Source organism: Acartia tonsa, chromosome 4 (genome assembly GCF_053477335.1).
Source record: "Acartia tonsa isolate MP-2025a chromosome 4, ASM5347733v1, whole genome shotgun sequence".
In the NCBI taxonomy this organism is placed as follows: Eukaryota; Metazoa; Arthropoda; class Copepoda; order Calanoida; family Acartiidae; genus Acartia; species Acartia tonsa.
The window spans coordinates 5323813-5467991 of NC_137263.1; the positions used below are offsets into that span (position 1 = coordinate 5323813).

The following is a 144179-nucleotide window of genomic DNA, read 5'->3' on the forward strand; positions in this document are numbered from 1 at the left end:
GGTACCCAAAGTCTTTGAAATTTGGCAAAATAATAAAAGTTGCATGTGTTCTGGTACCCAAAGTCCAAGACTGTCAGAAATATGATCCATTGTCCCCTCCCTGGCTATTTACTTATTGATTACGAGATAGTTGCATTAACCCCCCCCCCCCCTAACTATACATTTTGTTGAGATTCGCTACTTAAGACCATTAGGAAGATGTGTTAGGTTCATGGAGGTAAATTGTAAAAAAATAAAATGAGAATTACTCTTTATTTCTTGAATGTATTATTTACACAAAAAAATATAACAATTCATTAGGTATAGTTAAATTTTACATTTTATCGTTTTTTTTTACATTTTCATATTAGTTGCATAACTTATTAACAATTATCATGTAGATAACTTCTTGATGAACTTTTTGAAAATTATTTTTTTTTATAACAAGATAATAAAATTAGGGTTTTTAGTTGATACAAACTCAATAGGTACTAACTTATATTCATATTAATAATTTATTTTCTTAAAAAATAATACCTACCTACTAACTTCATGATTTTAATAAAAAATGATTTATGTAGCAAAGTTTGAAATTTAATTAAATATAACATACAGAAATTGACATATTATGGTATAGAATATTATTAGATTGATATCACGGTGCTTTCCCTCAAATTAATTTTTAAACACTGAAAACATCCTGTCCTTATTTATCAAATTTTTAGTAATAGAAGTAGGTAGTTTTATTTACAGAAAAATTAATAGAATTTGAGATGTAGATTGCTTGCTCACTATATCCCCTTTCTTCATTTATTTTCAAAATAGTGGGAATGGGGATTCCTAGGCTCTTGCGAGGGAAACCACCGATATCACAAACAAAAATTGGAAATACACTAGAAACTATCATAAAATACAATTATTAAAACTTTTGTACTTGCATATTATGTATTTGAGATTGCAACAAAAAAAATTCAGCTACTTGGTGAGTGTTCTTTTTTTTATACTGTTTAGCAAATCAATATTATAGAATAAAAATCTAAAAAAGCTTTATATCATGAATTTTGTAAAGCTTTTTCAAACAAATACTGATAAACAAAATGGAATTTTAAAGTAAGACTATAAATATAAATACAGGAAATATTAAACTCCTAAAGAGCTTGTCTAAAAATGTTTCAACTTCGTACAGAATTAAACAATACACACATAAAATACATCAGTCAAAAAAAGTCATCTTATATAAGACCTCGTTTCTTTTTATAATCCGATAAGTTCAGACTTTTCTTGGGTCCAATATCCTGTTTTTCAGTGGTGACAGGGGTCAGGTTGAGCTTGATAGCGCTGTTGGGTGTGAAGCTGTCCAGGTTTATATCAATATCAAAGTCATGAGCAGTGAACAGGTCCTTGGTTTTAGCCGCGGGATTGTTTTCCTTCTTTTCATCATTGTTGGCCTGGTTAGTTCTACCAGGAATAATATCTGTGTCCTGGATAATATTAAAGTTAAAACATTAACAAGATCAAAAGAAAGACATAATCATTGGTTCCAAGGGAAGAAATGTCGCCAAAATACGTGGCAAATAAACGGAAAAAATTACTAAAATAGTCTTTTAAAGGATAATATAAACAGTCAATCTTAACAAAAGCTGAGTATATTTCCCCTATTTAAATCTGAAGTTATGCTTTCAGAAAATCACTAACGACAAAAACCTCAAAATCTATAATAAACACTTTACCTTGGTAATGTTATATTTTGGTTTAGGCAATTCTATTCCCATTTCAATAGCATTCTTCTTTCTAGCAATCACAGCTGTTGCAAGGGTTGGCTTAGTTTTTCGTCTATAAAATAGAAATTATATTCATATCTCTCAATTATTTCATAAAATAAATATCTTTGGGACGTAGCTGCTTTTATAAGACAATCAGTAAAGATTTACCTTGTAAATGGATCGCTGGTTTCTCCCATGGTTTTCTTCATCGCAATTTGGATAGCGATATCCTCTTCAGCCTTGGCAATGTTGTTCTTCCTGTTTCTATCATTGATGAGAGCAATTGTGCTAATCTTCTCACTCCTGTTCTTGTCCAGGTACTCAGCTCTCTCCTCTAGCTCATGAAGCTTCTTGTTCAATCTTAATTATAAAAAAAGTTCACTAGGTTTTTAATTTGAGTCAGGTCCTTCAAAGTAAGTCAAGATATTTGATTATTTAAATTTGACCATAAAGTATTTTATATTAGAAATTAGCAGAGGAATTGGGCACTAGAAAACCAAATTTATTTAACAATCAAGTATTTCAAATTTTTGTAATTTGGACTAGTTTAAACTAGTGAGAACTGGAGGCACATTTTATAATCTAGATAAAAGTTATTAACCTGTCAGCTTCTTCAAAATCTCCGTCTTGAGTGGCACAATCCCTTTCCTTTGTGAGTTTACTCTTGTACATGGCGTAGTTCTTGGGGTAGGCACAGAACCTTTCCTTCTCTTTCAGCACATGCTGCACATCCTTGTCTGTCATACGTCTTAAGTTAAACTTCTCTATCTGCTTTCTCTTATTCTCAGCCTCCTATAAATGTTTTCATACTCTTTAGTCTCAAATTAAGGTCAATATGATAACCTAATGTAAATTGTACTTTCTATAAAACCCGGTGTTACATTTTAAAACATACTTGAAAGCTAACAATGGATGCAGAACAATAAGATGGTATTAGAACGCTCGTTTAGAATTTTTATTTTAGTTATTTTGTGTTAGAATCAACTTATCTTTTTATTATCTGATTATATGTATTTTTTGCCTCCTCAAAAGTTTCCATATGTACAAAACAAAAGGTTTTACGGGAAATCGACATAAATACAATTTTTTCTTTTGATTTAATAATTACACTTGAACTGGTTTCATTGAATCGAAACCTTAGTTTTGACCGTGAAAATATTTTTGCCTGCTTCAATATATTAGGGCATAATATAAACTATGTGAAAAATTAATAATTGGAAATACATATGTTGGTTTTGCTACATTATGGACCAGACTGGTTTCATCTATTTAAATTTCTAGGTACCTTTTGATAAATCAAATTTTATTTATGATACTGAATATATATCTTGTGTTACCTCCATTGAAGGAATCATGATGCCAGATGTCATAGTATCTTCTCTCCATTTGGTAAATTCATTTTCAGTGAAATCCCTTTGAGAAACATATTCCATGCGAAAGTTTCTTTCCTAGGTAAATAATCTTATTTGTTAAGGTTTGAAAAGGGTAGTTTTTCATGTCAGTTTTTTCCAGCGAAATCAAAACGGTTCTAGAATCGCCAGGGAAATATGTGCCTTGTGTAGTTAAATTTGTTTGAAATATACATGAATTCAGTTCTATCTTCAATGAAAAGGCAAAACAAACTAGGCAATAAATATGCATTTTAACAAAAGTCTAACAGTTGTATAAACTATACATTGTATGTATATTCATGTCTAGTTACTTCGCCCCTAGTTCACGGTGCTGCGCATTTAAGGGACCGTGTTTGGAAAATTAAATTGAACGTTCTTAATTAACATATCTACAGTATTTCACAAGCACAACCCAATTGGTACGCCTTGAGATATTTTCTTGCATAAAAAAAACACCAACTAATACAAGTCTTCTTGAAAAAAATCAATATTTTATCAACAAAGGTACTGAAGAAAAACTTTAAAAAGTATCTTACCTGTTGAGCGTATCTCAATTTCAACACCTTATTAGTGCTCGTCTTGCCAAGCTTGTAGACCTTGGGTCCCTCAACAACACCAACAATCTCGCAAACACGATAAGTAGACTTCCCCAAGGTCTCCATTCCAATTAATATCCTGACAAATGCGCCACAGACAATATCGTCAAAGTGTGGCAGATGACACCACCGTTCAAGTTTGCTACGTGTCAACCGCATCTTCTCCAAATCAAGACTAAACAAAGGAGACCATTAAACGGTAAGAATTAAATTACGCTCACAACTTAAATATTAATTAAAGAGTTTTTTAAAAGTTAGAATCAAATCTAATTGAATTTAGTAAACAAATTCAAAACTTATATTGTAGTAGGTAATCTACAGAGACATTGCCTTTAAGTCTGTACAAAAATTATTTTCTAGGGATGGCAATCCGAATCCGAATCTGGAATCCAGAAACCGGAATCCGCCCAATTTTTGGCCAATTTTGGAATCCAGAATCTGAATCCGGAATCCGTTTTTTTTATAGCGGATTCGGATTCTTAATTGTTAGGCTAAAATTAGCGTCTAGAGTTTTTTCTTTCTACCCCGCCCCCACCTTATGAAGGCAAAGATCAAATTCACCCCCCCCCCCCTATCTCTCCCCACCTACACCACCAAGTCGAAAGATCAGAAAATATCAAAAAAACGCAGCTTTAGAATCTCCCCAGTACCCGGTATAACTTTATCCCTTAATTTATTATTTTAAGCCTTTTAAAATATTGCTAGAATCCGGAATCTGTCAAAAAATAAGAATCCGGAATCCGTCAAAAAAATAAGAATCCGGGATCCGCAGAGAATCCGTTTTATTTAGGCATTGCATTATCACATCAACAGAAACACGAACTTTTACAACAGAACAAACAGACCCTTCCCTATTGCTGCGACCACAACATTACTTACTTCGATTTAATATTTTCTCTTCTGACCGGTGAAGGAGATCTGGATCTGTGTGACGCGCTGGAGGATGAAGATGCTGACGAGGAGGATGATGAGGATCTCCTCCTCTCTGGAGATCTAGACCTGGATCTTTCTATCTCGTCATCGCTAGAGTCGGAGGAGTAGATGTCGTTTGCTTTCCATTTCTTCTTGTCAGTTTCTTCTTTCTTTTTCTTTTCTTTCTCCTCCTAAATTAATCAAATATGATTTTCTATAATTTTCTAAGATATATGAAAATTATATTTTCTAAACAACAACTGTCAATAAATGGCATAATAAAAGAACTAGCATATTTTAAGATTAACTTACTATTTTTTGTTGTTGTTCCTGCTTTTCTTTCCTTTTAGCTTTCAAAACATCCAGAGCCAAGGACTTTTTGTCCTTTTTATTTTCCATAGCTTCCTTCCTCGCTCTACTCCTTTCCTTGTTATCCAGAGCTTTGTTCACAGTTTTCATCTCCTCCTTGGTACTTTTCCTCTGAAGTTTTAATTTCTTTTCAATCTCATAGCGTTTCTTCATCATTTCTCTCTTCTCTGCTCTCTTAAAGATCTCCTCTTCTCTCTCCTTCTCATTCATCATTTCTAATCTCTTTCTGTCCTCCTCGTCTCCCATCAGCTCGTCATCAAGGCCGTCATCGAATTCACCTAAACAATAAAAAGTTATTTTCATTAAGGTAGGATTTACTGATGTATTTATTGTCATTGATTCGTTGGTTTACTGAGTCAGAAATGTTTTCATAATTTCAGATACAAACAAAATTAGCACTTTGTAATCATGGTAATTCTTAAGCAAGAGAAAAACAGGAAAAAGTTTCATATTTTCCTACAATCGGTGTATCCTACAAACCAGTTGAATAGTTGCGGAATATGAGAGTTAAAGTTCAAGTTCCCATGAGGCTGTGTCTCATTTGCAATATATTCACACAACGGGTCAAGTTCTTGTACTTGAGCATGGACCTTGAGCTGACCCTAGTGGCTAGTAAACAAAATTTCTTGTCCTACTCCATGACTACTTAGGTCCACACACTAAAAAACTATGGCTACACACATACAAAAACCAGTTCATTATAGATAAACCTACTTACCAACATCAGAATCTGAATCAGACACTTCCCCGTCCTCAACATCAGAACTCTTCTCTTCACCAGCCTTGGATGGCTCTTCATCATCCTCCCTACAATTTGTTTTGTTCTATTTAAAAATACATCAATTTTGAACAACAGGTTAAAGGGTGTTAGTTGTAAATAGGTGATTCCCTTTCAAGCAGATTTGAGAGTGCCGTAGGTCTCCCCAAAAGTTTTGGATTATATTAGGCATGGACAAACCCAACTTTAAGCTCTCAAAACCATTCTTGAGATACAAAGGCAATTTTTCGTACAACTTCCCCGTAAAAAAATAAAAAGCTTGGACGTCCTAGATCGTGTTAATTTATTAAAAAGTAGAAATAAATCATCTTAAGTGTATAGAACTTAAAATATTTGTTATTCCAGTTATACTCTCACGCCTGAGTGTAAATAAATTAAAATAGTTCCACTTACTTGTCGCTGTTTGAAGATGAAGATGAGGAAGATCTGGATACTGATCTGGACTTGGATCTGGATGAAGAACGGGATCTGGAGGTACTGCGCGATTTAGAACCCTGAATAATAACCAATGAAAATTGTTTTACAATCAAAACTATAAAAAAAGAAATCTATATAAGTTCAGTGGATTCGCTAATTTTATAAACAAAAACTACATTTTTTGGTAATTCAAATGAGCATTTGTTTGCGCAATTGGCAAAAAATTCAAACAAGTAAGAGATGGAATCTGTCCGTAACATTATAGATAAAAATATTTTTAACTCCAAATACATTGTTTATAAGATATCCCTTATTTTGCACATAAACTATAAAATTCTATAAAAACTTTCCTCTGATTGACCTCATTAATTGGAACAAACGTCTACTCAATGCTCTTCTAATTTTACAACTAAAAATTGGTGAAAGTATCTACTAACCTCAACCACTGGGGATTTCTTCCTCTTCTTTGCAATCTTTTGAAACTCCGAGTCAGAGAGATCAGAATCTGAATCTGAACTGGAATCCAACATGGCTACAGACTTTCGCTTCGACATTGTGTGCGTTTGTTTCTGCAATGTTCGTATAAAATGCAAATCTATATCTGACTAACACACTTATTCAGAACCAGGTTTAAGTAATGCCATCACCCAAAATATAGACTATGGATGTGTTACAAGCACAGTGGTAGAGAAGTAAGAAAGAAATATGTATGAAAAATCCAGTAAAAATATAGTCTGGATTAAAAAATTTATAACAAAATAAACAATTATAAATTCCATTTAATGTGATGATATTGATTGAAGTATATTACAATATATAAAATGATATTTAAAATTGTAACAACACTATAAATATATTTATTCCATTACATATAGGAAAGTTAAATTGAAATGATTAAGCAAGGCAGACAACCATAGCTTCATCTCTCTCCTCACACAGCTCCTTACCAGTCAGAGCAAGCTTCTCCTTGGCAAAATCTGACAGATTGAGTCCCTGAACGATGGACCACTTGCCATTCTGAATGGTGACTGGGAAAGAGAACATGACTCCTGCAGGAGTATCATAGGAGCCATCAGAGAATACACCCATGGAGACCCAATCATCAGCAGGTGTGCAGCTAAACCAGTTCTTCATGTGATCACTGGCAGCTTTAGCAGCTGACATAGCTGAGCTAAGCTTTCTGGCAGCAATGACAGCAGCTCCACGCTTCTGTACAGTTGGTACAAAGACGTCTCTCATCCAAGCTTCGTCGTTGATGATACCACTGGCCGCCTGTCCCTTAATAGTTGCCTGAGACATATCAGGGAACTGAGTGGAACTGTGGTTACCCCAAATAGTCATCTTTTTAACATCAACGCTGTCACACTTTGCTTTCTCCGCCAGCTGGGCCTTGGCTCTGTTCTGATCCAATCTGGTCATAGCAGAGAAGTTCTCTTTGGGAATGGAGGGAGCAAAGTGGGAGCAGATTAAAGCGTTGGTGTTGGCAGGGTTTCCAACAACCAGAACCTTAACGCTCTTCTTGGCATGGGTGTCCAAAGCCTGGCCCTGAACCTTGAAAATTCTGACGTTAGCGGCCAGCAGATCCTTTCTCTCCATGCCCTCTTTGCGAGGCATAGCTCCGACAAGGAATGCGGCGTCAATGTCCTTGAATGCAACAGCGGGATCGTCAGTCGCAACGACGTCACGTACCAAGGGAAGGGCGCAATCCTAAATTTTAAAATAATACAAAATTCAAGAAGAAAAATATTAAGTGCTTTAGATAAATATGGATAAATTAACCCTAAAACTATTGATAATTCATGGAGTGTAAATAATAAGATGCAAAAGATATTATTATAGGAAAAACTAATTATGATCCCCGTGGTCGTGACTTTGACATAAAACGCATTTCAAATTTAACATTAATCAATAAACAGTACAAATTACAAGATGTAAGTTATACCTAGAAAAGGGGGGGGGGGGGGGGTTTAATGCAACCATCTCGTAATCAATGTATAAATGGCACTTAGAATTCGAATTTTGATCTGAAATTTTGTATGAGTAATCCTTGGTAGGTCTATTTTCCCTAAATCGAACAAAAAGTTGCAAAAGTAGCGGCTAACGGCTGGCGGCTCAGCTGTTTAACCATTTTTGGGCTATTTTTAATTCAAATCCATCACGAAACATATCTCCACATAATATTCTTTTTCGCTCCAAAACGTTTTCAAACGGTTCTAGCCGGTAGTTGCTGGTACTAGAAATCTAAAAAATGTTTTTTTGTATCATTTCACACGATTTAAAGCAAAAATATGTTTCAAAAAGTTGATTCCCAAGTAATTTATGACAGCTTTGCCCTAAAAATAGCCAAAAAACGGCAAAATTCGAATTCTAAGTGCCATTTATACATTGATTACGAGATGGTTGCATTAACCCCCCCCCCCCTTATTTCATTACAATAAGTTCCTATTCAATTTAGAGATGAATAAAAAATACCTACTCTTTATTAACCTATCCCTTTAATATTCGATAATTACAAACCTGAATTTCCATAACGACACCATTGAGAACTCCCATCATGGGTGTGATGTCGAGTAGGTGCAGAATAAGAGGCTGATCATCTCCGAAAACATAGCCACTGGAAATCTGAATAACATGATGATTAAAAACATCACGTATAAGACAATATTTTGTTTGGAGATGAATTATGCACGAACGAGAGCACGTGATTTTAAAAAAACCTTACCGCAGTAATGATCGGCAATTTGTGTGTGTAAATTTTCTAGGTTTCTGTTAAGTATATTGATATGAACAATAAGATTTTTCATAGGTCTTATGAAGAAACAATAAAATATATTAAGAGATGCAATCATAGATTATCAAATTACCAAAGCATACTTTTGTGAATATGCCATATATTTAGAAAATGGGATGCTTATTTTAAAATTGTACGTGTGATTTATGTACTATTGCTTTTCATCAGCATTGCGGACTGGAGCCGTTTGATCTAGGTGCGGCTCCAGATTCGCGGAGCCGTCTGTGAAGATAACGGCTCCAGGTCCGACCCAAAATCGAGAAAAACTCATCATATTTGTTTGGCAAGTCTTTTTTTTGACTTTGGAAGGTTTTAAAAGTTCAATTTTTGATCAAAATGAACTTGAAAAACTTAAAAGGGGCATTTGCACATTTTAGCTAACCCGTAGACAAAGCCTTTTTTTAACAAAAATAACGGCTCCAACTCCAGCTAAATATGGCGGCTCCACAACGCTGCTTTTCATAAAATGTGATTTTATGCAATGATTTTCAAAAGAAAACATTTAATTCTCTAAAAACTGTGTTTTATTTCTAACTAAGAACTTAATTCATTTACACGCACGTACCTAGCTGTAGTTTCCGAAGCCTTGTAAATTAAAATTAAGCCTTGTAAATTACTGCTAATAGGTGATACAATACAATTGATCTCGTTCGATCATACAAACTACCACCAGTAAAAACCATTGGTTTATCAGTAAAGATTAAACGAACCAGCAACTTTAAATAAATGCCGGTATTTCATACTATTTAAATCGGCAATTTCGTTAATTTATATAAATAATATAAATAAGTACCTGATAAAGCAAAGAGTAAGCGATTTGGCCAGCGGCTCCAGTAACGGCAACTCTCAGAGGGCTCTTCTCAGACATTCTGACAGGAAATTCAAGATTTTCTGAAAACAGTGCAGAAAATCAAACTCTAATTCTTAGTAAATTTAGAGAAAAATGTGCATTTTTTTAAATAAATAATTACACAAATCGTTCCTAAAATATTATTCATAACAAAATCAATAATACCTTATTTACGTAATAAGAAATTAATAAATTATGATTATGATGCGTCTTGTTGCACAATAATTTAATAAAATAAAAATGAAAGATGTTGATGACTACGCGGCATTCATAGGAGGTTGCGCTAAATCAATCAATTACATTATTAGATAGGGAATTTATCTACCTACAATGGAAAATACCTATATATATAAATTAATACATTAAAAAATCTTTTAAACAAATAAAACGTTCGAGAGATTATTTCAAACATAAGATTTTTCACATTTAATACATTCAAGCATCCGTTTAAAGCTTCGTAATCTTTATCAGGTGCACACTGCACACACATGCAAGTTTCGTGGATATATTGTTGAACAACAATCAACCTTTATCATGTGTTGGCCAGAAATAAGGTACAAATTTAAGTAGATGAAAAAACTAAATCATGCTAAATAGGCACCATAAATAACATATATAGCTAGTTTATTAAAGATATATGTTACTAGCGGCTACGCCCCTAGAAGCATCTAGGGGCACTTAAGGTAGGAGGGGGAAAAGTCGACCTCATCCCATTTTAAATTTGAGTTTCAAGAGCAAAAAAAATTTTATTTGGGGGGGGGGGGTGAAGACACCCTCCCCAAAAATAGTTTAAATCCTTCCTAGGACCTATAAGAAGCTTCACTGTAAAGGAGAACAATATCGGTTCAGTGGTTAGCGAGATCTTTCGCGACAGACAAAAAACGCTTACTACTTTATATAATAGGATAAAGTTTTAGAGTGGTTAGATTTGGTTTAGTGTCCCCAACTGTTATAAGTATATTTTCTGACGTCGCAACACTTGTCTTTTTTTTTAAAAGCTGAACTTTATACACTCACGTACATGTCTGTAATGTTAATTTGAGAATTTTATTTTAGGATTTTAATGAGGATTCCCATAAATTAAAGGAATGATCACATAAACCGATGCAATATTATGATAGGGAAAGACTTCGTCAATTTATCTTGCTAACATGGAAATCGTTTATCGGTCAGTTTGTTTAAGGGGAGGGGAGAATCGTTATCTTAGCCCGCTGTAAGTTTCAATTTATTAGAAAACCTGATAATCTGGTGTAAGATCTAAGTAATAATAAATCGTTCCCAGCAGATATCAGACACTAACAGTTTTTTAAGAGTATCTTAGCTGCTAAAAATTCTTTACAGACTATTCCTCACCTGCCGATGCTTTATAAACTTAACTAGCGGCTACGCCCCCCTAGAAGCCTCTAGGGGCACTTAACTTAGGAGGGGGGAAAGTCGACCTCATCCCATATCAAATTTGAGTTTTAAAAGAATAAAACAAAATATTTTTTTGGGGGAGCCCCCCCCAAGAAAATAGTTATTAACCTTCCCGGGACCTATGAGAAGCTACCCTCTTAAGGAGAACCCGATCGGTTCAGCGGTTAGCGAGATCCTTCGGTACAAATAAACACACACACAGACACACATCCTGTTACTTTATTATAAGGATATCAGTATCCCTTTGTGGCTGACAGCGATAATTATTTATTGAAAAGCCACATGTTAAATATAAATCAATCAAATAAATTTTATGTTAAATATATATATTTTTAAATTTCACGTTTGGAATGAGTAAACATATGATATAAATATTAAATATAATATAAATAATATAAACAAATAATAGGGTAGCAGACGATTTAATTAATATTAACTTTTAACTCCCCCCAAAAAAATGAAAGCAAAGAATATGTTCATGCAATACTAAATATAGATTAAAAATTACCCCTTTAAACTCTCTTATTTGCGTTATTTCTGTAATTTTTTTTTCTTCCTTAGCTTTATGAGATAATTGTATCAATAAAATTTAGTACAATTTTGGGATCTACTGCAGTTCACGGTAAAATATTGCTGGTAAGCAATATTTCCAAAAAATCTATGAATTTTAAAGGCTGCTAGCTGCCAAACGGCTGAACGTACAGATCATGCCCGCACACTGTTTGTATGCGGCATAAGAAGGAATAGCTATAAATCAATAATGCATAATTATCTCGCAGTGCAGAGAAATGCGCGAAAAAGACCTATTTTACGCGTTTTTTCTTCAGTAAAGCTTTCCCTGTGCATTATAGGATCTTGGCTATTCCAGATTATTTGTAGGAATTCTTATGCCGCTTAAAATGGTGTGCGGGTATGATCTGTACGTTCAGCCGTTTGGCAGCTAGCAGCCTTTAAAATTCATAATTTTTTGGAAATATTGCTTACCAGCAATATTTTACCGTGAACTGCAGTAGATCCCAATTTTGTGAAGTTTAATGTATTTAAGTTACTGTGTCACAAATTATTAGAACACAAAAGAAGAAGAATGCAAGATAAATAATTTTTTTTTCAGTATCCCTTCAGCGACCGCCAAACTAAACTACCAACTGCCTTCAGAAGTCATTCGCCGCTTGAATTTTGTAATTTTAGGTGTTGTCGGGTTTTTAAATAGGAATAGACGCAGGTTGCAAAATTAAATCAAGCTGGCGCTTTTCGACGGTTATGAAGTTTTTTTTTTTTTTTTTTGAAAAGCCTAAATCACAAGTAAGCTTCTTATGGATAAATCCAGTTGCCTATAGACCCAAATTGTGGAAACTGCCCATAACTTTAAAAAATAATATTACAAGGAATTCAATATTTCAAATGATCAGCTACGCTTAAAACGTCAGAAGAATGCGTTTATTGCGTTTATCCTGCCTTCAATTTCTTTTGCATTATAGCAATAACAATAGCATATAAGTATTGTATTAGGTTATTAAACAAGTTTGAATAGATATAACAGTAAAAACATTATCAGGAAACGAGTTCAATAAACAGTTGAATAACAAAATAAAAAGTTAAATTACATTCGTGGTTTGGAAATAGGCATTTCTCAACATCTTTGTATTGTACACATGAAATTAAATGACACATAATATTTGTACAACATAACATAACAATTTTAAGTGTCAATTAATCACATAAATAAAACTTTAAAAGATATTAAGAAATGCCATTTCGTTCTTTTAAAAAATCATGCTTTTTTATGCCACTTAAAATGTAACAAAAACAGTAATATGGAAAAAATCTTATTTTGGTACACATTATGATAAATATTTACTTCTTACTTAGGTTTAGGTATTAACCAAAAACAAAATATATTCGAGAAAAAAAATATTACTTGATTTCAGCTGATTTTTTGAGGGAACTACCTTAAAATTTAAAAGAATAGTCCCCCAAAACAGCTAAACTTGCGTAATATTTTCTCTCTCAAATTTATCAGTTTTTGGTTACAGCCGCCCCTAACTTCCACTGATAACAAAACCAAAAATCATATATAAACTTAAATGAAGAAAAAAACAACTGAAAGACAAATACTTTTGTACATTACTGGCAATAATAAATTTAAAAGGCAGAAAAGATATTGAAAAAAACCGTAAAACCAAGTGTTAAAAAAACATGTAGAAAACTAAAATTCAAGTAAAATCTAAAAGGAAGCTTTACTTAATTTTTTAGATGTTTCTAAATGTTTTACGGGGTCTCCAACATCAATCTTGCCTCCCTTTTAAATTATGTTCAAGCTTAAATATAAATCATTATGACATTCCCACATTTTTAAAATATGAATAAATAGAAATATATATTTGCTTTAAAATATCACAGTATTACTAACTAGCGGCTACGCCCCTAGAGGCCTCTAATGGCACTACTAAAGAAGGGGGAGTCGAATTTGATAACCCAATTTCTTATTTTAGATTTTAAAAGAAAAATTTTAAAAAATATTTGGGGTGTGGAACTTTTTTTGGGGGGGGGGCTGCAATCCCCCCCCATTATTTTTAATTTTTTTTTTTTTTTGGGGGGGGAGGAGGTATTTTTCATTTTTGGGGGGGTTGGGGGTGTCCAACCCCCTAAGAAAATAGTTATAAACCTTCCCGGGACTTAAGAGAAGCTACCCTGTTAAGAAGAACCCGATCGGTTCAGCGGTTAGCGAGATCCTTCGGTACAGACACACAGACAAACATCCTGTTACTGTAGTATAAGGATTATAGAGCATTTCTTACCATCTCTGTCATTTTTAGAAATTTGATTTTTTACTTGAAATGAAACAGAAACGAACTCTTAGGTTTGTAGCCTACTTAAATAAATGATTTGTGGTTCAATCCAAAAAAATCCGCACTTTGGACCATGCGCTTATTTGCAGTTATTTTTTGCTTCTTCTTCCAAAGGTTGAGCATTTCAATTATTTGAGTCCAAAGACTTTGATAATTGATAATTTGTACACTTAAAAAAATACATAATAAGTAGCACTACATACAAACAGACAGGCTTCTATATCAATTCTGAGTAAAAAGTTATCATTGGTTCAAACTGGACAAATGGTGAGATTTTAAAATACCCGTCACCTCATTTTTTTCATTAAGTTTTAATAAAAAAAGGCTTAGAATTCATGTAACGGCATAGATTCTGAAAAAAGTAAATATTCCTATTTATTTTAAGAATAAAGATCCATAAATACCCTCTTTTACCTTAATAAAAAAAAAACATCAGAAAATTCTATATTGATAGATCTAGAATATATAAAAATGAAGGTTTTTATTCTTAGTTAGTGGACTACAGCTCCATACATCTTTCATCGTCCATATACTGAAGAGGTTCACTGATCTCTGGAGCTGAGTTCCTGCGTTGTAGCCCAACACTGGGTAGGATTTCGTCCTGGAAAAAAGAAAATAATGTTTAATAATGCTTCCAACACCAAATATATCAAAAGTTAAAAAAAGTAATATTTATGTTTAACGCGACGGTATATGATTATCATAAAAGAGGCAAAATGCTTCCAGCACAGTGTTATACCTCTAAATTCGTTTGAGTTCCAATGTTATACAGGGGGTGTATATTCTGCACAAGATATATTTTTTTTACCCGGCTACAAATTTTTTTATTTTGTTTCCCCCCCTAGTTTTTTCTCACCAAGTAGGGGGGGAAATGGAAAAATATTTAAAGAACTCTATATTTTATTTATTTTAACCCTCTTACCACACATTTTTTTAGTTTTTTTTTCACCAAGGAGAGGGGGCGGGGGAAATGGAAAAAATGTTTTCAGTTTTCTTACTTTTTACCTACATTCCCCCCCCCCTGTTTTATATTTAGAAGGAATCCAGTCAAATCACCCCACGAAGACTGAGAGAAGGCTTCCCTAACAAGGCCAAAGTTTAGTAATCTAAAATATGTTAAAGTAAATTCACGCAACCTATTTCTTCACCATAGAGCAAAAAATATGTATCGGAAATAATGCTAATTACTTACAAAACTTAAATTTATATTAAATTGTAATTGTTTAATGCAAAAGCCATTTTTATTTTCAAATTCATTTTTAGCAAAGAATATTTAATTTTGTAAAAAATAATATGAAATATTATCCAATCTATGTATGTGATTAATCTATGACGCGCAAGCGTTCAAATCTCTATATTCGTTGTATCAGTCTAACGTCAGCCATCTTAATATAAGCAAGGAAAAATAGTCTATCTAAAAGTTTAAAGAAAATTGTTATTTTTTGGTACAAAATATACATTTAAATCAATTCAAAGCATTTATAAAATTAATTTGAGCTTTTTACTTCCAAGTTTATTAGTTTTTAACAACTTATTTTGTCTCTTTTAAGTAAAAATTGGTTAAATTAACTATCGTTAAAATTGTAATATATATATATGTAAAAAGTGATAAAGAAACCTATATCTACATCAAATAATATGGGCTAATCCATTTCAGAAAGTGCTAACGAGTGAAAAAGTTCTCAAAATGTAATATTAATTTGTCTCTGCTGAGATACAAGGTAAAACAAATATTAAAAATAGTCAATTCATTCACCCAGCGAAGCCGTATATGCAAAGATTTCATTTAAACCAAAGTTGAAGATATAATTCCATTGAATTCACTGTTCCTATTTAATTGTAAAGAACCAATAAATGAGTACCGTAACGGCCTCCAAGTTAACTTTAAAAAGCATTGTAGTCCATTAAAAGTTTGGGCTTAATTTGATATTATTAAGGCCTGGAATTAGCTGAGCCTGTTGAGAGTGGATCTGCCCTCTTTATCTTCAGTGGAGAAGCTTGTTGGTGCCCCTCGTGACGGATCAGAGGGAAAGCTTGAGCACAGAGAACCATAGGTAAAATGTTGTTGATTGAATAACTACCTAATGAAATTTGGAATCAAAGTTATAGTGTAGATTGCTGCCTATCCAAATATCACCTAATTATGGTTTTTCGTTACAGGATTCACCAAGTGGAACAAAGAACTTGGAACCAATAGCGAAAAAGGAGATCCTTCGCTAAAATTAAGGTACAGAATACTCACCTTTATATTAATTCCTTCAAATTAATTAGAAAGCCTCAAAGTCAAAGCTTAAAAAACACAGAGTTACTCTTGATTATTCTATAAATGGTGCTCCTTCTAACATAAAATATATGATTGATGTTTTTAGACTGAAATTCTGCCACTGTAACACCGATTCATATGGAGTTATCCTCAAATCTGGCTTGTGGTCTGAAGTATTAAGTCCTTGACTGCCGTGGAATTGTTCTGTATTGATTACTGCTGTGGATATTTGCTGTTGGTTATGTTGATGAGATTATCTGATAAGCCTGTAGTTCTGGAAATTATTAAGTGGAAAGAGCTGGATTCGAGAAGTAAGTTTTACATTCTTTGACTAATGAACCATTGGATTATTTTAATGAAATGCACTATTCTGAAAAGCCCGAAATCAAAATAAAAGACTTTAAAAAGAAACTAAGAAAGCAATGCAAATTTTAGTATTTTAACTCTGTATTATACTTTATTGTTTTATTTGTAGTTCATTTATAACAACCTAATTCTGTGATTTTATTTTAGGTTGTTTAAAACCGCTGTATTCTACCTGAATAAACGAGTATTGAAAGCTTCATTGATTGTTTTAATGGCAGTTGTTCATTCTGGGACACCTGCCGCACTGCTACATCTCTAACTAGTGGGTTGTAGTACAGTTTTAAACAATAGTTCGCTACCCAGAGCAACCTATGAGCTACACGAGCCCCAGAGACGCCTCCTCATCGCCGCCGGAATTCCATGGTTACCGCAGTTCGAGTATAGCACGAGCTGAGGGAGTGTACGAGGAGACAGACTCCAGAGTAAACGATTTGATCAACGGGATCAGGGACAGAAGATCATATACTGACCAACGCCACCAGAACGATGTTGATAGAGACACGAATTGGAGTTATGGAGACCTGAGTGTGGCTGGTATTCAACAGCTGCGAACCTCCACAGAGCAATCAGTGTTTAGAAACGACAATTTTGGCAACGGTGTTTAGTCAGCATCACAACCTTCGAAGAACCAGTGAATGTCAGTGCCCGCCAGGACAAGCCTGTGACTGCGAGGTGTTTGCGACTGGTGACGAGGAACGGCCGGAGTCACGTGTAAGTCAAGCAACTGTTGTAGCGGCGTGTGACCCAACACAGCCGTTGGTGCCACCAAGGACGCCAACCCCGCCGCCAAGAGTGCCGACACCGCCGGTTAGAGTGCCGACATCGCCAGCTAGAGAGCCGCCACCGCCGGTACAGCTGCAGGCAGGCCTGCAACCTTTGCCGCCGCCGGAGCAGCAACAGCCGCCGCCGAAAGCCAGTGATAAACGCCGCAGTAAAATGGCAAAGGCTCAAATAAAGAAACATATTGATGTTATTGAAAGAGTGACTTTCACCTGGGACAATAATCTGGTGTTTATAAACCCAGCTCATGTCCCAACAGCCCAGGCTGAAACAATAAACAGTGAAGTTCATACATTAGTGAATGAATTATCAAATGCTGTAGTGTTTTTCAAAAGCAACCCTTGTGATGAGTTCACCGAGGATGACAGTATCAATTCAAGCGAATGTCTGGCACACTTAAACGGCCTCAGGAAGCAACTGTGGGAAGCCCAGGAGTTAAGGAGGAAGGAGGATGCAAGGATACAGCCGCCCCAGCCGCAGCCGCCATCTGAGAGTGCCGCCGCGGTAAATCAGGCGTCCTCTGTACACCGGCAACGCTTAGATTATGGTTTGAAGAATTTGAGTGACAACACTATGTATGTGACCAGCGCATACAAACAGTTGATGAAGTTAAAGACGAGGGCCACCAACGAGATCAAAGGAGGGGAAACCTTGTTCAAGCAGGCTTCGGAGCAACACAGAGACTTCCAAAAGAAGATAAGTGACCTGTTAAAGTGTGCAACGAGTTGCGGAGATTGCAGTGCCGTAGAGATGTTGGACGAAGCTGAGCAGAGCTGCATAAATGCCCAACGAATGGCCAGAGCCCACCTTGATGTGCTGTATGACGAAGCTGGACTTGCGCCTGGAACTAACGATGCTGGTGTCAACAAGGTCAAGCTCAAACCTCCCACTTTTAGTGGTGAGTCGGGCCACGGCAACCTCGACTTTTATAGTTTCCAAACACAGATGGAGCTATTCTTTGAAACAATGGGTGGATTCAACGAGCACGAGAAATACCTAAAGCTTAAATTTGAATGCGTGGTTGGTATCGCAAAGGACTGTATCCTCAACCTAGAGACGTACAAGGAAGCCATGGATCACCTGAAGGTAGTGTACGGCAAGCCTGAACTGTTATTTTCCGCGAAATCAAGCGAAATCAAAGCCTGTGGATCCTGCCCGGATAACTTGTTTGAAAAACGCAGCTGGCTGATAAAAGTTGAGCAGAAGCTTGTAGCACTCACCAAGCTAGCTACACAACATAAGATCCTGGATATGTATGAGTCGTCACCGGTATTGGCTGTCCTGTCAGGTGCGTTGTTGAAAGATGACCTCATTGAATTTCACAAGATTCTGTTGGCTGAGAAAAGAACTGACCCTGGTACCAGACAGACCAAGTCTATGATGATCAAGACCCTGACACAATTTCTGCAGACCATGTTGTGGGAGGTCACGGCTAAAATAGATATCATGGTGACGTCTGGCACACGTTACTATGACAGCAGCAAGTCAAGGAAACAAGTCACATCCAAGTACAGTGTGATGCCAGCAGATTGTGAGTTGAGCAGTGATGGAGAAGGAGTTGTTAATACGGCCGCCCAAGCTATTGAAAGTTCCGCCGGTTCCGCAAAAAGCTATGTTACCGCTGAAGCAAGTTCAGCTGGTGCCGATCCGGCTGCGGCCAACAACGGGTCCGTGTCCCACGCCAACAACAAGGAAAAGAAGAAGGCTAAAGATAAAGACAAGAAGACAAGTGGCGATGCTGCTGCCGCCATTATGATGAACAAGAGCAGACAGGCGAAACAGGTTAAGTGTAGATTGTGCCCAGGTTCACATACATCCCTGGCGTATTGTGAAGTGTTCCAAGAAACTCGTGTCAAGAGAAGGTTCGGTAGGACGGTGAAAGCAGAGGCATGCTACAGATGTCTGAGATTAGATGCCAAGTTTGACATGAAGAATAGGGAGGCCTGGTTCAAAGAACACGAACCGTACTGTGACAGCAAGTGGATCTGCAATGAAGGAACCTGTAAGGACAAGCCAGATGTGTGGAAGAACCATATCGCCATCTGCACCTATCACCTGGAAGCCAACATGGAGAAGGAGGCAGAGTTTAAACGTTCCCTGGACGAGAAGCTGCTACCAACCGATGTCAGGTTTTTCTTTGCCAGTTATCATGCTTTGCCCGACAAAGGTGACAGAGATGTATATGCGAGTTTCGCCGCCAGCGGCGGCCGAGGTAAAGTTGATGACGTCATAGTGGAGCCAAGTATACAGAACCAGCCCATATACATGTTGCAATATGTAAAAGGAACCAACGGTGAGAAGCTGCTCCTGTTTTACGACAACGGTTGCTATGGAGCCTGCCTGAGCACACGGGCATGTGCGTCGTTGGATACAGAGACGCAGCGGCCTGGCCCCACCGCCCTTGAGGTAGCTGGCGGCCAGAGGGTTGAGATCCCCTATGGCATTGAACGTTTCTGGCTGCCGATGGTAAGTGAAGATGGTAAAAGACGGGTTGCGACCATTGAAGGCCTGCAAATGGACAAAGTTAGCACACGTTTCCCAGAGTGGCCGCTGAAACAGGTATGGGAAGAACTTAATGCCGTCTTTACTAAGAGCCATCCTGCCGCAAAGATGCCGACAACTGAACCTGAAATTGGAGGACAGCCGGTTGATATCATGATTGGCATTCAATACAACTTATATTACCCACAGGTGGTACTTACCTTGCCAGGTGGACTCTGCATTATGAAATCCAGGTTGGCTGGATATGGAGGCCACAACGGGATATTAGCTGGACCACATGAAGTTTGGAAAGATGTTATGAGCCGCGCTCATCTGATGGGACCTGCTGCATTTTTAACTGCAGAGTTTAAAGCATATAGATATCAGAGAGACTGTTTGTTTTCCAACAATGGGATGATTCATGAAAGTGCCGCAACCTTTGATCACCATCATGAGGTATGTTCGCATTATGCTGGAGCCGAGAACCCCTTAATGGATGAGGATGATGTGTTTGTCCATCACGTTTTTGCCGCCGGACCAAGTAAGATGCTCAAGGAATACCAGATGATAGACCAGATAGGTGCAGATATGTCATACCGTTGTGTCAAGTGCCGCGTCTGTTCCGAGTGCAAGAAAGGTGAGCGAGTGGAGAAAGAATCATTGTTGGAAGAACGTGAACAACATGACATAGAGCAAAGTGTCAGCTATGATGCCGAACAGAGGAGGTTATTTGCTTACCTGCCGTTTACTGAGAATCCTGAATCAGCTTTGGCAGATAATACCTATGTTGCCGAAAAGATATTGGGCACTCAGGTTAAGTTAGCCAACAAGAGTGAAGTTGCCAGAGAGGAGATCCTGCGGAGTTTTAACAAGTTGGCGGATAATGGGTTTGTAGCACCATTAGCGTCGCTGCCGCCAGAGGAACAGGTGGAGGCCAGAAAAGCTGGATATGTGATTCCGTGGCGCATTGTCCATAACAGCCACAGTATATCCACCCCGGTTCGGCTTGTGTTTGACGGCAGTTCCAAGACCAAGACAGGCAAGAGCCTGAATGACATATTATGTAAGGGAAGTAACCAGCTGGCTAATTTGTTGCACTTGTTGATTGGATTCAGATGCGGAGGGGCTGCCCTTAGCGCCGACATCCGGATGGCATACAATTCCGTGTTCCTGCAGCCGCAGCATTATAGATATCACAAGTTCCTGTGGATTGATGGATTGTCCCTGCTTGGAGCAGTTATTGTTTACGTGGTCAGAACAATTATTTATGGGATCAAGAGTTCAGGAAACCAAACCATCCACGGTTTCAAGATGGTTGCGGACATAGCTGAAGCCAAACAACCAGAGCTTCGGATTGGAGCAGCCGTGATCCGAAAGAAAGCCTACATGGACGATATTGTTTCTGCCCACTGTGATGAGAAGACACGCGACTTAGCAGGAGAGCAGCTGGTAAAGGTATTAGAAATGGGCCAGCAGTCGGTCAAAGCGGTCACGAGGAGTGGACACGACCCGGATGAACAAGTGTCTGTAGATGGAGAAAGTGTTGGGCTCATTGGGTATTGTTGGCGGCCGAAGGAAGACACAATATCCCTCGAGGTGAAACCTTTGTTCCTGGGAAAAAAGAAGCGAGGTAAAGTGCCAGAAGAAGTGACCGGTGACCTGAAGGAAGCGCTGCGGGTCATGTTCACAAAAAGGATTCTGTTGGGCAAAACCATGGAGTGCTGGGACCCTCTCGGGTTAGTGTCACCGAGGTCCAATAAACTAAAAATTGACATGTGTTCCATCTGTTCACTGGGGACAGAGTGGGACGAGATCCTGCCGGACAACTACCTAGACACTTGGGTGGAAAATTTGATGATGGTCCAGCAACTAAGAAACATACGATTCACACGTAGTGTATTCTGTAACCCTGTGGATGTAGAGCATGGGGTTGAATTGATTGTGTCTACAGATGCAAGTCAGGTGCTAGCTGGTAGCGTCGTCCACGCAAGAATGAAGTTGTTGTCAGGCGGGTTTGTAACCAGAATGGTGGCGTCCAAGTCAAAGCTGACCACCAAACTAACCATCCCCAAAGCTGAGATGACAGCATGTGCCATGGGATGTGTATTGGCCCACCTAGTTAAACTTAATTTTGAGAATTATGTCAAGAAGATCACCTATGTTACAGATTCAATGGTTGCGCTATACTGGATCCACTGTGATACACGACCACTGCAGACTGGCATCCGCAACCTGGCGATTGAGGTAAGGCGATTCTGTGACGTGACGAGTTGGCGCCACGTTGAGTCAGCACAGAACATAGCTGATATATTAACTAGACCTGATGGATCCCCAGAGATTGGGCCTGGATCGGAGTGGCAGGATGGAAAGGCTTGGATGAGCAGGCCAGAGTCAGAGTGGCCAACGAGAAGTATTGATGAGATTACCCTTGACCAGGACACGAAAGTTGCGGCGCTGAAGGAGATGAGGAACAAAGAAAGCCGTGGGCTGGTGCTGGCTAATTTTTCGGCGAGGATGGTTGAGAGGTACGAGTTTTCACATTACTTGGTTAACCCGAGTAAGGTCCCGTGGGATAGGTATGTCCGGCTGATTGCTGTATGTTTAAAGATTGTTGATATTTGGCGGCGGAGGAGCAGCAACAAGTTTAGTGTTGTGTCTGGCACTGTGTTGGTGGATGTTGATGAGCATGTTTTGAAGAGAGCGGAAAAATATGTTTTTAGCAAGACTACGGCAGAGGTAACTAAATTCAACAGTCGAGACAAGTTAAAAAGCATTGGCACAGTTAAGGATGGCATTATGTACCACCATGGGAGGATCTTACCGGGAGGCAACGATGCATTGGCGGAAAATATGCTGGATCTAGAGAAGTTGGCCTTTGCCAAGCCTGTGCTGGACAGGTACAGTCCGGTGGCGTACAGTATCATGCGTCACTGCCATGAGAATGTGACGCACCATGGAGGATCCATTGCAACATTGAGAAGGAGCAGAGAACACGCCTTTATCTTAGAGGGCAACTCTTTGGCGATTGAGGTAAAAAAGAACTGTTTCTTTTGTCGGCGATACAAGGCCAAGGAGATAGAGAGAGAGTTTGGTGCTGTAGACCCGTGCCGGTTGAAGATAGCGCCGGCATACACAACTTGTATGATTGACTTGTTTGGGCCTGTAGAAGGAAGATGCAGTTATGGCACACATAGATTTCCGATGAAATTGTGGGCGGCGGTGTACAAGTGTCCGGCGACGCTGGCTGTGGCGGCGTATAGTATGACTGGGTATGACACAGAAAGTTTTTTGTTAACCCTTACCCGCCACATTAATCGGTATGGCATCCCATGTCTAGTCAAGATAGATAATGGCACCCAGCTAGTGAGAGCTTTCGAGACAGCTGACATATGTGTAGCCAGTGTGCAGAACCTGTTGAACCAGGAGAAGGGCGCCAAATTAACGGTTGAGCTTGCTCCCGTTAAGAGTTCGAATTACCAAGGAGTGGTAGAGAGGTCGATACGGTCCATCAAGGAGATTCTCAATGTGGCGTTCAAGGGGCTGAAGTTCACGCCGTTGGAGTTTGAGACAGCGTTGTCGTTCTGTTGTAACGATTTGAACTCGATGCCTTTGTGTTTAGGATCGAGGTATCAGAACATTGATCAACTGGATTTGATAACTCCATCCAGGTTATTGTTGGGCAGGAATAATAACAGAGCACCTGGGGGCCAGTTAACGGTGGAAAGGCCTGGCAAGATGTTGGAAGCCATGGAGGATGTGGAGAGATCCTGGTGGGAAGCGTGGAAAGAGTTGAAAGTTGGTGAGTATGTACCAAAGCCCAAGAAGTGGAGTAAAAATATTGGAGAGGTTGGGGTAGGAGACATAGTCCTGTTCCGTAGAGATGGCAGTAGCCCCCTAGGTACGTGTATATGGAGGATTGGCAGAGCCAGAGAAGTGCACGTATCTAGGGATGGGCACGTACGAGAGGTGACGATAGAGTATAGAAACCACGGGGAGAAGGATATGAGGACAACCAAGCGAGCGGTGAGAGGCCTGGCGGTGGTGCACCAGGAGCACGAGTTAGAGCTTGGAGGACAGCTGGCGGAGGCAGATGTTGAGGCAGTCCATCTCCAATGGGTCCGTAAGTACAGCACATAGTTCTATCCTTTCTCTCAATCTTTCAATTTATCATGTTTTCAAATTTTCAAACTCTCAATCTATCAATTTATCAATCTATTAAATTGTAAAATCACGCGACAAGTGCTCCGTGACCAAAGTAAAACATAAGACAATTGCTCTGTGTTATTAATTAAACAATGCCAAATTTTATCAAAGTTTTAGTAAAGTACAAAGTTTTACCTGATTTTAAAATTATGTAATGTTCAATTAAAACTATAGCTCAAAGTAAAAGTTCAAATTTTATTTTCTGTCAAAGTTCAAAGTTCAAAGTTAAAACTATAGTTCAAAGTAAAAGTTCAAAAATTTTATTTTCTGTCAAAGTTAAAAGTTCAAAGTTAAAACTACAGTTCAAAGTAAAAGTTCAAAAAACTATAGTTCAAAGTAAAAGTTCAAAGATTTATTTCTGTCAAAGTTCAAAGTAAAAGTTCAAATTTTATTTTGTCAAAGTTCAAAGTTAAAAATATTGTCAAAGTTCAAAGTTCAAAGTTCAAAGTTCAAACTGGTTCTGTGAGCTCCGTAAGGGCCGGAACTGAAGACACCTGGGATGATTTTCGTGGATTTTTTGCTTGGGGGAGTGTTTTATATTTAGAAGGAATCCAGTCAAATCACCCCACGAAGACTGAGAGAAGGCTTCCCTAACAAGGCCAAAGTTTAGTAATCTAAAATATGTTAAAGTAAATTCACGCAACCTATTTCTTCACCATAGAGCAAAAAATATGTATCGGAAATAATGCTAATTACTTACAAAACTTAAATTTATATTAAATTGTAATTGTTTAATGCAAAAGCCATTTTTATTTTCAAATTCATTTTTAGCAAAGAATATTTAATTTTGTAAAAAATAATATGAAATATTATCCAATCTATGTATGTGATTAATCTATGACGCGCAAGCGTTCAAATCTCTATATTCGTTGTATCAGTCTAACGTCAGCCATCTTAATATAAGCAAGGAAAAATAGTCTATCTAAAAGTTTAAAGAAAATTGTTATTTTTTGGTACAAAATATACATTTAAATCAATTCAAAGCATTTATAAAATTAATTTGAGCTTTTTACTTCCAAGTTTATTAGTTTTTAACAACTTATTTTGTCTCTTTTAAGTAAAAATTGGTTAAATTAACTATCGTTAAAATTGTAATATATATATATGTAAAAAGTGATAAAGAAACCTATATCTACATCAAATAATATGGGCTAATCCATTTCAGAAAGTGCTAACGAGTGAAAAAGTTCTCAAAATGTAATATTAATTTGTCTCTGCTGAGATACAAGGTAAAACAAATATTAAAAATAGTCAATTCATTCACCCAGCGAAGCCGTATATGCAAAGATTTCATTTAAACCAAAGTTGAAGATATAATTCCATTGAATTCACTGTTCCTATTTAATTGTAAAGAACCAATAAATGAGTACCGTAACGGCCTCCAAGTTAACTTTAAAAAGCATTGTAGTCCATTAAAAGTTTGGGCTTAATTTGATATTATTAAGGCCTGGAATTAGCTGAGCCTGTTGAGAGTGGATCTGCCCTCTTTATCTTCAGTGGAGAAGCTTGTTGGTGCCCCTCGTGACGGATCAGAGGGAAAGCTTGAGCACAGAGAACCATAGGTAAAATGTTGTTGATTGAATAACTACCTAATGAAATTTGGAATCAAAGTTATAGTGTAGATTGCTGCCTATCCAAATATCACCTAATTATGGTTTTTCGTTACAGGATTCACCAAGTGGAACAAAGAACTTGGAACCAATAGCGAAAAAGGAGATCCTTCGCTAAAATTAAGGTACAGAATACTCACCTTTATATTAATTCCTTCAAATTAATTAGAAAGCCTCAAAGTCAAAGCTTAAAAAACACAGAGTTACTCTTGATTATTCTATAAATGGTGCTCCTTCTAACATAAAATATATGATTGATGTTTTTAGACTGAAATTCTGCCACTGTAACACCGATTCATATGGAGTTATCCTCAAATCTGGCTTGTGGTCTGAAGTATTAAGTCCTTGACTGCCGTGGAATTGTTCTGTATTGATTACTGCTGTGGATATTTGCTGTTGGTTATGTTGATGAGATTATCTGATAAGCCTGTAGTTCTGGAAATTATTAAGTGGAAAGAGCTGGATTCGAGAAGTAAGTTTTACATTCTTTGACTAATGAACCATTGGATTATTTTAATGAAATGCACTATTCTGAAAAGCCCGAAATCAAAATAAAAGACTTTAAAAAGAAACTAAGAAAGCAATGCAAATTTTAGTATTTTAACTCTGTATTATACTTTATTGTTTTATTTGTAGTTCATTTATAACAACCTAATTCTGTGATTTTATTTTAGGTTGTTTAAAACCGCTGTATTCTACCTGAATAAACGAGTATTGAAAGCTTCATTGATTGTTTTAATGGCAGTTGTTCATTCTGGGACACCTGCCGCACTGCTACATCTCTAACTAGTGGGTTGTAGTACACCCCCCCTCCAACCACTTATTTTTTATTCCACCCCCCCCCCCTGAGCCGGGGATCCCATGTAGAATATACACCCCTGATGTTATAGCCACTCTACTCCCCCCCTGCCACACACACCGTATCAAAAACTAACCAGTTAAGTTCCAAATCTAATTTCATATAAATCTTTGATAAACAGTCTGACGAATGTTAGATATGAAGTAGGAAGGCAACACAAATATTACCTCAGATTGAGGTGAGGTTGATAACTCAGGTGCTTCCGCGGAGGAGAGTGGACTGTGTGTCCTGCCTCCAGAGGCTGACAGAGGACTGTAGGTTCTCCCTCCAGATGATGAGCGACCAAGTAACATATCTTCCATTTCACCAGTTACAAGATTTTCGTGACTAAATAAATATCATTAAATTAACTAAAACCAAACTGAAAGATTTATAAGGGGGGCAGCGGTTCTGACACTTTTGCGTAAACAGTGATTATAGGCTTTTTCTTTGGAGTGAGAGGATAGATTATTTCACAAAAAAAAAGTTCCTTTTGGGATGTAGTTTTCCTATTTAAAAAAAAAATTTGGATTTGGCCTCCAGGTTGTCTCTGGACTGGACAGGTAAAAATTAAAAGAAAAGATTTTTTTGAAGAGTGAGAGTTCAACTTATAAAACAAAATATGCATCTTTTTGAATTTTATTTACGTATTTGAAGATAAAAGATGCATAGGTAGGTATTTTGTTTATTAAGTTGAACTTTCACTCTTGAAAAAAAAATCTTTTTTTTCATTTTTACCTGTCCAGAGACAACCTGGAGGCCTAGAGCATCTGAACCTGGAGGCCTAATCCAATTTTTTTTAATAGAAAAACTACAACCCAAAAGGAAACTTTTTTGTGAAATAATCTATCCTCTCACTCCAAAGACAAAGCCTATTATTACTGTTTACGCAAGTGTCAGAACCGCTGCCCCCCCCCCCCCTTATAAGATATATATTTAATAGGTATAGAATTTATTTGATGTTAAAAAGGAAAAAATTACCTTGAATAGGGTGTGCTAGTGACCTCACTATAACATCTTGACCGGCCACCCCTAGCTGCACCTCCTCGCAGTGCGTTATTTATGAGATCTGGAAGGAAACCTCCAGGCGGCTTCCAGAGAACCAGGGCTGTACTGTTACCTGCTAAGTTTATAGGCTATACAAAAAGTATGATTCCAAATGGACGCTTTCGTCAAGAAATTACATTTTTTATTCTATCCGTACATTTTCAAATAAAATCTTAGCCTATAATGTTTTTTTCTTAAATTAGATCAAAATAAGTCTACCGGAGAATTGCGCAAGAAGAGTAAAAGGTCATTCACGCCAAGGGATTTAGCAATTTACTTCAACTGGAATGGGATCAGGGGCGGAAAATATATTTTCAGCTTAAAATGGGTAAGTTAGGGTTATGACAGACTAGTTCTTAAATACGTTTAAATTTAAGATAATGGGGTAGGGGAAGGTTTCTGTGGTCCAATTATCAAACCAAGTTAGGATTATATCAATGTTCACAAAAAAACGTATTCTTTTCAATACAGTAGCTGCGCTATTAAAAATATATTTTTTTTATTGATTTACTACCTGCTCTAGCACTTGGTCTATATCTAGACAACAAAGTTTCTGGTAACCCACTAGCTGACTTCACTTTCTTCAAATCCTAAGCAGAAATGTATATTTGGGTTTGTCCTGAAACCTGCACAAAATCTGTTTTTGCTTCTTACCTCCTCCACCCTGCCCTGATGGCTATGGGCGATGCAACTATATACAGCAATAGCATGATTTCAATTTAGATTTATAAAACTATTGTATTGTTCATAAAATGATAAACTATTTGTTTAAAATAAAATTTGTGTAATCATATGGGTAGCTTTTAATTTTTGAAAGAGAAGCTTTATTAATAACTTACCTCATGTAGTGTTAACCTAAGCTGCGGTTGACGCTGCCTACATGGCAACTTTCTGCTGCGGCGAATTCGCTGCGGAAGAATCACATCATCACTTAAATTATAATATTATGAAATTATGTTAATCATAAATTCCTAAATTCATAAGAATATTTTTATTATTTGATACAGCAGTGTTTTAAGCATCTCCAAATCTTTTTTTTTTACTTCAGTGTGATGATTATATAATATGAAAATAGAGGAGAGAAAAAATAGTGAAAAACCTAGTACTTACTTTATGGCTTGATTTGAAAACTTGCACTCAAGTTCTTCAAGGGCTTCTAAATTTATAGCCTCTGCAACATCACGGTTCAAGTCTCTGAAAGAAAATATTGATCAACTTGGGTTATTACCTATCTTTATATTTTTTTTGTTGCTTTCAAAATGAAATCCAAGTTGTAATAACTCGTCCCTCATCATAAGTATTTCTAGTTTGCCAAATAGATAGACGACTGTTTTCTTTTGTTGTTATAAAGAATATTATTCTTTCTAACTAGTGTCCAGTTTTCTGTCCGTCGTTCCGCCGTTAATGCTATCGGTAAAATTTATTATCTAGAGGGAAAGTTCACTCGGCTTCTATTAGTCTGACGTTTGAATTTTTGTGATTTACTTTCAGGAAATGTGATTTCTTTATAGTTATTTAAGAAAATAGTTGAATTCTTATGTAAATATTCTTCTCACTGTTGAGCTTCTTCTCTATAAAAGGGGGGAGGCGGATGTGCCACTTTTTGAAACTAAAACTAAAAGTCAAGGGAACTCAACGAAAATAAGAGTTACAGGTCTGAGATTTTGCATGGCAGTTGCTTTATAGGGTTACAATATGGAACAGTGAAGAAACGGCAAACGAAAACCGCCGAGAAATTGCAAAAAAATTCGGCGGGAAACGGCGGTTTTCGGCGGTTGCGCCGCCGTTTCTTCACAGTTCCATATTGTACCCCTATAAAGCAACTGCCATGCAAAATCTCAGACCTGTAACTCTTTTTTTGTCGAGTTCCTTTGTTGTCTTTTAGTTTTGGTTTCAAAAAGTGGCACATCCGCCTCCCCCCTTTTAAAAGAAGACACCCTTCTTAAATGCTTTGCTACTTATGATTATTAACATTTATTGTTTTCTAATGATAATTTAAGTAAAAATTAACCTTTTAGCAACTTTACAGGTTGGCGGAGAGATATAGAGTTCAGACATGGTCTGGGCAACAAAGTCTTCTGACAAATGCAGTTTTCTTTGAGGTTCAAGGCTGGATCTAAATAAACAAAACATTTCAAATTTTCCATATTAACAAGATGTAAACTTATTGACCCCCAAAAGCCTAGTAAAAGGGGTGTAAGCACTCGAGGCACCTGCAAACAGTGATGTCAATATTTTATTGTTGAACTAGAGGCCTCTAGGGGCACTTGAGGATGGGGGAGTCGAATTTGATAACCCAATTTTTTATTTTAGATTTTAAAAGAAAAATTTAAAAAAATATTTTAGGGGGTGTAATTTTTTTTTTTTGGGGGGGGTATTTTTAATTTTTTGGGGTTGGGGGTGTCCCACCCCCCAAGAAAATAGTTATAAACCTTCCCGGGACCTATGGGAAGCTACCCTGTCAAGGAGAACCCGATCGGTTAAGCGGTTAGCGAGATCCTTCGGTACAAACAGACAGACAAACAAACAGACAAACATCCAGTTACTTTAGTATAAGGATATACCAAGTTTTCGGGAATTTCTTTTGAAAGCTCATTGCTTTTTATAGTACTAGCGTTTATGCCCCTAGAGGCCTCTAGTGGTATCGTAAATGTTTTTTTTTTATTTCAAATATGTAATTTGAGAAAAAATTTGTCTATGTTCAGTCACTACGCAAAAGCGAGAATGTTTTTTAAATGTTTTGTCATTTATCTTGGGAGGGTGGTGGTATCCTCCACAAAAATAGTTATAAGCCTTCCCGGGACATGTGAGAAGCTACCCTGTTAAGGAGAACCCGATCGGTTCAGCGGTTAGCGAGATCCTTCGGTACAGACAAACAAACAAACAAACAAACATCCTGATTAAACTTTATTATAAGGTTTAATGTATACCCTTGATTCCGTATGAAATTATCTATTATTACTTTTTTTTTTGCAAAATTAAGAAGTAAAAAAATAACAACTTACCCATCCTCTAATGTAGACGGAGATAACTGAGAACTGTATTGTTGTTGGGAATTATTTATCAATGGTTTTCGTTTGTAAGGCCGGCTAGCGCTAACACCAAATCCATTAAGGCCGCCAGCAGTAGAGGAGGGAACTGAAGGTTGTAATCCAGCTTTTCTCGGAGGATTACAGGTAACAGGATGACCATTGACAGCACTCCCACCCAGAGGTCCAGTGCTTAGGACAAGACCATTACTGCCACCTGTCGTTGTTGTCACTGATGAATTTATATTCCCTGTAAGAAAGGTTTAGGTAAGTATTGATTTTTGACATGCTTTGTAAAAGTAATTTATCATGGAGACAGCCTAACACATACAATCGACAGATATGATTTCAATGATATGAAGTAGCAGAGGATTGAAAAGGCTGAAAATACAATTTGATTGCGATTCAAATGATTTGGTTTACTTTTAGTGTGTATAAAGTGTAATGATTTGTGCCAGTTTGTGAGCTAAGACATATCATTTTCTCTTATTGATGCGCATCAGAACATTTCTAGACAATGGCTCTTTCTATTCAAAATCAAAATTATAGTATTTACTACCGAAATTTTGTCTGAAAATTTGATAAGCTGTATTTCTACCTGAATTAGTTGGTACAGGTCTAACTGCTTGAGGAATAAACTGGTTAGGCGGAGGCACAGTCGCAATCGGTGTAAAGCCAAAGTCAAGACTTTGCGATGTCAAGCCACCGTTCAATACACTTGGCCGTAGCACACTCTGCTCAACTATTCTTTCAGATCCTGACATTGTTACTAATTAAATATTACATAATATCTGAAAATAATTAAATTTTTGGTAAAAAAATGCAGGCGAAAAAAAAATAAACAGTTAACGCTTTTTGTTCTTGGGTTTCTTGTTCTTATCATTGAACCTGTTCTTATTGAACTTTGACCCTGCGCCTAAACTGAGAGGATCTTGATCTTTGAGAACCACAATGTTGTGTAGTGGTGGTTGTTGTTGCAAGGACATGCTGCTCAGTCCATCTGAAGTAGATTCTGCATCCATGCTCTAAAACATAAATAAATTATTATCTTATCCTGAATTAAAGCAACAGGATGTCAATCTGTGTTCACCAAAGGATATCGCTAAACGCTGAACCGATATGGTTTTCCCTCGCAATGTAGCTTCTCTCAAGTACTGGAAAGGTTTATTAATATTTTGGAAGATGGTATCCCCCTCCTTTGAAGAGAAATCGCCACTAGAATGACCCCCCCCCCCCCTACTCAAGCCTCTAGGAGCGTAGCCGCTACTATATTAATATTTCAATATATCTTGTTAAATTGTGTTACAAATAATTGAGTGTGACTTAAGGGGGGAGGCGGATGTGCCACTTTTTAAAAGCGAAGCTTTTCTATAATTAGGGTCGGTCCGTACGTCCGTCCGTCACGGATAGCTTTTTTCGTTAATTTAGACATGTTAGAATTGTCCTATCGATTTCAAATTTTGCATGGTGATTCCTTTAGTAGTTAGGTACGATTTAGAAAGCGTAGCAACTCTATAATCATTACCAAAATGTCCGTACGTTCATTTTAAACATGTTAATTTTTTTACTTTTTTAAATAGCTTTTTTCGTTAATTTAGGCATGTTAGAATTGTCCTATCGATTTCAAATTTTGCATGGTGATTCCTGTAATAGTTATGTACGAGTTAGAAAGCGTAGCAACTCTATAATCATTACCAGAATGTCCGTACGTCCATTTGAAACATGTTGATTTTTTTACATTTTTAACAACAAATTTGTATGTGACCTAATTATCCGATTGGTCTGATTTTTGGTATACTGATTCCTGGGACAACAAAGTACAATATTATAAGCGAAGCAACTCTATAATCAAGTCCTAAAATGTAAGTATGTCCATAATCATTATCCTGTATCAAGCAGTTTTTCAACAAATTTACTTACAATTTTGCTTTGACTCTTATACATTCGCATTCTGATTATTCAGTTCTGACATTATACAAGTGTTAATGTCCGTTTATCCTACCGTTTCAGAGCTTCGCTTTTATGGATGTTGTCATCCTTGTTTAAACCAAAAGTAAGACATGCATGATCTTAGCCCATAAAACAGTTACAGCTCTAAAATTCTTACAGCAGTTGCTTTTGATGAGAACAATATGGAACTGTAAAGAAGCGGCGGCTAAACAGCCACTCCCGCCGAAAACCGCCGGAATTTTTTTGCCTTTTTTTCGCCAAATTAGACAGTTCTAGATCATCTGAGATAAACTTTTTTCTCATAAAAAATTCCCTTACATTTTCACGTGACATTTTCAAAAATGTCAATATAAAAAAAAGCAATTGTAAAATATTACAAGTGTCAAGTAAAATATAAGGGAAATTTTTATGAAAAAAAAGTTTATCTCATATGTTTGAAAATTGTCTATTATGACGAGAATAAGCAAAAAAAAATTTCGGCGGGAGCGGAGGTTCCGCCGCCGTTTTCTCACAGTTCCATACTGTTCTCCACAAAAGCAACTGCTGTGCTGAATTTTAGAGCTGTAACTCTTTTATGGGCTAAGATCATGCGCGTTTTACTTTTGGTTTCAAAAAGTGGCACACCCGCCTCCCCCCTTTTCAATAATAGTTTTAAGTAGTGATCTTGTATGAATCAGCTGCATTTTCAAAAGATTTTTTTGTCACGTTATTAACAGAATATAATCAAATAAAAAATCTAAGTGTGACTAATTAGATGTTTATATTAATATTTTTATCCCAATAATAATATCTTAATATATACCTCTTGAGGTTCTGCTTCGTTTGCTGTTTTATATTCGAATTCAGAACAGTTGAGAGGATTCTCCAATTTTCGATTTCCTAACCTTCTACGGACCTGTCAATAGAGAAAAATATGAAGGTCAAGTGAATAAGCCATTAATAACGAATTATCAAAATAGGAAATAAGCCTATTTTTTTTGGAAATTGATATGTAAGGGGGGGGGGGGGGGGGGTTAATGCAACCATCTCGTAATCAATGTATAAATGGCAAATAGAATTCGAATTTGGATCTGAAATTTTGCATGAGTAATCCTTGGTAGGTCTATTTTCCCTAAATCGAACAAAAAGTTGAAAAAGTAGCGGCTAACGGCTGGCGGCTCATCCGTTTAGACATTTGTTGGGTATTTTCAAGCGAAATCCATCACGAAACCTCTCTCCACATAATGCTCTTTTCCGATCCAAAACGTTTTTAAAAGGTTCTAGCCGGAAATTGCTGGTACTAGAAATCTAAAAAATGTTTTTTTGTATCATTTCACATGATTTAAAGCAAAAATATGTTTCAAAAAGTTGATTTCTACGTAATTTATGAAGATTTGCCCTAAAAATAGCCAAAAAAAACGGCTAAACGGCTGAGCCGTTAGCCGTTACTTTTTCAACTTTTTTTTTTAATTTAGGGAAAATAGACCTACCAAGGATTACTCATGCACAATTTCAGATCAAAATTCGAATTTTAAGTGCCATTTATACATTGATTACGAGATGGTTGCATTAAACCCCCCCACCCCCCTTTTATAACATATATATAATTTCTTTTAAGATGTCCCTTCAACAACAAAAATGCCATAAGAGTTAAGGGCAAATATAGGAAGTTTTATTGTTGTTGAAATTTTTTCTCAAATCATTATGTATAAATTCAAACGTAATATCCTTATATTAAAGCAACAGGATGTTTGTCTGTGTGTTTGTACCCAAGGATCTCGCTAATCGCTGAACCGATCTGGTTCTCCTGAACAGGGTAGCTTCTCATAGGTCCCGGGAAGATTTATAACTATTTTGGGGGAGGGTACTACCACCCTCCCAAGAAAAAAATTACCCCTCCAAATTTTTTTTTTACTTCTTCTTTTAAAATATAAAATGATAAATTGGGTTATCACCTCCTCAAGTGCCCCTAGAGGCCTCTAAGGGCGTAGCCGCTAGTAACATGTAAAGTAAACAGGCTAATCGCCATCGATAGTAAATTAAAATAGCTACCTACTGCAAAATGAGATTAGATTATTATATGTTGCTTATTTACCTTGTCATATTCTCTGATATCAAAAACTTTGAAGTTATCATCACGATTATCTCCACCAACCCCAACTACAAATGGAGCATCAGGACAACCGGACAGACACTAAAAAGACACATACTTAAGAAAAAAAAACTTTTAAAGGTAATCCGAACAACAGGGCTTGGCTGCCGCGCGGCGTGGGCCACCAATAAGCTGAATTGATAACGACCTTAAATTACTTTCCAAAAAAATAGATAGAAAAATGGCCTATAATCTAATGGGAAGCTTTCCGGCAAAGTAGAAATTAACTGGTACAAAACCTCCAGAGATCGGTTGCTTGGGGAGGATACATAAGTACTTTTCTCGTATTCATTCGAATCCGGTGGATAGGAACCGGTTCTCATCCATACGAAAAAACCATGTCTAGCATCGTATTATATCCAGTTTTCTACGAATATAAAAATGTACAATCATAAGATTAAAACCAGTGTTTTTAGCCCGTGCCTTCGGCATCTCGGGGCTAAAAAACTGGTTTTAATCTTATAATTGTACATTCTATATCCGCGGAAAGCCGTTTATAATACGATGAAAGAAATAACTATTCTTACACATTGCAATGGTGCTATTTTGGCTGCGTCGTGTGATATCTTCTTACTAAAAGAATCGTCTCTATAATTCACTGTGTGTGTCAATCAGACGGTTATAGAGAAGAAGAAATGCTAATAACCATTCTGTTAAACTACTGGGGACGTAAAATAGTTGATATCCCTGCTTCAACTATAAAAACAAACCTGTAAAAATCCCAGCTTTAAATCCTGTTCCAGCAAGCAATCAGGTTTGTCACTCAAAATATCCCAAACCTTTACAGACTTATCCTGAAAAAAAATATTATTTAAAACAACAAAAAATCTGGTATTTCAGGTTTCGTGACATCGCCTATTAAGGGGCGTTTCGTTGCATTTTCACAGTAGATTTTGATAGTTAACTTTAGGTTAGGTCAGGTAAAATGTTAATGATTGCAGGGTTAGCGCCCTCCGCAGGAGCTAGAAAGGAGAACAGCTTCTGTAAAAATACGACGAAACGCCGCTTAAGAGGCGATGTCACGAAACTGAAAATACCTAAAAAATTCTTATACAGAGCAAATAAAAAAAACAAAATGTTATGGGTAGTAAAATGGTCGTTAATACTTATAACAAACCACCAAAACAGCTGGAATAACAAAATATTATTAAAAAAGGGAGGGGGCGAAAGTGACATTTTTTGAAACCAAAACTAAAAGTTAAAGGAACTCAACTAAAAAAAGAGTTACAGGTCTGACATTTTGCATGGCAGTTGCTTTTTAGGGGTACAATATGGAACTGTAAAGAAACGGCGTCGCAACTGCCGAAAACAACCGAGAAAAGGCAAAAAAAAATTCGGCGGGAAACGGCGGTTTTTGGCGGTTGCGCCGCCGTTTCTTCGCAGTTCCATATTTTACCCCTATAAAGCAACTGCCATGCAAAATCTCAGACCTGTAACTCTTTTTTTAGTTGAGTTCCTTTGTTTACTTTTAGTTTTGGTTTCAAAAAGTGTCACTTTCGCCTCCCCCCTTTAATTATTGGTTTCATTAATGTAAGAGAGATACATCCTATTCTATATAAAGTAGTAAACTTTTTTTGTCTGTAGCGAAGGATCTCGCCAACCACTGAACCAATATGGTTCTCCTTTAGAATGAAGCTTTTTATAGGTCCCGGGATGGTTTAATGCTGTTTCATATTTATAAAAGAGTTTTTGCATGGTTTTAAGCTATTTTTTTGCCCTTTCATATCCCTTCAAATATTCCTAGATACTAGGGACGCAGCCGCTAGTTTGTACATAAAGGACTTATTACCTTGCAGAAAAAAAGTGCAATCAAAAGTTGGTTGTCTGACGAACATTTCTTCAAGTATTCAAGTATAACGAAAAGTAAGACTGTTGTTGAGATTATTAAAGCCACTAAAACCAAATAACCACAGTGGTCCTCAAGGCAAAAGAAGTTTGACAAAACCTACCATAAAAACGGACTATATGGCCATCAAATATACACATTGGAGGGCCAGGAACTGATTTTCTTAAAATCATAGCTGTTCCTTCTTGGGGTTTATTCCATTTTAAAGTTAACAGACCAAATTCCCTAAAAAATTAAGGTTGTTTGTCACGATTTTGTTGCTTTGGATTCAAACCTTTATAACTTTGGCTGTATGAAAGACTCATGAAAGCTAAACCTACCATTGGAAAGCCTATTGAATGACAATTTCAGACATAGCTTTAAAATTTTTGTAGCTTTCTTACTTTTTGCTCTACAAGGAAAATTGTAACCAAAGGGAGAAAATTTATTGATAAATCTATTCTCAGAAAGGCTTTCACCAGGGTATTTTGATGTAAATTTTTCAGGATTTTTCTTATGTTCAGTGATTCTTTTGATGAAAAATGCAAAAAATACACTTTCATACATTTAATTTGGTATATTTGCATTTTTTCTACCTTGTGCCAAAAATTTTTTATAAAAATTATAAGTTGGTGTATATTTTTTTGTCCAAAATTGTACATAAATTTCAGGAATAAATATTAAGAACCATGAATTGCTACATTTTACATGTGTAGTTTTAAATTTCCTATATTTATGGTTGTGTAGGAGCCTCAAAAATGCTAAACCTACCATTGTAAAGCTTGTTGAACACTCTATCAAAATAAATCTATGACTTTAAAAAAAAAATTGACTTAAAAGGCTTGCACAGGATTTATGTTAGGTGTAATAAATTTCACCAAAAATGTTTTCTTTCCTACAAAATTTGGAGTAGAAGGGAGGTTACAAAGCAGTAATAGTGATCACATGTCCTGTTTCAACACCAATCTATGGAGGGGGTGTGCCCCTCCCCCCCTAAAAAAAATGGTGCAGGGCTTAGGTGCCCCCCCCCCTTTCCCCCCCTAAAAAGGGAGGGGGGTAACATTTTGATAGTTGAAAATAATGCAAAATTTAAAAAAATATTTTTATATATAACATACCCCCCCCCCTGGCCCCCCTCCCCTATCCCACATCTATGGGGAATAATTCACAGTTGGGGGAGAGGGGGGGGTGTAAAAAGTGCATGAAGAGTCATCATCATTGCCTTTTAGTTCTCGGCAGAACATAGGCCATGCACAATGGTTCTCCAATCTTCCTTTGTTTGGGCACATTTTGAGGCAATGCTGAAATATGGAATTTTTAAATCTTTCAGTTCACTTAAAGGGACTGTAAACGTAAATTTTTCTCATCATAAAGGACGCCTGCAAGAAATACCACGCTTTAACTGCTGAAAGACTGCCACAAGTAGACCCAATACCCCAAATTTACAGCCTTCAGCTTTAATAACAAAAAAGTTTTAGGCATTTCAAAATAGCATTTTATGTGCAATCAAATTTTTTAAAGATTTCCAATGCTTATAAAAGAAGAAACAATATTAAATTACGTCGCCTAGACACAAAATTATGACTTTATCTTTGTCAGAAACTTAGATTGCCGGTAACTGATTACATTTTTACAATTAAAACAACACATTTCATAGTCAAAATCCATGAAAAAAATTTGATTTAAATTGCATTTTTAAACAAAACTCATAGCGGAAACAAATGGGGAAACTAATACAATCTCAGCTGTGATTGGTTGCTTAGCTGATTCAGCCTTCTGATTGGCTACAGTACACTTGGTACAACGCAAGTTAAACTTAATTTTTTAAAATGATTTTGACTATAAAAATAGGTATTTTTATTGTAAAAATATAATTAGTTACTGGTTGCCTAAATTTATCACAAAAATAAGCTTATAATTTTGTTTCTAGGCCACGTAGTTTAATTTCAAAATTTCTAACATTAGCACTGTAATTCTTTCAAAATTTTCATTGTACATAAAATGTCATTTTAAAATGCCTAGAACTTTTTTGTTATTGAAGCTAAAGGCTTCAAATTTGGGGAATTGGGTGTATTTGTGGCAGTTTTTCAGCAGTTAAAGCGTGGTATTTCTTGCAGGCTTCCTTTAATATCAAATCTTAACATTATCTCATTCATAATATCTCACAGATAGAGCAAAACGCGCTTTTGTTTGCTTAAAAAACGGCTTTTTCCGACGATTATTATAAGGTACAGGGAAAGGAAGAAATTTTACGTATTATATAAAATGTGCATTAAATTCTTTTTTTCTCCCATTATAGCTAAAATTAAACTTTTTCACATAGTTCTTGATTTTTCCGGTTAAGCTAACTTTTACCATAATCCTTGCTTTAAACCATTGTATAGTCACTTAGAAATTGATAAAATAAGCAATATTTTTTATTGAAAACCAAATACAATAACAAAGCTAGAAACTGGTTTTTTTAGTATCCAATTAACTTTAGATGGCCCATCTCTCGCCCACCTTTATTTACAAAATTTGTAAATAATAAAGATGCAATATTTCTTTATAAACAGTCTGATAAAAGTGTAAACTAATTCTCCAAAGTGGGTTGTTTATAGTCCAACACAATAAAAAAGGATATTATCACTTCAAATAATCTCTGAGATTCAACCCTCTGTAAACTGTAAGGTATTTTTTTGTCAATAATACAAACTTAAAATAAATCTTTATTACTTAATTTCTATGTTATTACAGCATGAATTAACAATTTTATGTCTTAAAATAAATGCTTAACAGTAAGTAAATAGTTTAAACTATATGTGACAAGTTAAATATCCCTACAAACATTTTAATAAAGAAAAAAGTTCAGATTTTCCCTGTTTTTCCAGTTTTCCCTCCCAAAATACCAAAAAATCAAGGCTTAAATCCTTGATATTTTTGTTATTACGACGTTTTTAGTTGATCAGTTTATTGAAAGGTGCTTAGAAAATGTTAAGATTTGATAATATGATGAGAAATTTTTTCCTTTACACTCCCTTTAAGTGTTCCCTCCTCCAGGTTGTTATTGGTCTACCTGGTTTCCTCTTTCCTATTTGGGGGTTCCAAGTCAAGGCCTGGATATATCATCATGCCCTTTCCTTAGTGTGTGCCCCAACCATCACCATTTCCTCTGTTTTATTGTCAGTTTAATGTCTGACATGTCACTGCGCTCTAGAAGCTCAGCATTTGTGATCTTATTTGGCCAAAAGATCTAGTGGATTCTCATGAGACATTTATTGATATATGTCTGTAGCTTGGAGACCACTGCTGTTTTTAGGAACCAAGTTTCAGCCCCATACAGCAAAACAGAGAGAACATCTTAACTTGGTCTTTATGGAGATGTTGTTGGAATTCCAAATTTTGTTCAGGCTGGCAAAGGCTGTCCTAGATTTGTTAATTCTAGCTTTAACAGATCTGTTAAAGTGCCTCCAGCTTCATCAATTTTACTTCCAAGATACTCAAAACAATCTACATCCTCAAGAATTTGGTCTCCAATAGTAATTGGTTCTTGGGAATTTGCATTTAGTTTGAGTATTTTGGTTTTAGGAACATTAATTTCTAGTCCAATTTTCTTGGAAGTTTCAGCTATCATGTTAGTCCTTCTTTGCATTTGACTTCTATTGCTTGTTAACAAAGCAATATCATCAGCAAAGTCCAAAACTTTCACAGTTCTTCATGATCCAGTCAATGGCAAGGAGGAAAAGGAAGGGAGAAAGAAGGCATCCTTGTCTGACGCCTGTTACAATCTCAAAAAAGGTTGATAATTTACCTTTATACATTACATTTCCACCTCCTTTATGAAAGATAGCTTTAATGATATTGATTACCTTTTCTGGAATGCCATAGTGTCGGCAGATTTTCCAGAGAGATCTTCTGTTTAAAGAATCAAATGCTTTTTTGTAGTCAATGAAGTTTACAAAGAGCTCAGTAAGGATACGGCTAGGTACTGAAAGAAGCATTATCCCTCTGTAGTTTCCATATTGGGTCAAGTGTCCTTTTTTGGCTAGTAATGAGATATGTCCATTCTTCCAGTCCTCTGGACATAACTCATCATTCCATATCTTTGTGATCAAAGGTAGGAATGCCTCAGCTGATGTATCTAGGTCTGCTTTTATGACCTCAGCTGGTATGTTATCAGAAGAGATCAGAACTTTAGAAGATAGAAGATAATAGTCTGAATGAACATCAGGTCCTCTTTCAACCCTGACATCAAGGAGAGAACCTTTTATACATCTAGATATACAGATGTGGTCTATCTGTTTAAAGGTTCTTTGATCTGGTGATCTCCAGGTGGCAGTATGAATCTTCTTGTGTTTAAAGATGGTTCCACCAATGACAAGTTTGTTTTCAGTACAAAAACCTACAAGTCTATCACCATTGTCATTTTCCTTGCCATTACTTAAGCCTAGGCCATATTTGCCCATGACTTCTTCTAAATTCTCATTATTACTCCCCTCTTGAGCATTGAAATCTCCTAGGAGCATGGTCAGGTCCTTTTCTTTATGACCATTCTTAAATACAGAGTCAAGCTGGTCATAAAATTCGTTTTTGACCTCTGTATCTGCTTGTTCTGTAAGAGCATATGCTACTATAATTCTCAGATTGATGTTTATATCTTAGGATTTGAAGTAAGCCTCCATGATTCTTGGACCATGGGGTTGGCAACTGATCATGGCCTGCTCTGCTTGCTTGGTCAGCATAAGAGCCACCCCTTGCTTATGTCCTAGATTCTCATTCATATGGCCTGAGTAAAGTATTTTCAAGCCAGAATGATGTTTAAACTCTCCATTATTTGTCCACCTTGATTCAGTGATAGCCAGGATAACAACCCTGGCTTTAAGCATTTCTCAGCAAATGTTTTCTTTCTGGCCTGACTGAAACATTGTCCAAACATTCCAGGTGCAAATTTTTGCTGGTCTGCAGGAATTCAGAATCATCTGCCTGACTAGTCCTTTAGCGGTTTCCCAGCCAAACATCATATTGTTGTTTCCAACCTCTACTTCGTTCCCGAGCTCAAAGTTAAATTGGCCTTTACTTTGTGCAGATTGAACGTAAGCAGGTTTTTTTCTATGGAAGGATTGTTAGCCCCACCCAAACCCCCTGAACTGGGGGAAGTTACCAGAATTTAGAAGGAGAAGAGTTAAAAAAGATGAAAAAAATTCCCAGAGATGTCTAAGGAGGTGGGGGGAGGGGTTGAAATCACCCCCCCCCCCCTAATTTTTTTTTAAAGGATATATAGCAGATAATACCCCCCCACCCCATAAAAGTGTTACCCCTGGGGTAAATATATTTTAGGAAAATAAAATAAATTTCAGCACTTTTCATGCACTTTTTACACCCCCCACTCTCCCCCAACTGTGAATTATTCCCCATAGATATGGGGTAGGGGAGGGGGGCCAGAGGGTGGGGGTATGTTATATCTTGTTGAGTTTTGAAAAAAATATTTTTTTAAATTTTGCATTATTTTCAACTATCAAAATGTTACCCCCCTCCCTTTCTAGGGGGGGAAAGGGGGGGCACCTAAGCCCTGCACCATTTTTTTTTTTGGGGGGGGGGCACACCCCCTCCATAGATTGGTGTTGAAACAGGACATGTGATAACTATTACTGCTTTGTAACCTCCCTTCTACTCCAAATTTTGTAGGAAAGAAAACATTTTTGGTGAAATTTATTACACCTAACATAAATCCTGTGCAAGCCTTTTAAGTCAATTTTTTTTTTAAAGTCGTAGATTTATTTGGATAGAGTGTTCAACATGCTTTACAATGGTAGGTTTAGCATTTTTGAGGCTCCTACACAACCATAAATATAGGAAATTTAAAACTACACATGTAAAATGTAGCAATTCATGGTTCTTAATATTTATTCCTGAAATTTATGTACAATTTTGGACAAAAAAATATACACCAACTTATAATTTTTATAAAAAATTTTTGGCACAAGGTAAAAAAAATGCAAATATACCAAATTAAATGTATGAAAGTGTATTTTTTGCATTTGTCATCAAAAGAATCACTGAACATAAGAAAAATCCTGAAAAATTTACATCAAAATACCCTAGTGAAAGTCTTTCTGAGAATAGATTTATCAATAAATTTTCTCCCTTTGGTTACAATTTTCCTTGTAGAGCAAAAAGTAAGAAAGCTACAAAAAATTTAAAGCTATGTCTGAAATTGTCATTCAATAGGCTTTCCAATGGAAGGTTTAGCTTTCATGAGTCTTTCATACAGCCAAAGTTATAAGGGTTTGAATCCAAAGCAACAAAATTGTGTCAAACAACCTTAATTTTTTAGGGAATTTGGTCTGTTAACTTTAAAATGGAATAAACCCCAAGAAGGAACAGCTATGATTTTAAGAAAATCAGTTCCTGGCCCTCCAATGTGTATATTTGATGGCCATATAGTCCGTTTTTATGGTAGGTTTTGTCAAACTTCTTTTGCCTTGAGGACCACTGTGTAACAACATGACGTAACAACAAAACAGATTTGCAACAGAATAAAATAACTTACTGAAGATGAAGTGACAAGACATCCTGGACACTGAGAGGACAGGCACAACCCTGTCACCTCCTCGCTATGGGCTTTCAAGGTCCAAGCTAGAGTATCTTTTCTAAATTTATAAAAAAAAATGATTAGGTTTACAGCCTCTAAAGTGACTAGTCGAGCCCAGCCCCACCCCCCTTCCACCTATTTTGAAATAAATTGATATTAAAGGGTGGGGGAAGAGAAGTATGTCGTTGTTTGTTTATTACTTCATGTCAGGTTGGGTTAGATTATATTAGGTACTAGGTGGGTAGCCCCTGAGGAAAAGCAAAAACATTGTTAACTTTATATATCTCATGTATTTCATTGCAATTAGATTTGGTTTTCTTCTTCGATGCTTAAAGGGGTAGTTTCACGAAATGCATTTGAACTGAATTTAGAGAACCGCATATTTTTTGCTAGTTAATGGATTAAACTATACTTATATGGCATACCTATATTTGAAAGAATTCCAATTTTCTACCACGAAGTTTTTAAAATATTAAGTCTTGAAAATCGTCTTTTTGTGATATATGCAATTTAAAAAGACGATTTTAAAGTCTTGACATTTTAAATACTACGTGGTAGATAGGGTTTCGGATCCGGATCCGCAAGGATCCGCATATTTTTGAGTCCAAGGATCCGGAACCGCAAAAAAAATGCGGATCCGGATCCTTAGACTCCAAAAAATGCGGAAAAAATGGAAAAATCTACCTAAATTTATATAAAATCTCAGACATTCTCTTGATGAGAGCCAATCTTTAAGGTTTAGGTTCAGACTTGAAAATTAAAAGTATTTTTGACTTCGAATTAAAGAATAAAATTTTTTTGAAAAATTTGGTGATTTTATTTTTATTGTCAAAGATCCGGATCCGGATCCAGTAGGATCCGGATCCGCACTGACCAAATTTTGAGGATCCAGATCCGGATCCGCATAAAATCAATGCGGATCCGAAACCCTGGTGGTAGAAAATTGAATTTTTTTCAAATATATGCCATATAATATAGTTTAACCAATTCACCAGGAAAAAATATGCGGTTCACTAAATTAAGTTCAAATGCATTTCGTGAAACTACCCCTTTGCAAATTACAACTTAACTAACCTGACATCAATAGCATGAACTGTGCCAGCATCTGTTGAGACAATACATTGATAGTGATTCCATAATAACTTTTCTACTTCTCCTAGAAATAATATTACATTGGTAAGGGTTACAGTGGTTCCATAACAACTTCTCTACTTCTTCTAGAAATAATATTACAATAGTAATGGTTACAGTGGTTCCATAACAACTTCTCTACTTCTCCTAGAAATAATATTACATTGGTAATGGTTACAGTGGTTCCATAACAACTTTTCTACTTCTCCTAGAAATAATATTACATTGGTAATGGTTACAGTGGTTCCATAACAACTTTTCTACTTCTCCTAGAAATAATATTACAATAGTAATGGTTACAGTGCAGTGGTTCCATAACAACTTCTCTACTTCTCCTAGAAATAATATTACATTGGTAATGGTTACAGTGGTTCCATAACAACTTTTCTACTTCTCCTAGAAATAATATTACATTGGTAATGGTTACAGTGGTTCCATAACAACTTTTCTACTTCTCCTAGAAATAATATTACATTGGTAATGGTTACAGTGGTTCCATAACAACTTCTCTACTTCTCCTAGAAATAATATTACAATAGTAATGGTTACAGTGGTTCCATTACAACTTCTCTATTTCTTCTAGAAATAATAATACATTGGTAATGGTTACAGTGGTTCCATAACAACTTTTCTACTTTTTCTAGAAATAATATTACATTGGTAATGGTTACAGTGGTTCCATAACAACTTTTCTACTTCTCCTAGAAATAATATTACATTGGTAATGGTTACAGTGGTTCCATAACAACTTTTCTACTTCTCCTAGAAATAATATTACATTGGTAATGGTTACAGTGGTTCCATAACAACTTTTCTACTTCTCCTAGAAATAATAATAGTTATTTCTCGCATCGTATTATAAACAGCTTTCCGCGGATATAGAATCATAAGATAAGACTAAAACAATTTTTTTAGCCCCGAGGTGCCGAAGGCACGGGCTAAAAAATACTGGTTTTAATCTTATGATTGTAAATTATTATATTCGTAGAAAGCTGGATATAATACGGTGCTAAACATAGTTTTTTCGTATGGATGAGAACCGGTTCTTATCCACCGGATTCGAATGAATACAAGAAAACAGTGTTCCTGTATTTATTATTAAGTTATCCAGAGAAACTAACATTTTTTTGTAAGTAAATTCGTCAGTCAGGGTACATATTTACGAAGGTTGTAAAGAAAATAAAGTGTACCTCCTACTTTCCATTTCTTGTAAGTATTGTTGGTTCTACAGTCGGCTACACGAACAAACTTATCACAACAACCTCAAAAACATAATCACTGTTATATAATTAGTGGAAGGAAATAATTCATTGGCATTTGATAATAGATTACATCAACATCGTGATGACGGGTAACATTAATGAGAGACAAAATAATACAAGTTAAATAAAAATGTGATAAATCGGGGAAAACTTTAAAACTTTAAAAATAGCATTTGATTATGAAAATTACGCAAGATTAGTGGAAAGAAAAAGGTATCCAAATATTCGTTTACCTGTAGCCAATGTTTGTTGATCAAATGGATGCCAAGCCAAGGCTTGCACTTTTTCTTCGTGATACCTAAAGCATTATTGATGTTATATATTTAAATTCAGTTAATCTTGATGCAAGTACAATTTCATTTTTTATACCGATGAACAAAATGTTTTATATGAATGGGTAGAGGCGGATGAAACACAAAAGAACTCAATTAATAAAAAGATACAAACTAAAAATTTGACATGGCATTTGATTTAAATATGGAACTGTGAAGTAACGGCGACTAAACCGACGCTGCCACCTAAATAAGGCGCCATTAAAAGGCAACTGCCATGCTAAAGAAGAATATGCACGAATAAGAGCAAGTGATTCTAAGCACCTTCCAGCAGTGATTCTTAATGTGTTTTGGTTAATATACTAGGGTTATGTTTAATATTGTTATATCAATTTTAAAAAATAAGTTTCACCATGGTTTTAAATGAAATAACTTTAAAATGTTTTGTTGAGTTTAAACTGCTGACACAAAAGTACCTAAACTTATTCAGTGAAGAATGTTAGTTTATCAAAAGGGATGGTGGTAACTTGTAATCAGTTTTATTAGTGTACTTTCGTAATTTACAGCATTTGATAATGTTTTGGCGTGTTATTTCATTTGAACCTTTGAACTTAACAAAACATTTGATGTTGTTTTATCAAAAAAATAACTAACATTTTAATGTTTTATTCATAGAAAACCATAGCAAAACTTACTTTTTTTAGTTAGTATACAACTATATCAAACATAACTAGTAGTGATGGGAATCCGGATCCGGAATCCGAATCCGGAATCCGCCCAATTTTCGGCCTATTTTGGAATCCGAATCCGGAATCCGTTTTTTATAGCGGATTCCGGATTCTAAATTGGTAGGCTAAAATTACCGTCTTGAGTTTTTTCTTACAACTCCCTCTTAAATTTTTTTGTACATAACAAATTTTAATAATTACTAATGTGATGTAAATGTTTAACACTTTAACACTTTAAACAAATCAAGGCTTCAACCAAGTAACATAGTGTTAAATTAATGAAAAAAGCTATCCCTCTGTGACGGACGGCCTTTTAAAATACTGCTAGAATCCGGAATCCGAATCCGGAATCCGCCAAAAATAAGAATCCGGAATCCGCAAGAATCCGTCACTTTTTTTGACGGATTCCTTCAGAATCCGGAATCCGAATCCGGCCCAAAAATTCGACGGATTCCCATCCCTAATAACTAGTATATTCACAAAATAAATATTTAGAATCACTGCTGGAAAGTGCTTAGAATCACTTGCTCTCGTTCGTGCATAGTCCCCTTGCAGTGCTATAACCCTATTTTTGGTAGAATTTCTTTAATTTTTTGGTTTGGGAACGGAGTGTCTCATCCGCGCTCACTATAAAAATTACTTTAAGGTTGATGCAACATTTTTTTGGTTGAGATCCCAAATCATTACAGTTTGGTCCACAGATCCACTTGCTAGCACATGATCTGCTAATCTGTTCCAGGACAGGGATAATACTGCGTCCTGTTTCAAGTTTTACTTTCATTATCGAGATTTTTTGACAGTTAAAATTTAGTTATTTACAAAGTTAGGAACAACCAAGTACATTGGCCCCCTTTTAATTGGAGATCAAGCTAAACGTCCTTTTTTTTGCTGTTCATATACCCCATTAGATGCCAAGAAGGGATAGGACAATGATGATTAAACATTGAACTAAAAAAACGGTCGAAATAAAAATTTAAATTGGTGAAAGTTTTCCTTGTGTCCAATGCGTTTGATTCCTTTCTTTTTGCTAGGCTTAACTCCAAGAGTGTATGCCGGCTCCAGACAGTCGACAATGTCCAGGTCCCAAACCTGGATTTGTGACAACATAGTGCCCACAGCTATCAGATTTCCCTTCTTGTCAGTCTCGGGGTTAAAGGACAACCATTCTAAATAAGATTGTATTTAATATAACAGACAATTAAAGACTAAAATCTAGTTATTTGCTATTATCATCTAATATAGCAAAGAAAATAACGTAATACATGAAGCATCATTAATTTACCTAAAGCCAGAGGGAAAGAAGGTAGAACGAGGTCATGATGAACATAGAATGCATCCTCTACATCATTATAAACATAAACTTCCAGAGTAGATAAATCTCCTTGCACATGACCCACAACTATAAGGTTATCTGTGCCTCTAAAATAGAAAAGTTTTTTGTTAGTTAATATTATTTGATTACAGAAATAGGGTTGGCTATCCGTATCCGAATCCGGAAATTTTTTGGTAAATTTTGGAATCCGAATCCGGAATCCGTTTTTAAGTAGTGGATTCGGATTCTTAATTGGTAGGCTAAAATTAGCGTCTTAAGTTTTTTCGTTTAACTCCCGCTTTTTTAAGGCAAAGATTATCATCATTACATATAAAATCTTTTAAAATCTTGTTCGATTATCGGAAGTGAATTATAGAGAACACCAAGAACATTAATTTTTAGGACATATGTAGCACTTAATTTTTAAAAAAGCCTTTTAAAAAATTGCTAGAATCCGGAATCCACCAAAAGTAAGAATCCAGAATCCATTTTTTTTGACGGATTCTTGTAGGAATCCGAATCCGGTCCAAAAATTTGACGGATTGCCATCACTATTCAGAAACTAAGTTCACCATGTATTGTGCTTTATAAGAATTGTCAAAAAATATGCAGTATGTACTAGGGGTTGGCAATCCGAATCCGAAATCCGCCCAAATTTTGGACCGAGAATACGAATCCGCAAATGAAATCACGGATTTGGATTGTAAAGTTATGACTTTTGTAGCACTTAAATTTTTTTTTATTGAAAATGTGGAAAAAAAAAAAACATTTTATTGTTTCTCAACTACAAGTGGGTGGATTCCAAAGTGTTTTTTTTTTCATACTAGCTTTTAAAGCTTATTATAGGTTAGGTTAAGTTAAGTTAGGTTACGTTAGGATTGAAAAATTACCGCTGTAGGGGCTAAAAAAAAAGACCTTTTAAAATATTACTAGAATCCACAATTCACAAGCCGAAAATTTGCAATCCATAAAAAAAAGAATCCGTAATCTACGGATTGATCGGCTTTTTTTTTGTAAGAATCCGAATCCGACCCAAAAATTGGGCGGATTGCCAACCTGAGTAGGTACAAAGGAGACGATTCAAATTGTCATGTTTCAGTACAAATCTACGAGAAAATGACCTGATTAAAAAGTCCTCAACATCATCCTCCTCCTCGTCAGGTAAATCAGCATCAAGTAGAGGATCATCTCTGGGATCAGCATACACGGCCAGATCACCAAAATTTATCAATTTATTAACATCTTCTATATCGCCGTCTTTGTCGTCGTCGTAATTATCCATATTGTATTCGTCTATAATGCCAATGTTCAGTTCAATTGTTTCATAAAATGTCATATGTTTCATATCATAACTTTATTAAGAAAGGAACCATGCACCATTACGTCTTCCTATAATCTCTTTGGACAGTGTTTCGGAGCCGGAGCCGTCATATTTTGCTGGAGCCGGACTCGTAATTTTCGTTAAAACCAGCTCCGGCTCCGGACTAGACAAATAAAGAGATTTTTTTTACAAATTATAATTTAGTAACTCTGTTTTGTCATGAGCAAATGCCCTTTTAAAGTTTTTCAAGTCCATTTTTATCAAAAATTGAACTTTTAAAACCTTCAAAAGTCAAAAATAAAAAATATTTTTTTTTATGGGGAAAAAAATATGTAGAGTTTTTCTTGATTTTAGGTCGGATCCGGAGCCGGAGCCGCACCAAAATCAATACGGCTCCGAAACGCTGTCTTTGGATATCATCTTACATAACTATATTAAGATATTTAGTCTTTTTTGCCTCTGTAAAAATGTTAACATTGATATTTCAATTAGGATTTTAAAATAATATTGGTTCATCCTACAAAAACGTACCAACTCAACAGCAAATTAATACTCAATCATGTAAATCTTTGATATTAAATTATCTAAATATATAATTTTGATTGAAACTATTGAAAACCTATTTCTTTTTTTTCAGACTTTGAAGGGCCAGGGCCAGTATTTTCAGATTCTGTATCAGCCATAGCTGCTTCTCCATTCTCCTCATCATCCTCCTCCTCCGCCTCTTCAATCAATCTTTCCTAAACAGAACAAGGATGACAACATCCATAACAGCGAAGCTCTTAAGCGGTAGGAAAAACGAACATCAACGCTTGTAGAGTGTCAGAACTAAATAATCAGAATTTTTTTTGAAACACTGCTTTTAGACTTGATTTTAGAGATGGCATCGAGAATAACTTTGTTGTCATAGGAATCAGTATTAAAGAATCAGATCAATTTGTTGTTAAAAATGATAAAATCTGAACATGCTTAAAATGGACGTACGAACATTCTGGTAACGATTATAGAGTTGCTACGCTTTCTAAGTCGTACCTAACTACTACAGGAATCACCTTGCAAATTTTGAAATCGAATTAAAGTAAAAGCTATCCGTTGCGGACGGACAGACCGACCCTAATTATAGAAAAGTCCCGCTTTTAAAAATTTCTGTGGTCAGATTCAGTAAAATTCCGTCAATGATAATTAACAATGGGAGGTGTATTTGGTGTATTTACACAAAGTCCCTGTAGAGCCCTGATACCCCCACCCCTCTTTTTTTTTTTGAGATAAATTGAAAATAAGGAGGAAAAAGGAGTGGGTTGATCTTCTTTACCTAACCCCTGTGGGGAGCCATAACACTGCGGGTTGCCTTAACCCTACAGGGCTATTCTGTATCTAATTTTTCCTAACCTAAAGTAATTTACAAAAAAAGAATCAATTCAATTCCAAAAAAGGGGGGGGGGATAAGTTCTCAAAAGGATACTTTATGTGAAAGCACCGGGTAGTTAGGTATTGAAGAAATCTTGAAAATTCAAGTATGATATTGTATAAAAACTGACCTAATGAAAATGCCCCAAAAAAAGGCTGACTAGAAAAATAAAATATAAAGAACAATTGAAATATATATCAATATCATATTTTGGTAAATTTGTAAGGTAACAAATACCATTAAAAGGCGACTAAGATTAAGATATTTCAATTTGGACTGGTAAGTCATTTATATTTTGATTACTAGATCGCTACTTTAATCATTTCCCCGATTTTTAGCCTAATACAAAGCAAATAATTTATATATTAATAAGACATTGCAGTTTTTTAATGTTTAAATTTATTGTAGCTTTCTATGTCTATAAATATACCTTGTTACCAGTTTAAACTAGTATTCCCAAAATAATATGTAGCCTTCAAATTGTTCTATACTAAAATGTGAGGAATATTATGCCACAAACTTTTCACCTATCGAAAATGTAAACTACCTTTGGTAAATAAAATGACTGACCATATGTCGCGTGCAACGAAAATCATGTTATGTATACCTTTGTCTGTTTAAGGAGCGCAGTTAACTCCTCTCTGGTGAGCTGAACCTTATCAGGCTCTGGTTTGGCTACACCCCTGCGCACCCAAGCCATGCAGGGTATAAAGTTGTTGCCACTTTCATCCTTTTCTTCGCCAGACATTTTTACTTTAGAGACCAAAGCTTTTAATTCAAATCTGAAAACCATACACGCAACATACAGTTTAAAGGGTCAATTTTTCATTATTTTTTTTTCTTTCCATATATAACATTTATTTAACTATATCCCGACCTTTACTAAGTGATAAGTAATAATCATAATTAAAATTTTACTGACTACATTGGGTAGTTTTAATAATTGTAATAGCTTAATTATTCTGAAGCTTCTGTGGTTGGTTTATCTTCTTTCATACCAGTTCCAATAGGTCCATGACGTCTCTCCCACATCATTCTGGTGAAACGAATATTAAAGGGTTAGTTCCATGAAAATTATAAGTATTCTCCACCTTGTTCTTGTACTAATGACCAGGTTGGAGGAAAATATTTAGTTTTTAAATTAACTAGGTACATGTATAATAAGGCGTTTATTAAAGGCTATACTTAACAAGTCTACAGCTAAGTTGGTTCAAACAATGGATTCTAGGTCATTATTACAGAGTTAAAGAATACCTCACTGTTTTAGGAATCATATACATATAGTTTAAAATCTATAGGAAAAATATAAAAATTCCTAAATTAAAACACAGACAGAACTATGGCGGACCCTAATTATGTAAAGGCTTCGTTTGAAGGAAAAAAGTTTTCGATATATTTAATTTGTAAAAAAAATTACGAACCTATGTTTTTGTTTCATATACACAGTTTCAGCAACTGGCATTTTTCCACATTCACCATACTTCACAAAGAAATTCTCCAGGGCTCTAAAAATATTTATTATTACAATTTAGAACAAACTGTTTCTTTGTGTACTTACTTTACAAACCAATAGCTGTAAAATAAATAGAACCATAGCCATGAACCTATTAAAAATAACGAACTACCAAGAAAGGTATTTAGGTGGAGAAGAAGGGGCAGAGCACCTTCATTATTCAGGGATGGCAATCCGAATCAGTCAATTTTCATAATCCGTCAAAATATGTAATTTTGGCTTTAAATCCGATTTTAGCAGGGGTGTACTGTATATTTTGCATTGAATCTTCTGCTACAGGGGGGGGGATATGTAGGGGAAAAAAATGAAGAAATAAATAGCCCTAAACACATTTTTTTAATTTCCCCCCCTCCTTGGGGGGGGAAAAACAAGAAAAATATGTGGGAGGGGGAATAAATGAATAAAATTAAGAGTAAATATAGTTCCATTCCCCCCCCCCCCCCCTCCATAGGGGAAAACTAGGGGGGGGGGGGGTGAAATATTTTGAAGCAGGGGAAAAAATAAATCTTGTGCAAAACATACACCCCTGGATTTTAGTGAAAAACGCCTCATAATGCCATCCCTGCTTCAAATTCGCATAAAACTCACAATAACAGCAAAAGGGATGTTAACAGGATAATTAAGGACAATCGGTCAAACACTTGGAAGTTTGCTTTAAGTGGATAAACAGCCGGATAATTCATTAAAATTGATGAAAAAATACTCACTTTTCAAAAGTATCCAAAATAGGTTTACACTTATGATCTGAGCCTTCTTTAAGGTCTACAGTGGCTCCGAATCTATGTGGCTGCCATGCCCTTGAGCCAGTTCCTTTCTCGTAGAAGATGCAATCTTCCACACGGCTACGTAACAGCATAATAATTTGGGACTCCACCTAGTATTTGTAGTAATTAAATTTGATTAATTTGAATGAAACAATAATAAAATTCTTCATGTATAATAGCCTGCCTGTCATAAGCAGGCCAGGATTAGGTGATAATCAACAAACGCCTATTAGAAAGGCCGATATGATATATGATGTAAAATTATCCCTCTGATTTCAGTACATACAGGGAAAAGGGAATGTGATTCTGACAAAAAATTCTAAATAAAAATTTCAAATGGAATTAATTGGCTGAATAGCAGCCACTTAGTACCTGGAGCTCATGCGAAATAATTCCTTGTACACCTATAGTATTATCTAATCCCTATAAACGAGTTCGAAATGGCCGGATAGGTTCCTTTGAAACAGCTAACACTTTGCGAAACCCGTATCTTGAAGTGTTAGGGCCAAGAAATACCCCCTCACACATTTCCTTAAAAACTATTTTGTTACCCACTGAACCAAAATGAACAATAATCGGACAAATTATTACCTTTATTTTATGATTTTATTTTGGAAGCGATAACGATTGTTCTTAAGTTAACTAACCTCTTTATCTCTGAGAAATTGTTGAGTAGCTTCGAATCTGCAGACAACGTCTCGGGTAGGACACTCGTCGATGGTAGGCACACGCTCATAGCGCCTAAATATAGTTTATAAGTTTAAATTGTGAAGTTTACGTGAAACAATGATGGTTTCGAAATTATTCTTAAACTTCAAAAGAGAGAACTTCTTAAATGTCCGTCCTTTAATTATGGCAGGGCAGCTTTCATAGCGCACATACAACTTATTTGTTGCTGCTGCGCGAGTAAAAAGAAAAGATGCACAGTGCAGAAAATCAAAATACTGAATTTACCTATGATAATATGCAGGTGGTTCACCACGAATAGCCTCCACCTTCTTGCGCAACCACATGGTTGGCTTCACAATGACTCCATAACCAAGTCTAACAAAGGGACCAAGGACAGGGTGGTCATGCATGAAAGGTGGCTCATCTTCACTAGCTGTCCAAGCCATCTTATCTGAAATTATACTTACTTTTTGGTTTCTTTTATCACATTTGAAAAGATAATTAGTTACAAAAAGAAATGTAAAAATGAATTATTTGTTTGTCAAATCAAAACTGAATGTATACTTGAGTTAACATTGATATGTTTCAAATGAATTTAATTGGGTACATTTGACAAACAAAATTAAAATGCAGTAATAAATGCTTTGTAAAAAAATCATCACAGAAGTTGAATCAACTCGAGGCCTATCTTACCCATATTGAGATCCTTATTGATAAGTTTGACCTTAACCCTGTTTCCCAATTCGACCTTAGCCCCACGCATTTTACTGTTATGCAACAGACCATTCTTGCCAAGGCCAATATCAACAAAAGCACCAAAAGGTGTCACGTTATTAACCCTGCCAGTTAGGGTATCACCAACTTTAATATCTTCCAGCCTGGTCATTCCAGATTTAAAGATTGGACCATCCATGCTTTCTCGCATATCATACCCCAGGCCCTTTTCAAGGCTTTCAACTATTAGATTTAGAGTTGGGACTCCTATCTTCAATTCCGAGGCAAGATTTTCAACTCCTCTTTTAACGACATACTGCTGCAGCATTTGTTTGAACCCCGTGGTTCCGATCTTAGAGATGTCAAGATTTGCCTTCTCAATTACTTTATTTGCAGCGGCATAAGACTCTGGGTGAATATTAGTAGCATCTAGTGGGTTGTACTTTTTGTCTGGTTTTCCTATTTTGTCAGAGCTATTTACAACACGGACAAATCCAGCACACTGCTCAAAAACTTTTTCCCCAATGCCCTTTACTTTCTTCAGGTCTGATCTGGATTGAAAATCTCCTTTTTCTCGACGGTAGTCTATAATAGATTTAGCACGAGCAGCATTTAAGCCAGCCACTCTTTGAAGTAAAAGATCCGAGCAAGAGTTAAGGTTAACTCCTACAAAACTTACACATTCAACAACGGTTTCATCGAGTGCAGTCTTCAGTCTTGCTTGTTTAACATCATGCTGATACATCCCACAACCAAGATGATGTGGCTCTATTTTCACATACTCCGATAGAGGATCTTGGAGCCTACGTCCCAAGGAAACGGCAGAGATAAGGTTGGTGTCAAGTTTCGGGAATTCTTTCTTTGCTATATCAGTGCAGCTATAAATACTTGCTCCTCGTTCATCAACAATAACATATTGTACCTAAAAGCAAATTGGTTCATTTTTAACATATTACTTATGGAATCTTATAAGTTTACTACAGTACAGTACAACAAAATTTATGTTTTGTTTTGCAGTTTACCTTCATATGCTTAAATAGTCCTGTTTGTATAGCTTTATCAACTAAATTCTCAGTTTCTCTGCAGGCAGTTCCATTGCCTATAGCAATGGTATCAATATTGTACTGAAGAACCAGAGACTGCAGCTGCGCAAAAGTTCTTTCATCTCCTCCCGTCTAAAAATTGTTAATAGTTAGATGGAATTACTTTAAATCTGCAGTATTTATGCAAAATTATTTTGACCTCTGCTTTCAAAGGATCAAAATCTATCTTTAAAAATCTCCCTATTACATCCATTCATTTGATATACCTACTTTCCCTTTTCATTTAATTATAAATTATTTTTAAGTGTTTATATGATTACCACTCCAAGAGTAGTATCTTACCTCGATGTTAAATCTTGGCCTAATGATAGCTGTGTCCAAAACATCCCCATTAGCGGAAATAACTGCAATCTTACATCCGTGTGAGAATCCAGGATCAATACTCAATATTGTCTTGCCAAGGTAGGGTGGCATGAGCAACAGTTTCTGTAGGTTTTTGGCAAAGTTATCAATGGCCTCATTTTCTGCCATTTTTGTCAGTTCTGCACGGCAATTTCGGATAATTTTTGGAGTGATCAGACGTTTATATGCGTCTTTGACAGAAGCTGATATTAGTTCCGTACGGTATTTAGAGTTACTTCCTTTACAGAGCCACTGATACTTTACTTGTTTTTCTATCTGTTGAAGCACCCAGTCTGGGATATTTATTTTTACTGTCAGAAACTTTAGTGACTCTCCGCGATTAATGGCAAGAACCTAAAAAATATTTTTTATTGTATTTTTAGATTAAAAAAAAACGTATGACTAAAAATCAATGAATACATTTATATTCGTTGAGTTATTAAAAAGATAACCTGATGGGACTGAAGGAATTTGACTGGTTTGCTGAAATCATGATATATCTCAAACTTTCTTGAATCTGTCTCATTGCTGCCAGTTTTCTTCTTTGTATCTTTGGTAGATGCGTCTTTTTTATTTTCTTTGGTCTTACTTTCCTTTACTTCCATCACAAGGCCAGCTTTCTTTTGAGTATCTCGTAAAAATATGACAAAGTCTTTATCATAAACAATAGCATCCGCTATTACATGTTGCAATCCGTTCTCGATATCTGCAACAGTTTCCCTACCGGGTATTTTTGAGTTAATTAAACTGTTTGGATCAATGCTACTTATTCTGCCGGTCAACAGATTTTCTGCATGTTCTCCTAGTCCAGCTGTTCTAGCCCTTTCAGCAAGGCTTGTTTTGGCACTTGTCTTAAATGGTGTAAAAGCAACTTCCAACTCTTCCAATGATTTTGCTGCAAAAAATGAACGTTTAACGATAGGTGTTAGCTTGCCCAACTTCACTACAGCAGATATATTTTTAATACATTTTTCTTTGACAGTTTTGTAGCTTTCGAATGATTCCTTGAAGTGTCTCAAAGTGTCCGGCTCCATTCCTTCAGTCTGTTCTCTACGATACCTAAAATTATCAAATATGAAATTCTCATAGAGTATTATGATCTCATATTATGTTTTAATCAGATGATTCCATTTAAAGAAATTATGTATTTCAAAAGGTACAGTTTTATGTAGGGTCGGCAATCTGAATCCGCCCAATTTTAGACAAATTGTGGAATCCGAATCCGGGAACAGTTTTTTCATAGCGGATTCGGATTCTTAATTGGTAGGCTAAAATTAGCGTCTTGAGTTTTTTCTTTCAACTCCGCCTTATTGAAGGCAAAGATTATCATCATTGTATATAATATCTTTTAAAATCTGGTTCGATTTTCGGAAGTGAATTATAGAGAGCATTAATTTTAAGGACATATATAGCACTTAAATTTTTTAAATATTGCTAGAATCCGAAATCCGCCAAAAATATGAGTCGGGAATCCGCGGGAATATTTTTTGGCGGATTCTTGTAAGAATTCAATCCGAATCCGGTCCAAACATTTGACGGATTGCCATCCCTAGTTTTATGAATAATATATTTTACCTTGCGATAAAAGGAATTGTCTTCCCTTCGTCCAATAGCCTACATATATTTCTGCTCGTGTCCAACCCAATTGAGAAATTATACTGAAGCTCTTCCTCGACTCTCCACAAAGAGTCTGTATCATCTAAACCATCGATATGATTTTCTTTATCTTTTGATTTGACAACTTTGGGCTTTTTGGTTGGGGGTGGTTTTGAATCAGATTCCTCGGTTTGTCCATTTCTCTTCATATTCTGAATGTATTTTCTGAAAATAAAAAGGGATAATTCAATAAATTTAATTGCAAATCAAAAAAAGAATCGGTGTACTATAGAGTTTTAATCATTCGAAAGTTCTTTTTGAAATATACCAAATATATGTAAAATTTTGAAGCAATTAGTCAAAAAACTAGACACGAAGTTTCTTAGTTAACAAGAATAACTAAGTGACTGCAAATCTACATAAAATCATACATCATTGCATTGTCATATTTATAAATAAATATTATATACCAAGCATTTTACTAACGTATTAAAATTTATCATCGTGTAAATTATAAACCTAGCAATTTAAAATTGATCGTCGAACATGTTTAATATGAAACAACATCATATTTTGTATATTAGCATGTCATTTTTACTTTCTATGGTTTTCACGTACTCTAGCTACAAGAAAATTACCATGCGCTCTCTCTATATTGTAATAGAGTTGTTGAAATACTTAATAAAAAATTTTAAAACTCTTTCCTATTATATAAATTTTAAAATAAAATAAAGAAAACAATTAAAATTTATAGAAAATTCATTGACACGCCGAAGTTAGTTCTAAAATTTTATAAAGGTTGAAATTGCCAATTGGATTGGCAACTTCTCCATCTAGACTTGAGTAAGAGTTGATCAAAATTGATGGCAGTTAGCTTGTTACGCGGCATTTCTCGCACATCATGGTTGTCAACTTTTCAAAGATGGGCAAACAATTTTCAAAATTGCGAAAAGTTTAATATAAATATGACTTTTATTATAATTTTCTTTGCATTTTACAAAAAATAATTTTATTTATAAGGTTAATTTATAGTCTTTGCTATTATAATAATTCGGCAACTCTATCATTCCATCAGCTTTCATTTCAGGGATAAATAGAATATTAATAAAAAAATAATAAAATGAAAATAACCAATTCCAAATCATCACTGTTATGTATTTAATGACATTTTACTCAAGTATAAAATAATCCCTGAAATAGGACATACATTATTCACGAAATAGCAGACAATTCCAACAACAACATTTTTGTTATCGCTTCAAGTTATTATATGATAACATCAAAATATAGCCTAGGCAAAAGCGTTTTCATATCCTTGAAATATCAACTTCAAGGCCAATTTTGAACCTTTTGATGAGTGTTTCGTATCTGAGTGTGGATTCACCTCCCGTATAACCAGGAAGTATCGACAGATTGAAAATGTATAAATATGAGTGTTAATCGATCTTAGTTCCTCTTTCTTAAATTGTCTCTGGCCTGCATGATACATTTACACAAAATTACAGAAATTTTAACCTTAGCAGAATTTTGTAGTAATACATTTTTATATTTTATAGGGCATAAACACTTTTTTTTGTGTAGAAATCGTTTTAATAATATTTTACAACATTTCGAATATTTAATTAGTTATTTATTGGAAATAAAATATAGAGCAGGTGTTAATTGCTAATCATTACCATGTATTAATTAAGTTAAATAAAGCCACTTGTCACGATATAGTTTTATTTTTCCAATTCTTAACACTTATCACTTAGTGTTTACGTGGTCTTTAACTTGACAGTAACTATTTGTATAGCTAGGTGTATGTTTGTTTTGCAATAGACTTGTTTACTTTTACACTTCATTATAAAATAAATGAATATAGATATGTTGTTATAAATATTTTAAAGAAAATCTCACAATTCTAAAGCTTTGCATTGTGTTTTAGGAAGGTTTTATGCTAATTGTAAAGGAAGGGAATTCGGAGGAGCAATTTTCATGCATATGAGACTTATCAAGTTATTTGTAAACTTATCATCTCCCATCGATCCTAAATAATTTTTTTTTTTTCAAATCCAAAATATATATATGACCCCAAGTGGGAGCATTTTGGAAAGTATCACCTTTTAAATGTGTTTACTTAATGTAATATTTACAGAGATAGAAAATGAATTCCCATTCTGACGGAGAATCTAGACGAGTAGCTTTAATCACTGGTATAACTGGGCAGGATGGATCATACCTGGCAGAGTTTCTACTGGAGAAAGGATACGAGGTCCATGGAATAATCCGTAGAAGTTCCTCCTTTAATACTGGAAGAATTGCACATCTCTATGATGATCCAAACTCTCATAGACAAGTAAGTTCTACTTAATAGAAAAGTAAAAACTTGTTTCAATATTTTCTTGTATTAATTTTGCTTCATCATCAAACAGTGATAATGCAAAGGTTCAAAATCAAATGTTTTACAGGACAAAGCAACATATTATACATTAAATATCAACATTAGATACCCCCCTCCATCTTCACCCTCATTTTGAAATAAATTAAGGTTTTTAGTTTGTTTGTAAAGATATTGCTTATACGTATGTCCGCGTAGGTTACATAGATATGGGTTAACCCACCTGGGTTAGGGCACTCTAATTCTAGGCCTTGAAGGAGATAGTCATAGAAAATTACCCCTCCCCCCTCTTTATTTTCAATTTAATTTAAAAATAAGGGGTAAGAGGACTGTGTTTCAGTGCTCGGTAGGCACTTTAAGGGAGAGCAACAAAAAATTAATATTCAAGAACTAAAAGACGTCAAGGGGCAGTGGTGACAGCCTTTGTAAAATTCTGACTTGCTAGAGATTGATTTATTTCATTAGGCCTTTTTTAACATATGTAAAATATATGATTTACTACTGACAGCTAAAATTCTGTCATGCATTCTTTTATTCATGTGTTTGTAAAACCTAAATCATGAGGTGGCTTTTCATCCACAGGAATATTATTAAGAAAAAAAACGAATTCAAAGTGTCTATGACAATGTTAAGTGGTAAATTGCTAATCATGCTAAATCTAGCAAATAAAATGCAGTCTCCTAGATTTCTACTTCCTACAATACCACGAGATTTCAAAATAATGTTCCTACTAATATTAATGTATAGGTAAAAATTAACATAAAAAGTATTTACAAAACTAACATAACTGTTTAAATTGTTGTATCCTATTTAGGGTAAGATGGTGCTTCACTATGGAGACTTAATAGATGGAAATTGTCTAGTCAAAATTATCAATACAACAAAACCAACAGAAATTTATAATCTTGGCGCACAAAGTCATGTCAAGGTAAGATTTTAGTTTGTTTTAGCGAAGTAAAAGTATTTTTAACCTTTCAATAAGAAGAAAGTAACATTAAAAAAAATAACATATCATATTAATAAGATATTTTTACTCTCTTTCATTGTCCTTAGTTTACATTATGCGCAAGAAAAGAGTTGAATTCTCTGTTTAAAGTTTTCCAACTCCTCACCTTTCTTTCGTGAATAGTGAATATAGAAAGTATAAACTTTTGGTTTAGGTTTCATTTGATTTGGCTGAGTATACAGCTGAAGTTGATGGCGTAGGAACCTTGAGACTTCTGGATGCAATCAGAACTTGTGGTCTAGAAAAATCTGTCAAATTTTATCAGGTAATATTTATACATCAGATTACCATACACTGGATTTAAATCTGTTTTAGGAAAAAATGAGGTTTGATTGTATGATGTTTCAGAGCCTTTTGTTATAAAGGTTTTTTTATGTAGGATTGGTAGGGATAATTTTTACCTACATCTTCGCCAACGGAAAATGTTCTAAGAGTTATCCACTCTCCAACATTAAGCTTTCCTGTGAAGTTCAAGATAAATTTCTTAATAGGTTTTTAGACTATTGCTAACATATAAACAAAGACATTCCTTTATGCCCTTTTATTAATCTACTAGCGGCTTCGCCCCTAGTACTACTGGTGCTGAACTAACTTCTCCATAAGAAAAAAAATCTACTTCTCCATAAGAAGAAAAAATCTAACTTCTCCACAAGAAAAAAAATCGGAGGGGGGATTTTTTATTTTTTGGGGTGTTGGGGGTGTCCCACCTCCAAGAAAATAGCTTAAAACCACCACAGGACCAATATGCATATACCCTGAAGAGTAGAATCTGATCGGTTCAGTGGTTACCGAGATCTTAAGCTACAGACGGACGGACAGACATCATTCTACTTTGTATTATAGATTATACGAAGGTTTGAAGGTGAAGGTTTTGGAAAGTGTTGGTCTGAATTAGTTGAGATGAATTTACTATTATTAAGGCATCAACGTCAGAATTGTATGGTAAAGTTCAAGAAGTACCTCAGAAAGAAACAACCCCCTTCTACCCTAGAAGTCCCTACGGTGTTGCTAAATTATTTGCATATTGGTAAGTTACTTTATGTTTTCAGAAACAAAGTTTAGAAATGGGCCCCAAAAAACCAAACAATTTCTAAACATTTTGTAATACAAAACATACCTAGCAAATAAATGTTTAAAAATTAACATTCCTTAAAGATTGTATTCCGAGCAAATTTTATCAGTTTCAATAAATATTCATGAATTGTATATAATCTTTTATTTCATAGGACGTTTTAAAGATAACGTATTAGAAAATTATGATTAAACATATGTTTCTGATACAAAAGGACATTTTTGATCATAGGTTTAATTTATCTTGAATGATTTTTGCCTTTGATTGATGGCAATTTTATATTATGTTTCGACTATGACTATAAAAAAGTTATCATGGGAATACAATTTTGACTTTATTTAGGTCAGTTGTGAATTATAGAGAAGCTTACGATATGTACGCTTGTAATGGCATTCTTTTCAATCATGAGAGTCCTAGAAGAGGAGAAACCTTTGTTACCAGAAAAGTTACTAGGTAGGTAACAAATATGTTTTCTTTTTTTTCTTCATAAGGGGGGGGGGGAAGTTCTGACACATTTGCGTAAACCTGGTGTATAGGCTTTATCTTTGGTCTGAAAGGATAGGTTATTAGGGATACAATCATTCTTATATGATAAATTTCCCCCAGATTTAAGCTTTTTTGGATAGGCCTCCAGGTGGTCTCTGTACAGGTAAAAATTAAAAATAAGATTTTTTTTTTTGAAGAGTTAGGTTAACTTATAAAACAAAATATGCTTCTTTTTGATTGTTATTCACATATTTGAAGAAAAAACATACATATTTTGTCTCATAAGCTGACATCTAACTCTTAAAAAAAAAAAAAAAAAATTTCATTTTTACCTGTAGAGAGACCACCTGGAGGCCTGGAGCTCTGGAACCTGGAGGCCTATCCAAAAAATCTTAAATCTGGGGGAAATTCATCATATAAGAATGATTTTATCCCTAATAACCTATCCTCTCAGTCTAAAGATGAAGCCTATACACCAGGTTTACGCAAATGTGTCAGAACTTCCCCCCCCCCCTTAATTAATTAGCTAGTAAATTGTCAATTGATCTTAAAAAAGAAAAATATTTTTGAACCAACCTATTTTGTTTCCCAAATGAAAGTTCGTACATGTGATAGCTCATTTCGCTTCTCATGAAAAGTAATATAATGAACATGCTCTTTCAAATAATTTTTCTTTAGGTCTGTTGCAAAAATTCACCTAAATCAGATGGATTTCTTTGAACTGGGAAATCTTGATTCTATGAGAGACTGGGGTCATGCTAAGGTATTGCTTTTCTTCTTTTTAAAGGAGGGGGGGGGGGGGCGTAATGACATCTAAACTTAAACAGTGAGCAAAATGGTCTTAATATTGAGCTAAATTCTTGAAACTTGGTACAAAAGCCGAGTCCTATAGGTACTTCATCTAAATGGCAAAACAAAGGGAGGGGGGGGGAGGGGCGAAAGTGACACTTTTTGAAACCAAAACTAAAAGTCAAAGGAACTCAACTAAAAAAATGAGTTACAGGTCTGACATTTTGCATGGCAGTTGCTTTATAGGGGTACAATATGGAACTGTGAAGAAACGGCGTCGCAACCGCCGAAAACTGCCATGCAAAATCTCAAACCTGTAACTCTTTTTTTAGTTGAGTTCCTTTGTTGACTTTTCACGGTTGGACCCTCAGATGTCAAAACTTTATTTTAGTGTTTGGCCAAAATGACTTAGCTATTGTATCTGTAAGTACGTCTAATAACACCCTTTGCTATTTTTAAAATCCTAGAAAATTTTTTTTGCAAGAAAATTGCATAAATTCGCAACCTTTTTTAGAACCACTACATAACTCGAGTTTTAAAACTTTTTATATAAAATCCTTTTTACAAAAAATATCAATAATTACTTAAAATTAAACCTGAAAGAAAAAAAATCTCATTACACGTGTTAATTTGCATGTTTTAGGTCTTTTTTTGAGGAAAGTAGGTATAACTTCCACATTTTTGACAATAATATATTTTTTTAACATTTCAAAGTAAAATATAATAAAACTTAAACGATTTTTCTTGAATTATCAGTTGACAATTTCATCAAACATGCAATTTAAGTGATGAAAATTTAATAAAATCATTTTTTGAATGTTTAGAATTACCAATTTTCTACATTTAAAACAAAATGTTAACAAAATTTAAAAACATTCTAATATATAACTTCAAAAATCAATAACATTTTATAAAATGATGTTTTAAAAAATAAATCATTAAAAGGTATTAAAATGCATTTTAAGTTGCTTAAAATTGAAACGAGAATATCTTTTTACACTTTATTCTTTGTAATAGAGATTAATCGTCATTTGCTGAAAATGAAACATTTAATAAACTAATTGAATCTTTTTGTGACCATGTTTAAACTTTTTAATTTTTACACTAAGGTGTTTTTTAATGAAAATCTTTGTTGAATTCTCTTTTGCGACAAAAAAAGAAAGGGAATTTTTTATTATTTCTATGTTATCTTATGTAATTTAAACTATATAATATGAAATAATTTTTAATTGTCTTTCTTTTGAGCCACAAAACACTGTAAAATGTAACATATATGCAAAAATAACAATTTTTTTAATGAATATTATAATATCCTTATATGACATTGCGTCAGAGCTTATTCTTTAAATCATATGTTCATGAAAAGTAGTCATAAACTTGGAGGGTTGCGCTATTTATTAGAATATTAAATTGAATGGTAAAAATATTAGCATAGCCTTTGTCAATTCAAATGCTTTAGGTATATTATTCGGAAAGTTAGTTAAAAAAGAGAGAATTTGCTGTGTATACTGTTGAAAGACTTTCAAAAATGTAAATTACAAAGCAATCCTAAAAGATCGGGTCGTAGGCGAGTCTTAGTCGGGGGTTTTCTGATAGCAAATATTGCGTTATTGGTATACAATGTAAAAAAAAAAACATTTTAAAGAAATTCTTTAAATAAAACCCAACGTGTATTGGCAGTACAAACATCTTAATGCTAGCAGACATATGTTTATCAACATTTGCAGAAAACTATTTCCACAAGAAAAATTATTCAGGTTTCTACTTCACAATTTTAAATATTTCTTTCTGATAAAATGTTTGACATATATCGTAAAATCATTTACCAAAAAAAATATTTTGATAATTTAGATTTCAGAGAAGATTAATCCTTTCAAAAAACTAAGACGACATTTTGCATCTTCTGTCATGACATTTTAGAAAAAATATAAAAAACCAAAATTTAGTATAAAAACTATTTTCATCGATTTTTCTGAAGGTATTATCGTATTCTGTGGCTTTGTTATTATCATTTACTTATATCGAAAGTGCCAAACATTGTACCCTAACTTATTCATTTAATAAAAAACCAACCGTGTTTTAGTTTTGGTTTCAAAAAGTTTCACTTTCGCACCCCCCCCCCCCCCTTTAAAATTTTCATTTTTAAGGTTAAATCTATTTAGAGAACTTAAAATTGCAGCGGAACGGTATTAAATCTTCCTGAAATAGCCATGTGGTAGGCTAGGGTAGGTCTAATGATGTGAAATACAGTATTTAAGTAGTTATGATTCCAGAAGGAAAGATTGATATACCAATGCCAAATTTTTGATTATCCAAAATATGAACTTTTTAATTCAAAATGCATTTTTGTCTTAACCTCTTTTCGAGGAAGCTTTGTGTTTATCAAGTGCAAAATTAATTCCTTATCATTAATCCTAAATTAAGCGCAAATGTCGTCTTTTTTGACTTTCCTTCAGTAATAGACGCGGCATGGATTGTTTATATGCGCCCACGTTTTTCACTTTTGAATGAGATATGAGAGTGTGAAGATTTCGGAGAACAAAATTGGGCCTATCATTGGTCTCATTGTGTGTGAACGACCCTAGTATATCAGGGATTTGAAACCATAAGAGCTTCAGGTAGAATTTGTTAATTTTATAAGGAAGAATGGTGTATAGGACGATTATATGTAGATTTAAAAAGGCTTTAGCCAGCTAAGCATGAAACTTAATTATGTTTAATATATGTTTTAGTAATTTTTATGTGCCTTATTGTTGCATTTAACAATGATTTATTAAACCAAATAATTTTCCTTTAAAGCCAAAGTTTCCAAAGATTTTTACCGTAGAGAAAAATGATTTTTAAAAAGCAAATAAGATTACGTGGTTATAAATAACTGGAATTATGAACTAATTGATATTGTAATTTCAGGTCTTTGAAATAATTTCATCAATAAATCTATATTCAAACCTGCTGTTGAAACTTGATGGTTCCTGGTATTGGGGGTTTGTATGTTCGCCAACTGATCTCGTGAACTTCCCGCTAATTCGGAAGTCAAGCTCAACCAAAGTGTCATGGTTGAGACAATTTCAAAGGACTTGAAGTTTAGGCGTTAGCAAATTTCAATGACCTGATGTTTGAAGGAGCTGCACAAGCAATTTCAAAATACTGAAGTTGAAGGAGCTGCACAAGCAATTTCAAATGAATGGAGTTTGAAGGAGCTGCACAAGCGAATTTCAAATAACCTGATGGTTGAAGGCGCTGCACAAGCAATTTCAAATGGTTCTGAAGAATAGGCATTAGCATTCTTCAAAGAATCTGAAGAATAGGCGTTAGCATTCTTCAATAAATCAATAGCATATAGTGTATTGATGAAAAAAAAACATTGACAATTTTTCTGTGAAATAATTACCTAGTGAATCAATATGGTGCTCACTAAAAAGCAGAAAATTGAGCGAGCTATCGCTATTGGCAATGAAAGGCTAGAGGTGTTTGACGAACAGATAAAAGTGTTTTATGAAAATCTAAAAGCCTGCCAAAGTTTTAGTTCATGTGAAAATGTGAATTTAAAATCAATTCGTGACATTTTTAGTGAGGTCAAGGACCAATCTGACCTAATAAAAAGTCTAAAACCTGCCGTGGATACTAGTGAGCTGCGCGAGTTCAAGCGTGATTTGGATGAAGCTAGTGAGCAGAAAACTGTTGCAGATAAAGTTTATGCGTCGTTGGAGCAGTGTACAAAAATTCTGTACTGGCTTGACAATGATTCAGACGACGCGAGGTCAAGCACTGTCGCCAGGAACCTCGACGTCATTGAGAAGGTGAAGATGGACATGGGAGTGCTTAAAATTTCCATGGAGTTGCGCCAAGAAGTACGTGATATGTACCGAAGGCTTAGAGAGATGGAACGTCGTTCATCTAACTTGGATGAGAGTGGGACACCTGCCATTCTCTCCAGAAGTATGTCTGCCGTGGACATTCGGAGTTCCAACCCGCAGTATGGGCGCTGGGACAACAGTTTGTTGCCGTCGTTCGACGGTACTGACACGGATTACCCAAACTTTAAACAGGTCTTTAAGGATCTATGCTCTGGTTATGGATTTGCTGACCAGAGGTTAAGTCTGTTGTTGTGTATGGAAAAGGTGATAACCAACCCGGAACTACGCAAGCAAGTGTCAGCGATTAGAGATCATAATGAACAATGGGCGTTTCTTGATCAGATGTTTTTATCAAACACTCGCCGGTTCATGAGGATTTTAACTAAGCTGAACAAGATGAAACCTGTGGATAAACCTGTGGACGTGGTTAGCGCAATTGCTACCTTCAAGAGCATGATGCAGGAGGTAGAAACCATCGTTGGTTCTGCAGCTAAGGATTACAATCACCTAACTCTTATTCATATTTTTAAAGACAAGTGCCCTGAAAATTTGAGAGACAAAATTATGATGGAGCTAGGTAGCATGAACCAACCAAACATCCAGAAGATTGTAGAACTGCTGGAGAGGACCAGGGGTGCCATGTTGGCCGGTGATATGTCCTATGACAATGGCGCCGGCAAGAGAAATCGTGATAGAGCTGCCGCCGCGCAAGTGTCTGGCCGCAGTGACAATGAGAATGGATGGGCTGGAAAGGACAAAACTTCCAAGTGGAATAGTGCATGTCCTATTAAAAGTTGCGAGGATAAACATCCTATTTTCCGTTGTCCCACATTTAAGAAGATGGATGTTGTTGACCGAAAAAAAGTTGTCCAGCAGAATAAATTGTGTGAACTCTGCCTGTGTGAGGGTCATGCTGCTGACAATTGTAATAAATCGGATAAGCTTGGTGTCTGTGGCACCAATAATTGCGACGGTTATCACAGTCGTATGTTGCATGAGGCTAGTGCTAGTGTGAATACAGTCTACAAATCAAGTTTTGCGCCTAGCACATGTACCTTCCTGCTGCAAATAGTTCCAGTTGTAGCACCTGGCGGCGGCGCCTGCCATGCCGCCGTCATGTTTGATTCTGGTGCGAGTCTACCACTTATATCTGAGAAGATGTCCCACAAGTTGAAGCTGAAATCTACCGGCAGATATACAAACATTTCTGTTGCTGACGGTAGTGAATCATCCTGCCGCAATGTGGTGTTCTATCTGAAGGACAGGGATGGTAACTTGAGAGAATTTGAGGCAGCTGTTATGCCTAACCTCGGAGGTGGCAACGAGATGCGCTCGGTCCATCCGGAAACCGCCGCCAAAATATTTAAGATGCCGCCAGAAAGATTTACATATATCAGTGGAGGCTTAGATATCATCATTGGGAATACACATCCTGACGTGTTTCCATCAACCTACCAGAAAGTGGGCCAGTCTATGTTGTGGCGAACCATTTTTGGTAGTGGTTTTATCTGTACAAGTGCTGACTATGGAGCTGGTCAGCAGAAATCTGCATATAAAGCTGTCGTAGCTGTTGATAATGAGCCGGTTGGTACTGCCGTAGCTGTTGATAATGAGCCGGTTGGTACTGCCGTAGCTGTTGATGAGAGTGCGTGGCCGGTTGGGTCTGCCGTAGCTGCTATTATTGAACCTGTTGGTTCTGCTTGTAACGCTGCTGATGAACCTTTTGGTTCTGCTAGTGCCGCAGCCGTTGACAACATGGCTACGGTGGGTGTTGCCGTGGCTAATATTGATAATGATGTTAGTTGTGCTGCAGTTATTCCTGATGATATTGGTAACGATACTGTAGCCGTTGAGAATATTGTTACGGCGGGTATTGAGCCGCTGAATGATTCGGTTCCAGCCGGACAAGAGCCGACGGGAGTTTCGGTTCCGGCTGGACAAGAGCCGATCAGAGTTTTGGTTCCAGCTGGACAAGAGCCGACGGGAGTTTCGGTTCCAGCTGGGCAAGAGCCAATAAGAAATTCGGTTCTGGCCGGACAAGAGCCGACGGGAGTTTCGGTTCCGGCCGGACAAAAGCCGGTAGATGATTCTAAATTTTATGACAGTCACACTTTTATTACTTGCCCTGGTGCTGTCATGAATCAAGAATCGACTTGGCTGCTGCCAACCTTGCCGCCCGACACAGGGTAAGAGGCCTGCAAATGGCAGGTGGAAATATGGCGGGTGTTGCCGCCAGAAAGTTATGTGAAAATGATCTTTAAAGAAAAAATATTACAAGTTATATATTAAGCTTGTGAAGGGAACCTAAAAAGGTTCTGCAAAGAATAAGTATTCATTATTCAACTAATTTTATTGTTCATATTTAAGCACAAAAATTCTACAAAATTGTTTAGACTTTTAAAGCAGATTTTAAAAGATTTTGTTTCTTTAAGTATGATTTTGAAAAGCAAAAGTCTGTGTGTATTAACTACAAAGTGATTTTTGCAGATTTTTTTAGATTGAGAAAAATAGATTTTTTAAAAGTATTTTTCGAGGTATTTTTTTCATGGTTCACGGTTGCTTAAATATGTTATTCTCAGAGTCTCATATGAGATAATGCATTAAAGTAAAGAACACAACATGTAAAATTATTATGATAATGTTTAAAATAATTTCTTATTATTATTTTTAAAAGATTATCGCAAAAAATCAAGATATTTGTTTTAATTTGTAAGCAAATAAAGGTTTTTCTTTCACTCCGGAGGCAAGGATTCCTAATAATCCACGCGTAAAGATTTTTTCTTCATTCCGAGAGCAGAGATTCGTAGTAGATATGTACCTAGCGACTTCGGACAATTTTAAACCTTGAGAAGTAATATAGCAATTATTTTCCTAGGTACATATATTTTCGTTCATGTTTAAATATAAACTCTATTTTCTACGAGATAAGCATTTATAATAATGAACACGATGTATGATATTATTAAATTATTGATTATTATTTATATGAATATCACAGAATTAATTTAAGATAAACTATGCATATTTTAAATTAACCTTTCCTTCATTTTTATCGCAGATATTAAAATAAAAGCAGTTGTTAAAAATTATGATTAACAATTGATTCTTATTTTATGGAAATTGAGATTTTTTTTAGTAAAAAAAAGCCACATTTTTCATATGCCTATTTTTATGCCTAAAATAAGAATCAAATGAAATGCGATTAAAGTTTATTCTATTTCATATGCTCAAATTTAATTTTATTGAGTTTAAATTCTTTTCAAAAGTACAATTCATCAAAAAAACTTACCTGAAAAGTTTAACAAAAAGGAATAAATGTGTCGAGGTTGCGTGATTCGATATTTATTCTAAGAAAAAAAATCAAGTATTTTTTTTAGCATTTTTTTTAAAAAAATTATATATGAATTTCAATCAAGCAAAACATTTTTTATTCAGATCAAGGGATGATTGAAAATTCATATTTAAAGTCTCATATATTTTTTACAAAGAAAAATTGGTATTTTTTTCATAATTTCAATGAAAATTCTAATGAAGATATTATCATTTTGCTATTCTTTAAGTATTAAAAAGTTTTATTGTTGATTAAGATATTACAGTTCTTATTCATTAGGTTTGAAAAACTTTCTGCCCAAGGATTTTGAAAAAATTTTTCTTACTACTCTTTTTGATGCTTAACAAATTTAGTTTTAAGTACCTATAAATCTTAATTTTCTTGTCTAAGATTTATTTCGTTTTATTTTTACCATTATTTGTTTACATTTACATTTCAACCTGATTTCGTAGGTACTTATTGATTTATTAATAATGATTTATTACCTATTGATTATGAAATGATTATTATTTAGTATAGTTGTTATATTACAACATCATGATTAATAGGATTATCTATTTTAGGATTTGTGTATGTGATCTTGTGATTGTCATGTGCATGGAATGTTGTATGGTACAAACCAATCCCCATCCTTCTATCCTAAAATGTGAGGTATTATGAGTCCTAGTGAGGAGTATAATATTGTGTATGCATTTCACGGGGTTTCATTTAGTTAGGAGCAAAATTGTCACGTTTTCGGGATGTGGCCATTCTCATGTGATTATGGTGAGTTGAGTTTAGTGAGAAATGTTGCTAGTGCTCAGCGCAAAAAAACCTTGAATCTCGTTAAGGAAGTTAATTTGACTTTCAAACGGGGGGTGTGTCTTAACCTCTTTTCGAGGAAGCTTTGTGTTTATCAAGTGCAAAATTAATTCCTTATCATTAATCCTAAATTAAGCGCAAATGTCGTCTTTTTTGACTTTCCTTCAGTAATAGACGCGGCATGGATTGTTTATATGCGCCCACGTTTTTCACTTTTGAATGAGATATGAGAGTGTGAAGATTTCGGAGAACAAAATTGGGCCTATCATTGGTCTCATTGTGTGTGAACGACCCTAGTATATCAGGGATTTGAAACCATAAGAGCTTCAGGTAGAATTTGTTAATTTTATAAGGAAGAATGGTGTATAGGACGATTATATGTAGATTTAAAAAGGCTTTAGCCAGCTAAGCATGAAACTTAATTATGTTTAATATATGTTTTAGTAATTTTTATGTGCCTTATTGTTGCATTTAACAATGATTTATTAAACCAAATAATTTTCCTTTAAAGCCAAAGTTTCCAAAGATTTTTACCGTAGAGAAAAATGATTTTTAAAAAGCAAATAAGATTACGTGGTTATAAATAACTGGAATTATGAACTAATTGATATTGTAATTTCAGGTCTTTGAAATAATTTCATCAATAAATCTATATTCAAACCTGCTGTTGAAACTTGATGGTTCCTGGTATTGGGGGTTTGTATGTTCGCCAACTGATCTCGTGAACTTCCCGCTAATTCGGAAGTCAAGCTCAACCAAAGTGTCATGGTTGAGACAATTTTGTTTGCATAATTGCTTACTTGGATTAAATAGACACCAATAAAAGATAATTAAAGAGTGTTGTGTATTCATTACCTAAGTAAGAGTAATAAGTTATTGCATCAAGAAATAATTTTACCAGACACAAAGAACTGTTTTCTGTCCACTACTACTAACATTGTTTAGGATTATGTGGAGGGTATGTGGTTAATGCTGCAGCAGGACAAGCCAGACGATTTCGTCCTCGCCACCGGACACATGCACTCCGTCAGGGAGTTTGTCGTCGCGGCCTTCAAGTATGTCGGCATCGACATTGTCTGGGAGGGGTCAGGCGTTTCTGAAGTGGGCAAGGAAAAGGAAACTGGAACTGTCAGGGTTAAGGTGAATCCAAAGTTTTTCCGTCCTACCGAGGTTGAACAATTGTTAGGAGATCCAACCAAGGCGAAAACTCAGCTAGGCTGGGTTCCGAAGGTAATTTTTTTATAACATTAATTTTTACTTAATTTCATATTAACTGACCTAATTACTTTAAATTAAAATCATTCTAAAAGTACAAAATTTGTTTAGTTTTGTTTATTATAGTTACAAGTGTTTTCTTTAAATTGCTATGAACAAATGTTCAAAAAGAGTTTAAAATTATTCATTAATATTGTATATCAAGTATTTTTTTTATCAAATTTCGTAAAAGGTCATTATTTAAAAGATTTTCAATTTTAATTTTTTGATAGCCTTACAATGCCACCTTTATTTTCAAATTTAACTTTGAAAAGACTAGGACTAGTAGAGTTTATTTTGAAGATGTAAGCATTCAACAAATTCTAATTCTATTTTAGGTTGCATTTAATGATTTGGTTAAAGATATGATGGATTCTGACATACTTCTCATGAAGAAAAATCCTGGAGCCTGAGACAATCCTTTTTCAATATTTGTTATTTTATATCATTTCATAACTTGAATGTTATACCTAATCTTTTTATCGTATAAGTATCATCTTTTTTTATTTAAATTTCAGGGTCGATTTTGCATATCAGAAAGGATAGTCACACGAGATGTACTGGAACTTAATTCAGTAATTCCAATAGATTTTCATGTTCTATGGTAGCAGAAGCATTTAAACAGCATAGGTTTAGTTGAAAGAATCTTAATGTTTTACCAAGAAGTTTTACAATTTATCAAGACCTAAAATGTAAACTTAATAATATTTGCAGCATTTGAATGTGACTCAATTTTACCAAATCAGCCTTTACAACTGTCAAGGTGTTGTTAAACTGATTTTAAAAAAATACCTTAGTTAGTATTCTTGTATTTTTATGCTTACAATCCGTTTCCTCACCTGTAAGTTTAACAATCCACAATGTCACATATTTTGTGTTTATAAAAATCTAAGTTCATTTTTTTTCGACTTTCTACATGGCATTGCTATCCTATAATTAGCATATTCAACATATTAATGATCACTTTTTTAAGTACCTTAACCCTTTCATTGCAAGTGAGACTATCTCTTTACAGCTCGACATTATAACCAACCATCACAAAATTCAACTATTATGATCACTATTGCATTTAAGGGGGGGGGGGGGGTTAATGCAACCATCTCGTAATCAATGTATAAATGGCACTTAAAATTCGAATTTTGATTTGAAATTTTGCATGAGTAATCCTTGGTAGGTCTATTTTCCCTAAATCGAAAAAAAAGTTGAAAAAGTAACGGCTAACGGCTCAGCCGTTTTGCCGTTTTTTGGCTATTTTTAGGGCAAATCTGTCATAAATTACATAGAAATCAACTTTTTGAAACATATTTTTGCTTTAATCATGTGAAATGATACAAAATAACATTTATTAGATTTCTAGTACCAGCAACTACCGGCTAGAACCGTTTGAAAACGTTTTGGATCGGAAAAGAGCATTATGTGGAGAGAGGTTTCGTGATGGATTTCGCTTGAAAATACCCAACAAATGGCTATACGGATGAGCCGCCAGCCGTTAGCCGCTACTTTTCCAACTTTTTGTTCGATTTAGGGAAAATAGACCTACCAAGGATTACTCATGCAAAATTTCAGATCAAAATTCCAATTCTAAGTGCCATTTATACATTGATTACGAGATGGTTGCATTAAACCCCCCCCCCCCCCCCCCCCCCCGTTTATCATTATTGTATTCCTTTTTATCTATATTTTAAAGCTCAATTGTTAATTTTTTATAGTTTTATTCATTTTATGAATTTAACTTTTAACATGTCAATAGATTGATTTTTCTCTCCTGTTTTATTAAGATTTTATACTTCATAATCTTGTGTGTGTGTTTGCATTTATATTTACTAGTGGCTTCGCCCCTAGCCTCTAGGGGCTTTGCCCCAAGAGGTGATAAAAAAAATTAATATTTATTGTTTTTAGTGAGAGAATGTTGCTATTCTTTCATTCAAAATAAATGCTGGAATAAAAAATATTTTTTAACAAAGGACCTAGGAAATCTTCAGCAAATAAAAAAAAAAAAAAAAAAAAAAAAAAAATGGGGGGGGGATTTTTTTGTTTTTGGGGGGGTTGGGGGTGTCCCACCCCCCAAGAAAATAGCTTAAAACCACCGCAGGACCAATAGGTATATACCCTGAAGAGTAGAATCCGATCGGTTCAGTGGTTACTGAGAACATAAGCTTCAGACAGACAGACGGACAGACGGTCAGACGGACAGACATCAAGCTACTTTGTATTATAGATAATATACAGCTGAAATATCGTTGTATTTATATTGTTTTTATGTATCTATTTATTACTTTATATATTTTGATACAACTTTTTAGCACTTGATTATTTTTTACACATTTTTAACTTTTAAAAAATTTAATAAATTTTTTAAAACAAACTGTTAAAATTTTCTTTATTAGATTGTTATTTTTTTTAACTGGATGATATCCTTTAAATGTAGCTTATTTATTACTAGCCACCTAGCTCTTAGGAGCTTTGTGTTAGACGGCGGCGGGGAAGATCGGGGGCAGAAATATAACATAAAACAATCCATTTTAGCTTTGTGATTTTCAAGTGCAAATTTGGTTGCTTTTAGTAAACCAGGATTATTTTTTAAAGATACCCATTGCGCGCTGTTTAGGAGCAAAAGTAGAATAAAGCCTGCCTATAACCAACAGGATGATTATCCAAACAGCAAAACCCTTAGTTTTTATAATAATAAAAAAAGTGTAACCATACCTCCCCCAAAATATGTACAAAATAAGAGTTTTTAAATAGATTTATTAATCAAAATATTCTTTTTTATAATAGGATTTGATTTATAATAGTTTATAGATTGATAGAGACATTGGGCTGAGTTTATCTGCGCTCAGATAATTGTTGGCTGAATTTCTACTCCCCATTCCAAGGCACAACTCATCTCCTTTCTCCAGCCTACAAAATTCATTAATCTGTTTTTGAAGAATTATTGAAAGGGGTAGGTATCAAAATGTACACCTGTAGAATCATACTACAGAGTTAGAAATAAGAGAATGACCCACAAAAATTTTATTAGGATTTTTAATTTTCTTTCATTTATTGAGTTTATTTGGCTAAATGTTTCTTTCCTTTTGGGGCACTGTATGGCAGTGGTTGGATATGAAACTTAAACACAGGGTGTCGGAGCCGTATAATTTTGATGCGGCTCCGGCTCCTACCTTAAAATTAATATATCAATTTTTTTTCATTATTGAATTTGATAAAATAAAATAAATAATATAAGATATTTTGCTTTTATTTGATTAAAGCTATTTAAAAGTAGAAGGATGTGTGTCTATTTGTTAAGTAACAATAGTTTTTCAGTTTATTATATGGAAATAGACCGTTGCCAAATTATAATATTACTTTAAAAAATCATTTTTAGCTAGTCCGGAGCCGGAGCCGTTTTTAACGAAAAATACGGCTCCGGATCCGGCTCCACCAAAAATGTTGCTGCTCCCAGCTCCGGCTCCGGAATCCTGCTTAAACATTTAATTAATATTTTCAAAAATTTTAATCTACCAAAGGAGCAATAGTGTCTCATCAAAATAGGGGGAGGTTTAATTTACTGCCCATTTTCCTAACTCTATGCTCCTGTAAATTTACCACCATGATAATTGAATAGAAATATTAAGGGGGGAGGGGGGAGTTTTGAAACATTTACGTAAACCGTGTGTATAGGCTTTATCTTTCGACTGAGAGGATAGGTTATTAAAGATAAAACCATTCTTATATGATAAATTTCCTCCAGAATTAAGATTTTTTTGGACAGGCCTCCAGATTCCGGAGCTCCATGCCTCCAGGTGGTCTCTATACAGGTAAAAATTAAAAATAAATTAATTTTTTTGTAGAGTTAGAGGTCAGCTTACAAAACAAAATTGAAAATATGCATCTTTTTGAATGTTACTAACATATTTGAAGAAAAAACATCCATGTTTTGTTTCATAAGCTGACATCTTACTCTTTAAATTTTTTTCTTTTCATTTTTACCTGTCCAGAGACCACCTGGAGGCCTGGAGCTCCGGAACCTGGAGGCCTATCCAAAAAGTCTTAAATCTGGGGGAATGATTTTATCTTTAATAACCTATCCCCTCAGTCCAAAGATAAATCCTATACACACGGTTTACGCAAATGTGTCAAAACTCCCCCCCCCCCCTTTAATTATAATGAATGATCTCTACCTGAGATATGCAGAAATTTGATTATCTGTGATGAGTTTAATTTGTGCATTTGAGTCGAGCTTGGTAAATCCTGCCACCTCAGTTTGTAATCCTGACATCAGAGCCAACATTCATAATTAGTAATACATTTATATCATAACATTCATCATGTGCGTGCGAAAGTAGGGTGTAGGCCCGTAGGGGGATGTATTGTTTCTTAGTGATTGGACCTAAGTAGTCATGGAGTAGGACGAGACACTTTGGTATAGCCACCACATTTTGTTTTAGGGGGATGTCAACACCCTATTATTATTGAAATTGAAAAGACATGACTTCCTTTCTTTTTCACCCCCTGAATGTCCCCTCCACGGGCAGAACTTAAAGTGCACGCCTCTGATATACTAAGATGAATTATATTGATAAAATAAAATTAATGGTTGATACAATAAATGTAATAAGTATAGATGTATAACCGTGACAACTATTTGGCCCCTTTCTTGGGACCTTCTTCGTTTGCTAGCAAATTACTATCTGCTCTATTGTAGCGACTTGGATGTGCTAATATTTACGATGCTATTGGTTGATATTCAAAGACCCAATTAAAAGTCGGCACAGGGTACACGGGGTGGGACATGCAGTCATTTATTCAACCCCTTTCCCCTTAATTGTTTATTATTGGAATATTATGTATGATTTTATACCGACACCAAACTTTAAAAGGCCTAAACTGTGTCTTAAAATGATCATGATTTTTGAAAGGATTTTTATTAATAAGGACTTTATTTAAATCGAACCAATCTAGACAGAAGGGACACTTGATAATATCAATTATAGCTATGCATCAACGCGATAGAAAAATAACTAATCTATAGAGTAGCTGTGCTAATATTCAATTGTTGGCTCTTTCCTGGAGAATTGGATTGGTCTCTGCCTTGTTTATTTAGGATATTTGTGTGAAGCAAAGAATTCTCAACAATATTACTTATTCCTGTAGTAAATAAAAATATATTTTTGTATCTATATATATAAAATTTTTGGTCTTCTCTCTCCCTGCTTTTTCCATGCACAGCAACCCTTGTTTATAAAAAATACTACAACAAAATAATTAAACTATTAGATTTAACTATAGAATAGCAGCCCCATTGTACCAATTCTATCAACTTTTTAACTATAATTATATATTAGATTTGTTTTAAGTATCTAAATATTTGTATATTACAAAACCTCAACTCTTGACAACTTATATTTTAGAAACGCTTCGCGCACAAAAAAAGCATCTATTGCAAAGGTACCTGAAAATGAAGCTTTGTAAACACCCTCAGACTTTGCTGTGAAGATACCCCTCCTAACCTCATATGAAGATTCATAATTCATCTAGAAATGTATGAAGTATTAACTACATTTGATCAGTCACAATATAAAATTTTAGAGAGTTAAAAGCATAGATAAATAACTAAGTGTTTTTATCAACGATAAAGCCTCTGTTAAGAAAATTTTGATCCTCTATTATTTTTCTTATAATATAAAGTCATTCCTTGGTAAGATTAAGTACTTTTTAAATTTATGATTTATATCTATTTTATACAATTTGCAACTGGCAATCATAAAAACGAGCAAGCACTTTAATTATAAATATAAAAATGCCTCTTTTTATCAATAATTAGTAAGAGATATAAGTTTTCCGGAATTGTAATGTAGGGAGTAGATTTGAAATCTGCATAAAATTTTAAGAATTTTTTATAAAATTCGTTTTTTGTAAAATTCTTTATCTAAAAGCGAAAATACATTTTAAGTTAATTAATTTTGACCAATAGGATAGGTGGATTTTAAACTACCTGCGCTCTAATTGGTTGAATGATGTACGACATCCAATCAGAGCGCAGATTTTTTAAATCCATCAATCACAGATGCCAAAATTAATTAACTTAATTTGTATTTCCGCTTTTAGATAAAGAATTATACAAAAAACGAATTTTATAAAAAAATCCTTAAAATTTGATGCAGATTTCAAATCTACTCCCTACATTACAATTCCGGAAAACTTATATCTCTTAATAATTAGGCCTCTGTTACGAAATTTTTTTTAACCCTATAACCATTCTTATATATATAATATAAAGTCATTCAAAGGCAAGATTAAGTACTTTTTAAATTTTTCTTTCCCCGATTTCCACTTACATCTACACATAAATTATATATCCTTAAGCTTTAGAAGTCAATAATGTTGTTATGATATCTCTTTTGAAACAATTTTAACCATCAATCCTAAAAACAGCGAAGCCTGATGATTATACCTGGCAAGTAGACAAGGCAACAAGCTTGGTTTTTATTGGCTCCTCATGTTGGCATTGTATAATAGGCTGAGCTGCTCCTCCCATGTTCATTCTTGTCAGTACTACCCTTCCACTCCAGTCTCCATCCTCTTAACATTCAATTTAATCATTTTTAAACAAAGATGGCAAAATCAATAAAAACGAAGCTCTGAATTGGTAGGACAAACAAACATTAACACTTGTATTCAGGGTTCCACGACAAACGTAGGAGTCCCATACGTAGGAGTGAAAAAAACATCGGAGTGGACAAACGCAGGAGTCCCAAACGTCGGAGTGGGACAAACGTCGGAGTGGACAAACACAGGATTTTTGGGACAAACGTAGGAGTGGACAAACGCAGGAGTCCCAAAATTTTTTTTTTAATTTTGAATTTTTTTTTTAATTTTGAATTTTTTTTTTAATTTTGAATTTTTTTTGAATTTTGATTTTTTTTTCAATTTGAATTTTTTTATACACCCCCCTCCCTCGGTCCCCTTATTTTTCTTAGTTAGGTTAGGTTAGGTTATAGGCCAGAGGGCCGAGTGCTGCGGCTAGGCAGGCTAGGGTGCCGAGCGCTGCGGCCATAACCATTTTTTTTGTAGATAGAGGGATATAAAAGAAATTTCAAAATTGTCATATTATTAAAATAGCGGAGACTCCTTCGTTTTACTTAAGCAATGTCCACTCCGACGTTTGTCCACTCCGACGTTTTTCCCACTCCTATGTTTGTCCACTCCGACGTTTGGGACTCCTGCGTTTGTCCACTCCGACGTTTGGGACTCCTACGTTTGGGGTAGGACCTTATTCAGAATATAAAGTCTAAACAAAGTCTAAGTTGAAAAACTGCTTAAATACAAGATAATATTTAGGATAATAAGGACAAACTCATAGTTTTAGGAATTAATTATAGAGATGCTCCGCTCCGGACATTGTGGTAACAATTTAAGAGTTGCTTCGCTTACTAAATCGTACCTAACTTCTACAGGAATCATCATTTAAAGTTTGAAATCGATAGGACAATTCTAACATGGTCAGGACGGACGGACCTACCCTAATTATAGAAAAGTTTCGTTTTTGATAACCAGCGTCTGCGAACCCTAGTATCAGGGTAAAATTGTCTTAAACCATCCCTAGGCTTCCCTGTGAAGCTTCCCTTTAATGAATTTGTTCAGTGATTAGCGAGATCTTAACAGACAAACATATAATTTCCTTGAGAGTACTTAACAACCCTTAAGATGACCTATCGGAGCATGAAAATTCACATTGCCTAACTGTGGCCAAGAAATTCCATAACATACAAATATTGGCTCATTACAAACTAAGCCACAGGGAGTTAAAAAATACGTAAAATGTATTTGTTAGCGAGGCTACTCTTCAATCAGCGTTTGTGCGTCTCTAAATACACCATAAGAACATAATATTTAGCTTGATTAATAAATTATCGATAGATAATGAAAATTTTAATCATGAAATGCTCTCAATTAAATGGTTTATATGACGAAAATGTCAAATGCATTGTTCTAACACAATACTTGCTAGAATATACTTTCATCCAGTTCTTTTTCTTTTATTATTTTAACTTTTTCAAGCTGTACTTCTCATAGACAATATTGTCCTTGATACAATATGAAAAATTCTCTTTTGTTGAGTAAATTGGTAAAAAATAAATGCAAGTCATTTTCATCTCAGAATACTAGTCTTGCAAAATATTATTAAAAGCTCAAAATATTTTTTTTTGCAGCGAAGCTTTTAAAAATCATCTCTTTCGGTCTGCCTGTCATACCAAACAATTCACATCACTAAAATTTCCCATTAGAAATTAAGATATTAGCTTCTCTATTAACACATTATCTTATCTATATGAATTACTCATGAATTACTAGCTGCTTAACCACTAGTCTCGGCTTTCACCTCTCCCTGCCCCTCTTCACATAAAACCCTTGTACCAACATGATGCTTCCTTACTAAATACAATTTAACCAGGACATATCTGTGCTTTGACATTTTGAATTGAAAATTAATTATATTTCTACCTATTACACGTACTTTTAAGCTTATTATCAACTGTAAGATCGTACCTTGAAATTTATAATAAATATGTTTTTGCATAAGTTGATTGGCACTATCATTTAACCTCAAGCATTATTCTTTACTTTATGCACATTAGACCTGTTCATCATTTTATTTTTGTTTATTTTACTTATTTTTGGTACTTGCTTACATGTGGTAGACTGGAGCACCGAAAACCCCCCCCCCCGCTTAGTTTTGACAAAAATCAAAAATAAGGGGGGGGTAGTTTTTTAATGTCTGGAAAATGGCAAGGAGGAAAAGTGCAGGGAAAGGCAAAGACTTTTTGTTCAAAACCCCCCCCTTAATTTTGAAGAAAATCAAAAATAAGGGGGGGGTAGTTTTTTCACTGTACATTACGCCAGAAAGTTGAGTGAGGTAAATCAAGTAAATCTAGTATACCAGAAGGGAAACCTTATTACAGGGATATTCATGTTTTGGGGCATAATTTCCTTATTTATTTATTTATTTTCCCAGTAAAAGGTTTTAATTTTGTGCGCACAAAATTAAAACCTTTTACTGGGAAAATAAATAAATAAATAAGGAAATTATGCCCCAAAACATGTATATCCCTGTAATAAGGTTTCCCCTCTGGTATACTGGATTTACTTGATTTACCTCACTCAACTTTCTGGCGTGTTGTACAGTGAAAAAACTACCCCCCCCTTATTTTTGATTTTCATCAAAATTAAGGGGGGGGTTAAAAACTACCCCCCCCTTATTTTTGATTTTTGTCAAAACTAAGCGGGGGGTTAAAAAACTACCCCCCCCTTATTTTTGATTTTTGTCAAAACTAAGCGGGGGGGGGGGTTTTCGGTGCTCCGGTCTTCACATGTAAGCAAGCACCAAATAAATAGTGTTTTCTGAGAAAAACAAGGATGACAACATTCACAAATGCGAAGCTCTGAAACAGAAGGACAAACGAACTTTAACACTTGTAGAGTGTCAGAACTGACTAAATTGAAGATTAATGCATGTCTACTCAAAATTGTAAGTAAATTTGTTGCAAAACTGATTAAATACATGATACTGACGTTTTTAGGACTTGATTATAGGGATGCTTCGCTTATAACACTATACCTTGTTGTAAAAGGAATCAGTATTAAAAAAATCAGATTAATAGGATAATTATAACATTGAAAAGTTTGTTGTCAAAAAAGTAAAAAATCAGCTTGTTTTAAATGGACGTACAGACTTGCTGGTAACGATTATAGAGTTGCTGCGCTTTCTGTACCTAACTGTTATAGGAATCAACTTGCAAAGTTTGAAATCGATAGGACAATTCTAACCTGTTTAAATTAACGAAAAGAGCTAACTGTAACGGACGGACGGACCGACCCTAATTATAGAAAAGCTTCGCGTTTAAAAAACTATAGTAAAATTTACAATTTTTGATAATAGATATCTAAACAATGAACATACCTAATTTATAGGGTTTATGTAAAATTTTTGTTTTGGAAAATGTTGAGATAATTCAACTTACCTGAGTTAATAGTTATTCCTTCACTTATATTAATTTTTACCATCATCTGAAATATAAATATTTTATTTTATGTAATTCAAGGCTTAAGGAGCGCGACTGCGATTATTAAAGAATTATTCCATCAAAACATATCTGAGCAACAAATTTTATACTTACACTTTTACTGAAAGGCAAAGTTGCTTCAACTGAAGATTTGATATTTTGATAATTGATGATACCCGTGTTTATTGACATTATATTTGCAGCACCATTCATCACAGAAAGAATATGGGTTCCATAACTTGCCTGCAATAAGAAAAAAAATAATAATAAAAACTTGCAAAAAAAAGTTTTAACATTAAGTTTTTTCATGGAAAAGCTTACCAATTTTACAAAACCGGAAACTGTGACTTCAAAAATCTCATTTTCATTATCAGCTGTCTGTTGGCGTTGATTCTGTAGAGAACAGGTAGTTTCTAAGCCAGTGAGTGGACAGGAGAAACCTTGGTCCTTTATAAGTTCACCCTCCAGACGGAATAATCTCCATGAAGAACTTCTGATGTAACTGTTATCAGTCTTAACATCTAAATACAAAGTTTTGTAATTTTTTCATTACTCCAATACATAGAATAATGTTTTATTAATAAACTATATATTACAACCATGGCTCAACCTAGCGTAGGCCGCCCATTAAATCAACCTCTTACAATTTTAAAAAGCAGCTAAAAATCTATACCTGACCCTCATTAGGATATTCCATTTTTCATAAATATTTTTAATGCATCCTAACGGGTTTATATTAAAGATAAGATAGGATAATATACACGATTACAACTCACCTAAATCTATTGATAAAGTATCACCAACCGCAAAATTTTCTAGAATAACAAGATTACTTGAGGTAGCAATATTTGTACTGGTATCATTGGGTAGTTTGAAACTAAGTCTTGTTTCACCAATAATATTATCAGCATTTTTTATAAGCTTTATTTTCATTTCACCAAGATCATCATTCTTAAGTAATAATATTAAGCTTATCTTATACAAGCCTTTTCTTTTTATCTCAAAAGAGGATTTGTTTGGTATAATTAAATTGTTCAAATCACAATGATCAAATAATTTATTTAATTGTTGAAAACTTTTTCTGTATAATTTTCCGTTTGTGGATCTATGGCATGAAAAAAATTGAGATCCAGCGATTTCATTGTAGGATTCCAAAGATTTACCGAATTTGACAGTCTTGATTGTTAAATTTTCATCAGCTAATTCTGGTTCAGGATTAGGTTCACTTGTCATTGATTCTTGTTCAGGAGTAGGTTCAGGTGATGATTCCTGTTCAGGAGAAGGTTCAGGTGCTGATTCTGGTTCTGAAGTTGGTTCAGCTTCTGATTCTAATTTAGGTGCAGGTTTTGAATCTGATTCTGGTTTAGGTGTAGGTTCTGAATCTGAAACTGGTTCAGGTGAAGGCTCTGAATCTGATTCTGTTTCAGGTGAAGGCTCTGAATCTGATTCTGGTTCAGGTGTAGGTTCTGAATCTAATTCTGGTTCAGGTGAAGGTTCTGAATCTGATTCTGGTTCAGATGTAGGTTCTGAATCTGATTCTGGTTCAGGTGCAGTTTCTGACTCTGATTCTGGTTCAGATGTAGGTTCTGAATCTAATTCTGGTTCAGATGAAGGCTCTGAATCTGATTCTGTTTCAGGTGAAGGCTCTGAATCTGATTCTGGTTCAGGTGTAGGTTCTGAATCTAATTCTGGTTCAGGTGAAGGTTCTGAATCTGATTCTGGTTCAGATGTAGGTTCTGGATCTGATTCTGGTTCAGGTGCAGTTTCTGACTCTGATTCTGGTTCAGATGTAGGTTCTGAATCTGATTCTTGTTCAGATGCAGATTCTGAATCTAATTCTTGTTCAGGTGCAGGTTCTGAATCTGATTCTGGTTCAGGTGCAGATTCTGAATCTGATTCTGGTTCAGGTGCAGGTTCTGACTCTGTTTCTGGTTCAGGTGCAGGTTCTGAATCTGATACTGATTTAGGTGTAGGTTTTGAATCAGAATCTGATTCAGGGGTAGGTTTAGAAATAGTTTCAATATCTGTTATGGAATCTGGTTTTGATCCAGGTTTTGGTTTAGGATTAGGCTCTGCGTCTGAATAAGATTTAAAAGAGGATTCAGCAGCCGTCTCAGGTTCTATGCAAGGCTGAGGCTCTAATGTTAATTCAGCTTCAAGTTTTGCATCGTATTCTGTTACAGTAACAGATTTCGTTTCAGGAGAAAGTTCAGCAACTGAGTTTTGTTCAGGAGTTAGTTCCACACTTGATTCTGGTTCAGGAGCTGGCTCAGCACTTGATTCTGATTCAGAAGTCAGTTCAGCACTGTCTTCTGGTTCAGGCGCTGGTTCAGCACTTGATTCTGGTTCAGGTGCTGGTTCATCACTTGATTCTGGTTCAGATGACGGTTCTGCACTTGATTCTGGTTCAGGAGCCGGTTCAGCAATTGATTCTGGTCCTGCAGCCGGTTCAGCACTTGATTCTGGTTCAGAAGCTGGTTCAGCACTAGATTCTGTTTCTAGAGTCAGTTCAGCACTTGATTCTGGTTCCGTAGCTGGTTTAGAACTTGACTTTGGTTCTGCAGCCGGTTCAGCAGTTGATTCTGGTTCAGGCGCTGGTTCAGCACTTGATGCTGGTTTAGGAGTCAGTTCAGCACTTGATTCTGGTTCAGTAGCCAGTTCAGCACTTGATCCTGGTTCTGCAACCGGTTCAGCACTTGATTCTGGTTCCGCAACCGGTTCAGCACTTGACTCTGGTCCTGCAACCGTTTCAGCACTTGATTCTGGTTCAGTAGACGGTTCAGCATTGGATTCTGGTTCTGGAGCCAGTTCAGCACTTGATTCGGGTTCCGCAGCCGGTTCAGCACTTGACTCTGGTTCTGCGGCCGGTTCAGCACTTGATTTTGGTTCCGCAACCGGTTCAGCACTTGACTCTGGTTCTGCAGCCGGTTCAGTACTAGATTCTGTTTCTGGAGCCAGTTCAGCCCTTGATTCTGGTTCCACAGCCGGTTCAGCACTTGACTCTGGTTCTACAGTCGGTTCAGCACTTGATTCTGGTTCAGGCGCCGGTTCAGCACTTGATGCTGGTTGAGGAGTCAGTTCAGCACTTGATTCTGGCTCAGGAGCCGGTTCAGCACTTGATTCTGGTTCCGCAGCCGGTTCAGCACTTGATTCTGGTTCCGCAGCCGGTTCAGCACTTGATTCTGGTTCCGCAACCGGTTCAGCACTTGACTCTGGTCCTGCAGCCGGTTCAGCACTTGATTCTGGTTCAGGAGCCGGTTCAGCACTTGATTCTGGTTCAGCAGCCGGTTCAGCACTTGACTCTGGTTCTGCAGCCGGTTCAGCATTTGATGCTGGTTCAGGAGTCAGTTCAGCACTTGATTCTGGCTCAGGAGCCGGTTCAGCACTTGATTCTGGTTCCGCAGCCGGTTCAGCACTTGATTCTGGTTCCGCAACCGGTTCAGCACTTGACTCTGGTTCTGCAGCCGGTTTAGTACTTGATTCTGGTTCAGGAGCCGGTTCAGCACTTGATTCTGGTTCCGCAGCCGGTTCAGCACTTGACTCTGGTTCTGCAGCCGGTTCAGCACTTGATTCTGGTTCAGGCGCCGGTTCAGCACTTGATTCTGGTTCAGGAGCCGGTTCAGCACTGGATTCTGGTTCTGGAGCCGGTTCAGCACTTGATTCTGGCTCAGGCGCCGGTTCAGCACTTGATTCTGGTTCAGGAGCCGGTTCAGCAATCGATTCTGACTCAGGATCGGGGCTGTAACTAACACAATCCCTCAAATTAAGCTCCAAAGAAATATCTGGGGTTTCTTTATGTCTAAAGAGTGAGGGAGGGTTTCCAACTTTTACATCTCCCCCACTGGTTGGAAACAGGAAATGAATAGGTGAAGAAAAATTGACAGGACTGTCCTAAAATATATTAAAGAATAAAAAAAAACAAAATATGGTAATATGAAGAACTGTATGAAATATTTTATATACTTAATTAAAATAAACACATTTAAACTTACATCTGACATATCTGTGACCATTGAAAACTTAAATTCTCTTTTTATATCTTCTTGCTTAATAACATGATTAAATATTAGAGCAGGATTTTTTAATTGTGGTGCTCTGTAGCCTGTCAGAAAACCTTCCCAAACTTTCAGTTCCTCGCTTGCATCTCTTGTTCCAATTATAACAAAGGAATCTTCCTAAATATAGAAAAAAATATTGTTTTTAATTTAGCTTTAACTTTTACTTAGTTTTTAACGAAATTATATCTATGTATTTTTAGGTCAGGGGGGGGGGGGAGGACTTGGTAGTTTCTCTATGCGTGGTTAATCTATCTAGCCTCTCTGGCAAATCTATTCTTTCCTTTAAACAAAGATATTTCAACCCAAATACAGAATCAACAGAATATTATTTGTACCATTGTATTCCACTTATGCCTCTGTGTAGTTATATAATTTTAAAAAGATTATAAAAAAAATATTACCATGTAGGGAGTGTTGCTTATACCAATACCAAACCATTCTCCAATGTTACTGGAAACTAAAACAAATATACAAATGTGGAACTTACTTCAACTTGAACAGGCTAAGGGTTAATTTAATTTTTATGAGCAAGGTTGACAACATCCATAATTAGCACAAAAAATCACTGGACCAAAAAATTAAATCAGATGGTCAGTTTTAAAAAACACGAAATACAGTGTGTTTTTTTTTATGAGAACTTTTTTGAAAGCAATTTTACCCCACTTATAGTTATCAGAATTTAATGATTAATTGCTTATTTTCTTCGTTTTTTATAACCATTCATAGAACATCAAAAAAATGTTTCAGTTTGTATTAAAAAAGTAGAGTAAAATAAAAAAATCAAAACCTAGGTGTCAACATCTAAAAATGGTTTTAGCGCATTTTTCTCATGCTCAAATCTTCTACCCTTTGCAAGAATGGATGCAAAACGCTTCAAAGTTGAGATACAGAGTTAAAAATTGATACAGATATTTTTGGGGACATGTAATAGAACATATTAAAGTTTGAAGGCCATATCTCAACCAGGGAGGGAGTACTGGCCCCCCAAAGTGGACTACTGAAAATCCAATTTTTTCTTGCAAAGGGTAGAAGATTTGAGCTTAAGAAAAATGCGCTAAAACCTTTTTTAGATGTTGACACCTAAGTTTTGAATTTTTGATTTTAGTGCACTTTTTAAATAAAAACTGAAATATTTTTTTAATGTTTTAAAAATGGTTATAAAAACGAAGAAAATAAGCCGTTAATCATTAAATTCTGATAACTATAAGTGGGGTAAAATTGCTTTCAAAAAGTTCTCATAAAAAAACACACTGTATTCACCAAATATTCCATCTGTCTATCCTTAATAGCAGCCAAGAAAATCACATTTTCCCCATGGACGAACGGGTGGATAGACTGACGGACGGATTTCAAGTTGGGAATAGTTATTTCTCGCATCGTATTATAAACGGCTTTCCGCGGATATAGAATGTACAATTATAAGATTAAAACCAGTTTTTTAGCCCCTAGGTGCCGTAGGCACGGGCTAAAAAAACTGGTTTCAATCTTATGATTGTACATTTCTATATTCGTAGAAAGCTGGTTATAATACGATGCTAGACATAGTTTTTTCGTATGGATGAGAACCGGTTCCTATCCACCGGATTCGAATGAATACGAGAAAATGTATTACCTTTAACATCTAGAAGTTGTTTAGATTGTGACCAAGACCAGGTAGCAGTATACTGACAACTATCTCTGCTACAGCCAGTGGGATAATTAAACTCACACTTTTCATTTTTCTGCATTTCCACCTGCATAAATTACATAACTTGTCCATAAGTAGCACAGCAAAAATTTGGCTACAACCTTTCAGATGATAAAAGAACAGATATGTTAGTAGTAATGTAAGCAAATATTTTGATAGCCTGATATCTAGTTGCCGAATGTGTACGCAGTTTCCTGGGTGTTTCCTCATCCTCGCTCAATATTTACTACTAGCTACAAATCTTCAAACTTCCCTTAAAAAAATCAAAATTTGAATGTGTAAACGATTTATACAATATACATTATAAATTTGAATTTTTTAAATTTTGATTTTTTTTTTTGAAGTTTGAAGCTTTTTTAGCTAGTAGTAAATATTGAGCTAGGATGAGGAAACACCCAGGAAACTGCGTACACATTCGGCAACTAGATATCAGGCTATCAATATTTTTATCAGGAATGGCTGGACAAATCGCACAACTATGTCAGAACAAGGATTAATATATCTAAACATAACGAAGTACGAACTTGAAAAAAAATTTAGACATACAGACGGACAGACAGTAAGTCAAAGGCCAGATGATTAAAGTTCCAGAGAATATTCATGAAAAATTTTAGCCGTTTACGTATTGTAGAAGCTGAGAAAATATATCTTATTTCAAAGAAAGCTGTGTATAGTGGCTATAATATTGGCACTATAAAAAGCTTCATTTCATATATTACACACTAATAAAATATAAAAGTGTCTCGTCCAATTCCCTAACTACATAGGTCGAAACATTTAGAAACTATGGCTAACAAGATATTTTAATTAGTTTTAAAAAATGAAACTAATTAGTTTTAAAAAAATGAAAATAACAACCACACCACAATCCCCTCTTGCTACGCTCAAAATCTTCAACCCTTTCTTTCAGTTTTTTTGTTTGTTTTGAAATGGTCTGCTGTTAGACCATAAATAGATATGTAGCGGGAGTGTAAATATGTTTAAAATGTCAAAAAAGTTTATAGGTATGTGTTTTTATTAATATGATTTATGAAAATTTAATTTTAACAGCATTTCAAATTACATAACCTTTTATAAAGATGCGATGCATCTCTACAATTCTTCAAATCAAAAAGAAAAAAAGAAACGTTAAATATCTTATTCAGATTCTTCAAAAATAGACTTTTTGTATGTATTATTTACTGATTTGTGTTTTTTTCCTTTACAGGACGATTGAGAATGATAACCTTAGTTATTGAAATATATATATGGCCTGTACAAAGATGTTAGTTTGATAAAGTAGTCTTGGGTTGAGATGGATCAATAGCTTTTAAAACTAATTAGTTTATATGTCTTATGAAAGACCCTACCTCGATAAAAGTGATTTTCCTTGCACCTCGATTTTGTCTTCCATGGTATTTCAACTCATCCTTCTTGTAAAACGTTGATTTTCCATCGGTCACCTGCGTTTCTACAAATTAAGTAAGACAAATACAAATAAAACTTTGGGGGAAAACACGGTTTAATGAAGATCGGTTTCTATGCATTTGTTTTGTGTTTTAATAAGGACTCAAACAGACAAGAATGACAACATCCATAAAAGCGAAGCACTGAAACGATAGGACAAACGGACATTAACACTTGTATAGTGTCATAACTGAATAATCATAATATAAATGTATAAGAGTCAAAGCAAAATTTTAAGTAAATTTGTTGAAAAACTGCTTGATTCAGGATAATGTTTATTGACATACTTACATTTTTAGGACTTGATTATAGAGTTGCTTAGCTTATTAAATTATACTTTGTTGTCCCAGGAATTAATATACCAAAAATCAGATCAATCGGATGATTAGATCACATAAAAATTTGTTGTTAAAAAAGTAAAAAAATCAACATGTTTAAAATAGACATACGGACATTCTGGTAATGATTATAGAGTTGCTACGCTTTCTAAATCGTACCTAACTACTACAGGAATCATCATGCAAAGTTTGAAATCGATAGGACAATTCTAACATGCCTAAATTAACGAATAAAAGCTATCTATCTCGGACGGACGGACGTACGGACCGACCCTTATTATGGAAAAGCTTCGCTTTTAAAAAGAAAGGGGGAAGTAGAACAGTTCAAGGCTAGGCAAATGCTAAATCAAACTTGTAGGTAGCCTTGCTATTTTCCTATATTAAATACTAGCGGCTACACCCCCTAGAAGCCTCTAGGGGCACTCAATGTAGGAAGGGAAAAAGTCGTCCCATTTTAAATTTGAGTTTCAAAAGAGTAAAAAAAATTTTTTTTTGGGGGGGGGCTGAAGACACCCTCCCCAAAAATAGTTTAAAACCTTCCCAGGACCTATAGGAAGGTTCACTGTAAAGGAAAACAATATCAGTTCAGCGGTTATCGAGATCCTTCGGGACAGACAAAAAACGCTTACTACTTTATATAATAGGATATAAAATTAATTAAATGTTTTTTAGTTGAAAATCGAAAATATAACATTAAATGTTAAACTCATTTTTATAAATATCAAATAATATCGTGATTAGTGTTTATGTTATTTTTTATGAAAAGATCCACTTGATAAAATATTCTATCCCGGTAGTTGATAGGAGGTTTTGTAATATTGATACCTAATCCTATTAAAATATAAAGTAGTAAGGTTTTAAATGTTAGAAGCTAAAGATCTCAAAAATAACTGACTCGAAATGGTTCTACTTTTAAGGTCTATTACACTTTATGGGAGAGATTTCAGATATGGTAATGATTAACTATAAAAATCTATTAACTTTAAAGGCTGCTAACGGCCAAACAGTTATGCTCGCGCTAAATTTTAACTAGCAAAAGAATGCCTACAAATAATCTGGAATAGTAATTACTCAATAATGCCAAATTAACTCCCAGTGCACAAAAATGCGCCAAAAAGACTTATTTTACGCATTTTTCTTAAGTAACGCTTTCCCTGTGAATCATTGGATCTAGGAAGGCTATACCTGATTATTTTTATACATTCGTATGCCCCTTTCAAAGTTGTGTGTATATGACATGTATGTTCTGTAGTTTAGCAGCTAGCAGCCTTAAAGTTTATAGATTTTTTTTGAGATAATCGTAACCAGGAATATTTTTCCGTGAACTGTACTAGATCCGAAATTTCTGCTTATATGGGGATGATAAAATTGGCACATATAATCAAAATACAAAATCATATACATCATATTTTTGATAGAACATATAAAAAGATAGATATATTCAGAATATGCATACATACATATATTAAATATACATATAACATATATGAAAAATAAATATACGGTAAAATAGGTACTAAAAAAACTAAAAAATCTTTAAATTTTGGAGCACTTAAATTATTGTTTCCTTTTCTTAAATAATGAATTAAATAAAAAACTAACTGAAATTAAATTTGCTGTATCTCTTAAATCCCTGTTTATAAAGCATTTTATCCTTCAATTTAAAAAAGGAAAAAGCCAACCTTAGGTTAAATATATCACTAAATCATTAAATATCAATATTTTCATATTTAAAGTAGCTTATTGACTAATAACTATAACATTAAACTAAAACTTTAATATATAGGCCTTATTTTTACATTTAAATCTACAGAGATACATGTATATCTTATTTTTTTCTGCTAAATTGAATTCAAAATATAAACTAGAAGGGGTGGTGGGGGGGGGGGGGGTGGGTGTATTTAAATTGTAAAAATATGTTCTCCAGGATATTTACCTGGATTTTGTCCGTAAGCAAATATGAGATGCATTTCACCAGGTAAAATATTGTTATCGGTTGGATGAACTGATTTAATATTCTTCCTTAATACATAAAGATATTGCATAGGGCAACAGGTTTTAAAATAAGCACTCCATTTAATTAAGTCAAAATATATTATATATTTAAAACTTTGCAAATAATATTAAAATACAATTATGTTGTTTTTAAAATTAATTAATTACCTGAACAATAAATATGTAAATTTATCTTCTTTGTATGCAATACCACTTATTAAATCCTAGAAAATAAATTGAAGAATAGTTATTTCTCGTATCGTATTATAAACGGCTTTCCGCGGATATAGAATGTACAATTATAAGATTAAAACTAGTTTTTTTAGCCCCGTGGTTCCGAAGGCACCGGCTAAAAAAACTAGTTTTAATCTTATGATTGTACATTTCTATATTCGTAGAAAACTGGATATAATACGATGCTAGACATAGTTTTTTCGTATTCATGAGAACCGGTTCCTATCCACCGGATTCAAATGAATACGAGAAAAAAAATTAAATCAATTTCATAATTTTAGAACACTGATACACCCATTTCTTATATTATTACTTTAAGTATGGTTAGGTTAGGTCATATTAGGTAATGGGTAGGCACTCAAAGGAAAAAAACCAGCCCCTCCCATATTATCAATTTGTTCTAAAAATATGGGGAGGGGGGTCACTTCATTTGATAGCACCAATAAACAAATAAAATTATAAAGTTCACAAAAAGTTTTAGATTTCATTGGAATTAAGTAAATTAAAGTATTGTAAATAGCAAACAGACTTAGAAACAACTAGACTCGACTACTACTAATACAAGTAAGTATGTAATTGTAAATGTACCTGTGAGCCACCATAATCTTCATCTGGTAGAGGGGTTGATCTATCTCTTAATAATAAAAAGGCATTCATTAAAACTAATTCTATAACATATTTAAAAGTAAAGCTTTTTTTTACAAATGGTCAGCTCTTATATAGCTAATTTAGGCATGTTGGGCATCGATTTTTAAACTTGGCATGTTGACTTCTGTAACAGAACGATTTAGGCAACATAGCACCTTAATAATCGTTACCAGAAAGTTCGTACTTCCTTTAAAAAAATGCTGTGTTTTTTAACGAAAACTTGTTATGATATAATTATCATATTCGTGTGATTTTTATACTGATTTCTAGAATAACAAGGTACAATATTATATGCCAAGCATCTATATAATTATAATCACATTATGATTAATATAATGTAAAATCCTGTAATAAACAAACATCTAACCTGGTATATGAATCAACAACTCTACTAAGACCATCCTTAACCATCCCTATAACCACGTCAGTGCAGTCCATGGCATGAAAGTCCCCACGTGGAGCAAAAGCAGGATCTTCCATGTCTGTAAGTCCAGTAAACGCTGACTTACAATCTTTGGTCATATTTCCAGGCCTACAAAAAGGATATACGTGCATATTGTCAATTTGTCGCCAATTTAGTTGCAAACAGGGGCGTCCAAGCTCTTTTATTTGGAAGGGGTGATAATTTGCTTTTTTTTTGGGGGGGGGGGTGAAATAGCTCGCGAAGCGCGCTGCAAATTTTGTTTACCCCCCCAAAATTTTTACCCCGGGGGTAAAATTTGCTTGGGGGGGGGGGTAATTACCCCCCGTTAAATCTGTTGGCAGGGGTAAATTTTGTTTACCTCACCCAAAATTTACCCACGGGGTAAAATTTTAGGGGGGGGGGGGGGTAATTTAATAATTTATCAATATTTAGTAGTAAAAATGCGCGCGCAGCGCGCCAAAATCTTTTTTTGTGTGGGATTTTTTATTTTTGGAGGGGGTAAGTTTTAAATGGAAGGGGTAAAATGAAAAAAATATTTTGGGGGTGCCTACGGCATTCCCAAATTCGTTTGGGGGGGGGGGGTAATCACCCCTTTTTTCCCCCCCTTGGACGTCTATGGTTACAAATATAGTCCTCAGATATTGGTCTTTACTTTCCGCCATGGTCAGGGGAGGGGATGGGGTAAAGCCATAAAAGTGGAGGGGTATCGTTATTTTAGCCAGCTGGGAGAAAAGAGCCGGTTTGCGAGAATCTCTCACAACATTCAGGTATTCTACATCCATCCTTACAAATAATAAAAACTTAATTGTAATAGGTTGCAATTTATCGTCTAACAAGGATAATTAGACTTATAATTAGCAAAGCAACGACAAGATGACAATACCAGCTGGAATCAAATAATATAAGATAATATTATTTCTAGTATTCATTCGAATTCGGTGGATAGGAACCGGTTCTCATCCATACGAAAAAACTATGTCTAGCATCGTATTATATCCAGTTTTCTACGAATATAGAAATGTACAATCATAAGATTAAAACCAGTTTTTTTAGCCCGTGCCTTCGGCATCTCGGGGCTAATAAAACTAGTTTTAATCTTATAATTGTACATTCTATATCCGCGGAAAGCCGTTTATAATACGATGCGAGAAATAACTATTCCAGTATCGCTTCGAAACCAATTAATATCTGGTGGATTAGAACTGGTTCCCAGCCATACTGAAAAATTATGTCTAGCATCGTATTATATCAAGTTTTCTACGTATATATATATCCGCGGAAAGCTGTTCATAATACGATGCGAGAAATAACTATTTTTACCTCCATCCAACACCAACATAGGTATCTGTCTCGGCTCTGTTCACAAAAATTACAATTATCTATTTCACATTTATTGACCTTTTATAAAACGACCAAGCTAATATTGTTTGATTCATTTTTACAAGAGACAAAATTTATTGAAAATGTTTGCTTAAATCGAAATATATTTTTATGTCTTAGTATAGTGTGATTCTATCAAAAATAGGTTAAAAAACATTCTAACTTAAAAACCTTTTAATGCAAAAAATTTTCAAACCTTCAAACTATTGATAGACAAAACTAAAATAATTATCTATTGCATTCCTGACAACCATATCAATTTGCTGTTGTTGGCTGTGTAGCTTCCAGAATAAAGTGACTGTACTTGCAAGATCCTGACGGGTGAATGTGTCCAGGTCTGAAACTGGTCCGGTAATGGTGGAATTATGCTGGCAGTAGCGTCCAAAGTGACCAGCCGAACAGTAACACACTCGTTTACCTCTAGCAATAATAAATAAGAAGTGTAAAAAAAACTTTAATTCAAGAAATGGCATGTGGACGATTTTTCTAATTTTTAAAATTAATTTTTGTCCACAAATTATTGAATTCTTTCTACAAACAAATAGAAAATATAAAAAAGTATCTGTATCAGTACCTGTATTCTGTATGTATATAAATCTTACCTGGGTAAAGCTGTATTATCTGGAAGTATATAAATCTAACCTGGGTAAAGCTGTATTATCAGGAAGTATACATCTGCCTCTGTTCATATTACCTCCATAATCTGTATTCTGTATGTATATAAATCTTACCTGGGTAAAGCTGTATTATCTTGAAGTATCTTGAAGTCTGACCTGTTCATATTACCTCCATAATCTGTATTCTGTATGTATATAAATCTTACCTGGGTAAAGCTGTATTATCTGGAAGTATATAAATCTAACCTAGGTAAAGCTGTATTATCTGGAAGTATATAAATCTAACCTGGGCAAAGCTGTAATATCTGGAAGTATATAAATCTAACCTAGGTAAAGCTGTATTATCTGGAAGTATATAAATCTAACCTAGGTAAAGCTGTATTATCTGGAAGTATATAAATCTAACCTGGGTAAATCTGTATATCTGGAAGTATATAAATCTAACCTGGGTAAAGTTGTATTATCTTGAAGTATATAAATCTAACCTGGGTAAAGATGTATTTTCTGTAAGTATATAAATCTAACCTGGGTAAAGCTGTATTATCTGGAAGTATATAAATCTAACCTGGGTAATGCTGTATTATCTGGAAGTATATAAATCTAACCTGGGTAAAGCTGTATTTTCTGTAAGTATATAAATTAGGGTTGGGCCGGATATCCGGTGTGGCCGGATATCCGGCCATTTTCAATATCCGGCCGGATACCGGATATTGAAACTATTCGGCCGGATATCCGGCTATAACTTTTTTTATATTTTACACCAAAAATCTCTGCTTTTTAAAATTTTAAATGGCTATAATTTTCTTATTATTGAAGCTAGAAGAACATTTTTGAATATGTTTATCTTTATGTAAATTTTATTTATGAAATCTCCAAAAGTTTATTAATAAATTTTTTTTTGCTACTTTAATATCTGGTAATTTAGCCGGTTATCCGGCCGGATATCCGGTAATTTGGCCGGATAACCGGATATTTGCCGGATATCCGGCATTTGAAATCAGCTGAAATCCGGTATCCGGTATCCGGCCAAAAAAGTATCCGGCCCAACCCTAATATAAATCTAACCTGGGTAAAGCTGTATTATCTGGAAGTATATAAATCTAACCTACAGGGTAAAGCTGTATTATCTGGAAGCATATAAATCTAACTTGGTTAAAGCTGTATTTTCTGTAAGTATATAAATCTAACCTGGGTAAAGCTGTATTATATGGAAGTATATAAATCTAACCTACAGGGTAAAGCTGTATTATCTGGAAGTATATAAATCTAACCTGGGTAAAGCTGTATTATCTGGAAGTATATAAATCTAACCTAGGTAAAGCTGTTTATCTGGAAGTATATAAATCTTACCTGGGTAAAGCTGTATTATCTGGTAGTATATAAATCTAACCTGGGTAAAGCTGTATTATCTGGAAGTATACATCTGCCCCTGTTCATATCACTCCCGCAATCTGTATCGTCTGAACAGTCCTCCAAATATTGACACCTGAATGATTTAACATTTGAAATAAATTTATTTAATAAAAAACATTTTTAAGATTTAAAAGTATAACATCCCTTTTAAAAATACTGCAAAAAGAAAATTAAATATTATAGGATCAATTATTTTATGAACCTAAGGGCTGCAGGACAGGCTAAGGCCAACAAAAAATGGATTATTTTCATGATTTTTTTTATTGAAAAGTTTACTAACCTTGTACCAAAATACTTTGGTTGACAAGAACATTTTCCATTCTTGTCCATATCTCCATTACTCCCACAATCACTACAAAACAAAACTGGAGGTTATCCATTTGATTTACTCTATGAAATTATCAAAATGATCTCATTATGGAATGGACGTACTTCTTGCTATTTCAGCTTAAAAAAATAAAGCTCTTTTTAGTGTCTATAAAAATAGGGGATACTTTGGTTAAAAGTTTTGAAATTTTTTTATAGGCACCATGAAGAGCTTCTTTTAAAACAGGGACAAGGGAATGCTATTCTGACAAACAACTGTAAAGGAAAATTTCCCACAACTCCCTTCCCCTTTTCCTTCCCTTCTTTCCCACCCCTCTTCACTTACATGACAAAAACAAACTATATCACTAGATACCCCATAAGGTTTCGCGATTTTTTGTAGAATTGTTGGTTAGACTGGCTACCCCTGATTTTAAAATCGTTGCAGGTTTTTAAAAAAAGGGAATAGTAGCTTTCGCAATATTCCGTAAAATTGTGAGCAAGCTTCCAGTCAAATGCGCTTATTAAGTCTAGCTGTTCTTAATGTTGACTAAACGCATAGTATAATTAAACACATATTCAAAAACAGTTTGACCTAATAACATTTGAGTGGCATCTTACTCACAACTTTACGGAATTTTGTGAAAGCTATTCCCTATTTTGCTTTTCAGAAAAATTCCATTTGACAAATTCTTTGAAAAAAAAGATTACCCATATCAATATTTTATGTAAAAAGAAATGTCAAGAATTATAATAATCTTGTTCATAAATAATAGATTGATGATATTTGTCTCTGGTGATAACTAGTTCAAGTGAAGAATGATTAGGAAAATCTGCTATCTATTGAATTGTTAATGGATGAAACGTGGCATATTTAAAATAAGATTTGTCTGGGGTAATCAATAGGGTCTCAATAAAACCATCGTTAATAATAAGTTGATTAAGGGGTATTAAAAAAACTATCCCTACATAAAAGTAATTGGATCTTTGTTGTATGTGTGTATCGCTGAATTGATTTGGTTATTCTTTTAGTTTTATAACTATTTTGGGGGAAGGCCACCATCTATTCAAGAGAAATCGATAGGCGGCGCCACTGTATGACTTACTGGAATTCCCTTGCTGTGTCTGTCAGTTCATTTTACTATACATGTATTATCCTAACGGAATTAATATAAGCTGTAAATAGAATTGTCAAAGATCGAAAACTATAAAAATAGCAGAGGTTTTAAAATAAAAAACAACAATTTACAAAATTATTGTTTAATTTGCAATATAATAACAAAGAAAAACCTAGAAGTTGACCCCCTACTTTCAAGTGTACTTTTAGAAAGAATAAGTAAGTTAATTTGGGGGATGGGTGTAATTTTTTTTCTAGGGGCGATTTCTCTTGGGAGAAAATAGTTTTTATCCTTCCAAGGACCAGAAGAAGCTTCCCTGTAAAGGGTTCAGTTTTTAGAGACAGACAGAGATCCTATTACTTTATTAAAAGGATTAGTAAAGATTACCTGACTTCATTTTTTAAAATATTAACATCAGCACATGACCAGAATCTATATTTATCTCCCCACTCACGCGCTTCACGGAGTAACCGTATCTGAAATGTGTTTTTTAAAAGCAAACAACACTTAAATAATATAGGATGGCATCATGCAGAGTTTGAAATCGTAAGGACAATTCAAACATGCCTAAATTAACAAAAAAAATCGTGACGGACGGACTTCGGCTTCGCTTTAAAATGTCATGTCATTAAGTCATATCAACATCGAATAATAAAAACTACATATAATATTTCGGTGCTTTATTGAGAGCTAAGTCGTTGTTATTCTAACAACAATAATACAAAAGTTAATCTTGTTTAAGCTGTTGTTAAAATGATAAGGATGACAACATCCATAAAAGCGAAGCTCTGAAATGGAAGGACAAACTAACATTAGAGTGTCAGAACTGAATAAGCAAATATCAATTCATAAGTCTAAACAAAATTGTAAGTAAATTTGTTGCAAAACTGCTTAAATACATGTTACTGTTTATGGACATACTTACATGTTTAGGACTTGATTAGAACACAGTAATAGTGTCTGACTGATTATGACGTAACCAAAAAAATTAGCCAATGAGAGGCCACTATAAATTTTACCATTGGTCAATAACGGCCTCTCATTGGCTAATTTTTTTTGTTACGTCATAATCAGTCAGACACTATTACTGTGTTCCTTGATTATACAGATGCTTATAAAATTGTACCTTGTTGTAATAAGAATCAGTATTATAAAAATCAGACGAATCGGATAATTTTAACATACAAAATTTTCTGGTAACGATTATAGAGTTGCTGCGCTGTCTAAGTCGTACCTAACATATAGGAATCATCGTGCAAAGTTTGAAAACGATATGATAATTCTAACCTGTTTAAATTTTAAAAATGACCTAACCGTTATGGACCGACGGACCGACCCTAATCTTAGAAAAGCTTCGCGTATAATAAAAAACTTACTGTACAATTATGACACTGAATATCTGGTATTAGAACAGGCTGGAACTGTCGTGTAGTGTCTCCGCTTTGGAAGCCTCCAATTGAACTTATTTCACTAATTAACAACAGATTATTCTTTGATTTTTCACATATACTGAATAACTCTTATATAAATTATAAACACAGAGCTGGATCTTTAAATAACAGCGATGCTGCTGCCGATGCCTCTAGTGATCCAATTTTGAAAGCGTCACAAGTACAATGGCAAACAAAATGGCAGTAGTAAGCCGCGAAAAACCCCTCTGGCTCACCACTGCCATTTTGATTTAAAGATGGATTTTATTTGGAGCACTGGCAGTGGCAAAGGCATAGGGAGTGGCAATGGGCAGCCCTAAATGATTTAAAAATAAGAATAATGAGAAAAAAAGTTTAGTTATGGATAAAATTATTCTTTTTTTTGTAATTTGTCTATTTAATATTTTTTAGACAGGGCTAACAAAAAAAACCAATTTTTATTTACGTTTCCGTGGTTATCTTTTGGAAAAAATATTATATATGCTTTTTTCACAGTTTAATCCAGGTAAAATTTAACGGATACCAAGTCGTGATTGAAAAATTAAAAAATAATCTGTTTCCTGTTTGAATCTGGGTTGACAGGTTCTAACTCCTGCAAAAATTGATCAGATGAATCCAAGAGTTCCAGTCTGTACCCACCTAAATTATTTAAGCTTGAGAAGGATCTGTTGCTTTTTTAAATATTGAAGCTTCTCTATAATTCACTTTGCCTGTCAGTCTGTTAAGATCTGGGTAAATGTACTTTTATTAATTGCTGCGTAAGATATACTACTGATTTGTCCCCTTTATTCTGCTCTGCCATTGTATTATCCCTTTAAATACCTGGTGAGGGTACCTTCACCCTTCCAAGAGAAAAATCCCACTGAATTAAAACACCCCCCCCCCCTCCAAAAACAATTAACTTTTCATTTTAAAACTAAATACGGACTGGCGGGTCAAATCCCCCCCTTCCCCCAAATGCCCCTAGAGACATTCAGACAAAGTGATTTATAGAGTAGTCTTGCTAAAAAATATATTTTTTATTAAAAGCGAAGCTTTTCTATAATTAGGGTCGGTCCGTACGTCCGTCCGTACGTCCGTCCGTCCGTCCGAGATAGATAGCTTTTATTCGTTAATTTAGGCAGGTTAGAATTGTCCTATCGACTTCAAACTTTGCATGATGATTCCTGTAGTAGTTAGGTACGAGTTAGAAAGCGTAGCAACTCTATAATCATTACCAGAATGTCCGTACGTCCATTTTAAACATGTTGATTTTTCTACTTTTTTAAAAACAAATTTTTATGTGATCTAATTTTCCGTTTGATCTGATTTTTTTTATATTGATTCCTGGGACAACAAAGAACAATAGTATAAACGAAGCAACTCTATAATCAAGTCCTAAAAATGTAAGTATGTCCATAAACATTATCCTGTATCAAGCAGTTTTTCAACAAATTTGCTTACAATTTTGCTTCGACTCATTCGATACTTTTATATTCTGATTATTCAGTTTCAGACACTTTACAAATGTTAATGTCCGTTTGTCCTTCCGTTTCAGTGCTTCGCTTTTATGGATGTTGTCATCCTTGTTTTAAACAAAAAATAAGAACGATAATTATGTACAATCATTAAAAGTAAAATGTCAGTACTTGTTAAACTTTTATTGTTTCTAAGTATTTAATAGTAGGGAGCGTGATACTAATTTCACAAAAATCTAAATAGTAAGCGAAAAATTTTTTGACGATAAAAAATGTCTGAAAAAGACCACTGAAAATAATATTATTTGGTGACTATAAAAATACTAATAGTAAATAAAAAATTTCTTATTCCAAAAAAAATATTTGGTTTTATGTTCCAATTGGTTGAAGACAAATTAATAAGCTCTAATTTGAGTATTTAGTAGATACATTCACAAATAACTGTTATTAACATTAACAAATAAATATTTTCCTTTCACTGCCCTGCACTGTCAATGGTTTAGTTATACGTCAAGTAGTTTTAGCTTATTTATATTATTTAAACGAAGTTTTTTCTATAAACAGGATTGGTTCGTTCGTAACGCTAATCTAGGCAAGTTATAATTGTCCTTTAGAGTTTAAAATTATATATGTTTAATTTATACAGCGTAGCAACTCTATAATACCAAAAAGTCCTTATATGTCCATCCTATACATATTTATTTTTACTAATTTTTTTGCTCAAATAAGTTGTCATATCGCCACTGAAATGATTCCTAAAACGATAAGGCACTTTTATATATATAGCATCTTCATTAAGATATATAAGTTTTCCGGAATTTTAAAGTTAGGGGGAGATTTGAAATCTGCATCAAATTTTGAGGATTTTTTATAAAATTCGTTTTTTCTATAATTCTTTATCTAAAAGCGGAAATGCAATTTAAGTTAATTAATTTTGGCATCTGTGATTGGTGGATTTAAAAAATCTTCGCTCTGATTGGATGGCGTACATCATTCAACCAATTAGAGCGCAGGTAATTTAAAATCCACCTATCCTATTGGTCAAAATTAATTAACTTAAAATGCATTTCCGCTTTTATATAAAGAATTATACAAAAAAAACGAATTTTATAAAAAAAATCCTTAAAATTTGATGCAGATTTCAAATCTCCCCCTAACATTAAAATTCCGGAAAACTTAATCTTCATAATAAAAAAAAGTTATTTTAAAATGCATTTAAATAAAATAAAAATTGTCCAATATGTAATACCACAAGCTTTTTTTCTTTGAAAAAGTTGATATTGAAAGTTTGTTTTAATCCAGGTTATAAAAGTATGTCGTGAAAGTGTCCCAAGTAGCAAGTATAACCCACTTCTTACTTTGTCCTCCAATTTGGCTGTTCTGTTGATAATATCATTTACATGCATGCATTTCAATAGACAAGACATGTGTGTCTGTGTGTGCTTATTAGTAGTGCAGCTATTCTACATTTAGGGGTGGATAGTACGTCCAACGTCCTAACAAATAGCTCCCTTACCAGTAGTCAACCTTTACACTATGATGTAGGAGTTGAACATTAACTTGTCCGTCCTTACATCATAAAAAAGCTAGCTCCAATGAGCATCATCCTTTCGGTTTAAATTCTTGTATGCTGTACAATTCAAAATTGTTTCAACTCTGTAATCGTTGCCAGAAACCCATTCAATTTATTTTGAAATGTGATTCCTAGAACTACAAGAGACAATATTTTATTCCTAAAATTCTGCATGCGAAAGTGTCATGTATCCTCCATGTGTTAATCTTGTCTTTTTTTAAGTATGTTTATGATTCTTGTTTGATTGTATGTTCGTTTGTATATTTTTTATGGATGTCGTTGATCCTTGTTTGATTGTAAGTGCGTGTGTGTGTATTTTAATGTAAGGGTATGTTTGAATGAATTAGTAATAGAAATAGAAGAATAGAAGCATATTCTGAACCCTTTTTACGTCAAATCTAAGAAGGAACATTTCTAGCAGACAAAAGTATTGTTTACTTTCGACTCAAGCTGATGTGGATTCTTAAGAAATTATAGACTCGCTACTCGATAGTGAGGCAAAATTATTATTGTGAAAATTAATCCAAAAGCACATTGATAATCTACAAAAATTAAACAAAATCATATGTTAATAACCCTTTTAAGATTTTATTTAATTTTTGTAAATTTTTTTATTCGATTTTGGAGGATTTTTCACAAAAATAATTTTGCCTCACCAGCGAGTAGCCAGCCTAACTTTTTTTTAAGAATCCACCTCGTTACTAAGCTTTCAAATTTAAACGAAATTTTTGGGCAATTAATTCTGATTCCGCAAAGCTTTGTACTAAGAAAATATACTGTTTACAGCTGACTTTTATCTAAGTGTGAAATGAAAAAAAAACATGCATTCGTAACAAGATGTGTACAAAATTTCAACCAATGAAATTAAATGTATGTACCGATGCGATTCTCCTATTGGCTCAATCAGACATTCCCTCTCTTTCTTAGTACCTTTATTGAATTAGTTCACAACTTGTACATGAAAATCAAAATATAGAAAAGGGTAAGTAAACTACAGATATTGATTTAATATTTTCCGACCTCTCCGCTACTTTATAATTGTTATTTTTAAGTCTCTCTAAAAATCTCAAAGCAACCTTACTATCCCTAAATGCCTGGTATAAAGTACATAGGGTTGGAGAGTTTTGCGGTGTTCTATAGATTCCGCAATAGAGTCAATACTGCAAGTGTTTATATCAGTGAAAAGACAAAATAGTTTAAATGATTTAAAGTGATGTTTAATGTTTAATTAAGAAAGTCAAGCAAATGAAGAAGGGTCAGCTTTTACAGTTGTAATAATTTACAATCTGACGACCATGGACCCGATGCACAATTTTGACTGATGGGCGGGCGGAATCACGAGCTAACTAAGAGAAAGTCAAAATGAGTTAAAGATTAACTTTGCGTCTAAAAACATGGCTCTATTCGAAAATAAAGGGACACCGAGTGTTGCCTGAATAGCCAATTCATTAGAATAGTTGGTTATGAAAGGGATGCATGATCTGACAATTATCCTGGTACCATTCCCTCCAGGCACACACCAATATTTATTTCAGTGACTGATTACTCCTTTTTTTCATATTTAGTAGTAGGATGAGACACCGTCTTTTATTGTGACAGAGAGGCAGAAGAAAAGACATCGTTCTACTGTACATAATAGTTTATCAATATCCCAACTTAAATTATATCTTTGTATGCCACATCCTTATAATAAAGTAACAGGATGTTTGTGTGTTTGTATGTTTGTACCGAAGGATCTCGCTAACCGCTGAACCGATTGGGTTCTCCTTAACAGGGTAGCTTCTCATAGGTCCCGAGAAGGTTTATAACTATTTTCTTGGGGGATGGGACACCCCCAAGCCCAACCCCCCCAAAAAATGAAAAAATCTTAAATTAAAAATGAAAGGGGACAACCCCCCCCCCAAAAAAAATTTTTTTTTTCAAATTTTTTTAACTAAAATTAAAAATGAGGGGGGTACATACACCCCCCCCCAAAAAAAAAATTTTTTTTTTTCGCACCCCCCAAAAATTTTTTTTTACTTCTCTTAAAATATAAATAAAAATTTAATTATTGAATTCGACTCTCTCCTCCTCAAGTGCCCCTAGAGGCCTCTAGGGGCGTAGCCGCTAGTTTTAAATAAAGTAAATTGAAAACAAAAAATAACGCACAAAATTTTACACATTTCCCACGGCGTTTCCGACAGACGGAAAGACAGAAGACAAAGTTAATTTTAGAATAACCTTACAACAAAAAGTTAAAAACTTTACCTTTTAATTTACAACTACATAATCAATGAAAAACAAGGATGACAACATCCATAAGTAGCGAAGCCAAAAAATCCATGGATGGGAATACGGTTGTTTTCTTAAAACGACAGGAAATTTAATTTTTATATCCTTAACTAAAAAAATCAGGAAAATCGGACTATATACATAAGAGAAATGGAAAAATAAGGAAAAAATTAAAAATAGCCAAAAACCTGCAAAAGGGCAGTGTGACTGTCATGGTTGTTTTCTTTAAACGACAGGAAATTTAATTTTGTTATCTATAACTGAAATTTTTTGGAAATAAACACCAAAGATGTGGAGAAAAATGTGAAAAATACAAAAATAGCCTAAAACCTGTTTAAAGGTAGTCTGACCGTCATAGATGTTTTCTTTAAAGACAGGAAATTTAATTTTGATTATCTAACTGAAAAAATTTTGGAAATCGGACCATAGATACCAAAGATATGGAGAAAAATGTGAAAAATACAAATATAGCCTAAAACCTGCTAAAAAGCGGCCCGACCGCAATTGAGTTTTTATAGTTAATTGTGCTACTTATTAATAGGAATGTTGTCAAAAAATTTCAGCATTCTATCTTTTATAGGAGCTGAGTTACACAGGGGCGTCCAAGCTTTTTTTTTTGGGGGGGGTAAAAAAATTTAGGGGGGGGGGTAATTCGTGTTTGGGGGGGGTAAAATGGCGCGCGAAGCGCGCCGAAATTTTTTTTACCCCCCCCAAAATTTTTACCCCGGGGGTAAAATTTGATTGGGGGGGGTAATTACCCCCCCTAAAGTCTGTTGGGGGGGGGGGGTAAAACCTCCCCCAAAATCTGTTGGGGGGGGGGTAATTACCCCCCCCAAACTAATTTACCCCGGGGGTAAAATTTTTTGGGGGGGGTAATTTAATTATGTAAAAAAAGCATCTACCTAATCTATTAAGTTAATAAGTACTATCCTATAACATAAAGTAGTAAGTAAGGTTTATTTGAATATAGCTTCAGATTTCATTACTTTTAATACTGAGTTCTCCTTTTTAGGAAAGCTTCACATAGATCCCATGATGGTTCCACACTATTATAGGTCAATCCTTTGAGTGGTTTTAGGCTATTTTTCTCCTCCCTTTTTACCCTTTAGAAAACACGAGTTCTTAGATGCTAAGGGCGCCACTACTATTCAAATATATAGTAGTATCTCATTCTTTAGAACATAAAAATACAATAATTAACTCACTAACCAATGAACCAATATGATTATACTTTAAAGTGAAGCGTCTTATAGGTCCTGGTAAGTTTTATAACTAGTTTTGAGACACCCTGACATCCTCCCAAAAGAAATCGCCTATAGAAATTCTTTTTCATTATTTAATGAAATATTTAATTTAGTTAGGTATCTATTTTATGGAATCTTCAGTGCTTTACAATTACATCATAGATCCCCCCCCAAAAAAAAATTTTCAGTAAAATTTTTTTTTAAGAACATTCAATTTGGGGGGGGTAAATACCCCCCCAAAAAAATTTTTTTAAAGAACATTTATTTTGGGGGGGGTAATTACCCCCCCCAAAATGGTTTGGGGGGGGGTAAATACCCCCCCCAAAATCGTTGGGGGTGCCTACGGCACCCCCAAGGTAGGGGTAATTTTTTTTGGGGGGGGGTATTGTTCAAAAAATGTTGGGGGTGCCTACGGCACCCCCAAAATCGTTTGGGGGTGCCAAATGGCCCATTACCCCCCCCCTTGGACGCCTATGGCTGAGTAGATCCCATTTCCCCCATAGCGTTACGGACTGACTGACTGACGGACTGACTGACTGACGGACTGACTGACGGACAAAGTGAATTATAGAGTAGCTTCGCTACTAATAAGCTTATGAAATAATGTTAAACTCTAGTTTAACAATGTCGTATATTGATGTACTTTTTCTTACGGTAAAACTAAAAATTGAAAACACGTTTCAAAGATTTATTATAAAAATTAAAACATACCTATAAAAATTAAATTAAGAGGGCACGGGTTATTACCCCCCCCCGCCCCCCTTCCTTCTCCTTCCCCTCTGGCTGGAAGCGAAAGTGCAAATAGTATATAAGAGAAATTCGATTATGTAACAAAAATGCACGTTTTTCAAGCTTAATAAAATGCGGAATAAGAATGGAAGGAGCGCGAAAAAAAGACAATAAAACACTTTTTTGTTAACCTTTTAAAGATTTGCATTTCTGTTTTGGGTGTGACACTTTCTAACCAAGCCCATCTTCTTCAATTTTCAGTAAAAACAAGGCCAATTATGCCCAGCAGAAGCGCAGCGAAATTAAGTAATCAATATGTTTTATATTAAAAAAAGAACAGTAAAGTGTTATACAATAAGAATGCATTTTAAAAATGTTGTGATTAGATGATGGAAGACTGAATGAAAGACTGAATTTGTTATTTTTGTTGGATTGCTTATAAGATTTTAATTCTCAAATCCGTCATTAAACAAGGAAGTTGAAATACTTGAACAGATTGACGAACGAACCCTGCATGTAACCATAGATGCACATATAATAAAAAAGTAGACTATGCCTTATAACATGTAATACAAAATTTAAAAAAAATATTAGCATAAACGTTTGATAATAATATTTTGTGCATCATTATTTTTAAAAGCGAAGCTTTTCTATAATTAGGGTCGGTCCGTCCGTACGTCCGTCCGTCCGTCCGAGATAGATAGCTTTTATTCGTTAATTTAGGCATGTTAGAATTGTCCTATCGATTTCAAACTTTGCATAATGATTCCTGTAGTAGTTAGGTACGATTTAGAAAGCGTAGCAACTCTATAATCAATACCAGAATGTCCGTACGTCCATTTTAAACATGTTGATTTTTCTACTTTTTAAACAACAAATTTTTATGTGAACTATTTATCCGTTTGATCTGATTTTTGGTATATTAATTCCTGAGACAACAAAGAACAATATTATAAGCGAAGCAACTCTATAATCAAGTCCTAAAAATGTAAGTATGTCCAAAACATTATCCTGTATCAAGCAGTTTTTCAACAAATTTACTTGCAATTTTGATTCGACTCTTTCGATACTTTTATATTCTGATTATTCAGACACTAGACAAGTGTTAATGTCCGTTTGTCCTACCGATTCAGTGCATCGCTTTTATGGATGTTGTCATCCTTGTTTTTTATACTTTTTAAAGGTTAAAGACTTTATTTAAGTTTATTTTACCACATTTTAAGAAAATAAATAAAAAGCCGTTGACACAGACAAACAAAAGAATGGGACACAAGAAAGAGTAAATAAAAATAAAGTAGTTAACAAGGATGGCAATTTTAACAAAAGCGAAACAATATCTAAATAATAAATAAAGGGAGTTTATTTATGCCGTAAAAAATTAAAAAATAAGAACTATATTAATGAATATCATTTTCTGTGAGTATATAGCCCTAATCATGAGTGGTTTGCAAGTGGTTTGTTTTAGTTCATAAAACCAAAAGACAGCAATCGCAAAAGATTTTGTTTGTCAAATAAAGGGTACTAAGTTTTCCTGTATCGCTTCTTAACCGATTAAAATCCGTGGATTAGAACCTGTTATTTGCCATACTGAAAAATCATGTATGGCATCGTAATATAACCAGTTTTCAACAAATATAAAAATGTACAATTATAAGATTAAAACAATTTTATTCCCGCGATGTCGAAGGGGCCGAAAAACTGGGTTTAATCTTATGATGTTGTACATTTTTATATCCGCGGAAAGCTGTATATAAAACGATACGATAAATTATTATACTTTAACGTCATATATTAAATTTTTACGGTTAACAGACGAACACATAATAATAATTGAGAAGCTTGACTCTTGCAAATAAAGAAAGGGATGAAAGGGTGAAATGACTTGATAAATTTCAAATCATCTTCTACAGCCAAAAATTTGACAATAATTTTTCGGCAACAATTTCTTCGCCACTTGTCTGTCAAAGCAATAGCGCAATAAAATTGTAAACAAATTTTGCAAAAAAAATAAATTTTGTAAAAGTTATAATATAGGAGAGCATATTATACAAAATATTATCATAAATTTAAATTCTAAAAGCTTAATTATTTTTCTAATACTTTTTTCTATTCGTTAATAAATATGGGATATTTGGATTAGACAATGGGTGATTAACTATTCCTACTAAAAAAATAAATTTTCTCCATAGCACTACAGAGGGGGTTTGGAATTACCAGGAATAAAGTATAGCCAACAAGCCAAGTAAATCTGAAATAATATATGGAAATAAATAGGTAGTCAATTCTATTGTGTTACCCCACAACGACAGTTGAAAATCACGTGTAGTTTTGTAATTTTTTTTTCGGATTAATTTCGTTGTTTGTATATGCTGGAAAAATTACCTACATTGCTAAGTGTTACTGGACAAACAGACGGATGGACATTTGGAATTATAGAATAGCTTCGTTTATAACAATGTCTAAATCGACCAAGCTAATATTGCTTGATTCACTTCTACAAGAGACAAAATGAATTGAAAATGATTGCTAAAATCGAAATATATCCTCAAGTCTTAAAAATAAGTGAAAAATATACTAACTATAAAATATAAAAATATGTAACTCAAAGCTCATAGTATCAATTATAAATTTTAAAAATTAGATTACCTTTGTGAGGGTATCCCAGGTGCCAAGTTACGTTCAGCACTGATCTAGATTTCAAGTCTGCGGTTGCACTTCCTTTTTTCATCAATCAGTTCACAGATTTTTTAGGCGGAAAAATGATATAATTAGAAAAGGAATTCATAAGTTTAAATGAATGATAATTTGATTTCATTAATGAAAATTACCCTAATTTGTGATTTCAATTATTGGTTCAAAAGTTTGGATACTTATAGTTTGAACCGACCAATCAAGAGTTAATAAAAGTACCCAAAGCTTTTAAAACACAAAAATATGAATACGTGCCCATACCACTTTGGGCCGGTAAAGTGTAGTTTACAATTCAATGTCCCCTCACTCCTAACTTATTTATACTCAATACTTTATTTAGATTTATTAATTAAGGAAGTAAGGCTAAGGGTTTCCCCTAATCAGTAGTTCCTGCAGAATTTTGGGTACTGGTATATAAAAAGAGGCGGGAATTTTAGTTCCATTTCACTTAAATCATGAAACTCCTCTGTGTGATGTAAAGCTACACTAACATAATCAAAACTAACATGATTAAACATAGAATGATTAATATACCTTTGTTTAATGTACATTCTGCACCATCAAAAAAGGTTATAACAGGAAAATTTAAAAAAGATTTATCTAAAATATGCGCTAATATAATCCTATAGCTTTGACTTTTGTGGTACTTAAACAGGATTTACTCTAATAGCGGTATACACCATTTCTTAGGGAAGTATTCAGGGAGGGAAGTGGATAGTTCTAGAGATGCTCCGTATCTACAAATATCCTTGTTTATTAGATCTATTATATGCATAGTAAAATCTAGATGTTGACTGTTGTATTAAAAAAATCACAAAAATCGTTGATAAAATGATAAATAATTAAAATTCTAATCCAAGCAAATAATTTTTGTAAGAGCAAAGCTTTTGGTATGTCCGTCAGTAGAGTACCTCTGATCTTAAATTTTATACACGATAGAATCATTCCATAGCCTAGAAAGCGATGTAACTCTATACTCATTTCCAAGATAGTTTATACGTCCATTTTAAATCCTTTATTTTTTTGGCATTATTATACCATTTTTTTCAACTTGATTACGAAATAAATGCAATAATGCCATAAGCGACTTCATAGTATCTCTCTAATTGTAAGTATGTTCTTTTTAAGAAACCATAATTTGAAATTATTTTACGAATGATTATGATTGCTGTCATCCTTGTTTTCAGAAAATTATGATTTGTTATTATTGTATAATAGATTATAATAATGGAATAATTGAAAAGGTTGTATTGTTGTAAAAACTATGTCATGAAACATTTATAAATACCACAGCGAATTCACAAAAATTATAATTACAATAATAAAAGAAAAAAAGATATATTGATTCTTGATATTTTGATTCACAAATCGAGGACGAATTTAACCTCAAACTAAAAGAAAACAGCGCGGCCACTAGAGTTAAAGTTAAAAATTTGATGGATATGAAATAGATTTGAATAATAATTTTAGCATAATATTCTTAAACATTTAGCTTTAAATCAGTGATCCACTTTAAATATGTGTCTAATCGTTCTAGATATCACCATTTAAAAACTCCAAATTTAGTGTTATTAAAGCTGAAAATCAACATGTTTAAAATTGACTATTTAATCAATGAATCGATGCCTAAACTCTCAAGAACCAACATCCCCTAAATGTAAAAAATCTTCACCTTTAAAATGGAAAACTGGTTGCCTGATAAATAATCATGTTTTGGGTTTTAAAAAATTTGTTTATTTGTAAATTCTTGAGGGAAATGAAGCATGACTTAATCTTGGCTTAGATAATAGATATTTTATTTCTAGATGATCAATCTTCTGATTGGATCAATAGTTACATAGTGTAGGAACAATTTAACCTTATTATTGGTTAGAAAATGTAGAAATTTTGGTAATAAAAGGCCGCAGGTATTTTTAAATTTCATCCAAGAAATAAGTCAGCTTTAAACAGTTTATCCTTTCAGGATAAATCTTATGGAAATTATGCCGCCCAATCAAACATATGTGACTAAATATAAACAAAAAAACTTTGTCTAATTTGCCATCTAGGGTCATAAATTATTGCTTAGATTTACTAGTGGCATATATACTTTATTTAGTGGATCACTAATAACTCCCCCCCCACTGCGCAATACATTTTTAAAGTTTACCAAAAATTATTACATTTTTGAAAATACTTAATACAGTAGCATTATGGCAGAAGAGGTCCATTGGCCCCTCCGAGGATGTTACCAAAAATTAAAGCTACTCCTTAACTAATCATTTTATATTATCACGGGAATAAAAAAATCTAGAAAATAAGACCAAATACGTCTACATGTTTTAATGTTTTTACATTTCAAATTTGCACTTATTTGTTTATATAATAATGTATAAAATTACATTATTTATATTTTTTTGATAAAAACCCAAATATTTTTAAATATAAAATTATAGTTTGCTTTACTTAATTTTGATGCAATAAAAAAATTTGATAAATTTTATTGTAACATTTTATTTTTAAAATTACGTTAAGGCACTAAACTTTTACCGAATATAATTTAATTGCATGCTTGATTAAAAAAACAAGGATAAGTTATTGCTTTTGTGGGAAAGGGAGCTGAATAAGTATTCAAAATGATATTAAAATATACTGTTATCAAAAGAAATACAGTTTTTGTTGTTCGCTAACTACTGATCAACTTCAGTATCCTTTTTTAATGAAGATTTAGACTATTTTATTTCTAAATTAAACCAATGGGATGGTTTAAGATTATTGATATCCCACCCCTTCAAATCCAGAGCCCTTAGGCTAGGCGAAACCTTTTGTATTGAAAATACATTGTATGTAAGTGTGAGCTCTAATGACATTGATGTGTATGTAAATCAGAAGCAACAAAATCGCTACATATTTTGAGTAGCTTCGCTACTTTCAAAAGTTGGCTCCAAAATAAGAAATTAAATAATTAGATTTTTCTTTGTATAAATTTAAACATTTAAATTGATAGTTTAAATTTATTTCAAAATTGTTATTATATGTTGTGTTTCTGAGATCTTAAATAAAATATTGGAGGAGATTTTTATCGTTTTCGAACATTTTCTTACAAAATGATCTCATAAGTTTTAACCAACAGATATCTAAAGGACTGGGACCATAAACTTTAAATTAATTGGAACCCTTCCCAAAATATGAAAAAAACGCATATTTACGGTCAAACATCGCACTCATTTGTCCCCTATAATTAGCTTTTCATTCGAATAATAATGAGTTTACTCTCTTACTTTCAATAATGTTTTTGCTGCAATTATTTCTGATTTAGTTGTTCTTGTTTTGTTAGAAACAAGTATTTATGCTTGAAAAACAGGAAATATTGTAAATAAATATAAAATTGATGCTTATAGTAAGATACTGATAAATTATTCAAAAGATTCCTTTTCTTGTCTTTTTTTCTGGGCCACTGCACAATCTGTGTGGAGATTTACAGAAGGTATTGTTACAACATTATAGTAAATAAATACAGATAATCTAAAGACATATTCTCTAAGTCAGCCAATAGGAAAACGGTAGAGGAATAGCCCAGTCATGTTATTGGTTGAAATTGTGTACAGATTTAGGTAGGAAAGGGCTTATATTTTTCATATCGTTCGCACAATATGTTAGCTATAAATAGTCGCATTTCTTAAGATAAAGCTTTTCTTGGGTAAATTATACCATGTAAAATTTAATTCCCCAGGATAAAGTTAGCTTTCTAGAAATTATATCCTCGAAAAATTTCGTCGCTTGTATACTTTAAAAGCAAAAAATAAACGGAGGTCTGCTACCATTCCCTTTTTAAGTTGACATATTTTGAGGTCAGATAAGCCATCTAATTATATCATGTCTATTAGTAAACATTAGCTATACAAAATCTGTTGCTTAAGGAAGTATGATAACTTCCAAAAATATAAATAAATCAGACAAAGATACAAATACATTCATTGAGTAGGATAAAATAGTCGAATAAAATATATACCCATACTCTTTAAAATTGATAAATATTATAACTATTAAAGTTATTTCCTTTTAGAGAGGCTACGCTGATTTGATGGAATAATTATTCAAAAAAAATATTGATTCTTTGATTTCAAAATTATTTAAAAATTTAGAATGAAGAAAAAATGCTTTGAACAGACATACAGACGTTCAGATTTGCCATACTTCAAAAAAATACATTATTCAGTTAATTTTGTATAATCGTTTGAAATGATTATTTTGGAATGATTATAGATAATAACACGACTTATTTAATCTCTCATTTATCTCCTCTTTTCAAAGTGTAAAAGAAAGGCTTATTTTGATATTTGAACTGTTTTTAAAGTCATTTTTTTCCTACAAAATGACTTTAAAACGAATTTTAAATATCTTATATTTTGTCAAAATAAAAAAGATGAACTGATTTCCTTTCGGTACTCCACAAGGAGCCTTGGTTCTGAAAGTGTCCAGAAAATCCAGGTTCAATCCCCTGGCTGCAGGATAGGTTAATGCCACATGACAAACTCCTGGCGACGGCAAAAGTGCAGCCACTAAAAAATGCAGAAAAATTAAAAATAATGAAATTTTTCATTAAAAAAATAAAAAATGAAAAAAAATCAATAAATCATTTACTTAAAAAAATATTAAAATTGAAATAATTGGATCAATTTTGCTCTTAAATTTAAAAAAAAATGGAATTTTGTATGAATAGATACTTTTCTGGCTACAGACGAAAATTGTTTGAAAAGAAAACGTCATAAAAGTGAAAGAATTAAATATTTTATGCTAAAAATAAAATTATTTAAAATTCTCAAACCCTTTATTCTACAGTATAGAATGAGAAAGATAATATTCATCTAAAGATTAACTGTCCTACCTTCAACTGTAAATATCATTAAGACAAAATTTATTGTTTTTTCAAGTTACATTTTAGAATTTAAAACATAACTGTTATCATACATTTTCTAAATTTGTATCGTAGAAAAGTTAGACGTATAATAGTTTTTCAAGTGTGGCTTCGAAACCGATTAATATCCGCTGGATCGGTTCTCAGCTACACTGAAAAATCATATATAGCATCCCATTACAAATAATTAATAACAGTTCAGTTAGTCCGAGCCTTCCGCCCCAAGGGGATAACAAAACTGGTATTAATCTTATAATTTTTAATTTTAAGATCTGCGGAAAGCTATCTAAAATCCGATGAGATAATTAACTATTCTTAATGTAAATGAAATTCATTTATATTCGAAGGCTAATTTCACATATATACATTTTTTACTCAAACATGATTTAAAATATTATACATTTTTTAAAACTAAACTTCCTACATAAAAACTATCTTAATTAATTATAAAACTTACAAACAAAAAGACAACTGTAGAAAAACATTTTAGTTTACATTGAGCTGCGCCTCATTAATCAAATTTTAGTTCAAGTTGCGCGGAATCGTTCCGTTTGGTTTGAGGCAGCTAGGCAGACTAATCTACTTACCATTCAAATATTCTATGTATTCAATAAAGCACAGCCCCCCACCCCCACCCCCCTTTTTCAATTTAATTATCTTCTTTTTTGTCAAAACTATCTTTCAATAGATAATCTTGTGAATAGAATATGCCATAGTCCAATGGATACATTTTTTTCATCAAGTTATATGAATATGTTTATTGATGGTTTAATGCCGTAATCTGTCTTTTAAGCAAATTTTCAGGGAGAGAGGGGACATTGAATTTAAAAAGGCAATGGTCAAATTTTATAACCACCTTATCTTATTCGTTTGCATTAAAATTTGGTTAATTTACTAAATTTTGATTAGTAGGTTCCAAACTAGTATTGTCCACACTTCTCAACCGATAATTTGAGAAGAGTTGTTTTTAATCATAATGATTGGGGCTTATATGAATATTTCTTATCCCTTATCTTATAATTATCTCTGAAAATTTTATTTTTAAATACAAATTCAAAAAAATATTTGGTTTAGAGCAATGATAAAATGAATATTTTTGCAAAATATTTTTAGTAGACAGTGTTTTTTTATATTCACAAATTTCTTGAAAGGCTTATACTCAAATGTTTAGTTTTACTAGGAGCGCAGCTGCTAATAGATAAAAAACAAGGATGACAACATCCATAAAAAGCGAAGCACTGAAACGTTAAGACAAACGGACATTAACACTTATATAGTGTCAGAACTGAATAATCAGAATATAATGTATAAGAGTCGAAGCAAAATCGTAAGTAAATTTGTTGAAATTCTGCTTTTTTATGGACATACTTACATTTTAAGGACTTGATTATAAAGTTGCTACGCTTATAACATTATACTTTGTTGTCCCAGGAATCAACATCAATCGGATGATTAAGTCACTTAAAAATTTGTTGTTAAATAAGTAAAAAAATCAACATGTTTAAAATGGACGTACGGATATTCTTGTAATGATTATAGAGTTGCTACGCTTTCTAAATCGTACCTAACTACTAAAGGAATCACCATGCAAAGTTTGAAATCGATAGGACAATTCTAACATGCCTAAATTAACGAAAAAAGCCATACGTCTGTGATGGACCGACCCTAATAATAGAAAAGCTTCGCTTTTAAATTCTGTTCGACACCCTCATATCTTTTTAATTGACAGATTAGTTAAAATTTAATATAGAATGTTTAAAATAGTTTGACGAGAGATAATTGTAATTTACTATTCAAAGATTAAAATAAAAAAACTAGAGCAACAATATTTAACAAAAAGAGTACATTTTACTATAAACAAGAAAAAAAAATTTTCATTAGTAAATAATATGACAATGGCAACGTTTAGATGTAAACAGATTGTTAGTGAATATCGTTAACAAATATATACAACTAGCGGCTACGCCCCTAGAGGCCTCTAGTGGCACTTTAAATGTTTTTTTTTAAAGTTAATTTTTTATGTACGATACCACCTTATTTGACGCTGAAGTCTCCCAGATTTTAAGAAAATTTTCAATTTTTTTGTCATTTCTTTTGGGAGGGTGGTAGTACCCTCCCCCAAAATAGTTAAAAACCTTCCCAGGACATATGAGAATCTACCCTGTTAAGGAGAACCCGATCGGTTTAGCGGTTAGCGAGATCCTTCGGTACACACAGACAGACAGACACACAGACAGACAAACATCCTGTTACTTAAGTATAAGGACTAGCGGCTACGCCCCTAGAGGCCTCTTGTGGAACGTTAAATGTTTTTGTTTGTTAAAGTTAATTTTTTATGTACGATACCACCTTATTTGACGTTGAAGTCTCCCCTAAGTTTTTGGAAAAATTTCGATTTTTTTGTCATTTCTTTTGGGAGGGTGGTGGTACCCTCCCCCAAAATAGTTATAAACCTTCCCGGGACTTATGAGAAGCTACCCTGTTAAGGAGAACCCGATCGGTTCAGCGTAGCGAGATCCTTCGGTACACACAGACAGACAGACACACAGACAGACAAAAATCCTGTTACTTTAGTATAAGGATTATGTCGCTGGGGTGGGATTAAATTCGATTGTAATGGGATTCTCACTTTAGGATATAAGGTTCCAACAGACAACCAACCCTTTGATTGCACCACATTTGTCTGGAAGTCATAACTTTGCATGGTAATAAGTTGCGTCTATATAAGGGCCAAGTCATTCCCCCTATACTTACTACAAGTGTCACGTCTCAGACTTAGCAGCAGTAGTTACCCTTCTTAAGATCTCTAGTTTGAAGTGGCGTGATGAAGGCTCAAACCCGAAACCTCTCCAAATAAACAAGATGGCACGCTATCATTCACGATAATGCCGCGGGAGTTCGTTAGCAAATTTGATATAAGCAAGGATGAAAACATCCATAAAAGCGAAGCTCTGAAACGATATGACAGACAAACATTAACTTTTGTTGAGTGTCAGAACTGAATATACAAAATATGAAAATGTAAGGTTTGACAAAATTATACATAAATTTGTTGCAAGACTTCTTAAATACAGAATTCTGTTTAAGGACATACTGACATTTTAATACTTGATTATAGAGATGCTTCGCTCATAATATTGTACCTTATTGTAATAGGAATTAGTAATCAAAAAATCAGATCAATCGGATGATTTTATCACATAAAAAATTGTTATTTAAAAAGTAAAAATAATCAACATGTTTAAAATGAACGTACGGACATTCTGGTAACGATTATAGAGTTGCTAACCTAACTACTATAGGAATCACCATGCAAAGTTTGAAATCGATAGGACAATTCTAACATGCCTAAATTAACGAATAAAAGCTAACTATCTCGGACGGACCGACCCTAATTATAGAAAAGCTTCGCTTTTTAAAAATTATATTTATAGCACTTTGACACATATGTGTTGTCCCTTAGTTTGCTAACTAGTTATACTTTCTCTAACACTCTCCCAATTAAATTTTTAAAACGGGCGACGAACAAAAATGTTCCTGTTAAACAGTAGCTTCGCTACTAATAATCTTAATCTATTAACAATGGCTACAAAATAGATCAAGGTTCTGGAATAATTAATCATTTGTAAGAAATATATTTTATACATTTTAAAATAACAAGGATGACAACATCCATAAAAGCGAAGCACTGAAACGGTAGGACAAACGGACATTAACAATTGTATAGTGTCTGAACTAAATAATCAGAATATAAAAGTATCGAAAGAGTCAAAGCAAAATTGTAAGTAAATTTAGTCAAAAATTGCTTGATACAGGATAGTGTTTCTGGACATACTTACATTTTTAGGACTTGATTATAGAGTTGCTTTGCTTATACTATTGTTCTTCGTTATATACAAAAATCACATCAAAAGGATAACTAGATCACATAAAAAATTTTGGTTAAAAAAGTAGAAAAATCAACATGTTTGAAATGGACGTACGGACATTCTGGTAATTATTCTAAATCGTACCTAACTACTACAGGAATCATCATGCAAAATTTGAAATCGATAGGACAATTCTAATCTGCCTAAATTAACAAATAAATCGAAAGAGTCGAAGCAAAATTGTAAGTAAATTTGTTCAAAAACTGCTTGATACAGGATAATGTTTCTGGACATACTTACATTTTTAGGACTTGATTATAGAGTTGTTTTGCTTATACTGTTGTTCTTCGTTGTTCCATGAATCAATATACAAACAAGGATGACAACATCCATAAAAGCGAAGCACTGAAACGGTAGGACAAACGGACATTAACACTTGTATAGTATCTTAACTGAAAAATCGCAACATAAATGTATAAATGTCGAATCAAAATTGTAGGTAAATTTGTTGAAAAACTGCTTAAAAACAGGATAATGTTTATGGACATACTTACATTTTTGGACTTGATTATAGAGTTGCTTCGCTTATAATATTGTTCTTTGTTGTCCCAGGAATCAATACACAAAAAATCAGATCAAACGGATAATTAAAACACTTGAAAATTTGTTGTTAAAAAAGTAGAAAAATCAACATGTTTAAAATGGACGTACGGACATTCTGGTAATGATTAAAGAGTTGCTACGCTTTCTAAATCGTACCCAACTACTACAGGAATCATCATGCAAAGTTTGAAATCGATAGGACAATTCTAACATGCCTAAATTAACGAATAAAAGCTATCTATCTCGGACGGACGGACGGACGTACGGACGGACGGACGGACGGACGGACCGACCCTAATTATAGAAAAGCTTCGCTTTTAAAAATCAGATCAAACGGATAACTAGATCACATAAAAATTTGTTGTTAAAAAAGTAGAAAAATCAACATGTTTAAAATGGACGTACGGACATTCTGGTAATGATTATAGAGTTGCTACGCTTTCTAAATCGTACCTAACTACTACAGGAATCATCATGCAAAATTTGAAATCGATAGGACAATTCTAAACTGCCTAAATTAACGAATAAAAGCTATCTATCTCGGACGGACGGACGTACGTACGGACGGACGGACGGACCGACCCTAATTATAGAAAAGCTTCGCTTTTAAGAATATAAACAAAATCTTTTCTTTTCTAGTTTCAATACTCTCAGCAAACTTTATCAAAAGAGAATTTTCTTTTATTTGCAAGACGTAACAATATATAAATATATTTAAATATGGAGAAACCAGTAATTCTCTACGTCAGTGAAGGATAACTCTGATCGTTGATATAGACATACTATAATCGTCATATAGGATTCAACCATTGGATCCTGATTTAAGCTATTTTGCGTCATATTTACATATTTTTTTTCGCTAAATAATTAAGAAGTGCTAATAATATATGATTGTTAGTGTTAGTTATTAAGTTTTTTAATATTAATAATTTTTACATGAAAATACATATTACACTCAAACCTTTTCTTATGTTAATTTTTAAGGTGTGACCCAATGTAGCTATTTAGGAGATTTTACTAAACATAACCACAATAAATGCACATAGAATAAAGGTAAGAATAATAATAAAGTTAGACCAAATAAGTTGTCTTCATTCAGACAGATACTAATTGAGTGTATTGGTGTTAAACTAATTAAACTTTCCACCAGTCCCTCTCTCTCTCTCTCTCTCTCTCTCTCTCTCTCTCTCGCTCTCTCTCTCCATATCTTTCTCTATAAATCTCTTTGCAAAGCTTTTCTTTGATTAGGGGTTATACGACAGGTGTTCTGTATTTCCATACATAATACAAATATCTGTTCATTTGGCATTTTTTTAGTTGCAAAGCTACTTTTTAAGTGTAACAAAAAGAATCCTTACTTCCATTATCTCATGTAATGAAATTTACACTTTTTTTGGCCCAATGAATAGGCAGTTTTCATCAGAAATTGATATGTTTAATGATTACCTTTATTAAGATATATATGAACAGCTACTCTATAGCTTAATTTGAAATCCTCCATTTAATTCAAATAAATTGATAGTTTTGAATGAACACAGTAATAGTGTCTGACTCATTATGACGTAACAAAAAAAATTAGCCAATGAGAGGCCACTATAAATTTTACCATTGGTCAATAACGGCCTCTCATTGGCTAATTTTTTTTTGTTACGTCATAATCAGTCAGACACTATTACTGTGTTCGTTTTGAATGATTTTTATACAAGAATTGTGGAAACTTGGATTGTCAGGAGAGTGGTTAGTTTTTAATTATTGCCCAATTGTTAGCATTGCAACCTATTCTGAGAAAGACTAAACTACATAACTTTTGTGTCACTTTTGAGGAAGACGATCCTATATGACGTCATATAAAGGAAAAAGAAAAAGGGAAGAAGGGAAGAAAATCTCTTCAAAAGAGATGGAAGAAAAGGGAATCGTCTTCCTCAAAAGTTATGTAGTTTAGTCTTTCTCCCTATTCTTGGTGATTTTTAGATTTGTTTTTAAGTACATTGCAGGAATCTTGAGGGATAAGACAGTAGACGATAAATTGATGTCACTCGATCATGTAAATAGAACTTAATGGTGGATAGTTTGGACTGCTAGTTTGTGCTACCCAATCAAGATTTATTAAAGTCCCTGAAGTTTCTAAGCCAAAAAATGAGCGAACATGCTTATAAAACTTTGAGGATCAGTATAATTTACAGTTGATTGATTGATTGATTAGCCATAGTCTCTTAGGGTTTGGACCTAAGTAGTCATGGAGTAGGCTGAGACACTTTAGTATAGCCACTAGGGCTATCAAGCTCCATGTTCAAGTCTGGTAAGCCGAGCGTTCTCGGCCCACAGGGTAACGAGTTCGAGTTCAACGAGCCCTAGCCTTGAATTATTCTACCAAAACAAACTAGCAGGATTTAGTCATACAGAAATTATATATTTAACTGAATAATATTTACAAGCAATGATTACTATATATATACAACAGATTATAACAATGGTTAGGTTTGAAGGGGGTGTGGGACGCTAGGGCTTAGCTCCCGGCGGTAGACAGGCTGTGGGGGCAGCGGTGGTAAAAGGGGAGGCAGCGCCTCCCGGTTATATAAGCGCGTGAGGGGCGCGTGATAGTTGCATGTTTGAGCCCCTCCCCACATTTAGGCAGGCCAGTTTGACCGCTAGATAGCGGGGTCAACATCGGTCATGAGATAGATGGTGATATAATAAGATTAGTGCAGTGGGTTTGTTATGATAAGTCACAGCGTAGCAACTCTGTAAACTGCCTGTCCGTCTGGGTGTCGTATTACCACAACCTCCCCTTCAAGGGTTGCGTGGCTCTCGAGCCACCAGGCCTTGAACCTGGGGATACGACAACCTATGTCTGCGCAGGACAGGCTCTTCCTGGGGCACAGCGCGATGGAGGACAGCTCTGGCTACACAGGCTCCACGGGACACTCGTTGCTCGGTCTGGCTGTGGTTGGATATCAGCATTGTCAGCTCCTGGTTGGCTTCTAGACGGGGGTTGGCGACGGCCAGGCCCCGGCGCTGGAAATTTTGCCTCGTCTGCAGGACTAGCTCTGCCTCAGCGGGTAGCTGGACACGGAGGCCTAGGCTAACTCTGGTGGTTCCCAAGGGGGGAATGACGATGGGTAAGGGCGCATAAAATTCCATGGGGGCGCCTGCTTGGTTCAGGTTGCTTGGCCTCCTAGCCCCCACACGGATAGGGATGGCTGTCATCAACAGGGGGCACATGGCTTCAGCTTCGTCCTCTGGGGCGGCCTCTTCCATTGCAACAGCTGCTTCTCCTCCTACAGGCTCGCTGCTGGCTGGCAGGTGCTCCATGTCTGTGTCAGGATTCCAGATGGCATCTCTGGGTGGCTCTGGAACTGGCGGCGGCGGCGGTGGTTCGTTGGGTTGCTCCTGCAGGTCCTCTTCCACTGGGTCACGATCTTGGCCGCTGGGCTGTGGGGCGGCTGCGGCCGGCTGGTGCACTGGGAACTGTCCTGGGTCGCCAGCTGCGGGCGCCGCCGCTCCAACCGGCAGCTCGGTGGCATCCTCGTCGCCGTCCACATCAACTTGGATGTCTGCTGGAATCTGGTGGGCAGTCACATCTCCAGTGTATTTGCGCAGTCGGCCTACATGCGCGGTAACCTCCGAGATCCTGGCGATTGGAGAGGCAGGTTTGATGACATAATGGACTTCTGTAGCTTTCCTCACTACCTTCCAGGGGCCAGTCCATCTTTTGGTGATCTTGGCTGCCTTCCCTGGCACCAGGCGGGGGGCCAGGTACCAGACCAAATCTCCAACCTCATACTTGGCCGTGCCTTCGTAAGCTGCCGCGCTCCTTCGGATGGCTCCCTCCTCCTTCTGCTGGATGGCATCATACACTGCATAGTAACGTTGCAGGAGGGCTTGGACGTTGGCTGGAACCGAGGCATATTCTGTTTCTGGCAGCCGGAGCACCAAGTCCACCGGAAGCTTGGCCTCTCTCCCAAAGAAGGCTAGGAACGGGGTCACGCCGGTAGATCTGCAGGCCTTGGTGTTGTAGGCGAAGGCAATGGCAGGCAAGTGGGGCTCCCAGTTGTTGTCGTCTCTGTATAAGAACAGACGCATGCCGGTATTGAGCGTCCGATGGAACCTTTCCACTCGGTTGGACTGTGGGTTGTAGGGTGGTGGATGTGTCAGGCCAATCTCAAGCCTGGAGGCCAGCTCCTGGAATACCTGGCCGGTGAACTCCATCCCATTATCGGAGTGGATCTTCAGGGGGCATCCAAACGTGGCCAGGTGGCGGTGCAGCAGGGCTTCAGCCACCGTGAGGGTGCGCTTGTTGGGGATGGCGTAGAGGCTGACAAACCGGCTGAACCCATCTTGGCAGGTGAGGATGTAGCGGTTCCCAGCTGGGGTCTCTGGCAGCGGCCCCACCAGGTCGATGAACAGGACTTGCTGTGGATACCCCTGGCGGGAGGGTACATGTATCCCTTGCTTCAACCTTTCCTTGGTAACCTTCTGGACACATTCAGGACAAGTCTGAACCATCAGGCGGACGTCACGGGCCAGGTTGGGCCACCAGAAGTGCATGGCCACACGGGCGATGGTCGCGTCCATCCCAAAGTGTCCGGCCATGGGGGTCCCATGGGCTAGAAAGAACGCGTCCTGCTGGAGGGCCGAAGGCAGCAGGTATCTTGTCCGCTCCCCTGTCAGGGTCTGGTCAGTGGTGGTGAGGCAACCATGCTCGTCAAGTCCCAGGGCTGAGAAGCGGCTGGCGTACTGCTGCTCGTCTCGGTCCTTGCCGCGCAGCTCAGCCTTGGTTGGGGCTCTGCCATCAGCCACCCACTGGCGGACACGGAGCAGGAGGGGGTCTTGTGTCTGGGCTTCTAGTACTCTAGCTGGGTCCAGTCAGACGGCAAGGGGCCGGCTGGCTGCGGACTCCCCTAGCTGGCAAAGGTTATGGAGATACTCAGCCTGCTCTGCTAATTCTTCGGCGCTGGCCGTTGGCATGTTGGCGTCCTCCCGGCGGCTGAGGGCGTCAGCGTTGGTGTTCTGGGTGCCAGGACGGTGGCAGACAGTAAAGTCTAGGGCCGCTAGCTCCTCTTGCCAGCGGGCCACCATTCCTGTGGATGTGTTCAGTGACTTCATCTGCAGCAAGGCTGAGGAATCAGTGTTGATCTGGAAGCTGCGGTAGGACAAGATGCCGTGGAATTTCCGGATTCCATACATAATGGCGGCCATCTCTCCCTTCCAGGACGGGTAGCGAGTCTCGGGGTCGGTTGTCTTGCGCCCCACGGCGGCAATCAGCCTCTCCTTGCCGTCCTGGCATTGACTCAGAATGGCAGAGATGGCGCGGCTGCTGAAATCTGTGGTGAGCTGGAATACCGCTGGCAAGTCAAACCTGGGCGGCGCTCGGATGGGGGCTTGACGGAACTTGTCCTTGAGCTGCAGCAGCTGGGCTTCCATCTCAGGTGTCCAGGTTAGGGTCTTGGCCGTCTTCTGCTGATTCATCTCGTAGGTGAGGTCGGCATACTCTGGGATGAACAGGCGGTAGTATCCAAAGAACCCCAGAAGCGCCAGCAAGTCTTTGGGGGTGCTGGGGGCCGGCCAGTCCAGGATGCGGTCAATATAATCCTCTTGCATGGCTATCCCCTCACGGCTGAGGGTGTGGCCAAGATAATCCACCTTGGCTCGGAACAGCTTAATCTTGGCTGGTTTGAGGCGGATTCCTCCCCTGCGGTGGGCTTCCAAGACCTCTCGGAGCCTAGCCAGGTGGGCCCAGGTATCCTGGTGGAAGGTCAGGACGTCGTCAAGGTATGACTGGAGGTTGGCTGTGCCTAATGGGTTTAGGACCCCTGCAATAAATCTAGAATAGACGGATGGTGCCGTAGCCAGGCCAAAGGGCATCCTTTTCCATTGATACAAGCCTCTGGGGGTGGTGAAGGCGGTGCAGGGCCGGCTGTCCTCAGACACACGGATGTTGTAATATGCGGCCACCGCGTCCAGGGCACTGTAGACGCGGTGCCCTCCAGCTCGTTCTACCAGCTGCTGGATCCTGGGCAGAGGGTAGCTGTCCAGCTCCAGGCACTTGTTGAGGGCTCTGTAGTCGACGGCCCAGCGGGTGCTCCCGTCCTTCTTCTTGATGGGCACCAGGGGGCTGCTCCAGGCGGAGTCTGACGGCTCTATGACTCCCTCCTGTAGCCAGGTGTCCAATTGTTTCTCCAGTTCAGCCTCCTGCCGCGGGTTCAGATCCCTAAATCTCTGGCGGATCGGCTGGGTCCCTGGCTTGAGGCGCAGCTGCAGCTCGACTATATCGGTGCAGCCGGGGGTAGAGTTGGAGAAGACGTCCCTGTACTCTGATAGCATGGTCCAGACCTCCTTCTTGAGCAAGGGGTCCTTGCGCAGGAACTCGTTGTCTTCCATCTCAAGGGCCTCCCACAACTCTTGCATGTCTGGGGGCTCAGCAGGCTCTTGGAACGAGTGGAGACTCGGGGGAGGCTTATCAGAAACCTCTAAAATGTCAGGCTTGACCAGCTCCCCTGCCACTGGGAGGCCAGCGTCCAGCAGAAGGGGCGTCTCCCCTTCATTCACCACCAGTACTCGAAACACAGTGGCGGATCCAGGCCTGTGGGCATACAGGCCTTCTGGGATGACAAGATCCTCCCCAAACCTCTGTTCTGGGGCAGCTAGTTGGATGGCATCCTTGGTGCGGTGGCCTACTAGCTCAACAGGGACCGCCATGACACCGCGGCCAGGCAAGACCACTCGCTTGGCCGTGCGCAGTTGGGGTGGCTGACCGTCAGTTGGAGTGACAGCGCTTAGCCTATACGTGGCTGGAGTGGGGCCAGCTTCGGCTCCGGGACCCACCGGCCGCGACTTGACGGGCTCGGCCTCGGGAGGGGCTGACGTGTCGGAGCCAGGTGTGGCTCCGAGGGCGTCCGGCCACGATTTGACGGGCTCGGCGCTGGGAGAGGCCAAAGTGCTGGGTCCAGCCTGGGCTCCGTGGGCGTCCGGCCGCGACTTGACGGGCTCGGCGCTAGGAGAGGCCGAGGCAGCAGAGCCATGCATGGTTCCGGAGGCGGCCGGCCACGACTTGACGGGCACGGCGCCGGGAGAGGCTGATTCCTGGGAGTTGAGTGTGGCTCCGGGTACATCAGACCGTGACTTGACGGGTCTGGACTCGGGCTTGGCTGGTGGACTGGCTGGAGGTCCCAGGTAGAGGGGGCCAGGTGGACACGGCTGGCCGTTGATAAAGGTGTCGGCGGAGAAGATTGGTTCTGGAGGGCTGGCAATCTCAGGGAACGTTGTTGGCAGGTTCTCCCGCGGCACCTTGGGCACTGGGGGCAACCCCATGGCTAGCAGGTTGGTCCCCCTATGGGCGTTGAGCGCAGCGTCCACCCAGTGCGTGCCTTTCTCGACCACACGCGGCTGCTCTGGCAGCGGGCCTGGCAGAGGCCCCTCATAACTCAACTCTCTCTCGGCTGTCTCCCGGTCAATGGGGACGCCACGGAGTGGGATAAACTCCCCACGCACCCACAAGCAAGGTGGTTGCATGTCGAAACAGAGCCTAGTTCCGAACTCCTTGAGAAAATACCCTCCTAGGTTCAGAGGGTGTGAGAGGTTCCGGACCACAGTCACGTGGTAAAGATGGAGTATAAGAGTGTGTGAGACTGCCATATATAATTCTTTCAATTTTCCTATTACCTGGAGGGGTTGGCCTTCCTCGTTAGCAGTCAGGATTTGGGTGTTGTCCGGAATCAACATGCGTTGCACGCCCATTGCGTGCATGAGGTGTTCAGAAATTACAGCAGACCCTGGTACACGGTTGCCAGAATCGATCATGGCATCAACCTGTACATGCTGGGCAGGGTCAGGAGTAGGAAACCTCACCCTGATATGGCAGGGGAAGTGGAGGTCCTGCCCTTGAGACAGGGGGGCCTCCCGTTCGGCTGGGGTTGGCAGAAACTTCGGTGGTGGCCGAACCGCAGCTATGGTGGTATCGCTTACCATGGTGGCTTAGACTGTAGCTTCGAATCACTAGAGCTTATTAATTATCACTGGGTCAACAATTTTATATTTATTTTTATCACTTGGTTGACATTTATACACACTTATGTGTTGTTATCACTAGGAGCTCTAGGTGTGATTCTGGAAGCACTGGCAGCAGGGAATGTCCGTCCTGCAAGGTTCAGAGGGGTGACGGCGGTAGGGAATGACCCGTCCTACAGCGCCGCTGGTTCGAATCCCGAAAATGGCGGCAGGGAATGGCCCGTCCTACAGCGCCTCGGGTTCGAATCCTGGAAGGCAGCGGCAGGGAATGTCCCGTCCTGCCGTGCCTGTGGCTCAAAATCTGCTATCCGTCGCAGTGGTAGGGCTTACTTGTGTGCTGAAGCTTCGCAGCCACACATTGCCTTCTCAAGGAGACCAGCACCCAGCTGTCTGTCTCGTAGGTTTGGCCTGGGTGTCCTGGGGCTTGTCCCAGCTACACTGGCCAATTTAGACTCAGTTCTGTAGCCGTCTGAGCTAAATTATCCGATTACCGTGGCTGCGCACCTAGCGCTACTCCTACACGGTACGGAAAAAGCGTCTTAACTGGCGCTTTTAGCAGGCTAAATCTGCTTGCCGTAGGCCAGAGGCCCACATATTGCGTTCAAAATGATGGAAATTCGACCTAAAAAGGCCGTCTCGCGGGTCAGTTGGCTTCTCAGTTGGCGGCTGATTGTCCCCTTACTTGCCAAAGGGTCCAATCAGAGGTAGAATAGGCTAGTTTCTGTAAGGCTCGATTGAAACACGCTGACACCAAGTTCTGGTAAGCCGAGCGTTCTCGGCCCACAGGGTAACGAGTTCGAGTTCAACGAGCCCTAGCCTTGAATTATTCTACCAAAACAAACTAGCAGGATTTAGTCATACAGAAATTATATATTTAACTGAATAATATTTACAAGCAATGATTACTATATATATACAACAGATTATAACAATGGTTAGGTTTGAAGGGGGTGTGGGACGCTAGGGCTTAGCTCCCGGCGGTAGACAGGCTGTGGGGGCAGCGGTGGTAAAAGGGGAGGCAGCGCCTCCCGGTTATATAAGCGCGTGAGGGGCGCGTGATAGTTGCATGTTTGAGCCCCTCCCCACATTTAGGCAGGCCAGTTTGACCGCTAGATAGCGGGGTCAACATCGGTCATGAGATAGATGGTGATATAATAAGATTAGTGCAGTGGGTTTGTTATGATAAGTCACAGCGTAGCAACTCTGTAAACTGCCTGTCCGTCTGGGTGTCGTATTACCACACAAGCACATTATGGCTTGACCCGCTATCTCATGAGAGCTACTCATTATTACCTCACCCTCGCCGAGTATAGCAGGTGTCCCAAATTAAGTCACCGTAATGAATGACGCTCTACGCAGAGGAGCTTGGGATAAGGATAGTACTGATATTATGTACTTGACTATTAAGTATCCAAACTTACTCAATAATCCCCTTCTTACACAACTAGGGGAAGTTGCGTGAATGTATTCAACTGAGAAATTCGAGTTTCCACATGGGGACTAGAACTCGAACTCTCATCACCGCAGCTCAGTGCGTTACCACTGAGCTACGACACCCCTAATTACAGTCCAATGACCTGGTATACACACAGTCATCCATGTTTTGTCTTTACAAAATAAATAAGTCTACTCACACATATACCTTCTTTATCTTCTTCTTTAGATGCAAAATAAGTATAGAGCTAGCTCATTTTATGATTTAAAAAAAAAGATTTTCATACCGAAATGATTTAAAATCATAATATGATATTTTTTTTTAAAACCAAAGCTTTTCTATAATTAGGTTCTGGTCTTTAGGCTTGTTGGAATTGTCGTATCTTTATCAAAATTTTGATGATGGTTCCTGTTTCAGTTAGGTATGATCTAGAACCGTAGCAACTCTATAACCGTTGATACCTAGAATATCAATTCTTAAAAATGTAAGCATGTCCTTAAACAAAATCCTTTATTTGTTGCAATTTTGGGCGTTGTCCTCTTAGAAGTATTTTTTTCAATTTTGGTATCCCCCCCTTGCACCTATTACAGAATTATGACTCTGGCAGAGAACAACAATTTTTTACAATTAGGTTAGGTTAAGTTATAGGCTTGGTGTTCGATCGCCCGCGGCTAGGCAGGCTAGGGGGCCAAGGCGAGCGCTGCGGCCACAGTTCCTAGTTCTGTCGAGGATGGGGGGGGGGGGGGGAAGGGGAGGGTATACAAATTTTCAAAAATATTTCTAAGAGGATAATAACCAAATTTGTGTATACAATAATGTTTATTACTTTGAATTAATATTCTTCTTATTAAATTATGAAACTCTACAAGTGTTTCATGTTCGTTTGTTTTACTGTTTGTTTTCAGAGCTTCGCTTTTATGGATGTTGCCATCTTTGTTTATTTAAATTCTTTCTAGAACTATTTATAGATTCCAATTTACCCATTATTACTTATTCTAAAACTCATCAATAATATTTTTAAAAAGTTATTATTATACTTGACTTAATCGTTTTTTAAGTCTTTTACTTTACTTTCAACTTATTTAAAATGGAAAACTGTACTTCCTTAAGATAAAACTAATTTTGTAAATAGAACTTGAAAGTACACAAAGTATTACATAATAGTATTTTAAAAGTCACTTTAATTATTGAAAAGGAAACTTGATATTCTAGCCTTATATGAAAGGAAAGGTACATTTAATTTCAGAGGGGGTATTTTTTGGTGGTTTTAAAGGCAAGATTTTCTTCATGATGGATTTTACATAGCAGTAAATTTGTACCTAAATTCCTGTGTTAATTAGGCATAATTTGGAAAAAGAAACAACTATCATCACCAGAAGGTCCTAACGTCGTTTTAAAACATGTTGATAATTTAGCCGTATGATTTTTGAAAGCGAGGCTTTTCTATAATTAGGGTCGGTCCGTCCGTCCGTCCGTCCGAGATAGATAGCTTTTATTCGTTAATTTAGGCATGTTAGAATTGTCCTATCGATTTAAAACTTTGCATGATGATTCCTGTAGTAGTTAGGTACGATTTAGAAAGCGTAGCAACTCTATAATCATTACCAGAATGTCCGTATGTCCATTTTAAACATGTTGATTTTTCTACTTTTTTAACAACAAATTTGTATGTGATCTAATTATCCGTTTGATCTAAATTTTGGTATATTGATTCCTGGGACAACAAAGAACAATAGTATAAGCAAAGCAACTCTATAATCAAGTCCTAAAAATGTAAGTATGTCCAAAACATTATCCTGTATCAAGCAGTTTTTCAATAAATTTACTTACAATTTTGATTCGACTCTTTCGATACTTTTATATTCTGATTATTCAGTTCAGACACTAGACAAGTGTTAATGTTCGTATGTCCTACCGTTTCAGTGCTTCGCTTTTATGGATGTTGTCATCCTTGTTAATACCAAATTTTTCTATGACATAATTTTTACCTATCTTACTTGATTCCTAAAACAGACGGACATAAAAACCCTTTTACAATGTTCGAGTAGCTTCCCCACTGAAAAACCATCCCTTGGTTCGCCTATGTACTATAAAACGAAAAGTTTTGGACTGTCAGTTTGAGATAGAATAGGGCAAAGTTTGCTTCTTGTTATATTGAATCAAATAAAGGGGAACTACAACCCCTCGCTAAAACACACACACCCAAACCCCCAACCCACACACAAACTCACACACACACCCACACCTACACCCTCACATACAGTTATATTATATAGAAATCTACCACGTGACTAAACACAATTTAGGGTTAATGCATACAAATGCGTATATCATATAAATTTATACCTTAGATATAAATTATTTTTTCATTTCGTTCGCATAATAAGCCAGCTATAGAAATGCACATTTTATAGGATAAAGCATTTCTTAAATTATGTCATGTAAAAATTACTTCCCTCGTATAATGTGAAGCACATGACAAAACAATATATATAATAAGATGTGAATCGTTGATAAAGTTAGCTTTCGGGAAATTATATCATCGAAAAATTTTGTCAAATTCATTATTGGAATGAATCAATTAAAAAAGGTAGTTGTTGTCTGCTAGAATTTCCCTTTTAATTTGCAGGATAATGGGGCCAGTTTGACCATCTAGTTCTGCTGTATCTATTTTTTATACACATATATGTTATTTTGACAGTATGCATACAATGCCTTATATTCATTGTGAGGACATTAGTCAGACATAAAAATAACCACCACCATACAAATGCAACATATAAATCACAGCAGTATAAAATCAGACTGTTAGAACCATTAAAAATAACAATTATTTATTGAAAATAACAAAAAATGATCAAACCCTAGTACAAAAAATTCTAATAATCTAATAATCACGAAACTTCGTACACTTTTTATGATGATTCCTATAATAGTTAGATATGTTTTCATGACAAACTCTGTAATAATTTATTACGGAGATTTTCTTAATATAAATAAAAAAACACTTTAATTCTATGCTTTTTAATATTCGTTTGTCCATCTGATTTGTTGTCATTGGTGTTCTTTTTTCTTTACACATAATAAAGAAAAGTTAATCGAAGAAAACAAACTAAATTATTAAAATGTTGGAAAAAATATAACCATATACAATGTAATGAACAAAAATAATATAAAAAATATTATGTTAAGTTCTAATTTTTTGGATATTAGAAATGTTTAAATAAAAATATTTTTAGCCCAAACCATGAAAAATATTTACTTTTTTCAGCATAATCTTCTTAAACACACAATAAGAACATGGTAAAAACAGACAAGAAATATAATTATTGCATCAAATTTTACCTCCTTTATATACAAATGGCGGCTATGTTCGGGGCGATATCTCATAGGAAGGTGGTGGTACCCTCCCACAAAAAAGTTATAAAACTTACCAGGACCTATAAGAAGCTACATTGAAAAGGAGAATTATATCGGATCGCGGTTAGATATATTCTTTTGGTACACAGCGACAGACAGATAAGCTAAATAAAGCATATTTCAGGACAAATGATTTACAGAACTTTTATTATTGAAGAAATGCTCCGCATTTGATATAAATTGATTTTAATGTAAACTTATTAATAAGATCATTAACCCCATATTGTAGAAAAGCCTCGCTACAAAATATATCAAAATATTCCGTCGCGCCATTTAAGATGTAAATGAAGGATATTTTGATTTTTAAATTATGTAAAATATTTGTTATCGTCTCCTTCCAAACTAAGAAAATATTCATATTATTCTTTGGAATTAGATTAATTAAAAAATGATCTGAGGTTAAATAGAGAATGATTCATTTTTTACTTTAAAAGTTATCTAAATATGCACTATCTTAAATTTAGTGCTTTTACGCTTTTAATAGAGAATAGTTATATATTGCATCGTTGTATCGACAAATTTTTAAAGTAAATTGAAAAGTTGGAGGGTCAATTTCTTTTTTATTGGCCCCGAGGGCCGTACTGAAAATTCATGTATTGTTACATGTTATCCTTTTGATATACATAAATTATATTTAACTATCTAACTATTTAATTTATCTTACTTGTTTTTAAAGAAATGGAAAAATTTTATGTTGCCAAATTGATTTACATTTTAAACATAGTACAATTATTTAAAACATAATTTTAAAAAATCTTTTAAATAAGAATACATTTTTGTTATGTCTTAAAATGATCTCACAATCAAATAAAATAACATTCACTTTCCATGAGAAGCAGATGAATTAATTGAAATATTAAATTCCTGGCTTACATGAAAGGCAAACTGAAACATTTAAGGCAGTAGGGATCAAACCAACCTCAAGAATTGCATTTGATAATTTGAGTATTTCTGGAAAAGTTTTGGCAGAAACAGATAAAATATACAAACACACAGCACAACAACACACCACATCATTATGGCACAACAGCAAATAATGATCAATAGAGTGTTTAGCACAACAGCACAGCAAACATTAAAACACAGCACCGCACCATAGCAAAGCACAGCAGCACAGCGAAACAGCAAAGCTTAACATAAAAGAAATGTCACAACGCAACAGCAAAGGACAACATCACAGCACAACAGCACAACATAACAGCACTACAGCACAGCATAACAGCACAGCACAACAGCACAACATTACAGCACAACATAACAACGCAGCACAACACAAAAGCACGACACAGCAGCATAACACAACAGCATAGCACAACAGCACAGGTAAACAGGAACAGCACAACAGCACAACAGCACAGCACAACAGCAAAGCACAACAGCATAACATAACAGAAAAATCCAGGTAGGTTTTTGACCTTTATAAAAGTTATTATTCCAATAGAAAGTACAATTTGGATGGAAAAGGCAAAAATTTAAATATGTACTACATTGTGAAAAACTAATATCTTAAATAGTTTCCAAGGAGGGCCGAAAGAAGTCAGAAAATAGCTTAAAACTACTAAAAGACATTTATAAAGCTTCCAAGAAAATTACAATCAATACGGACCAGCAGTTTCCAATTTCTTTAGCTTAGGACAAAAAACCTTCTATACTATTTTATATGAAAAACATTGAACACTACAATCCGTTATTGTGGCTTGTCAGATCGACCTTCATACAAAGCGAAGCTTTTCTTTAATTAGGATAGATCGGTCCGTCCGTCCATTCGTAACGGACAGCTTTTTTCGTTAATTTAAGAAAGTTAAAATTGTCATGTCAATTTCAAACTTTGCTGCAGTAGTTAGGTACGATTTAGAAAGCGTAGCAACTCTATAATCATAACAGAAGACCGTACGTCCATTTTAAACATTTTGATTTTAACTTTTTTATCAACAATTTTTTATGTGATATGTGATTTTTGGAGTACTGATTCCTTTTACAAAAGGGTGCAATATTACAAGTGAAGAAGTTCTATAATTAATTCCTAAAAATGTCAGTATGTCCTTAAACAGAATTCTGTATTTAAGAAGTTTTGCAATAAATATACGTATAATTTTGTCAAAACTATTATATTCTTATTTTGTAAATTCAGTTCTGACACTCTATAAGAGTTAATGTTTGTCTGTTATAGTCATACCGTTTCAGAGCTTCGCTTTTATGGATGTTGTCATCATTGGTTATTGACAAACATTCATAATGTTGTTGGCTGTTATTAGATGGTGCATCTTAATACTTGTTTTCTCATGACCTAGATTAAATAAAGTAAATAAAAGGTTTGAAATAAAACATATATGAAATGAAAATTATAAGATTAAGTACCATTAGGTGAAAAAAACATCCATACAAGATTTTATATTGATGGCTATTTCACGACATATTTTAATTTACGACAAAGGGCTATTTGTTATGCTATACTAACACAATTTATCACCTGCATAGAAAAGTTAAGAAGCTCCAAAATACAAAATATTTTAAGCAAAGTGTACCCTAAGTGTACAAATATACGAATTAATTTTAGCGGTCTTCATTTCTCTACTTTTCTAATACCATTACATACATACAGTAATATATAATTGTTAAGATAGGCACAATTAAATTATAACCCACTTACCCTTGCGGATTTATACTGCAAATATTCCCACATTTTATCCGTCCAATGACTAATGAAGATGAAACGATTATTTATCCTGAAGTGGGGTCGGTCTTTGCTCCCAATAGACTGGCCTCAATTTTCTAAACTTCATTGAGATTGAATTTTAAAATGTATGTTCTTAATTTTATGCATGTCTTAACTCACAAATTATTTTACTAAACTAAGCTTTTGTGTTCTTATATTATCTCTCTACTAGCGGCTACGCCCCCCAGTGGCATCTAGGGGGCACTTGAGGAGGGGAGAGTTTAATTCGATAACCCAATTTTCAATTTTAGAAGTAGGGGCGATTTCCCTTGGGATGGTGGTAGTAACCTCTCTTAAAATAGTCATAAAACTTCCCATTATTACCTGTAAAGGAAGACCATATCGGTGCAGCGGTTTGCAAGATCCTTCGGTACAGACAGACAAAGATCCTATTACTTTATTGTATTGTAGCTACTTTATAACTGAGGTATTTGTGACGTCCGTCTGATCGTTATTGTACGGCACCTCGGGTCTAAAAAATCTGGTTTTAATCTTATGATTGTACATTTTTATATTCGTAGAAAGCTGGATATAATACGATGCTAGACATGGTTTTTTTCGTATGGATGAGAACCGGTTCCTATCCACTGGATTCGAATGAATACAGAAATATAAATATATTGTTTTGAACTAGCCCTCTTTTCTTTCTCTCTATTTGGTTTTCCTTCTCGGGTTAGAAACCATCAATTTTTCATATGTCAAGATACGAATACAGTGCTTTACATTTTATTTACTTCCCTTAAACATTTTACATTTAATTTATATTGTAAAATGTACCAAATTTATGAAATATATCAATACTATTATCAATTTACTTAAATCATATTTATTGAACTTAGTAGATATAGTAGTTTCATATCTCAAGGTCAGTCTTGTAGATATAAAAAAAACGATACATGCGTTCTCAACACGGTATTTGAATCAAATTTTGAGCCGCGTTGGAAGCAATTGTTTTTATGTATTATTGAATTCCCTAATGTCAAATCATTTACTGATATGCAGTATAAAATATACAGAAGTGGAGGATAATTAATACACTGTGTACATTAAAAGTGCGTTCTTTATAGCTTAGCCATTATTAATATATTAAATGTATATTTAATTCGGCGGTTCATGTTTACGTATGGTTGTTTCCAAATGAAATTGACCTATTTATTTAAATCTTTAAATTTTGATTCCTGTAGTGGTTAGGTACGGTTTGGAAAGCTTAGCAACTTTATTATCGTTACCAGAATGTCCGTACGTCCATTTTAAACATGATGATTTTTAACTTTTTGAACAACAAATTTTCTAATGATCTAATTATTTGATTCTATTGATTTTTGGATTACTGATTCCTATTACAACAAAGTACAATTTTATAAGCGAAACATCTCCATAATCAAGTCCTAAAAATGTAATGTCCTTAAATATTATCCTGTATTTAAGCAATTTACTTGAAATTTTGTTTCGACTTTAAAACATTTATATTCTGATTATTTAGCTCTGACACTCTACAAGCGTTAGTGTTTGTTTGTCCTACTTTATTGACACTCTATGATTAGTGCGCTCAGAGTCAGTAGGTCAAAACCTAATTGTAGTGTTGCTACGCTATTAAAAAGTATAAACTAATATATTTGTTAAATACACAACTGATACACTGCAGTTTTTCACTCTAGTAGTGCATGCAGTTGTAGTAACTTTAGAATAAATTAATTTTATTTAAATAAAATGAGAGTGATGCATATATTGTTGAAAAATCTCTTGAGAAGGGGGATCTAAAGAATTTAAGTTTGTTGCTCAAGTTTGTAATTAAATGGTTTCATGCAATATCATAATCAACTCAACAAACTAAGACTACAAACTTAGACAAATTTTACTGTTGAATACAAAAATAATTATAACTTTGAATGCCCATGTAAGAATTATGTAAGGAGAAAGGAATTAATATTTATAATACGGTTTTTACATAAAGCTCTTTAGTTCACTTTGCATTTAGTTTTATTATTAACAAATCTAAAAATAGTAATTATCTTAGTTTAAGGTTAGATAAAAAAAAAGATAACAACATCCATTAAAGCCAGCTTCACGAATTAATAAAAAAGAACAGTGACAAATATAAACTGATTTCAATTTTGATATTTTTCCAAATCTGAGCAAATTTTAAAATATTTAGTTAATTGGCTTAAAATTATACAGTATATTCCTAAGGACCTAAAGGGATAAGGCAATAGACGATAAATTTATGTATATACCCAATGATATTACACAAAATTACCCTGTAGGTTATAATTAGTGGTTGAAACGTTTGGACACTCAACTTAATGAACCAACCAATAGAAATTCAATAAATGTCCCCATAATTGTTAAGCCAACGAATAAGATAACGTTTTTTTATAATAATTTGGGGATTAGTGCAATAAAAATCCCGATGTCCCCTTCCTCCCTGGAATACTCGATATCGACGTACCAATCTTTTATAATTGAATTAAGATAGCTAATCGGTACAGACGGACGGACCTACCATCTACGGAGAAAACCTACACTTTCAGAAATGCATGTTGTAAATTAATTACGACAAAATTCTTAGAATTGGAATGTCTGAAATGGAAAGAGCCTTGAAAACTAACCAACATCCATAAAAGCAAAACTTTATAAATCGAACAATAACATAAGCATTCGCTGTTTGGAAGAAAAGCTTTTCTATTATTCTGGTCGGTCCGCACGTCACTATGTAACATATTATACCCCCAAAAGCTATAAAATATTTTTTGCGCTTCGCGCGGCGGTTCATAGCTCTTGGTTTGGCCAAATAAAGTAAATTCTGACATTACATTTCTTATACCAAGATGCAGGAAGTAAAAAAAAACAATTTCGTCGAGCTTCGCCCGCTATTTTACTCCCTCCTGTACTCCAATGTATAGGCCTACTTACAGACTCACAATAAATGTACAATGGCTACGGTAAAATTTAAACATATCTTTTTCTTAAATGTAACCCAAAGAAAAAATTTAACACAAGAATAAATTAGAAAAATTTAGCACAATGTTTTAGCAAATCATGTTGAGAAATTTGAAATATATCCCTAGAACAAATCTTGTATTTACAATTTACATACATAAGCCGTGGAACTATCTTTTCAGTTTGGCTTCTAGACCGATTAATATCCAGTAGATTCGAACCAGTTCTGAACGATACTGAAAAATCATGTATCGTACCTTATTATAAACAATTTTCATAATAATTATAATAAATCATAACAGCGGAAAGCTGTCTATAATACGATGCGATAAAAATCTATTATTTATTTCTTCAGAAATGTGTTTTAACTCAGCATAATATTTTACAATTAATTGCACTTTCTTTGTTATTGAAACTTTAAATAATATTAATAATATTTGGAAAGGGGTTTAATTAGAGATGTTTTACGGTATTTTATGCATTAACGATATCCGGTGAATTAGAACCGGTTCTCAGCTTAACTAAAAAATCAAGCTAAATAGCAACGTATTACAGACATTTTTTACGAATACTAAATTAAAACATATAAGATTTATACCGAGTTATGTAAGCCCCGAGGGGCCAAAGGCCCGGACTAACAAAATCTTATGTTTTTTTTAAATATCCGTGAAGAGCATATAATACCGCGATAGATAAATAGCTAATCTTATAGGAAATCAAGAATTCAATATCTAAGATTCTCACCAATAAAATTATGATAATGATAGCAATACGTAGAGAGAAACTGAACCTGGCTAGACCAGGCAGGCTAGAATGGGCCAAGCAGAGAATGGATGGACTATATATCAAGCCATTCAATAGAATTGGCGTGCAATAAACATAAATATAACAAAATATATTAGGGATGTTACTCTTAATATCAAAATCACATCATGTACAAAAATTATATTGAAACAAGGATAATAGAATACAAAGTTAGTTATAGTTTAGTTGCTGATTGTTTATTGGAAGGAATTTCAGACTTCTACTTATCCCATAAATACGATGCACGTTTGTCACAATGGCGGAAATTATAATAGGTAGTAGCTTCGCTACGTAAAATGTTATACCCTCAAAGACAATTACGTCCAAAAACAGCGTGACTGTACAAAATTGGAGGCAATTGGGTAAATGATGTGGATTAAAAAGGAAGTTAATATTCCGCATTCCCAATAAAAAATCCCACCTCCTCTAACATCAGACAGAAGAACAGAAAGACACGGTCACATATGAGAACCTTTGCTACTAAAAAGTTAGATTCAAAAAGATTAATAATTATTGGTTTGAAATTGTATAAAATATTTCAAATATGAAAACTAAAGTTTATTGCAGACGGGACGTCTTTAGACGTAGTTAACAAGAAGTTTTAACAAAATTGTTGCTAATCTTACAAATTTGTTAATGAGATTTTAAGAAATAAAGGCATATTTTAGGCATATGGAATAAATAGGTAAAAAAAAACTTTACCATTGAGTCTTATCACACAAACAGGTTCATAATGTGACAACAATCATACCTACACTTGCTTTGTCAGATGTGCAGTATATATTACACAAATTTACCTTAACGGACAAATACAGACAGTCTTAAAGTCTCGTATATGCACATGAATTTATTATTATATAATAGTCTCACTACAAAATGTTACACTTGGAAATGTGAAATTTTGGTTGCTCAGGTATTCTTAGAATTACTTCTCAAAACCAGGGAAAAGGGAATGTGAATCTGACAAACAATTCAAAATTAAAATTTCTCCTCAACCCTCTTCCCTTTTTTCTCCCCTTCTTACCCACTTCCCTTTCAGCTACGCAGAAAAAAATTGTATTACTTCAACTTTACTCCAACAAAATATTTGATTTTCGGCAATTTCAAATGGAATTAGTTGACTGAATAGCAGCCCTTGCTCAAAACCTTTGCTGTACATTATGTTTATATTTTGTGCAAAGATAATTAAGTTTAAAGGAGCTATGTACATTGTATATCTTGCTTATGTAAAAATTGATAAGCAACTTTTTAATTTTTGTCGAATTTTTCAATGAAATTAAAAAGCGTTCATGACCTAATTAAGAAACACATGCCAAATTAGTTCATTTGCAATATTTTTTGATAGATGCAACATTTCTTGATTCCTAAGCAACATTTCTTGATTCCTTTGCAATATTTCTTGATTCCTATATAAATTTCTTGCTTCTATGCAACATTTCTTGATTCCTATGCAATATTTCTTGCTTCCTATTCAATATTTCTTGATTCCTAAGCAACATTTCTTGCTTCCTATGCAATATTTTTTGCTTCCTATGCAATATTTCTTGATTCCTAAGCAACATTTCTTGATTCCTATGCAATATTTCTTGCTTCCTATGCAATATTTCTTGATTCCTATGCTACATTTCTTGATTTCTATATAAATTTCTTGCTTCTATGCAACATTTCTAGATTCCTATGCAACATTTCTTGATTCCTATGCAATATTTCTTGCTTCCTATGCAATATTTCTTGATTCCTAAGGCATATTTTTCTTGTGGATTAGTCTTAAAATCACTAAAATCAGCCTTTTATGTATTACCTTGTAGATTTTTTTCTGTTAACTTTGCGAATTTTTCATCACTATATCATTAAATGGTCAGTAGTAGGCTGCCAAATACTTTTTATTTTACTAAGATAGCTCAAATGTTAAGGGAGTAATAAGCGTTAAAAAAATAATTTCCGAGGGACACCCTGTAGTAGAAGTGAAGCAACTCTATTATAGGTCATGGATATGTGCCCGTCTGTCTGCACGAAATTTTTTTTTTTTTATAGTCCACTTCTTCCTATTGTACAATCTCATCTCCTCCCATTTATTCTCTAATATGCTTTATCCCCCTTTTTGATACACATAAAAAACAAGGTTTTATCAATTCTAACTATATAACATTTTACTCTTCCATTTCATAAATGAAAAAAAATGCTTCTTAACTTGTGTTAGCTGCGCTATTGAAATGATAAATGTCTTTGTTTAGTTTTACATAAGTTTCCAATATTAAGTGCTGTTTTTGTCTTCAATATTTTGATAACACAATTTTATTTAAACTACTGGCCAAACTAAAAACTAGCAAGCAAATGCAAAGTCATGCATTTTGGGTAAATGCTTTTTATTGGTTAACTAACAAAATTTACAAATTTTATCTTTTACTTTAACTTACTGAAAAATAAACAATATAATTATATAGAAAATATTTATTTTATAATTAGAGCCTGTCCGTCTGTATGAAACACTATTCAAAAACTATTGCATCTTTCTCTTTTATTATCCAAAAATGATTTATATTTCACCTTTTTTAGTAGATGTTAATTAGATAGAAGCAAATTGACATGGATGATATTTACGAGGATTTAAAAGCATAGCTTTACTTTATATAACATGTTTGTGTGTTACAATTATTTCAAGTTTTCTTTGTAAAAAAAAAAGAATTGTAGCACGTTTTTTTTTTTAAAAAGGAAATATTTGTCAATAATATATAACTCTTTACTTCCCTTATCCGGAAACTTTATTTTAGATATATTGTTTATGATAAAAGTTATTTAGTATAAAGATTGTTTAATAATTTCACATAAAATATAAATTTTATCGTTTTTTTTTATGAAAGATTAGTTGAACCTAATTTCGATTTGGGTTTTAGTTAATTCGATCTTAATTGGAGAAAAAGCATTTTTTTGTATCCAGTATCTTTAAACTGTCCATAACAAGAATTTATTTTAAAAGTTAAAAAAGTTTAGGTAGAATTATTCTAATCTAATGGATAACATCAACGAGTGTATGAACGTACTTTTTCTTTAAAAATTTGAATGTAATGATTGAGGAGGTTGTGGGTGATCAACTGGTGATTTCAGGGCAATTGTTTTTATACTTTGGTTGTCTTTCTTGTTTTCTTTAAAAAGCTGGCCATCAATCTTTTTCATTCCAAAATAGTTTTTCAAAGTAATTTCATATTTTTACCTAGTATTGAAATGCAACTTAAATAACAAGGATGACAGCATACATAAAAGCTCTACAAATCAGACATCAAAAAAGTTTGAATTTTAGAGTAGCAATATGGCCACGAATTCATATAAGATATACATTTAAAGTTGTTGAAATCAATAAATATCATTTTAAAATCCTTTGAGTTGTAGTTACAGAGATAATATGTCTGATTTTTTTGCCTAGTTGTCTTAGTAATCCATAAGAGAAACTCCAAACAAGGTTTAAAATCGAAAGTGCAATTCTAACATGCTCAAATTTAAAATAAGAGCTATCTATTAAGTCATGTCATACGGAGGGACATACGAACTCACACTGAAAGAAGAAAAGCTTTGCCTAAATAAGTCTCAGAACCATTTTCCATGATTAGTTCCAGATATTGTTTTCTTATGATTCAAAACCTTTAAAAGATCGGCGGCAGTATCAGAGAATCAGAAAATAATTCCTACAAAAAATCCCATGTTTTATTAATGACCTTTCAGCATTTTAGAATATCTTAAAAGGACTCTCCACAGAAAAATCAACTTTGGATTTTTGAAAATCTAACCTGAAACTATTATTCTCTGTTCAATTTTAGGCATTTTTTGTTTTTGTGGCATCGCGATCGAAGCCCTTTGAAAATTTTGTCCGCCGCCTATTTGTACTGCCGCTATAACAATATATACTACACTTTCCTCCACTCAATATATGTTTGCCGCTAAAGAACATTTGCTCCATTGCAACCGGCCGCTCTACGATTTATCCTCTTCCTTGACTGGACAATCCTGCCGCCTCCATTTTGTGTTCGCCTCCGCCAAATATAACTATCTTTTGCCGCAGTTGCCGCATTCATCGCCCTTCTCCGCCGCTACTCCGCTATACATTGCGTACGTCGCTATACACAACACCCCCAGCCTCCATTTAATTTCTGAACAAGGGAGAGGGGAGCATGTATTGAAACGCGACGTACAGCAATGAATAGCGGAGTAGCGGCGGAGAAGGGCGATGAATGCGGCAACATAGAAGCTAAAAATCACTAAAGCAGCACAAATTGAATGGCGGGAGGATTCACTTAAAGGAGGTAAAAAATTTCAAAGGGCTTCGATCGCGATGCCACAAAAACAAAAAATGCTTAAAATTGAACAGAGAATAATAATTTCAGGTTAGATTTTCAAAATTCCAAAGTTGATTTTTCTGTGGAGAGTCCTTTTAAGTTATAGTAACTCTATCATGATTTCAATTTTAATAATATCTAAATAATATTTTTTTTATGTTTTCTTGATACTTTTACAGATTCTTTGACTCTTTTTAAAAAAGAATTTGCCTCTGATTTGTCCATCAATCAAAACAACAGACACGCGGACTAAAATAAACTGCAAAAGGTTTTATTTTTATTTCAACAACAAATTTAAAAAAAGTGCATCGCCTTAAATTGCAAGGGAGAAAAAAGAATTTAAATTAATTTACTTACAATGATGCATATAAAAAAGGTATGCCTATACATACTTTTTTTTATAAGCCTAGCTATTGTTTCTTTATTACGCTAACTATCAATGCGTCACGTGTCTGACATATTAGCAGTAGGTATTATATGAACGTATCTATTATGACAAGTTGTGTCCTAGAATCTACCTCTACACCCTGCTATTAACCAGATCACACGGTACCAAGATTATTAAGTGTCCGTACGTCCGTCACAAACAGATAGCTTTATTAGTTAATTTAGGCATGTTAGAATTGTCCTATCGATTTCAAACTTTGCATGGTGATTCCTTTAGTAGTTAGGTACGATGTAGAAAGCGTAGCAACTCTATAATCATTACAAGAATGTCCATACAACAAATTTTTTTGTGATCTAATCATCCGATTGATCTGAACTTTGGTATGTTTATTCCTGGGACAACAAAGTATAATGTTTCAAGCGAAGCAACTCTATAATCAAGTCCTAAAAATGTAAGTATGTCCATAAACATTTTCCTGTATCAAGCAGTTTTCAACAAATTTACACTTACAATTTTACTTTAACTCTTATACATTTATATTCTGATTATTCAGTTCTGACACTATATAAGTGTTAATGTCCGTGTGTCCTACAGTTTTAGTTCTTCGCTTTTATGGATGTTGTCATCCTTGTTAAATTAAATACACAGAAAAACGCAAAGAAGGCATAAAATTTACGTTCGAATTTACTGTAAATGAAAGAAAAAAAAATGATTTATAAAATTAAGGTCTACATGTTAACGAGTCGTCAAAGACAAGAGCAATAATTTAATTGCTATCAGAGCAAGTTTTCAATGAATAATTATTAATAGGTCAAGTATGTGGTCTGCATGTAATCACTTTACAGGGTTTATATACTTTTTCTACATAGTTAATTAGAATTATTAAGCATCTAAAATAAATATCCCGCGACAGTGGCTGAACACATGGTTAAAAATTGGTTCCAACTGCTGCTATATCACATTCGCGACATTAATAGTTGTAGTATGGGGAATGTTTGGCTCAAATAGGCGCGACTAATTACCAGGCACAGTTAGGACCTCCAGACAAAGGTCGTGCAATCATAGAGTTGGTTGTCTGTTGGGTTTTACCTTACTTAATACCTTGGGCAATTGAGCAATTCAAGGTGGCTTGGAGAGGTCTTGAACGCGCAGTGTCACCTGACCCCCAAGTCTCTAAAATAACCCCAACCTTTTAAGTTAAGAGAGTTTTTGTGTTTTAATCTTCTATCCCCACAAATTAATTCTGACTACGTCCCTGTAGTTAACTTGTTTCAAGGTTTTGAATAAATGGAATCCTTTCAGTGGCTCCATTATCTACATGTATCCATTCATAATTAGAGTAAGGAGA

The 144179-nt window shown here is 35.0% G+C and overlaps 8 protein-coding genes and 3 long non-coding RNA genes across 15 annotated transcripts; 3 read left to right on the top strand and 8 right to left on the bottom strand.

Moving 5' to 3' along the window:
* Positions 1 to 233: 233 nt before the first annotated feature.
* Positions 234 to 6771, bottom strand: LOC145315776 (RNA polymerase-associated protein RTF1 homolog). Of its 3 annotated transcripts, none has more exons than XR_013878131.1 (12): positions 6643 to 6771; positions 6182 to 6282; positions 5729 to 5817; positions 4954 to 5288; positions 4609 to 4832; positions 3670 to 3904; positions 3080 to 3190; positions 2344 to 2534; positions 1911 to 2102; positions 1710 to 1812; positions 844 to 1460; positions 234 to 642 (listed from the first exon to the last, which is right to left on the bottom strand). XR_013878131.1 is itself a non-coding variant. In XM_080155861.1 (11 exons), the coding sequence occupies exons 1-11, from the start codon at positions 6757 to 6759 to the stop codon at positions 1212 to 1214; spliced, it is 1947 nt and encodes a 648-aa protein (XP_080011987.1). In that variant the 5' UTR covers positions 6760 to 6771; the 3' UTR covers positions 234 to 1211. The 3 variants fall into 3 exon arrangements, 1 of the variants encoding a protein (XP_080011987.1); XR_013878130.1 differs by having other exon boundaries at positions 234 to 648; XM_080155861.1 differs by having other exon boundaries at positions 234 to 1460.
* On the bottom strand, positions 6768 to 10070 carry Mdh1 (malate dehydrogenase 1). Its single transcript, XM_080155862.1, has 3 exons — positions 9790 to 10070; positions 8723 to 8827; positions 6768 to 7912 (listed from the first exon to the last, which is right to left on the bottom strand). Exons 1-3 carry the CDS (start codon positions 9862 to 9864, stop codon positions 7100 to 7102), a joined length of 993 nt encoding a protein of 330 aa, XP_080011988.1. The 5' UTR covers positions 9865 to 10070; the 3' UTR covers positions 6768 to 7099.
* A 2503-nt stretch (positions 10071 to 12573) lies between these two features.
* Positions 12574 to 31492, bottom strand: LOC145315780 (uncharacterized). 2 transcript variants are annotated; one of them, XM_080155865.1, is made up of 9 exons: positions 31327 to 31492; positions 30705 to 30978; positions 29711 to 29815; positions 28810 to 28893; positions 28539 to 28629; positions 28214 to 28289; positions 27634 to 27775; positions 26841 to 27000; positions 12574 to 14712 (listed from the first exon to the last, which is right to left on the bottom strand). In XM_080155865.1, the coding sequence occupies exons 1-9, from the start codon at positions 31490 to 31492 to the stop codon at positions 14611 to 14613; spliced, it is 1200 nt and encodes a 399-aa protein (XP_080011991.1). In that variant the 3' UTR covers positions 12574 to 14610. The 2 variants fall into 2 exon arrangements, with proteins under 2 accessions (XP_080011991.1, XP_080011992.1); XM_080155866.1 differs by having other exon boundaries at positions 13840 to 14712; positions 27634 to 27772.
* On the top strand, positions 15767 to 16609 carry LOC145315786 (uncharacterized). Its single transcript, XR_013878133.1, has 4 exons — positions 15767 to 15832; positions 16049 to 16165; positions 16272 to 16338; positions 16481 to 16609. It is a non-coding gene; the product is annotated as an uncharacterized LOC145315786 (long non-coding RNA).
* Positions 25368 to 26286, top strand: LOC145315785 (uncharacterized). The gene is made up of 4 exons (XR_013878132.1): positions 25368 to 25433; positions 25650 to 25766; positions 25873 to 25939; positions 26082 to 26286. It is a non-coding gene; the product is annotated as an uncharacterized LOC145315785 (long non-coding RNA).
* Positions 31493 to 31518: 26 nt separating the features above from the next.
* On the bottom strand, positions 31519 to 51432 carry nclb (PWP1 homolog no child left behind). The gene is made up of 14 exons (XM_080155864.1): positions 51247 to 51432; positions 49851 to 49971; positions 49032 to 49203; positions 47881 to 48017; positions 47590 to 47764; positions 47239 to 47355; positions 45832 to 45896; positions 45527 to 45598; positions 44280 to 44361; positions 43164 to 43263; positions 35520 to 35603; positions 34753 to 34851; positions 33481 to 33573; positions 31519 to 31753 (listed from the first exon to the last, which is right to left on the bottom strand). Exons 1-14 carry the CDS (start codon positions 51430 to 51432, stop codon positions 31574 to 31576), a joined length of 1683 nt encoding a protein of 560 aa, XP_080011990.1. The 3' UTR covers positions 31519 to 31573.
* On the bottom strand, positions 51421 to 54069 carry ND-PDSW (NADH dehydrogenase (ubiquinone) PDSW subunit). The gene is made up of 5 exons (XM_080155869.1): positions 53871 to 54069; positions 53564 to 53657; positions 52860 to 53026; positions 52061 to 52144; positions 51421 to 51675 (listed from the first exon to the last, which is right to left on the bottom strand). The coding sequence occupies exons 1-5, from the start codon at positions 54029 to 54031 to the stop codon at positions 51597 to 51599; spliced, it is 585 nt and encodes a 194-aa protein (XP_080011995.1). The 5' UTR covers positions 54032 to 54069; the 3' UTR covers positions 51421 to 51596.
* LOC145315778 (S1 RNA-binding domain-containing protein 1) lies at positions 54033 to 58171 on the bottom strand. The gene is made up of 5 exons (XM_080155863.1): positions 57320 to 58171; positions 56197 to 56803; positions 55685 to 56098; positions 55322 to 55474; positions 54033 to 55221 (listed from the first exon to the last, which is right to left on the bottom strand). Exons 1-5 carry the CDS (start codon positions 57547 to 57549, stop codon positions 54244 to 54246), a joined length of 2382 nt encoding a protein of 793 aa, XP_080011989.1. The 5' UTR covers positions 57550 to 58171; the 3' UTR covers positions 54033 to 54243.
* Positions 58172 to 59453: 1282 nt separating this feature from the next.
* Positions 59454 to 73057, top strand: Gmd (GDP-mannose 4,6 dehydratase). Of its 2 annotated transcripts, XM_080155868.1 has the most exons (9): positions 59454 to 59678; positions 60535 to 60648; positions 60881 to 60991; positions 61647 to 61753; positions 62141 to 62251; positions 62963 to 63047; positions 72008 to 72292; positions 72655 to 72768; positions 72961 to 73057. In XM_080155868.1, the coding sequence occupies exons 1-8, from the start codon at positions 59487 to 59489 to the stop codon at positions 72727 to 72729; spliced, it is 1080 nt and encodes a 359-aa protein (XP_080011994.1). In that variant the 5' UTR covers positions 59454 to 59486; the 3' UTR covers positions 72730 to 72768; positions 72961 to 73057. The 2 variants fall into 2 exon arrangements, with proteins under 2 accessions (XP_080011994.1, XP_080011993.1); XM_080155867.1 differs by lacking the exon at positions 72961 to 73057 and having other exon boundaries at positions 72655 to 72878.
* A 1992-nt stretch (positions 73058 to 75049) lies between these two features.
* Positions 75050 to 76802, bottom strand: LOC145315787 (uncharacterized). The gene is made up of 2 exons (XR_013878134.1): positions 76483 to 76802; positions 75050 to 75217 (listed from the first exon to the last, which is right to left on the bottom strand). It is a non-coding gene; the product is annotated as an uncharacterized LOC145315787 (long non-coding RNA).
* A 451-nt stretch (positions 76803 to 77253) lies between these two features.
* Positions 77254 to 109461, bottom strand: LOC145318159 (uncharacterized). The gene is made up of 23 exons (XM_080159505.1): positions 109380 to 109461; positions 100020 to 100098; positions 99406 to 99499; positions 98417 to 98505; positions 96886 to 96957; positions 96583 to 96678; positions 94819 to 94995; positions 94516 to 94551; positions 93139 to 93303; positions 92712 to 92757; positions 92058 to 92113; positions 91831 to 91916; positions 89460 to 89560; positions 88036 to 88156; positions 86825 to 86880; positions 86358 to 86540; positions 83142 to 86256; positions 82687 to 82886; positions 82480 to 82608; positions 82324 to 82369; positions 78756 to 78883; positions 77754 to 77835; positions 77254 to 77449 (listed from the first exon to the last, which is right to left on the bottom strand). Exons 1-23 carry the CDS (start codon positions 109459 to 109461, stop codon positions 77328 to 77330), a joined length of 5361 nt encoding a protein of 1786 aa, XP_080015631.1. The 3' UTR covers positions 77254 to 77327.
* Between the last annotated feature and the right edge of the window lie 34718 nt (positions 109462 to 144179).

Excerpts from the sequence above, each read along its gene's own strand:
- LOC145315776 (XM_080155861.1), bottom strand. The coding sequence starts at position 6,759 with ATGTCGAAGCGAAAGTCTGTAGCCATGTTGGATTCCAGTTCAGATTCA. Across the intron at positions 4,833-4,953 it reads AGGAACAACAACAAAAAATA|GAGGAGAAAGAAAAGAAAAA; the intron begins GTAAGTTAATCT and ends TGATTAATTTAG. Across the intron at positions 1,461-1,709 it reads CAAAATATAACATTACCAAG|GACACAGATATTATTCCTGG; the intron begins GTAAAGTGTTTA and ends AATATTATCCAG.
- Mdh1 (XM_080155862.1), bottom strand. The coding sequence starts at position 9,864 with ATGTCTGAGAAGAGCCCTCTGAGAGTTGCCGTTACTGGAGCCGCTGGC. Across the intron at positions 8,828-9,789 it reads CTTACTCTTTGCTTTATCAG|ATTTCCAGTGGCTATGTTTT; the intron begins GTACTTATTTAT and ends CATGTTATTCAG. Across the intron at positions 7,913-8,722 it reads GTGTCGTTATGGAAATTCAG|GATTGCGCCCTTCCCTTGGT; the intron begins GTTTGTAATTAT and ends TTTAAAATTTAG.
- LOC145315780 (XM_080155865.1), bottom strand. The coding sequence starts at position 31,492 with ATGTCAGGATCTGAAAGAATAGTTGAGCAGAGTGTGCTACGGCCAAGT. Across the intron at positions 28,630-28,809 it reads TTTTCAAATCAAGCCATAAA|TGATGATGTGATTCTTCCGC; the intron begins GTAAGTACTAGG and ends TTATAATTTAAG. Across the intron at positions 27,776-28,213 it reads TAGACCAAGTGCTAGAGCAG|CAGGTAACAGTACAGCCCTG; the intron begins GTAGTAAATCAA and ends CTATAAACTTAG.
- nclb (XM_080155864.1), bottom strand. The coding sequence starts at position 51,432 with ATGGTTTTCAGATTTGAATTAAAAGCTTTGGTCTCTAAAGTAAAAATG. Across the intron at positions 47,356-47,589 it reads AAACGCATTGGACACAAGGA|CGCAGTATTATCCCTGTCCT; the intron begins AAACTTTCACCA and ends CTTGAAACAGGA. Across the intron at positions 45,599-45,831 it reads TCAACAAACATTGGCTACAG|GTTGTTGTGATAAGTTTGTT; the intron begins GTAAACGAATAT and ends TATGTTTTTGAG.
- ND-PDSW (XM_080155869.1), bottom strand. The coding sequence starts at position 54,031 with ATGGCTTGGACAGCTAGTGAAGATGAGCCACCTTTCATGCATGACCAC. Across the intron at positions 53,658-53,870 it reads CCACCTGCATATTATCATAG|GCGCTATGAGCGTGTGCCTA; the intron begins GTAAATTCAGTA and ends AACTATATTTAG. Across the intron at positions 52,145-52,859 it reads ATTTTGGATACTTTTGAAAA|AGCCCTGGAGAATTTCTTTG; the intron begins GTGAGTATTTTT and ends AAATATTTTTAG.
- LOC145315778 (XM_080155863.1), bottom strand. The coding sequence starts at position 57,549 with ATGAAGAGAAATGGACAAACCGAGGAATCTGATTCAAAACCACCCCCA. Across the intron at positions 55,475-55,684 it reads GGCCAAGATTTAACATCGAG|ACGGGAGGAGATGAAAGAAC; the intron begins GTAAGATACTAC and ends AACAATTTTTAG. Across the intron at positions 55,222-55,321 it reads GACTATTTAAGCATATGAAG|GTACAATATGTTATTGTTGA; the intron begins GTAAACTGCAAA and ends ATTTGCTTTTAG.
- Gmd (XM_080155868.1), top strand. The coding sequence starts at position 59,487 with ATGAATTCCCATTCTGACGGAGAATCTAGACGAGTAGCTTTAATCACT. Across the intron at positions 59,679-60,534 it reads ATCCAAACTCTCATAGACAA|GGTAAGATGGTGCTTCACTA; the intron begins GTAAGTTCTACT and ends TATCCTATTTAG. Across the intron at positions 63,048-72,007 it reads GAGACTGGGGTCATGCTAAG|GATTATGTGGAGGGTATGTG; the intron begins GTATTGCTTTTC and ends AACATTGTTTAG.
- LOC145318159 (XM_080159505.1), bottom strand. The coding sequence starts at position 109,461 with ATGAAAAAAGGAAGTGCAACCGCAGACTTGAAATCTAGATCAGTGCTG. Across the intron at positions 93,304-94,515 it reads TATGTTGGTGTTGGATGGAG|GCCTGGAAATATGACCAAAG; the intron begins GTAAAAATAGTT and ends TCCTTTTTGTAG. Across the intron at positions 82,609-82,686 it reads TTTCCGGTTTTGTAAAATTG|GCAAGTTATGGAACCCATAT; the intron begins GTAAGCTTTTCC and ends TTCTTATTGCAG.